The 144,179-nt window shown below is 38.4% G+C and overlaps 1 protein-coding gene across 4 annotated transcripts; it reads right to left on the minus strand.

Moving 5' to 3' along the window:
- Positions 1 to 6,440: 6,440 nt before the first annotated feature.
- Positions 6,441 to 63,101, minus strand: LMCD1 (LIM and cysteine rich domains 1). 4 transcript variants are annotated; one of them, XM_088134320.1, is made up of 7 exons: positions 62,514 to 62,613; positions 57,922 to 57,956; positions 43,245 to 43,333; positions 32,511 to 32,766; positions 19,040 to 19,375; positions 12,517 to 12,732; positions 6,441 to 10,388 (listed from the first exon to the last, which is right to left on the minus strand). In XM_088134320.1, exons 1-7 carry the CDS (start codon positions 62,536 to 62,538, stop codon positions 10,230 to 10,232), a joined length of 1,116 nt encoding a protein of 371 aa, XP_087990446.1. In that variant the 5' UTR covers positions 62,539 to 62,613; the 3' UTR covers positions 6,441 to 10,229. The 4 variants fall into 4 exon arrangements, with proteins under 4 accessions (XP_087990446.1, XP_007431799.1, XP_087990445.1 ...); XM_007431737.3 differs by lacking the exons at positions 57,922 to 57,956; positions 62,514 to 62,613 and adding an exon at positions 62,846 to 63,101; XM_088134319.1 differs by lacking the exon at positions 57,922 to 57,956 and having other exon boundaries at positions 62,514 to 62,745.
- Between the last annotated feature and the right edge of the window lie 81,078 nt (positions 63,102 to 144,179).

Genomic DNA, 144,179 nt, shown 5'->3' on the forward strand with positions numbered 1-144,179 from the left:
TCTTCTAATACCGAAAACATAGACATTATACACCAGGCACATAGCCATTGCATTTCATGTGTTTAGTTGCTGCTTCAAATAATAAAATTCCCCTGTGTAATATTTGTTTATTTAAAACTGTAAAAGAATATGTTTTGGTTATCCACTGAAAATAACTAAATCATTTAAGAGTGTAACTAGATCTGAGGCTAAATACGTCATCGGAATATCACTAAAGGAATGATAGTTGTGGAGTTCCCAAGTTTCTCAAAGAGAGCACTGAATATGAAATAAGTCTTCAAATCTTTCTCTCCCCAACCACAGTTCCAATGAAAAGTGCCTTGCCCATGCTATTATTAGGTATATTCAGAATATTTGGGGAACCATTTTTCTAGAACTAACATCAGCAGTATCCTAATGACAATCTAATCTCTCTTGCTATTATTTTTTTAAAATGATATTTTTATATGTTTATTTTAGTATCAGGTCTTGCTTGACCTTAAAATGCTACAAAACCCCAATCCCAGAATATGCCTTTTATAAAGGTGTTTGGAGATCCTAAAACAACAACAAAAAAGACCCCAAACACTTTTCTCAGTTTCAACACCCAACATATGTAACATCTTATATAGATAGTGAAATACAGCCAGCATTTCATATTTAGTTGTAAAAGGTTAGGCATTTGATGAAATGTACACTGGTTTCTGTGTAGAGTTCATGTTTCCTTTCTTAAAAAAAAGAAGATGCGAGTTTCTGCTTGTTATTTGTAAATGTCTAGCCATGGGGAAAAAGATTCCTTAGAGATTGTGCGTGCCTTTTTACATTTGTTTCTAGCTTTTGGTGATCAGCAAAGAATAAGGGCAAACAAAGTGATATATTAAATGTAGGGATCATCTTTTTTTCTGGCTACTCCACAGAATGACAGAACCATGAGAGATTGTAAAATGAAGTCACTCCAGGCAGAACATCTCTATTGCTCCCATTTTTCATCTCTCCCCACCATGAGTTCATTGCTTCACTGATGGTCCTGACCTCAGTCAGCGTTCCATGTTCTTTTCCTTAACTGTAAACATAAACACACCAGGAAATATTGGCCATCAGCCACCCCAAAGGTAGCTGGAATATGGGCCAAAAAATGAAGTAAGCAGAAAATTGCTGCTGGTTACAGTTTGCTGTTTTAAATGGGTTTGAATGGGTAAGTCAAATGACTTTTCCCTTGTTAGTGCTAGATTTGGCATAGTGTGTCATAATATAAATATGTCATCTAGATCAGGTCCCAATTATTGTATGACGGGTGGAGCCTCTGCACAACACTCTGAAGAGCTATCTTCAGTTGGAAGAGAGAACTTTAGCCAATACAGAAAATCAAACTGGGTGTATGAAGACAACTAGTAAAATCACCAGCTTGCTTTATGAATATATGAACTCTGATTAGTGGGGTCCAGAAGGTGGGACTTCTCTGCTGTAGCCCCTGCTTTTTGGAATATTCTGCCCCCGGAGGTGAGATTGGCCTCCTCACTCCTGGCCTTCCGGAGGGCTTTGAAAACCTGGTTCTGGGGTGGGGAGGGAATACCTCAAGCATGGGGATGGCTAGCCCCATAGAGGCTTGCTGTCTTCCGCCCCAGAACCATCATCTTCTTGGACATTTTCCTTCTTTTTGGTAATGTTTTGTATACTACATTTCTTATGTTTTATGTATTTATATATATTTATTGTTTTAATGCTTTGTGTGAGCCGCCCAGAGTCCCCCACTGGGGGGAGATAGGCGGAAAGAAATTTAATGAATGAATGAATGAATGAATGAATGAATGAATGAATGAAAAGAAGTAGCATTGGGATATGGTTATGCAAATACTTCTTAATTTTAGCAGTAGGCAATGACCACGGCCTAGTAGAGATGTGATGGCTAGTGAATGTGATAATTCTTATGCTTCAAGAAATAATATTGCTGCTGAATTAAATAGGTCAGAACTGTTAATATGTATGCCTAATTGACACATTTTTTAAAAAATAATTCATTAAAATATATTTCCTTCCCAAATTAAGTTTTTTTTTGGTTATAGCTTTGTTTTTTGGAATCTGCTCTACAGATGTGATTCCAAGTGATGAGATACAGAAAAATAATATTGGAAAACTTGTCTTAAAGCAGCCGTACAAAATAAAGTTTGGGGTGGGTTGGTGTTTAGGGTGTTCAAGAGCTGCTGAACAATAATTTCATTCTAATCAATGAGCTGCCTTGCTTGGCTTTTATGAGAATACAAGGAAGTTTTTAAGTTTTTTTCTTCTTGTTTTTTCATTTGGAAATATTCCTTGTTACAACATAAACTTTCACTTTTTCTAATAAAATACCTTAATTGGCATTATTAAAGTCTAGGTATTCTTGAAATGTTGCTTGCCTACCATAGATGAAAACATGCAGCACGTGAACCTCCTGCTCTAGCTGATGTGCAAAGCTTCTTGACATTTTTGGCTGATAAATTTCTATTACAGCTGTAATGTAGCCAGAAAATCTGGAAATACTTACCATAAATTCAAAGAATCCAACAACTGAGAATTAAGATCGATTTGCATATTCATCTATCAGACACAGAGGGACAATTCACATACTTTAACATAATAACATTGCTTCAAGTATTATTTTAAGAAACTGATATGCCACCTTTACTATACAAAATCCCAAGGTGATATATATAGTAAAATATATTGGAAACATATGAGACATGAACATAGAACACAAAATGAGAAAAAAAAAATCAAATCATCTCACTCTGGTTCAGAGTCCCTCAAATATATTTAGGGATGAAAGCCACCCCAAAGAAAACATAACTAGGGGTGGCATAAAAGATCAAAGGAAGCTACTTGGGTCTCCCCATATGACGGCGCTGACACAAAACCTTTGCTTCCCTCCAGAGAGGGCTGTGTGTCCAAAGGCGACATGGGGCCTAGAGGCTCTGGGTTACTTGCCTAAACAGCACTCAAAGTTTCTCCTGTTTCTTCCTTAATAAGATTAGATTTCTTTAGGGAGAACAAATAAGGTACCCCTGGCTTTGGGGACTACACGGCTGTGTAAGGTTACTACTTCACCCAAGATGCTAGTGTCCAAAGAGAGAAGGGGTATCTCCTCATCTGGACCAATGGTTCTTATTACTGATTCCAAAGGAAGACTGGCTGAAACTTCAGTGTGCAGTGGCCGATATGAAACAGATGTGGTCCTTATGTCTTTGCTATTGAATTCCGCTATGCCAGTTAGTTAATTTGGCCAAAGCACAATTTGCCCTGCAGGCTGCCATTCGATGGAATAAATCTGTGGCTGGGACAGACTGTTTACTTAGTGCTTTCCTTCCATCCTGTGTAGAATTAAATTTCAGAAGGCTAAGATCACCATCAAACATCAGCTAAAACAACCCAAGTGTGTGATAAGTGGTCTGCACTGACCTCGTGTATACTGAATTACAAGCAGATGGCATGTTTTTAAGACTCTGCCTATCTCTAAAAGTCCTGGGTGTAAGAACGTAGGAAATTGCTTTCTATTAATGCATCTTGGCCCACTGATGTTAATATGGTTTGGCAGTGGCAAATCAGGGGGTTGGGCAAATCCTTCCTAGCCTTGGAATTGAATTTAGGATTTTTTGTATGTAAAAGATGTGCTCTGACACTGGGTTTATTTACCTATTTATTTAAAGCTAAACCGATTGAGAAGATCTCTAAAGGAGATAGATAAATGAATTATTTCCCATGGTTGGGGGAAAAGTATGTAATCCAGATTGTTTCCAATACCTGGAGAGTGCTCCAGAAATGGGGGAACCACCACCAAGAAGATGCCGTTCTGCAACTTTATCTATTGACCCTACTGCTGTATCAGCAAGCAGAGTTCCCAAAGATGGAGGAGCAGATATACGTAGGATAGCCAACAGCATGTGCAATTCAGTAGCGGAACTGAACTGGGGAAAGAATAGATTGGAGGGAAAGAACAGTTCCTGGCAGCCCATATGGAGCATGGAAGAAGCTAGTGCAGAAACACCTGTGTCTGGCTCCAGTGTGGCTCCCTTCTCCTATCCCCACAACCTATACATTCTTCTACTCCCCTCACAGAACAGCAATCTAGCTTTGTGACCGTCCTCAAATTTAATTTAGCCATTAAAAAATAAACTCATTATGAACGTGCTTTGTTACTAAGAACTACGGTCATAATGATTGGCACTGCATTTAGGCTTCTTTGCATTAAAACCAAGTTATTTTGCAGTGTAATTGGAGAAGCAAAATAGTATAATTTCACCTGAGGGAAGAAAAAGGCTTGGCAGATCAAAAACAGGCTAGGATATTACTTTCTTACCAGAGTTTAAAGAAAATTTGTTCTACCTGGCCCTTGAGATATAGCTGGAAAAACAGCCACAGACCTACTAAGGAGACCTTTATTCACTTTGTTATTCCGCCCGCAGATTTAATGCTTTTGCATTTTATTTTCAGAACTTTTCTATATTCCTACGGTGGCTCTCCAAAGCTAAACAAAAAAAGTTGTGGTGAAAATAGGAGGAGGGAGGAGTATTAGGTATGTTTGCTGCCTTATTTATTAAAAAAATAAAGGCAGGATAAAAAGATCTATAAAATAAAATAAAATAAAAATAAAATAGGTCCTCCATGAATTGAGGTAGATATAGCTGTCTTCCAATCCACACATGGCTTTTAATCTAGAATGGATAAAAAGCTAACAATTGTTTGATGAGGTAGCAACAAGAGAGCATTTCCTCACACCCTCTCGTCCTATTTTCTCGTATCTTCATAACACGCAGCCCGCCAGGTTTGTATGGGAAGGTTTATAGCATATATCAACTATTATTGCTTTCACTTGTCTCAGATACGAGTTTCTCCACACATTGTCCTAAGTCTTAATGTGGTTTACTTAGATATCATTTAGTATGTTATGTGAACCTATCCTCTGTTATGGTTTAACTTACGGTATTGTGTAAATCGAGCCAACTGTAGCTTATTCAAATCACAATTAAGGAAATAGTGGTATATCATGAAGTGCAAACCAAGTCAACAAGTATGATACTGTAACTCAGTTCTGGAAACAGAGTGAAAATATGTTGGTGAAATAGTATCTTTCCATTGCTTTTTCAGATATTTTAACTTTCCAGCAGCTCTTGAAAAAGGGAGAAGAAGAGAACCCACTCCTTTCCTCAGGTACCAAACACACAATTTTACAATATAAGAGCATTTTTTAAGGCAGCAAAGTAAGTCTATTTCATCTTCCTCATTGTACAGGTTGTAATTTTTACAGAGATTTATACAGTATAACAGATGATTATGGAACTGATCTGTGTGTGCCTGCCCTAAAGTTCTCACTTAGATGAGCCCAGTTCAACTTTGGCTAGTTGAGGCTTCCACATAATGTTTGTTCACAACATAGCGAAGATATAGAGGAAGTTCCCAGGCACTTCCATGCCACATGCAGCATCCCCACGTGCTAACAGTAAGGACAGCACCAATCAGTTTTGGCATATTTTGAATTTTACGCCCCTAGAGCAGCCAAATCCTTTAAGCATGCTCATGTTATTTCTTGCAAGCCAGGATTTCTAATTTAGAGACTACCTTCCAAGCCAAAATACCTTTGCCTACATCCCACCAATTTGTGTGAAAATAAATGCAATGCTTAGTGAATGGTTCAATACTGATTAAGGAAGTACATTGGTTGTTTAACATATTTATGAATAAATATGTAAGGAATGCCTGAGTTGATGTTGGAGGTATGTTAGCTGGGGACCTGAACATACATGCACTTTTCTAGGCAAATGATGCTGTGCTGATGGCTGAGATCATCAATGATTTGCAGCAAATGTTAGGCTATATGATCCAGTGAGGGGTATGGATCATAAATTAATCTATCAAAGACCAAGGTAATTGAGTTTGACTTGGAAATGAATGACTCCAATAAATGGTTAAAAACTAGAGCATGTAGATAAATTGTTTACCTTGGCAGAACATTTACTAAAGATGGGAAAGTGGGGAAATTTTTAAGATGTGCAAATGTTGGGAGAAGGGTAAACTTGTGAGAGGAATGAATCTTTGTTAAAAAGAGGAGAAAATGTATACATGAGCATGCTTCTGCCTACTTTGTTACTTGAAAGTGAGAGATACACCTGGGAAAACAAAGGTAAGTTGAATGAAGTGGGAATAGGGTCTTAACTATGCAGGATAAAACAAGAAAAGCGAGGGTCAAGAATGAATGGGTGATGAATGAATATGAATTGAAAACAAGAGTAAGTGACCAGTATGAAAGAAGCATGTTACAATGTTATCGGAAAGTAAAAGACTGTAAATGGGAATTTAAAGTACCCCATTACTCATAAAAATGTCATATTAATTGTAATTTACCTACACCCACTTTGGTTCTCTCCACTGAAACTTTCTTAGGAATAACTTAAATTGCACTGATTAAATGGCAACATTTCAAACAAGTATCATTTTTAGTATTTTATTTATTGAATACTTTATATTGAAGCATTTAGATACATTTCCATAGCTTGTCAGTTAATTTTTTTTTGGAAAAATATTAGATATTTTAAGCTCTACAATTTAAACATCATGATTAGTCACACAAAGAATATATATCTACATATAAATGCTGGGGCAACAAGCCATCTCTGAGTCTCATTTCACCTGAAATTCCCAATGAAAGGAAAAGGTGGAAGGGCCATAGGGAAGCAAGGCTGAGTGAACTGTGCTCTATTATTGATACAGTTCCATGAGTATCAGAACTCCCAGGGAATCAAAGCCTAAATGATATCGAAGATGCATAATCAGGTTGCTTCTGACAGCATGGTGATTATTTATTTATTAAATTATGCCAGCCATCTCCCCCAGTGGGTGACTCTGGTAGGCTCATCCCCTTGCATATAGGCACACAATGACATGGACTCTTGGAACATGATGCCAAAGCAACCTTTGTGATCTGCCTTGATCCACTTTAGAAATGTCCTTGATGAGGCCATTTATTTACTTTCAATATCTGCAATGATGCAGCAAAGATAGCAGATGTCCTCAATGAAGTCTCCTTGGCATGAACGTTGCAACCTGCTGGCCATAATACAGACAAGTATGCCATGCGTGCTTTCTTGTTCTGAGTCAGCGCTAAACATTGGCATGCAAGTTCCTTGCGCTGTGGGCTGGTAGACCTTCCATATCCATGAAAACAATGACTGGATGAAAATCACATAGGCGGGAGGAATGACAGCCAGTGGAAACCAACAGCTGAGTGGAAGGTAGGGATTCCAATGAGTATCACACTAATCCTATTCCTTTTAGAAATTAATCACAAATGTAGTTTCTGACCTTTGACAGAGGAAAAGCTCACTCCTCCAAACACACACAGCTGCAAAGTTCCTCTTACCAAATTTACTGCCGCTAATACTTAATCTTCTGAAAATTTATTATAGCACTCAAATCTCATCAACATACAAAAGCTATTAGGCACAGTCCAGAGTGCACTTAGTATTCCACCAAAATAAAATAAAAGCCACATACTTAATTATGCAGTTCCTAGCATCCCACCGAAAATTAGATTAAAAAATCCATAAGGTTTAATAACAATCTTTTCAACCCTGGTATTTTCCAACTGCATTGGACTATTAACTGCTGTTATCCCTATTGGCCTTGCTGGTTGGGCACAAGGAGAACTATAGTTTTAGCATTTCCAGAGGCAACAGGTTGGAACAGATAAATTACAAAATGCTATAAATAGTGGAAGTGATAAGTCTGGCTGCTCCTTTACAGTATGCAGGAAGGTAACCTGTTGTGGTCTCCACTCTCATAAACCCCAGCCAGTATGGCCAATGATCAGGAATGAGAACAGCTGTATATCAATTAAATATACATGAAGTTGCCTAAAGTAAAAACTCAGAAGAAATAAAGAACAATCACATAAGATAAAGGAGATTCATTTTACTAGCCTCTAATGAAGGCCAGTGACTATTAATGATGCCCCATTATGGATAGCACATGGTATGTACCTGAACAACTGCCTCTTTTGTAGAAAATGAAGGTCAAATTGGTCAAAGCTACTTCTGGTTAACTGATTTAGCATTCAGAGTTTTCTACCTCAAGGCGAACTTCTGCAGGAATTTCTTTCAAATACACAACACTTATATGCCCCCTCATCCAATTTACAGGAATACACTTAAGTTAGTTTTCCACAGATGCTCCTGCTATATTAACTCCCATGTTAGTTATTGCCAGGAGTATCAAATGTAGGCTTAAGAGACAATGAGATGCAGTTCTGTGAACATGTATGAGATGCCTATGTATCAGTGAACTGAACACACTTTCTTAGAGAAAGACACACTTCATAAATGCCTATGGAGTTCTACTATATACATTGTGTGTGTTGAAAGACACAACAGTTTTGTATTTGCAAGGGGTTGTCTTCAGCACTGAATTTTTGGAGATGCTTGTACTAGATGAACATTCCACAGTATAGATGAAGTTCTTACATAGGACAAATCTCGAATTCCCAAAGAGGTTGACGTTCTAATTTGTTTTCAATGAAAGTGTTTAATATGTATTGTGTCTAAAACCAAACAGATATTTTCCAGTTCTTTGTCTTAATTCCTACTTTTACTACATTAAAGATTCCTATAAATTGTAATTATTAATTGATCAAATCTAATGTCATTTAACAAAAATGTTTTTCTGTTTGCTAAGAAAGTATCCGTAATGCATAGTAAAGGGGCTTGCTTTGTGTTAGTTAAAACAGCAACTTCATAACAAGCATAGCCAACATAAACTTGCTGTTAATCCCAGTATAATTAACTGGGCAGCTTTTAGAATTTCAAAATATTCTTACCAAGAAAGTGAATATCCTTTTGCATGCACTCACCTATGAACATAGCACATTACTATTTTGTTTTCTTAAAATTTCCTACTGTTAAAGCCAAAAAAGCCCTATCACAAATCATTAGGAAGAAGGATTTAAACTGCTCATTTCAACATCCCTGATGGAATGCATTAATTGAGAATTTACTACTAATAGTTTCAGTATTCATATTCAATTCTCTTCTCCTTCCAGATATAGTAAAAACACAACTCCTATCATTCCTGACCATTAGCTGGCTATGGCTGGCAATAGCAGAATCCAACCCCAATGTGTAGGGTTCAAACAGTCATATTTAGGGATTACTTTAGACAATGGTTGAATTCATGTGTTTAAAGGTCACCCATGTGAATAGGTCCCATTGCCACAAGTGTTCAAAAATGGGATAGGGAGAAGTTAGCAAGGATATTTAAGCTTCATCCTAGTCTAAGAAAGCAAAGCTGTGTAAGCGGTGCCTCCAGAGATCAAGCACTAATGTGCTGAGATTTATTAGCCTTTACTCCCTCCATGTGGCTGTTGATAAAAAGACTGTTCCACATAGGAGATTCCTAAATGCATTAGAGTGAAGTATTTCCATCTGTTTCACCTCCAAAATGAGAGGGAAAAAAAAAAAAGTTGGGACAGAATAAAATCATCAAAATTTTGAATACATGTATAACCCAGAAAGCTCATCAAACATATATTTTGTTTTAACAATACTTCTAGGTAGCATTTTTTTAAAACATTCATTGTAACCTACATTTTCCCAAAGATCCCCCACAATCCATTCTGGTTTCAAGTTCTTTAAGCTGTCAACCCATTTCTTATATAATCTATTTTTCAAACTGTAATCACATTTCTTGGAGGTAATGTGTTACAATGCATGGGGGAAGCGAAGGCCTTCTCTTGCAGATACTGGGGGTTCTGTTTTCCCACTATATCATTCCATGCATATCTCTAAAACTACTTATTTGTGGGCTATAGTTTTGTGTGTGATATTTAATTTACAAATGTAGCCCTTTGGTAACCAAAACAAAAAAACAAAAAACAAAAAACAGCAAAACCTGGCAGCATAATGAATTATATATTTCTAAACCTCCTGGAGTAGTTGTTTTTGTAATATGCCAAAGTTGAAATAATTTAACATAATGGGGCCTAGTTTTCAGTACATTTGGTTATGTTTAAAGTCTTTCCTGAAAGGCTGAGAACATTCCATTCCTCACCTACTGCATTATCATTTCCTATCTCATTTCCTGTAATTACTTGATTGCAAATAACCTTAGTGGTCTAAATCCTTAAGATGCAACTTTTTTGACTTAAACCCTCCCCACCACTTTTGTCCCAATGAGTCCGTTCCGAGTCAGAACACACAGAAATATCAGGCATTGAAATAACACCCCATTTAAGGGAGCTTGTTTTTACTGCAAGGGGTACACCGCAGGCTGGTTGCATCCAGGATGAATGGTTTGCCAGCCAGCAAGGTCTCACATTCCAGGCAGGTGAAATGTTGCTTATGCCAAGTAAGGCCTTCAGTTTGCTGGTAGTCTTCAGAAAATATTATCTGTGGAAGTAAACAAGTCCATTTATCATTCCTTTCCTGAATGTCTTCATTATGAAAACATCACACACACACACAAATACAAACACAAAGCTGTTGACAAGCCAACAGTGTAAAGAGTACTTCCATGCTGCTTAGCATTGCACAGAAAATAAATATTTACACATTCCTATAAAGAACAGTGTTTTGGTCCAACTAAGCTGCAGAACAAGTTTACATTTAGATTCAAGCATTATTTAAAACAAATGCTTAAAAAATACCTTTGGATACATAGACACTTTTTGAATTCACTGAAATATATTGTGTGCTTTATACAATATGTATCTGAAGCAGGAATTCCTTGAGTAATTAAGGTCCATGAAAACCATGCTTACCAACCTATTTTCATATGTATTCTATGCCTTCCCCAGATTCTACTTCCTTCTCTATACAGTATTCCATACTCACTGCACAGAGTTCCCTTCTTGAAATAGTAGCTACCTGTACCATAATTCAGGAAGCTCAGAACATTGTGTAATGTTCTTCCTACAGAAATTTACAAAGGAGCTGAGGCTGGTAGTGAGCTTTATAGCATAGTAGGAAGAGAGCCAAGTCTCTCTGATCCTAGTTAACAATAAATGTTACACAACCCTAACTTAACAGCGCAATGGCTTAACAAGCAAAAATTTGCTGCAAAAAGTTGGCTAGGCCACAGCTGATCTCATGCATATATGTTATACAGGAGGCAAGAAAGCAGAGTTGATGGTTAATAAATATTTTGTTAGCTACAGCTTCATCAACTACGTAAGCATACAATAAATTTTTTTAATGTCCAACTCGTGTTCCCTCAGGAAGGAAAAAGGAACCATCTCATCAGCTGCTGTGAGAAAAAACAATGAGCAAACACAGCCAAGGATTGCTCATTGTACTGAGCAGACATTTGGACTATTCGGTTTCCAAGATCCTTCCAACTCTACAATGGATCAACTGGTAGAGGAAATGGGGTGCAGAAAGGATATATTTAGAACATACAGATTTACCTTTTTCCAGATTTTTTTTTTAAAATCTCCCCTACAACCTAGCATGTGGGATTTACCATTTATTCAGTAATACGAAAGACATTCAATTTGATTTTTTCCCCATTATTTCCCATATTCCAGCATTACTTCATATATTTCTGGCCCTGAAAATAGACACCATGATCAGGAGATTGTGAGCCCTGGCAAAAATTAAGCTGGGTTCTGAGTGGTTGTTCCTTTATAGAAAAGCAGGAATCCTTGGAGATTTCCAAAGAATGAGAAACTGAGCCCTATTTGCAAGCCTAGATTTTGATAAATTATTTAAAAAAGAGACATGGAGATGGCAGAACCATAAACTCAGCAAGATCAGCCGGGGTATTTTCTGAACGATGCACTTATGTGCTAAATACCATTTATGATGACAGATCTGAGAGGTACAAGAATGGTTTTGGAAATGTATTGCTGTAAAACATTTAACTATATATGTACTTAACAGCAGGCTCACGGGACCAGTTTGGAAGGAATAAAATATTTATCCCAGGAGTGGTTTAAGTAAGATCAATACAAACTAAATAGCCTATGTCCACAAATTAGTGGTAAGGGGATGGGGGAGGAGAAAATAAGCTAACTCCACAACAACCTTAGAGCAATTCTTCTAGAAACAGGACAGGAAATAGAAGTCAAATGGCGTTGATGGAGTTGCCTGTTTGCTACCTTGAACTTTGCTGCAGCTCCTGGAGTAGCTTACTTCTGAATGGCAACAGTGGGAATATTTCTATGATAAGGATACATTTCACACAGCGCCCCCCCCCTTTGTAAAAATGAAATCTGTTTCAGCCTTCTTAAGCTTAAGTTCAAACAAAATAAATAGGCATTTTGTTCTCTGGAACATTCGCTTATAATAAAGAATTCACAGAAAAATGAAGAAAAGATTGCCCCGCTGATCACCATACACAAAAGCACTCAGCACGCTTTAAATTCCTTCCAGGCAAGTCAACACGAACCCGGCTTTAAAAGGGAAACGAGAGAAAGGGTTTTGGATAGATGTGTGACTCCTTGCAGCTGTTTAGTCCATCTCACACTTGGGTCCGACACAGACGAGAGAAGAACGCCCATTTTCCCAGTAACCGTACCTCATCGCAAGCTGTACAGCGTGGCCGCACACTATCGCAGTAATGGCGTCCACACAAGAGGGCCCCATTGTTCCAGAAGTAGATCAAGTCAACAAGTGGTTCAGAGCACTTAGAACACACAAAGCACGCTGGATGCCACTGGCGATCGTAGCCGGCTCGGTCTGCGTACACAACTGGACAATCAGCAGGTAGCACCTGCCTGCAGAAGTCACAGCACTAGGAAAGAAATCAAAGCCACAATCAAGAAACAATGAAGCTCCCTCAATCAGCTCACAGCCAAACCCACCACCGTCTGCTCTTCTCCAGAGATTTCCCACTGATGCACATATATATGTATTTATAGCACTTATAAGGTTGCCCAATGCAAAAAAATCAACTTTACATCATTAAAAAATAGCCCGATATAGAAAATGGGAAACCAAGTGGGATAATTTAAAACAATGAAAAGGGAGCTCTGCTCAACTAGACCCAAACACGCAGTAAATGTTCTCTTCTGGTTAACTGTTAGAGTTGAATATATTAAAGTTCCCAAAATGGGACTGCTCCAAGCAAGCCTCAGTATATAAATGTGCTGAATATGTCCGCTTAATCATGTAAACCAGTCTCTTTGTCATCGGTTGCTAAGCATATTCAGCGCTCCCTGGTATTCAAGGTGATCAGCAACATTGCAGACAATGTATCACAAGGGAATCTGAAGTTCTTCAACCATTAATACAATCCCCAACACCCTCAATAGGCATGGCTGGTGGCTGGGACTGCTTGGAGTTGTAATTCAGCAATATGTGAAGAGTACTGATTCTTCCTGTTACATGTAGTATATTTTGAGTGATTTCCATAGTAGGGACAGCATGTTAGCCTGCCCTATGGTAACCTTAACAAGTAAAAGGTCTCATATTTTCTTGAACTTTAGACCCCAATGAGAACAAAATAAAGATCTATTCAGCAAAATGGTCTTCTCCCTTTTGTCCTTGTGTGGAAACATTCTGCGATATATTGTAAAAATGTATGCTTTATGATGTTCAACAATGAGTTTCCTTAAAAAAAAAATAAATTGTGAAATCATCCCTGTTAATATTGGATTTAGCAATAAAGAAATCTAAATGGATAGCTACTTTAGAGCAGCATACTGAATGGTATAAAAAAGATGCGATAACTATCTGTAAATGTCTGAGAAAAAACTGGGCAGTTAGTAAGAGGCTCACATTTCTTCCAGTACCAGAAATAACAATAATTTTACTCCACTGACTTCCCATACATTGTCATATGATCTTTGTAAAAGATCCAGTAAACCATAGACGCCAGATTCTAAGTGAAATGAGCTGTATACCAATTTCTTATATAAACATATACATATATACACACATACATATATATCCCCTCCCACACACAAACTAAGAGATTTGCTGTTCAATAGAAATAAGATTCATGACAGTGCCAGACTTCTTTATAAAAAAATAAATTATTACTGGGATTTCTACCTTTCTTCCTATGATGTGATTCAGAATTATTTATCTGTATTAAGTCACAGAGAAATGAAAGATTATGTAGTTTCATTTCTTTTTGGACAGGGCTTATACAATGCACCACAGATTTTACTTCATGTGTGTATTTTAAAGGCATTTCATCTTGGTAATCTGCAACTATTCTATGACAACCTACAGATGTATTTGGATTCCAAAGCCAGAATACTCTCTAGAGCAGAGAGAGAGTCATTTTCCTATCAAGGCCATCTTTCAGCCCAGATACACCTTTGGGAGCAACACAGCCATAGTTTATGATAGTTAGGGGAGACAGATTTAGAGGAAGCACCTCACAGCCCTCCAGTCTCTCTCCACTTCTTCTTTTCTCTCTCATTCTGACGTTGTCTTCTCATGCTCGCCTTTGCTCTCATCCGAAGTCTGAATGGATTGGTTTGAGGCAGTTTTGGGGAGAGCTGCATGAAATTAGATTAAGGGCCACAGATTGCCCACTCCCTGCTCTACGTTTCGCCCATCTTCTTTACCTAATCTTAATCTAAACTTCTTAAAAGGCTTCCAGAAAGGCCACGTTTTAGACTTTTCCATACAATTCAACTCTTGCTTTAGAACAGCTACTGAGAATGGAGAGTTACGGTAGCTAAAGGAGAAATGACTTGATCACGGATATCGTGAAGGCTTAGCGAAGGGAAAATGCTTCCTTCCTAGGCAAAAGATCAAGTCAAAGCAAGCTGGCCAGCATCAAAACTGTACAGGAAAGCTGTACTGTTCCCTCCACATGCCAATTCCTTAGTTAATATTGACAAGAATTTCATTTTGTTACAGGGGAAATGAAAATATTTCCCTCAGAAAAGCCTTCTGCCCACAAGTACAAACACCACCCTTTTCATATGAAGTTAAACTTGGGCCATGATGGAATGTTTCAGTTTATTTGTTGTTGTTGTTAAAGCCCAGGCTAAAGTTCTCCAAGAAAATCTCGGGAGGGCCAATACATGGCTTTCCTTAAACCATTAAAAGCCTATAATCTACAGCAAAGCTTCTTGTAATGATTTGTCACCATTTCTACTGCAAAAAGAAAAACTTTAAAATAAATTTAGAAGATTTGTCCAGTCAGTGAGCAGATTGTGACAAGAGAAATAGAAGTTATTTGGGCATTTATCTCCTTGCAGTCAGAAGTCAGAATCCACATTTCAAAAAGGCAAATAGAGTCATGTAGAATTGCATAGCCTCTGGACCCGGACTTTATGTGCTTTATGTGATCCCTGGAGCCCCACTAACAGTTTCCACTACATTCTAATTATCAACGCAAGAAAAGGGGAAAGTACAATTATGGAACGATTAAACGAAAAAGAAAAAGAGTATGGCTGCAGTACAACTTAAATTTAGATTGCATAACTTGAGGTCTTAATAACCAAAAAATAGGCAATTGCTGGAGGCCCCCCTCAATTACCAAAAATTGGCAGCCTACTTTCCTGTCATGTTAGACAGGAAATACATGAAAATTGTACTGTAAGCTGTCAAATAGGCTTAACTTGGTTAACAAATAGTTCAAAGTTTCCATAAAAAAACCCCCTGAATACTATGTTTTGTTCTTTAACAGACATACATAGAAGTACAATCTATGATTTCAAGATCTGGCACAAGGATTTGCATTCACTTTGTTATGCCAGGAAAACTTAAGGCATTGTGGTTAAGCAAGTGCTGATATTTTTACAGTTAGTTTTTACTGGATGGCTGTTGGCTTCAAAAATGCACTGGAACAGAAGGTAATGCCAGTTAGCTTTAGTACTGAATAGTGCAGTTTAATCAAGACAATATTGATTAAACTTTATGTTTTTCACCAAACAACTCAGTCAAGATAATGTTTCATCTCCAAGGGATAGTATGATACTGATTTAAGGTTCTTGGCGTATCCTAAAAGGTGAAATCATCCTAAGTAGTTCAGGTTACGTCCAGGATATTTCAGTTTTCTCCTCTCATATCCTCTCCTCCTCCCTGCCCCATAAGAACTGATGGAAAGGCCCTTCTCTTGGCCTCAACAGGGACAGAGGCATATGTGCTTAGCACAAGAGAAAGGGCCTTCTCAGTGGCCCCGCCCAGAAGAGTCTTCTTGGTGTTGGCCCCCAAATGCTGAACCTCCTTGCATTAGGAGACCGGGTCTATACTATCTCTGTGGATTTACTGCCAAAAAGTGACTTTCCCTCCACAGATAGCCTAGCTTTTAGAAAATACGATATGCTGCTTCTGCCTGCTTTATAATTTGTATAAGGAATTTGTATAAGTGTTTGTGTGTGCATTTTTTGCTTGATCTTTGTTTTTTGTCTTCCACACATTTTAATTTTGATACTGTTTTAAATATTGTGAAGCTGCCCTGAGTAATCCTTAAGCATTTGATAGGCAGAATAGAAATCTTTATAAGTATGTATGGAATGTAGGTATGTATGAATGAAAGAATAAACAAACAGCCTTAGCATATGGCTTAGAAGCAGGCTTTTATATCTACTTATGCTCTATTAGTTATTGGAAATGTAGAAGAGATTGGCAGACAACTATCAAATCCAGACTTGTAGGCTAGACTGGGGAGTTGAAAAAACAACCTGGAACAAGAATAACCAAACACGTCTGTATTGTTGCCAAGAAAATTACAGTAATGAAGTCATCAGGAGTTGAGTTCAAATTGACGGAGACTTTACTTTTGTCTTCCACATTACTGTATTGGAGCATGACCGAAAAAGAGTTGCCTTTGCCAAGCAAAGTGAAGAATTTGGGGTTGCTTAAAACTGAAACATTAGTAGGATACCATCACTCTCTTTGGGAGCTCAATCTTTTTTGCTCCTTCAGCAACAATACTTATTATTTACTAATACATACATATCCCATAGGTATTAGAAAATCCAGCTCCTAACTAAAGCATTACCGTTGGAACTCCTCATCTCTCAAAGAAATGGGATGCTGTGCAGAATTTATGTGGTGTTCTGCACTGGGGTCAAAATCCAGTAGACAGCAAAGGCTTCATCAAGGATGCTTTGGAATTTAGAGCCTGTTTCATAAAAAACCAAGAACTATGTTCTGTAGCTTTAGACAGTGGCAGGTCAGCGATAACAGAACTTTGTATTATAAAATGTTGGCACATTTCACAAAATTCCAACATTGTTCTGATAGATAAAGAGTACAGGAATGAGAAGTATAAACAATTTTAAGAAAATAATGGTTTAATACTGTGACTGTGATGCTTTCTGCTAATAATCTCAAAATATTTAAATAATTACAAAAATACAAGGATCCTTATAGAATTGTCCTGGAATTGTATATGAATCAGGTAATACTTCGATACGGTAACTGTCTTGGATAAAAATATATAAAGGTGTTATAAATGAATGCCAATAAAAAATGCACGTAGCCTTAAACATCCAAACGAACGTATGAGACGAGTCCCCAAATGGTTAATGTTATTTTTTTTAGAACGCAAAAAATCCTTCAGTAGAAGAATTGAGCTGTACAATTACTTTTTTTTTTTTTTTTTTTTAATAAAAGTTAGGCTTTCTACTGATGCCTGCAGAATAAAAAATAAATCAAGTTTTAAAACCTCCCAGAAAGTAAACACCACAGATATTTACTCGGAGGGATAGTCGTGTAGTCAAAATTAATTCATCATGCCATGATGGTATTCACAAACACTTTTAGCAACAGCCTCTGTCACCAGTCACTTCTTATTTTCCTGGGGTGACACAGCCTTTCTTAGACTGAGCTGCTGCTATAACAACATATAACCTAGAGTAAGAAAATATGTATTTCTCCAAACAAACAACCACAAACCTCTCTGTGTGTTTTGGGGAAGCAATGCCGAAGCCTATGCAGCAGATTAAGATCACGACTTCTCAAGTGAATTAGTCTCTCCACTGACAACTTTTAAATCATGCTGGCTGGGGAATTCTGGGAGAGGAAATCCACACATCTTAAAGTTGATGAGGTTGAGAAACACTGATTTAAATGACAAGGGGAAAAAAGAATCCCTTTACAGATTGCTGTTTTCGGAACTGGCTATTTTGAAAGTAGTGCTTAACTTGCACAGGTTGCCAATGATAGTTTTAACATCAACACTTTGAAGATCTAAAAACAGTTCAGATTATCTTTGGATGATCTTCACTTACCATAGTATCATGAATGGCTCCCAGGGAGGGCATTTGTTATTTTATTTATTTATTAATCAGTCAATCACCCATCTCACAAAGTGTGACTCTAGGCGGCATACAATAAAAGCCATAAAATAGCAATATAAAAAATTATCGACCATTAAAAACATTATGATTAAAAGGCCAGGAGAGAGCATTAGATATTACAAACAATGGAGCCACCTCATCAACTCACCATTCCCTTGAGACCCCCAGGCGTGTTGACAAAGCAAAGTTTTGGGGGACTTCCAGAAGGTTGGTAGGGATGGGGCCAATCTCACCTCAGGGGGAGGGGGGAATGATGTTCCACAGGGCAGGGTTCAGGGCAGAAAAGGACCCACAACATGCCTCTCCTGCCACACCTGATGGGATGGGCAGATGTAATCAGGAAGAGGCGGTCCCTCAAATAACCCGGCCCCCTGACATCAAGAGCTTTTGTGGAATGTCTTTCCAAGGCAGATCTCTTTAACATTCTTGCTTTATTTATTTCAGCACCTCTTCTGGCAGTAACTTCATGTCTAATACTTCTATAGTTCTGCTGCTGGATTTTTACCATTTATATTGGCAGCATTATTGTCTTCACTGTTCTATGATGTTTGTGAACTAATTAGGCTTGAACTATTGGTACAATTGCATGCATCTGAAAGAATTTGGTAGCATCTTTGTAGTATACCTGAACTTACACACCTTCTGTGCTCCCTAAAGTTATTTGCAATCTTTTCATCTATCCGTTTCCCATCTTTCAATCAAATAAGATTTGATACTATTTTATATATTTAATATTTGAATAATACCCATGCTTCATCCATTAATTATATACTTTGTTTTTAAAAAAACGCATTTCCCCCACTCTGCAACATTGTGTTGAGGACTTACCAAGTCCTGCCCTTTGGATAGATGGCCCACCGTGCCATTGGTTGAAGCTGCTTCCTGACTCGCAGGAATGTTTTTATCAGATTGCTTCCCTTCTTCTTTGGTAGCTCCCCCTTGACCTAGCAGTGCAACCTCTCCAACTCCAAGAACATTGTCTTTATATCGCTTTATAAAGTCTTCCATCAGCTTGATTTCATTCTCCGAAAGGCCCCGACATTGGGAAGGGTCCTGATCATAAAGAGGAAGTTGCCTCATCAACCTTCGACGACGATAATAAGCACCTTCTGTGCCAGCCACTGGTTGCATTTCCTTTGAAATTGAACTCATATACTGGGTAGCCTGAAGAAATTGGACAAACACAAATTGAGCACAAGGAGGCACACAATTGCAGCCTGGAAAAAGCACAGCAAATCCTCGCTCTCCCATTTCAGTGCAAAGCCCTTGTATCTCAGTTTTGGTTTGAGCAGTCATTCTCTGTTCAGCAGCCCAAACACCTGGGATTTCTTCCCTGTGGTCCAACCACAGGACTTCACACTAACAATAATTACTCTGTTAAGGGTTATTCAGAACAGAAACCATAGCATGACTGTTTCTGATTAAGACAACCTGGTTGTCAATGCGGCCAACGCTTTAAACATAAATATTCTAATATCCATACATAATAAACAGAACAAATATTGTGATCCTGGGGTTTAGATAAGTGAAGGCTTGGCACATCCTTTGTTACTTCCCCATAGGGACCAAACCTTTTGATATAGGATCATGTTAGGAAAATGTTGAGTAAGACCTTTTCTCTAGTCCACTAAAGGAGAGAGAGAATCATGGAATTAGTTTGATTCAGATGCAGATACTACTGAATCTCAGTCTTGTGTAAGAATCTTGGGAAACCAGGCTATGGCTACCAGGAAGCGTAAGCTATATGCTTCCATTCAACTGAATTTGTATATTTGTAATTAAATTAAAATATTAAAAATGTTAATAAGCTTTTACTGACTGCTTTCCAAAAGCAGTCAAAACCTGGATTTCTCATGGTGCCAAGTGGTCTGCATGAATGATACTTTTCTGAAACAAAACAGAAACATGGGCCACGACCACTTAAGGCTCCTTTTCTTGCTATTCTCCATCTGAGGGTAACATACCATTCTCCTGCCAGTTGGTGAAAATGCAAATAGTTTGGCTCTGCCTTGCTCTGTCTCAATTTTGCATGACATTCCAGAAACACAACACATTTTTAAAAGGCCCAGCACTACAAAAATGGAAAAGCTTTAGTAAAAATCTCAGTCTCTTTTACCTTTTTGGAATCTCTAGTGTCTAGCAAATATTAATTATGTGCCTGGAGACATGTTTCCTATTTATGATAGATTATTTTCAAGTGGTTGCCAACATTTAGCTGGCTAAAAGCCATTAAAAAGCAAGCTTGCTGTAATAGTTAATCACCAGCTGCTGTGCCTTATAAATTCCCTGTAGTGCCCAAATAATACTCAGTGAGATATTAATGGTTCTCACTTAATACTTAAGGAAAAATAGAAACAGTATCAGGCTTGTATACTGTCTAAAATATTTCTTGTTTTGCCTTCCATAAGGGCAGGATAGAAAAAGAGCCAATATACAGCCACTTTGCCTCCCTTGATCCATTGAGAATTCTGGGAAATGCAGTCCGAGCACCTCTGAATAGGGCTAGGTTGGGAAAGGCTGCCTTAATCTTTGATCCTTCAATCCAACTTCCTTTCTTAATGCAAATTAATGGAAAAACATGAGGCAGAGGATGGCTACCAACAATATAGGACAATTTTTTAAAAAAATTCAAGCATACAGTCCAATGCTACAAGAGAAAAGGATAACATTGTTTTATTTGATACTGCTTTTCAAATCTTAAAAAGAATAGTTTATCGGTAAAAATGATTAATTGATTTATATCACTGCTCATCTCACCTAAGTGACTCTGGGTGGCTTACATAATTAAAACAAATAGGAAAAAAATAACAAAATAAAAACCATTAAAACCAATTAAAGCAGTTAATTAAAACAATAAAGCTAATTTATAGGAGAATACCAATAAATTACTAACAGTGCCACCAACCAGCAGGCTTGATACTACCACTGGACCTCCAGGCACAATGACAGAACCATGTCTTATGAGCCTTCCTGAAGGCCAGTAGGGTTGGGGCTAACCTAACCTTGGGGGGAATGAGGTTCCAAAGGGTGGGTGCTGTGACAAAAAACCCTCTCTGTCTGGGTCCTATCAGAAGACATTCCTTAATGGACGGGGCCCTTAACACACCTTTCGTGCCAGACCTGATGGGACGGGTAGATGTAACTGGGAGAGGCAGTCCCTTAAATAGCCTGGCCCCATGCCATGATGGGCTTTATAAGTCATAACCAGCACCTTGAATTGAACCTGGAAGCAAACTGGCAATGAATGCAGCTCGTGGAGCAGAGGTGTAGCATGTGCTGAGTGATTAGCACACATAACTGCCTGTGTTGCTGTGTTTTGCACCAGCTGCAGCTTCTGGATGCTCTTCAAGGGCAGCCCCATGTATAGTACATTACAGGTGGTCCTCATTTAACAATGGTAATTGGCACTGGAATTTCCGTTGCTAAGTGATGCGGTTGTAAAACGTGATGACACATCACTGAACCACTTAACAATGGCAGTTCCAGGAGTCCTTGGTTACTGTCATTAAGTATATCACCATGAGTCATTAAGTGGGGACCTCATGTGATTGTGACTTCTGACTTCTGCTGGCTTCACCATTGACTTTGCTTGCGGGAACCTGGCAGAGAAAGTTGCAAATTGTGATCACATGACCATAGAATGTTGCAATGGTTGGAAATACAGGCTGATTGCTGAATGTCAAATTGCGATCATGTGACTGTGGGGGTGCTGTAATGGCCAGAACTTCAAGGACCAGTCATAAGTACTACTCATTCAGTGCTGTTGTAAGTTTGAACAGTCACTGAATGAGTGGTTGTTAACCAAGGACCACTTGTACAATAATCTGTTCTGGAGGTGACCAGGGTGTGAATGACTGAGAATTAGATCCTTCAGATCCAGGAATGGGTGCAGCTGGTGCACAACCCAAAGTTGTGCAAAGGCCCTCCTAGCCATGACTGCTACCTGCTCATCAAGCAAGAGTCACGAGTAGAGAAGGACCTCCAGACAGCACACCAGGTCTGTTTGGGGTACTACCACCTCATCCAGCACCAAATATGGTAAATTCCTGGAATCTGAAGGCCCCAAAACCCGAAGCCACTCAGTCTTGCTAGGGTTGAGCTGAAACCTGTTTTCCCCATCCAAACTCCCACAGCCACCAGACACCAGGACAGGACATCAACAGCATCACTTAGTTCCCCAGGAGCAGACATATATAACTGGGTATTATCAGCTTACTGATGGCACCTCACCCCACAGCAATGAATGACCTCACCCAGTGGCTTTATGTAGATGTTAAACAGTAGTGGAGAGAGTACCGAGCCCTGCGGCACCCCACAAAGGACAGGGTGAGGCTTGAACCTCTTGACCCCAATCAGCACTAACTGGAGCCAGCCTCAGAGGAAAGAAGAGAACCAGCACAACACAATCTGCCACCCACCTTCAACCCCTGAAGCCGGTCCAGAAGGATACCATAGTTGATGGTATTGAAAGCCATGGAGAGGACAAGAAGAGCAAGAATGGATGCATTACCTCCATCTCGCTGTCACCAGAGGTCACCGAAAAACATGACCAATGCTATTTCAGTTCCATGTCCAGGTCTGAAACCAGACTGAAAGGGGTCCAAACAATCTGTCTCATCCAGGATCTTCTGAAGCTGTTGCACAACCATGTTCCCAACAATCTTCCCTAAAAAAAACAAACCCAAAAAAACTTCTTGAGGAGGGGGCAAACCACTGCCTCCTTGAGAGGCAGAGGAACAACCCCCTCTCTCAAAGAAGAATTTATCACTGCCAGAATCCAACTGCACATCACCTCCTGGGAGGCCTTTAGTAACCAGGACGAACATGGATCTAATAAACAGGTGGCTGAGCTCACAGTCATGAGGACCCTGTCCACTTCATCAGGCCTAACAGGTTCAAACTCCCCCAGATAACAAGCAAGACCATGCCCCATGCACCTCCACTGGACCTGCACCAAGGCTGGTGTCCAACTGAGAGTGAATCTGAACAATTTAATCTGACAGATGCCCTGCATTTTCTTCTGTGTAACCCTATAGGTGAACCTCAGAGTCCTCTATACCCAAGAGGGCTTGAGTCACCTACACAAGATCTCCAGACAGCGATCGTGGATGCTAAGGATGGAAAAATACTGACATTTTGCTGCCCTTACCGCCACAAAGTAGGCCTTAATAGCAGCTGTAACCCATGTTTGGTTGGGTTCATTCCTCATTGACCCCCAGCAACACTCTAGGCATCTCTTAACCCATTTCATTTCCCTCAGTTCCTTTGTAAACCACAGAGAATGACAGGATCCATGGGAAAGTAGAGGCTGCATGGGCATGATCTGATCCAAAGCCCCAGCCACCTTCCATTCCTGGTGATGACTAAGACCTTGGCTGGACCATGCAGGAGACTATCACTAACAAACCCCAGTTCCCTCTGGAACCAATCTGGGTCCGTCAGTCACCAGGGCAGAGCAATCAAATAGGTCCTGCCTCCCTGTGGTGGGGGGCAGCACCAGAGAATATCATGGTTACCAGGGAGTGATCTGACCATGACAGGGGAGCCACAGAGAGCTCTCCCAATTCTAGATCACTTTGCCATCACTTCAACAACAACAACAACAAAAACAGATCAGGTGTGTGACCGCTGTCATGAGTCAAGGCCTGGATGACCTGGGATAGACCCATGGATGTCATGGTGGCCATGAACTCCTGAGCAGCCTCAGGCCTAGAGAAGGCAGACTGAAGTCCACCAGGAACATAAGCCTGAGAAACTCTACCGCCAACCCAGAAATGGAGCCAAGGAGCTCAAGCAGGGAGGTCACTAGGCAGCAGGAACGCTAGTACACTAGCAACAATCCCAACTGATCCCTAGAGCCCAACTTAATAAACAGTGTCTCACATCTAGTGACCTGTGGACCATTGCTCTGAGAACCATTAGAGATTCCCGGAGGATAACCACACTCTCCCATCCCTGCCCTGGAATCCTGGTTGATGCCACACCTGAAACCTAGCTGGGCAGAGTTCTGTGATCAAATCACAGATGAGAGAAGCCTTATTACAGTCTGACCTGGCATTCAGCAGCAGCAACCGAATGCCACTGGAGATTAATTCACAGAGACAAAAGGGTGACTAACTCTACATTAATGTTAGGAGAAGCTGTTGTTGGCACAGCTGATGGAGCAGAACTGAACAAACAGACTTTTCTGCTATTGCAGTGCAAATTCTTCAGAGGCAGTCAGTTGGCCATTCACTGCTTCCAGAAGAAAAGCTTCCAGCTGTTTTAATTCAATTTAATTCCATCTTGGCCAGCAGTTATCAATGAACTGTACAAGGATTTTTAATATATACTTGCCTGAGTATGATAAATTAGTTTCACTATAAGTGCAGTTCAAGCCTTTAAACCTGAGATCTGTTGCCCAAATTTCAGTACAACATGCATGGTACATAGCTGCATAAACAAAATTAACCATGGAACCGTTCAACATGGGTAAGGGAGCAGTATTTATTCACTATAACTGGTAAGAGTTAACAGAAAAGATTGATCCATTTCATTGTAGAAAACTTAAGTCTATGCAGCTTAAAGAGAGAGCCAGTTTGGTGTAGCAGTTAAGGCACCAGGCTAGAAATGGAGAGATGATGAATTCCACTCCTGCCTTTGGTACAAAGCCAGTCACTCTCTCTCGGTCCTAGGAAACAGGCAATGGCAAACCACGTCCAAAAGACCATACCAAAAAAACTGCAGGAACTGGTCCAGACAGTCACCAGGAGTCAACACTGAGTGAAAGGGACACACACACACACTCTTAAAGTGCTGGTGGAGGCCTTTGATAAGAAATATTTGCTCAGACTGGGAGCATGGGGAACACTCCCTGAAGGACCACAGCCAGGATGGCAGTGAAAGAAAGTCAAGTGAGGGTGATCCCCCCTGCCCCCACCTGCTATATCTGACCTTCATGCCAACAATAAAAATGAAGGGGATGTCCCTATTTGGCACAGCATCAATCACAACAAGCTTAGAAGAGGCACTTGTTTCTGGCATACAGTAGGGGTTATATCCAAGACAGTATCAGCTGCCACCCACTGCCTGCAGTGATACACACAGATACCTCTTAGATAAGGCATGCTATTCAGCTTTAAAACAATATTGTAATAAAAAAGCACAATTTCTTTATTGCTTTCAATGCAGTATTTAAAAAGCATTCCCATGAATTTTGATGCAGTATTTAAAAAGTGTTCCCATGAAACTCAGTACTGAATGGCTCTTCCAGCAGTTTTGACTCAATTTTTTCTTAGTTCTGCCTGGAATTTTACGGAACAAAGCTTTGAGTATGAAAAGGATATACTTGACTCCACTACGGCTGTTCCCCTGCAAAAGAAGGTATTGAAAAATACTACTATAGTTAGATTTTAAAAACTTTGTTGTGAGAAACCTCAGATATTTGGACTGGATTCACAGATAATGAAAAACCAGGATGACTTGTATGTTTTCAGCATAGCATGATGTGCAAGTCCAGCCACTGTAATTGTAAACCATGGTTCAGACTCAGCATGCTATGTGCATCTAGCCAATTATAGTTTAATAAACCCTGTTTAAACATACTAGGGCTTAGAGTGAGTGTGACTCTAGCCAAAAACTTTTCAGTCGTTGTTTAATAAGATTGTAGTGATGAAAAATTTATTTTAATGAATATTTGACCTTTACTAGCTCTGCTGGTTTACAGTGTGCACTGAAGCAAGGTAGGAAGTTGATTGCCTGTTAGCTAACATGGCTCATTAAGATGTTGGGAGCTGTAGTTCAGCAATATCTGGATATTTTCACTCTTGCATTACAGTTTTTGGAGATGTGGTGAAGTTCAAAGGAGTTGATAGCAAAATACAGGAAACTTCACATGAACTGTATTTGATGCAAGTGGGACAATCTCCCAGAATGTTCTGCAATAATTAGATGTTCTGAAAGTAGACAAGTTAATTTGGATAAAGTTTCCCCTAATATGGATTTCCCCTAAGCTATGAAGACCACAAATAACTGATTACATTGTTTTAGCGGTGTTACAATCATTGATTAAAAAACTGCATCAGAAGGAAAGTTTAAACAGATGTGTGAGGCACCAGGCACCCCATTCCTGAATGAAACTCATTACAGCAGAATATAATCCAGCCAGCTTAGCTGTGTGAAATCCTATAGTGGGTCTTTCACCAGAACGTGCACAAACATGTGCCCGCGCGCACACACACACACACACAACCATTTCCATTGAAGATTCTAAGATTTACCTTCCCATCAAAATATAATACTAACTAATGCAAATCATTCCTAGCAGGTTGATCATGCTGTTTGGTATTTTTGAAATGAGAAAGTCACTCACTAGGACAAGAAGTAGGCTCTCTCTTTCCTTTATCATACCAAGTAAAATATTTGGTCATTCTTTGCAATATTTAGAATATCAAGTTTCATATTCTCATCCATATTTGGATAGTGGAAGTCTGTTTTCTGACAATTGGAAAGCTTTATAAACATATTTATTTGGAATGCTTCAGTCCTACAGAGCATGCTTCACTGAAATGTTGTTCAGGGTTTTTCTTTATCCAAGACTTCTATGTTTTCAACTGTTAAATAGGCTAGACCAGAATTTTTCAAACTTTGTCAAGCCATGGAATCTGTTAGTTAAAAGAAAAAAAAAAATCTTGCATCTCCTTATCAAGACACAAATCTCTAGTGATAGAGAATTGGCAGGGCTTGGGTAAACTTTTTAATAATTTGCCCTCAGTCTCTCATAGAATCCTATCATGTTCTTGTAGTACTGTAGAGTTCCATGGAACAGTTTGAAAAACCCTGGGCTAGACAACAAAAGCAGCCATCATATAACTCCTAAGACCAATTATTTGATCCAAGTACAGTAGCTACAACTTGGAAGCAAGTTGTGTATGTCTGCTGAAACCCACTAACTTTTATACTACTGTACATTGCATCTCACTTGTATCCTACTGAAAATACACAACGTAAAACATTTTTCCTTCTACAATGTTGGCTTCCTCGTGCCTGAACAAATAGTTCTCCTTTTATTTTATTGAACATACTTCTTTTTCTTCAGCTACTCTTGGAATATCAATTATTTGACTTGTAACACAGTTCACATATAAACTTTATAGTTTGTTCTTGTCTCTTTCATTTTGGCTCTACAATAGATTCCAGTTCTTATACGGATTTTTATTTCCAAGTATTATACTTGCAAATGTATTGTAACACTGATTTATTACCTTTAAATCTATGTTCTCTAGGTTGAATTCCTATACAGATTTAGTTGGCTTTGAGCTCCATAAAATATAGGACTTACTTTTGAGTATGCTCATATTGCAATGCTTTGCTAGATACTCAAACCAAGACCTATTTTATGGATCATAAAATCATTCTACGGCAAAAGCAAATTACTGTGTAGTATGTGTGTAATGCATGCCCTTTAATTTGAACAATACCTTTCACTAAATGGTTGTAGGCAAAACAACAAAAAGGCACATGGATATGTGAAAACTAAACCATTTTTAGTAAATTTTTGGTTTGTTTTAATATCCCTGTCATTTAGACAGTAATTCATAAATACAAACCTAATATTTCCTCATTCTCATTCTGGCTGCTTACTTTATGTTCACATCCTTGATACTGCCTTCCTTAGACATATATTAATTATTACCTAGGGCAGTCTTTCCCATCCTGGTGCCTTCCAGATATGTTCCTAGCCAAAATATTTATGAGACAGAACTTGAAAGAGCCGCAGTCCAACACATCTGGAGAGTACTCAATAGCAGAAGGCAGCTTCTCTCCTGCCCATTAAAAAGGGATTTCCAGCAAATTGACTTATAGCATGGAAAGGATTTTTTTTCCTATTAAATTCCAGTTTGATGGTATGGAAGATACAGCAACCTCCTCCAGCCGGATGGCCTTCAAATGAGTTGAACGCTAATGTACTCCCAAGCCATGAGTTAAAGTTCAAAACAGCTGAAAGGCACCAGGTTCAGGATACTGGAAAAAGGATTACCCTCCCCCCATTTCTCATTGCCATGAAATGAAAATGTTATTTCTTGCTCTATTAAGAGCCAAGACTATGGCACTTGCTTATGAAGTATTATACTTAGCTAATGTAATTCAATGAATCAGAAGTCTTGAGAACGAAACGTTCCATCAGTGAATATAACAACTGCAGTGATACTTGGCTGTTGAAGTTCCCTCGCATAAGAATTGCAAAAATAAAAACAAACAAACAAACAAAAACCCACTCTCTTCAGCAATGAACCTACTGTTGTAAGGGCAGAAAAACATAAATAAGAAAAATGCTTATAATAAACATGAAACAAAATCCTCACAAAATGCATTTTAGAGGCACACAGACACTTTGTTGAGGTCTTAAAACCCCCACTCTAATAGCTACTGGGAATACTCTGTTCCAAATCCACAGAAAGTCTGAGCAGATGGTTGCATCTGGGAAATGGAGCCTAGGCTTGGTAGTGAAGGTTGGTAACTAAGGAGGGTCAGGTCTGGTTAGTATATGGATGGGAGAATACCAAGAAATATAAAGGCTGTGACCTATAGAAGTTGGAAAACATCCCTTTGCTACCAGAGGGAAGGAAGGAAATGAAGCAGCAATTGAATAACAGATGTCTAATGCTGCTTTCGAACTCTGTAGTGGCCAACATACAGTAGCATTCTGAAGAGTGATGGTTCCAGTAGTATATACAGACCAGTTTCCAATTAATTCTAAATTCTCTTTTTAGTTTAATTAAAAGGAAGCCTCATAGCTAAATGATATGGGCCTTATTAATGTAAATAGGTATGTGGCAACAGTTTTAGTGCTAGATATCAGCTTTTTAATTTTATGCTGAATGAAACACATGCTCTTTTTAAGAGAGATATATATAATCAGATCTGAAGATGCACACCAGAATTATGTCAGTCCATATTTCAAGTAAATAACAAAAGCTGACATCTCATACTAAATTTCCTAGTAGTCTCTAACCGTATCGCTACTACTCTATTTAAATTGGATGACCATCAATGAGCATATGGGCATTTAAGATTATTACTCTAAGGTACAAAGAACTGTTTTCTGTTGCTTGGTATCAACATTGTAGTTTCATGACCTGTGGTGTAAATAAGATAAGATCAATATTATAACTAGGTGGTAGGACAACTGTGAATGTTTAACTGTTGAATGACTTAATATTCATATCTTTCAACTGATTTTATGTAGTATAGCCCCCCCCCCCCAATTATATTAGTTAAATCTTGGACTAGTTTGGCAATGCAATCCCATCCTTTTTTTTCCCAAGTGTAGTGGAAATATTTGGGATTAGGACATGCTACCGGAGGCTAACAGGTATCTCAAGAATCCCAGTTTCATTCCTTTCAAGTGACAATGAACATGCAGATTTGAGCTGAACTGTAATTTTATAAGGTCATCCAAAGCAACTCTAAAATGATCTTTCTCATATAAGGTGCTGTTTGGTGATCACTACCTCTGTACATAGGCACTAAGGCCCCTTGACATTACCAAGATAAGCAAACTGGTCATGGTTTAAGTATATGTTCTCTGACCTCAAATTAATGTATGAACAAAGTATATGTGAGAAGAGCAGTAATTAAAAACTTTTAGGTCTAAAGAAGATGCCTAAAACTGCACCCTGGATAATTTCCAAATTTTAAAAGCAATGAGACAGAAGATGTATGATTTTAACATTGTGTGGTTCCAACATAAAAGGATCAATTTAATAATCAGAGGGAATAATTTTTCTTAAATTTAAAGCCATTTTAATGATAAATGAAGAATGTCAAAAAGGAAGGCAATGCTTTAAATAAATGGCAGAACAATCCAATAGGCATAGAAACGATGATAAATGAACAATCACTTCTTATCCTCTGCCAATCTTGATGTGAAATTGGAGGTTTCTTTTTCTTTTTATAAGAGACCCATTTTACTTTCATTCATCCCAGCAGGAAGGAGGGATTCTGTCAGCTCATGGGTCAGTTTTTTGCTTCTCCCATTTGAAGGAGTATGTCAAGGTATGAGAAAACTTTGGAGGGGGATGTAAGAGAACACAGTTTTTTACTGCAAAATTGCAGTTTTGACTAGTTTTCTCATTTACAAGAGGCAGAAGTCACTGTTAACAACTAGGTGACTGAACAAAATATCTTATTTTAGTTCTAAATCGCACTGTTCATTCAAACTAAAACCATAAAAGCCACAGTTGTCTTAAGAGCCCAGGGAAGCAAAGTTTAGAAGACAGTCCCATTGCTCCTTATCCTTTAAGACAGGACATTCTGAAAGCCAAAACATCTAGTTCTCTATATAAAGCATAAATTTAAAATAGGCCAATACAGGAGAGTTTGCTAGATTCAGTTTTCAGACTTCATTTCTCAGAACAGCTATTGACACAGTTCTCCTCATAAGCATGTACACTATTGTTCATACATTCATGATTTCTAAGCAGAGATAGTCAGCAGTCACTCTACTTCTATATCCTGCCAAGATGATAAGATCAGCTTATTGGTTTAAGGTGGACATCATTAAGTTGGGTGTCTGAGGATTAGAAGTCCTGAATGGTCCAACAGCCCTGCTTTGAAATGGTACTGCAACTGAGTGTACTAGTTATGCTAGTTAGTCCCCAAGCAGGAAACAAGAATCAGTCATGAATCTCTTCTTAAAGTGGTCAATTTATTATAAAGATGTTATACAATTTTTGGAGGACTACAGAAAGAGGCTCTGCAGTTTAGTGAACAATTAGTTCTATAGCAAAAATGGCTGATACTACACCTTAATAATAATAATAGTTTGGGGAAAAAATATCAACCTTAGCATAATTTTCCTTCTAATTCTCCACTGAAGTGGGCACAAAGATGATCAGGCTTACATTGTGCTACCTAATTTACAGACTGTAAATATAATACTAATCTCTTTGTTCTACAAATGACAAGGCAGTGGCTATTTGATATCACTCCAGTATGTTTTTATCCTTGTTCCAGTCTGCTGCTGCTTACTGTGAGCACAATGGGCATTGTAATAACAGAAGCCAAGTACTGCCATTTTAGAGTTATTTATTCTAGTCAGCACAAAATGATCTGTAATATAATCCCTTTTTTGGTTTCTTAGGAAGACTTAAGTTCAGACTTCATTTGTAAGAACACAAGGATCAGATCCTAATATTTATGGTTATACCAATAGAAGAGAATATCTGTAGCTCAGGGTTGAACTGTGGAGTCCTTGGGGTTCTCTGAGCTTGGTTGTTTTCATGCAGTTACTTGGCTAGGTAATCTCTTCAGTTCTAGGGTTATAACTTATTTGTGTGAACTGGGGGAGAAGGAGTTTTTTTTTTTTTTTTTAACCTATCAGTGTTTGTGTTTGTGTGAGAGAATAAACACAGAGTGAAGCAAAGGACCACGAGCTCCAGTTTTCATAAAAGCCAGTTACTAAACAGAGAATTCATAGTTATCAATGCTTTCAAACAGGTGAACAATTTGTATTAGTTACTTTTCATTAAAAACTATATTGCAAACTATTTTTATTTTTCAACATTATTCTTCAATAACAGGTTTATTTTAGTGTAATTTTTGTTGAAAGTTTGTATGGTCTACAGAAGCTTTCCCAAAGAATAGGGATATTTACCACTCAAATATGCTTGCCTTTACTTGGCTTTAGTGATATTAATAATGCATTCCTTTGGAAAAGTTACTTAATTTCAAAGCAAACATATTTGAGTCTTTAAAAAGTCCTAATTATATGATACTAAATATCACTTTTCTTCCAAAATGGCTACGCCTGCACAGCAAGCTTAGCTTGGTTACTGAGTTCCTATGTTTGTACAATATACTGGATCATAATGAAATGAGCTGGATTCACTTAAAATTCCAAACAAAAGGGGGAAAAAAGAATCAAGGTACAGCTGCTAGACATTTAAGTGACTTGGTTTATCTGGTTTATCATGTCATGTGAATGCAACCTTATCAACCTTACTGGTTTACCTTGTTGGGAAATGCAGAGCCAATCTTTTCTTTTCTTTTTTTTTTAATGGCCTTCCCCAGTTTGGTGGAGAAACAGTCCAGAAAATGCAGGGAGTCCTTTGAGGGCAGAGAAGAGGCAGGTTAGGGCTTCCTGGGGCCCCAAAAGCCAGTGGCTCCCTACCTGCCTTCTGGTACCACCTCTGCACTTTGAAATGTATGCACTGCATAATGTCTAAGCAACCGCTTTGCAACCTTGTTCTCTGCTAACCCATTATCATATCCGAAAGGCACCTGATTGTATTCTCAGCCCTTAGGCACATTTTCTTACCAGTTTCTGAGTCAATCCAGGTGGAGCCCATTCATATGTAATGGTGTCAAAAGTTGGATCTTTCCGTGATACTATAGGATTAGTGATAATCATGCGATTCCTTTTATAGATGCGGATTCCATCTCCTCCTTTTACCCGAGCAGTTAGTGAAGAATATTTCGAATCAGCAAGCAAGCGGCCAATTTTCCGATCATCTTCTGCGTCATTGCTCAGGCTGTGATCTTCCTGGCTACATTTGCATGACTTGCATATTTTCCTGTGGGAGACAAATGAGGTCATATTTTGATATAAGCTGGGCCCTCATAGGTATGTGCTCTTTTGGTGGCTCAAGGGTGAACTTTAGAATAAACAGTGAAGGTTATATATCAAAATGGATGACACAGAATAAAAGATCTTTGTGGTCAAATACTATCCAGAAAGAAAAATCTGTAACGAGGATTAACAGAATTTGCAATGGTGTAGAACATAAGACTGTAAAAAGCCACATTGCCAAAACCCTGGAGGAAAAGCCGTTCAGTGACTGAAATTCTGAGATTTACATAATGGAAAACGTTTAGTGATTAAATTTCAATACCTATATTAAACACCCAGTGGCATGAAGGGGACACGTAAATGCAGAATTTTTAGCAATCTAATGAAACAAACAAAATGGGGGAGTTTCTTGTTCTGTTTGCAATTATAAAAATAGACTATCCCTCCTTTCACACCCACACCCCCCCCCACCAGATATTAAAATGCAAGCAAAATGATTCTTCACCATACTTCAACTGAAAACATTCATGGGGGCAAGATTCTTTTTAAAGCTAAGACTGCAAAAGGCTTGAACTCTTGCTTCATAGCTGTGTGTGAGGATCAGCCGAGTAACCTTTAGCTGCTGTCAAACCAAGTGGGGAAGAAGGGATGAAGGAGAGAGGTATTTTTATCTTGATATTGGTGCAATTCAGTAGCATTAAACAAGGGTTTGATTGTATGATGGCTACAGCAACAATTCATAAGATGCTACAGCATAAAATTTCAATAAGCAAATGTAACAGTTTCTATTGGTGAAGACTGGGGAAAGTACATGGGTAAACTCACAAGGTAAGTAATGCTATACCTTTGACACAGGGTGCCATTTTTAACCTCAGCTCCCTGCTTTGTTACCCTCAACAGTTGCAATACTTGTAACCTACACATTGATCCAATATACAAATACGACTGGAGTAACTAACTGAACATATCTTCATTATTTCTGATTTTGTATCTGAAATTATGACTTGCAGACTCACAATAAGATTGTGGATGGTGTTAAATCAGCTATGTACATTGTGCTAAGCTGTATGATGGTTTCTTCAATTTTGGCTAAACATGATACCTGAATCAAATTAAGCTGACCAATTTTCTTTAAAAAGTGGAATAAAAATCTAATCATCATCATCATCATCTGGCCACCGTAGTCTGTAAGCTATAGTTTATCAGTTATTGTTATATACAACCAGGCCAGCCATCCAAGGTTAAAACGAAGCATTTATTTCTGATATTTATACCCCAACCCAAACATTAAACATAAAAAACTAAATAAATAAGAGCACATAAACAAGGCACTTAAGAACAAGAGCCAAAAGCACATTCAAACAGAATAATTTTAATAAGCAAGGTTGGGACTATCAATACTTCTGGTAGGAGAGCAATTCAAAGAGAGGAGGACACTACTGCGAAAGTCCATGTCCCATGAACTTTGTAAGGCGGGGGGGCTCAAGAAGCACCTTTTAGATGCCTGGATTCTGTGCTGCAAGTGATTACTTGATATGCGATGCTGTAGTACATACAGCTTTAAAGATAACAACTGGTCTTTCAAATTGGGCCCAGAAGCATGCCAGTAATGCAATGACTTGAGGATTGATGTTATTGTAAGCTTGTGGGGTTCTCCTACCAGTAATCTAGCCACTGCATTTTACACCAGCTGTAGCTTCCAGATTGTCTCCATAAGCAGCCTATTTAAAGCACATTACAGAAGTCCAACTGGATGATAATCAAGGTGTGAATTATTGTTGCCAAGGAATCCTGATTCAACAACGGTTGTAACTGGTACACTAGATGAAGCTGGGTAAAGCCCCCACTGGCCACAGCTTCCACCTTCTTCTTTAGCTGGAGCCAAGACTTCAGGATGACCCCCACATCACGAATCACCTCCTCTGGGGAGATTGCAACCCTGTCCAGAGTAACTCTTTGGACTGACATTACCAAGTTGCCCTGTTGTTTATTGGTGAACAACAGCTCTGTCTTGGTTGGATTTCACCTAAGCTTGCTTTGGTCCATCTAGATCTTCACAACCACAAGATGCTGGCTCAGGACTTTATGGCATCCCTGTTGTAAACCAATTAAGAATCAAGATACTGTCTAATCCTCAACACCCAAGGATTCTCTAGATTTTAAGTCTTCATTTCTCCTTTTGGAATGATACGCAGCATTATTTTGGAATTAAAACTCCTACAGAGCTTTGCTGTTTGCAGAGGTTGGTAGAAATTGAAATCTGTACAAGGTTGCCTGTCCTCATATTAGGGCAAGATCTGATCTTTAATATCTGCTTACTGTCCACTGTATTACATTTTTTAGATGTTTATAAGCTACCTCATAATAAAAGCCAAATAGGAACACCTCTAGAAGTGTAATGAAATTCAAACTTCAATCTAAAGTGGATTAGAGTGGACAACTCTGGTTCATAGGCTGCCTATGGGCCCCAGTCTCCATTTTGCAGCCTTCCCAATATACCTCCTAACTCTGACACTGTGGTACAGGCTTTTTTATTTTTTTTGTTCCCAAATATCCAGGTTTAATGCACTGACCTTTGTATTTTAAAATGCCTTAACCCCCTAAATAGCAGAAGGAGTAGAAGAACCCCAAATATTTTAGCCTTGACCCCAGGGATATAATCAGACTCTTGGAAACAAAAGAAGAAACATGGCCCCCAGCCCCCCAAAATGCTGCCTGATTTTGGTTTATTTCATATCTTACCAGTGAACATTTTAGGTTAAAACTTTATGGGTTTTAATACAACAGAAGAAAGTTTAAGCTACTGATTATATCTAAATAGATTATTCTGAATCTACACTATGGCTGAAACAACAAGAATCTGATGCAGATTTCAGAGAGGATTATCTCTATGAAGATTCAGCAAAATAAAAATAAACTAATTCACCGTACAAAAAAGTACTAAATATTCAAAAATACAAATTTAGAAGAATTTTTCCACAGCTATGTTATTTGTAAAAGACATTGGCATGTTTGAACAGTACAAAAAAGTGAACGTTATTGTCATGGAAAACTCACCCCAAAAGCACACAAGCAAACAAATATAGTTACAAACTAATTCAACCTCAGTTCTTAGTCCAATTCACCACAACTATATATTTCAACATTTAATTCTGTAAACAGTTCCTCACCTGAAGTCATTCAACTGGCTAATGGAAAGCCAAAATGGCTTCTCTCCTGCAGATCATTGTGCTTGACACATAAATGCTGGCAGCATAGCTTATATACTAGTTGCAGGGAAATGATGGTAGGAGTCTCTTGTCCTCTAGTTCAAGGATGTGAGCTTCCTAGTATGTGGAGTAGAATGCTGGAATAAATGGGCCTATGATATGATCCAGCAGGGCTCTTCTTATGCTCTTAATGCCTATACAGAAGTGAATGCTTTCAGCTGACATTGGTGAGGGCGAACGGGGCTTAAGCGGAGTGTTCACATGGTGAACATTCCAGTTTTATAACACTTGAATGAGGCTATAGGCTCTCAGGAATACGTATAAAAGAATATTTGTTCCAACTGGACTTGCCAAACCTCAGTCCAGAATTCTCTACTAGTATTACAGAATAAGTGCAAATGGCTTCTTTTTTGGATATATGATCTCCTGTCCACTTCCAAGGTACTTCAAGTCAATGTGATTATATTTCACTTATGAAGTAAAAATAGCATGCAGAGATTTTTAGAAAAACACCGTTAAGGACCAAGAAATCATTTCAGTGTCAGTTCACAATTCCGTTCTGCAAATCAGTTCCTCACCCTAAATAGAAGTGTAAGAAATAACAAAGGTATAGAACTATATTTATCATACAGCAACAGGATGTGTATTTTTGTTTTCTGCAGCCTGTCACAGGTACGTCACTGTTCCTAGTCCCTGAAATCAGCTGCCAAGGGGTGCCTCAGTGGTAGGGTTACTTCTGGGCCTGGTTTGGCTTTCAAAAATACCAAAATGTATTCACTCAAGTTTACATTTTTCAAGTGTATGAGCAAGATCTCGAAATCCTAACATCTGAACAGCAAACCTTAACCAAAGAAAGTTGTTTGATGCTGATTTATGTTCTAAAATAGAGGCGGTCACTCTGGGCCACATGTAAACATTTGGAGGCAAAGCACAGAAATTCAACAGTGTGATTTTTTTCATTGAGAGAAATAAGACAGGTTCATCACACCTTATTTAATTAACCATACTCCAAAGTTAAATGTCATCTTTGCATTTCACTGTTACACCTCTGCAGTTCTCAGAAGTCAATTTGTATTTCTTTTTTTTAATATAGCCTGCAGCTACAAAAGATTGTCTGTATCAAAGCTCAGACTTCAAAGAAAAGGTCTGATAAGTAAATTCTAGTCCTGGTAAGAAACAAAGACACACCCAAACAATACAGAATATCCTGCAGTGTGGAAAATAGTTTGCGATGCAACAAAGGGAATGACTACCTAGGAATGAGAAGAACAAGAAAAAGAAGCATTAATGAAAACATAAACTTCATTTAACTTGTATAGGCCAAGCCCCAACTCTTGAATACTTGATGACTTTTACTTCCTGGATAATTAAATCAGCCAGTTTCAACCTGCATTTTTAGTGTCAGAGATAGCTAATGCCTGATAAAAAGCTATGTGGCGTCTGTTTCTAAAAGAACCAAGATTTCATTCATTCTTTAATACTCTATCCCAATTTCGGATTATATGAACAATTATCACCAAAAATCCTATTCATTCTTATTTGTGTAAATAGGGAAAGGTGGAATTGTTAGAGTGTGGAATGACTCCTCGGCTCTAAATGGTTCTAGATTTAGCTCCATATCACAATATAGACCAAGCTTATTTGGGAATGACATCTCAGCTCTAAATGGTTCTAGATTTAGTTCTAGATATCACAATAGACACCAGGCTTATTTGAGAATATCCATATTATATATTTCAAAGCAAATGGCAGCATCTGGCTGATTCTGTCTGAACTTGAAAGCTAAATATGCTGGCTGGGGAAATTCTGAGAATTGAAGTCCACACATCTTAAAGTTGTTGAGGTTGAGAAACACTGAACCAGAGGAGAGTTAATCTGCTAATTTGGCTTATATATTGCTAAATCAGCAAGTGCTCCTAGATGTTTACAGCAAAAAAACCCAGCTATGAACAACTACAGAATCTATCAATAACCCTACATCATGAGTAAAAATACGGAAAGAAGAAAGAGTCTAACAGCAACATTATTTCTCAAATAATAACAAAACTAACAAAACTAACAAAAACTTCAGTCTTAATAGTCTTCTGAAAAATCACCAAGGAGGGTGCTGATCTAATTTCAGGAGAGAGGCTATCCACAAGTGGGGCCCACTATCGAAAAACACTACCTCTGGGCCCCCATCCCTCTGACCTCACATAATCTATGGATGTGAAGTATATCCCCAGAGAGGGCATGTGTACAGAATGGGCTGATACTATGTGGAAAAGTTTAAGCTCTGAAATAATCTGGTTTTCTTCAGGCCCAGAAGAAATAACAGCTTGTTTTGTTTAGCTTGGTGTGCTGTGTGAACTCAGCCACTGTTTCACAGGAACCTAGTCAATTACAGCATATTCAGTAAGCGCTAATTAAATAACTCACAGCTTAGCACAATGCATTAACCCAACAAATATCTGTGGCAAGCGTTTCCTGGTTGTGTTAGTGATTGCTGTATTCCCTCAGCTGCTATGTATTTTAATTTTTGTAATTGTGATTGTAATTGTTTTAACTTTTATTTTGAATATTGTTCACTACCCAGAGTCGCTTGCTGAGATGGGTGGCTATATAAATTGACTAAATAAATAATTAAAGATGCTTTAGTATGGAAAGTCTATTGTCCATTTTAGCAGCTGGTTTTTTCTCACTATGGCTCTCCAGGAAAGTTAGCTGTAGACCACAGAACTATACCATCCCCAAAAACTGTTAAAAAGCTATTTATACATAGAGCTACTCTATCTCAAGTCTTGGGTGGAGTTCTTTGCCACTCTAATGATCATATATCCTTTTAGAAGGAAGGACTGAATCTGGGATGCTGAACATATGTTCTGTCCTTGAGCTATGGAGTCTGAGCTACGACTATCTCAAAGTGTTTGAGAGGAAAACATATTTCAAGCAGCAGTAAATTTACAGCATACTGGTGTACATCTGAGAAACTGAAATCCACATAGTCTTATGTTTTATATTCTTTTTTCAAAAATCATAAAGAAAAGAACATAACTTTTCAGATTTGATACCTGGCAGTTCATTCAATTAACAGCTGGTAATGTCATCATTAAAAAGCATTTTGGGGGTTCACTGTAGCCATAATGTTGGTGCTGCTGAACATGTGTTTTGCTATGGGAAGAATAATGTATTGGCAGTATTGCTTGCTGAAAATGGAATCAATATGTCCAATTATTCTAATCCAGATTGTAGTTTCTTTAAAAGCTTTACTGAAACCAGATCTCAGTCTCATCTACAGAACAGGAATAATTTTAAAGGAAATGAAGCTCATCTTTTTTCAATGATGGTATCACATGGAGGAAATGCAAGTTTTAGGGTACTATTTTTTTCAAGATTTCTTGTTGGTTACAACTAAAGTCTGAAGGATTCTGTATCCAAATAACTCTCACTGCATGATAAAAAGGAAGAGAAGAATCATGGTTCAAACTTGATCAAAAGTTTCAAAATGTCCCAGTACTGTATGTATTTAAAACAAGATCACTGTTTATACATATATTTTGTTATTTACTTATTTATTAAATCAGTTTATATACAGTAGCTGCCCAATCAGATATGATTATGGGTGGGGTAGAAATAAAAAACAAAACATGAAAACATAACAACATTAAAGTTAAAATCCTTGAAAAACAGAAATAAAACACAGGAAACTACACACAGTCCAAATCAACCAAAAGTAAGATGGGTATGACACCTCCCAACCCAGTGCTGAGGGAAAACCCTAGTTCTAAGAGTTTTCTGAAACATAGGCAGTATCAGAGTCGCTTAGATCTTGTGGGGGGGGGGAATGTTCCTCCATAGGACAGGTGCAATGACTGAGGAGGCACATCTTCTGGATTCTCCCAAGTGATACTCTTTCAGAGATAGGACTCAGAACTTGCCCACTCTGTCAGATCTTATTGGATAGGCAGGGACAATCAGAAACAGACAATCCTGCAAAAAACTGGATCCTACACTATGAGGGGCTTTATAGGTCACAATCAGCACCTTTTATCAACTTGGAAGCATGCTAATTGCCAGTGCAGCTTGCAGAGTAATAGTGTTACATGGATGCCCCAAGATGCCTCGTAACTACTCACGCTACCACATTCTAGACAAGTCGAAGCTTCTAAGAGATTTCAAGGGCAGCCCATATAGAGCACTTTGCAATAATCCAGATGAGAGGTGATTAAGGCAGGGGTGTGAGTAGGGTGTCCTGGTCCAGGAATAAATTAAATTGATGTACAAGATGGAGCTGTGCAGTAATTCTACAAGCCATAGCTGTCAGCTGCTGTTCAATCAAGAGCTATGAGTCCAGGAGGACCCCTAAATTACCCACTAGGTCTGTCTGGAGTAGTACAGGTCCATTCAGAACCAAGGATGAAAATTCCTTGGATCAAGGTGGACCCCAAACATTTGGTTCTGCTAGGGTTGAGCTTGAGTTTGATTTCCCCCAACCATACACCTACAGCCTCCAAATATCAAACAGCATGGGTTGGACAGCCAGGGGTTTAGAAGTATAGCATTCTGATGATACCTAATCCCGTGCCAATGAATAACCTCATCTAAACAGGAATAAAGAGAGAATCAAACCCTGAGGCACCCCACAAAGTAGAGGCTGAGGGATAGATCTCTCCCCCTATCAACACTGATTGAAACCAACCCCAGAAGAAGGAAAATCCTGTAACAATGTGCCTCCTACCCCCGTCTCCATGAGATGGTTCAGAAGGATACCATGACTGATGGTACTGAAGTCTGCAGAAAGATCAAAGAGGTTGAATACACTACCCTCCTCTTGGTACTGCTATAGGTCATCTACATGCACAACCAATGCCATTTTGGTACTGTGCATAGGCTTGAAACCTGATTAAAAGAGGTCCAGATAATCTGCTTACTCCAGAGCCCTCTGAACCTGCAGGACAACCAACTTGTCAAAGACTTTCCCCAAAAGAGAAGGTTGGAGACAGGAACTGGAAATTATCCATCACTGAGAGGTCCAGTGATGGCTTCTTATGGAGGAGGTGAGTTGACATCACCATAAGCCTCCTTAAGCTTCTGTTGCCCCTGGCCTTTCTCCTTGGCCAAAACTTGGGGCAAAACCAGCCCCTCACATGTATACAAAGTACCTTTGCAAAGCCTTGCCCGTACCACCACACACATATCATGATAACCTTTAAAAGTCCACACTTAAATCCTCTTTCTTCTTATATGCATATGCAGGGTTATCTCACCTGAGTTAAAATATTCATATTTTTTCTGGTTATTGGCTTTGGATACCATACATTACATGCAGAAATCAAAAACAGCAGCCACCTGCTTTCTGAAGTGTTCTCACCAGGCAAAGAGGATATTACTTGCATTTTTTGAATGTTTCAAATCAATCTGGAAGTTGGAATACAAGAATGAGCACACCACCCACATGCAGAGAAAGTAGAAAAGAGCTGATAGGACTTTAAAATGTCACATGAAAATGTGACAGGACAAGCATTACCAGAAATCTTGACGTCAGAAGAGGAAATATCCCATCAGGGAGGGGGAAGAGCCTTGCACTTTCTTTTAGCTTGAGGCACAAACATGTGCTCAGAACATAAGAATCACTTAATAGATTGAAAGTAGGAGGAAGCTGGCATTTAGCAAGAACAGTGTGTTAACAAAGGATGCACAACAATATAAAGCAGAGGAAGAATTATTTAAGAAGTGCCAGTTTTGAGCAGTTTTTACAGAGCTACAAAGATATCATTATTGAGGAAGAAATCCCACTGCCAATTGTGCAAGGTTCACATATAGGCAAGAATGGTATTGTGCTTTTATGTGCACTTTGGATCACTCTTCTGAAAAAGGTTTTTCCATTGAGAGCAAAACAGACTGAAATCACTACATGCCTAATGGCATTCACCTAAAGTAAGTGAATAGATATAACCAAAAGGTTCAAATATTTGCATTCAACTAGGGCACTTGCATCTTTCCAAATTGTTCCCTTGGGAGTGGAGGCTTCAGGGAATGTGACATTTTTAAAGATGACATCACCGCTGAAAGCCTGGCATCCTTTGACAGGAATATCTGAGCTGCTACCCACTACTGAAAATGCCAGAAGTCAGAGATTCAGGCCTTTTCACAAAGAATGTAACAACTCAAATGCAGCGAACGAAAAATTAGTAGCTTAATGCTGCTCATCTGGAAAATTGACAAAATTTGAAAAAGGGCACAATGCATCTTAGTAGCCCTGCTATCAGTATATTGATCTAGAGTTCAATATACTGAAAAACTACTAGTTTCAGTCTGGTCTACAGTGTATTAAAGTGAATAAGGTTTTTTTCCATTATCTGAATGGTGAAAGTGAATGAAGATTTCAGTGCAAATTTGCATCTTAAATGGGGGCTGCTTTAATCTGTGTCAGTGACTGAGAATAAAAGACAGATGACTGATTATTACCAGTTTCTACATGGAAATTTATAGCCAGGTACCCTGCTTCTAATAGGGTTTAAAAGAAGCTATGGATTCTGCTAAGCGCTTAATGCTAATAATTGTCCAGTATATTTCTCTAACTTTGATTTCATGGGAATGAAACCCGTTAAGTTTGAATGTGGGGATATATGATCTCAACTACAGACATGGTATGAATGTGTAATTAATGGCCATATTATAATACCTCATATGCTACATTTGTGAGCAGGATGAAGATGTTTAATATAGTGAAGTCAAGCACCCAATTCAAAATTTTAGAAAAGTAATGAATTAACCAACCAGACTTTGACACCACTATTTTTACACTGTAAATCCTTCTACATACAAAAGCACTGAGATAGGAATTACTAAAGCAAATTTCTTAGAAAAGTATTTAATAATGTTCTAGGGCAAAAGGGATAGAGAAATATTATTACAGTACCTCTTTCAGTTCCACAGTGACCACAGTATTGCAAAAGGAAAAGGCAGATCAATAACACTGCTTTCCACTGATAGTAATGGATTCCACTAGTATTCTTCCTAACCTATAATCAGGAGTCACTTTTTCCAACTTATAAATGTTATCATAAAGCATACAGCTCAGCTCATCAGATGCATAGCCTTTTAATAAAATGTGTTAGTGGGAAACGATTCTACCAGACTCCTGACTTTTTTGCCACAACAGACTAACAAGAATCTCCTCCCACAATTTCTGCCCTATAGAACAACTGATATGTGTTCATTTACAGTTGCACTAAACAGAAATCAGGTGAGAATAGAAAATAAGAGCAAGAAGAATAGCAAAATCCTTTACCTCCAAGAATGCGGTTCAAAACCAGCACACTTTTCTCTGCATTTCAAACAAGGTGCACCTCTTCCTGATGGTTGATGGGTAATTGAGACCTAAAGAGAAAAATATATATATATATATATTAAAAAATCTATACCTTACTTGTTTATACCAGGCTTGTACACAGTATTAAAAACACAGTGGAAAGAGCAGCATAACTGGTCCACTGAAGAGTAAGTTTAACCCAACATAGTTAACCAGAGGTGGACAAACTGTTGCCACTGGGCCAGACATGACCCTTAGCCTAATTTCAAAATTCTCTGTAAACGATGAATTCAAGACTCTTATATAGACTATATTTTCCTTCCATGAAACCTGCTGCTTGGGAAGGAAGGTGGGTACATCTGGACAACAACATTTCTTAACCATGGTGGACAGCTTGTCTATACTTAAGCATGATGTGTGAACCCATAGCAGATTCCATTTTTGGTGAACATGAACCATGATCTGACAACCTGATGATTTGTACTTTCAAAATTCCAGTTGCTTTATGTAAAGAGGAGGAAGACTTTAGGGTTGTTCAATTTACATTAATTTGTATTTGAAACCCAAAATCAACAAGTTCCACATGCAAAAGTCATTTAATTCTATGCATTTAGACTTAAAGTACAGAATGCCTTTGAGCACAGTTCAGCTAAGGAATGTTGTATTAGTATCTGAACAAATTCCCTATCTTTTCAAAGAATACAAGAACTTACTCTTGAATACACCAAAATGTATCTTTTTCTGAAATCTAATTTGGATGGAACAATTCTTCTACAGCTGCTGTTTTGAAACTACTGATCAGAATTTCTTGCAATTCATGGAAAATACCCAGAGATCTACCTCAAGAATCTTAATCTACCTATTGCTCCTTCCCTTGATTTTTCCCACAAGTTATATCTGGAAAGAGCAAAAACATGAGATATGTTGTAGCTTAGTATCCCATACATTTTATAAAACTGGACATGGAGACAAGCAGATGGAGAATACTACGTTATTAAATTAAATGTAATGGAATGTTCTCATTTTCAATGTTTGAAACACATGACTGAGAATCCAAAGACCAAGCCATGGTTCACATGAGATTGTGTTACAAAAGTAGCAATATCTAGCCTTGGAAACTAGGTATAACAGATTCACAGTACAGATAGTCCTCAACTTATGACCACAATTGGGACTGGAATTTCACTAAGCGATGCGGTTGTAAAGAGAGATATCATGTGACTGCATCCCTTATCAACCGTGATCCTGGCAGTTCCGGTTGCCATTGTTAACTGAGAATTTTGGATTGTTAAGCAAATACCCACCCCAATCCAAGCCATTCTGGGCTTGGTCCTTTTCAGCCCCAAGCCTCATTAAGGTGAGGGACTGCCTCCAACTCCACCCCTGCCTATCTCCCCCCCATCTTTGCCCTTCTGGCTGCCCTGCACCCTGCCTTGCAGGGTAGCAGGCAGCCCGCAGAACCATGCAGCTCTGGGGCAGCTTGTCACATCTCGGGAAGTCGCAGCCACCCCAGCCACAGTCGCCCTCGCCACTCTGCACTCTGCCACCCCAGCTGACCTTCACCATCTTCTTGCTCCAAAAAGCCCCTTCGGAAAAAAACCCTGGAGCACGGTGCGCCAAAACACCCCTTTGCAAAAAGCTCCTGGGCAGGGCTGGGCTTTTGCTTCATGCTGTGGAAAGGGGGGGGGGGGGGGAAGCCAAAAGCAGTACCTGAGGAGCAGCACACCCAAACGCCCCTGTGTGCCATGTTCCTGGACTGGGCTTTTGGCTTTTTTTTCACAGCACAAAGCAAAAGCCCAGCCCAGCCCCGCCCCAAGGGGTGTTTTGGCACACCATGCTCCAGGAGCTTTTTGCAAAGGGGCTTTTTGGAGCAAGATGGTAAAGGTCAGCTGGGGTGGCAGAGCGCAGGGCAGAAGGGGGCCAAGAGGGCATAGAGGGGGGGAGATAGGTGGGCTGCCAAGCTCCTGAACTTTGATCATCTGACTGCAGGGGTGCTGCAACAGTCATACTTCAGGCACCGGTCATAAGTCACTTTTTTCAGCGTGTTCGTAACTTTGAACGGTCGCCGAATGAATAGTCGTAAGTCAAGGTCTACTTGTATAACAAGTAGAGTACTATGTATGTTAAAAATCTGATACATGCCAAGTGTTCACATCCATACTCTGAGCCCTGATCCTGTCTCTGAAGTCTCACTTTTTCTGCAGATCTTTATATGCTGATTATGACAGTCTGCAATGGATTTATAAAGTAGAGTAGTTTATATAGAGTTACATATATAAATATGCATGAGGTAATGTCGATATGTTTAACTGGGAACTTTAGGCAAATTATCAAGACTGCAATTACTTGCAACTCTCCCATAGACTTCAGCACAGAACATGTGAAGGTCTTTAGAAGCATCCACATACTGAGAGAGTTAGTAACAAAGCTTATCCACCCAGTAATTGTGTACCACACGTATGAAAACTGAATGCCTATATGTGGCTTAAAATGAGCAATCAGTTCTGAGGACATTAACAATGACACGTACCTTAAAGAATTAATGGCCTTCAGAAAGCTAGCTGACTTTCTCTAAACAATTAAGAGCAGCTTCTGTCTTAATGTGTCAGGCCTTCAAGGCAGACTAGGTCAAGGAAAGATATACCACATGAATTATTTGTTATAGAATATAATAACAATCTTGAAAGCTTGACAAAGACTCTCTATTCCCTCTTACACTAAACAGAATCAAGGTGAGGCAATCTTGAGATTGCTTTGGGAGTGGTTTCCGTGGTAAAAGAAAAACAGGACAGGAGGAAAAATAATAATAATAATAATAATAATAATAATAATAATAATAATAATAATAATAATAATAATAGATGCCCTAGAAAGAAAGTGTTAGTTTTGCAATACTGTTCTGGTGTTTCTTCATGGGACAATAGGTGATTTGTCCTATAAAGAGCAATTCAAGTTTAAATTAATCTTGACAAGTTGAAGAACAGAGGCTGCTTTGAGTTTATTTGGAGCAAGTGTTCTGACCATTGTCTCTAAATTGGAAGACACCCTTGCCTTTGATCATTTTCTGAAGATTAAGTGTGACACTGTATTCAAAGAAAGCTAAAAATGTACTAGAGAAGCCAAAAGTTAAGCTGTACCAAAAGGAAACATTCTAGAGAAAAGGATACTATGGAATGCTTCCACCATCATCAGCCTTGTCATCACCTTTTTCCCCATCCCAAGGAATTTTTATAGATGCCAAAAATCTAAAACCAAATCTTCAGATCTGGCAGTAACTTGGCTTGTTGAAGATCCTAGCCAGAAAGGTGCCAGTTTGATTTTTCTTTTTTTTTTTGCAGTCTCTCTTTTTTAAAAGAAAACCAGCAAAATATCTATTATGTATTTATGTTTCTGTGGAAATTGCCAGTATAAATACCAGTCAGAAACATTGCCTTTCTGCAGACACACTAAATACTCAACCCCCATTCAGGCATTACTAGCTCACTGAGATGGAGAGGAGACCCAACCAGTCCCCACATTTGCAAGGGAGGCTGTTTTCTGCATGGCTTTTGAATCTTAAACATGAAGGGTTTTAAATAGCTTGTTATTAAAACACACTCTTCAGGCCTTTTGTTTGGTGCTCAGAAGATGCAGCCCAAGCCTTACAATTAAATGATTTCACATATAGTGCTAAGCCAAGGCTTGTTTAACAACAGTTTGTCATATAAGTCAGAAGTAGCTCGGTCCATCCATTGTGGCTTAGCATAACATGGTTTATGTGCTTTTCGTCTAGCACAAAATGAGCAAGCCCAGCCATCTAGACTGGGGACATCTGGGCAGAAGACACAACTGGATGGAATTCTCATTACTGTAATGAACTTTAGCTCAATATTCTGCTATTTGTAATATCCCATTACTACACAAAAATGAAGCATCTAGGGAGATGTTAATAATCACTAAGTTCAGTGTAAGTGTCAATCTAGAAGTCATCTTGTTCCTTTCTAAAAATTGGGTCAGTAAATTCCTCCTTATTTCAAGCTAGAAATTTCCTGACCATGAGAGTTACTAAGAAGAAGAAGAGCCTGCCTCCTGGAGTTATGGGTGCACCATCACTGGAGGTTTTCACACAAAGGTTGGACAACTATTTTTCTGGAGTAGGTTGAGGATTCCTGCCCTGGACAGGGAGCTGGACTAGAAGACCTCCAAGGTCCCTTCCAACCTTGGAACATTTGTAATATGATTGGTAAAGATTAGGTAAACTAGAGATCAAATTCATTTTGTTTTCAGATTATGGTTCATTCTACTGATATTACAGATTCTTTTTAATATTGTAGTTGGACATGGCTTATATTTGCCCTTCTGAAACATTTGTACAAGGTAGGTAAAGTAGAAACTACTACTTTTCAGAAAAGATCCCTATGCTATATCATTTTAAACACCGCAGGGCAGTGTTTCTCAACCTTGGCAACTTTAAGATGTGTGGACTTCAACAGCTGGCTGGGGAATTCTGGGAGTTGAAGTTCACACATCTTAAAGTTGCCAAGGTTGAGAAACACTGGTGTAGAGCATTGTTAACTCACTAGATTAGGCAAAAATGTGTTCTTCCTTAGTACCTTCAATAGCAATTTCAGTTGCTGAACTTGAAAGTATTTTTTCACAGATGATAAATATTATCTTAATTGAATGCTTGCACACCAAATACAGCAGAGAGGATAGTTTAAGAAGCTGGCAAATGTTACAAAACCTAGATTTAAAACCAACCCCTGCTGTCAGTGCTATCTGCCAAATATTCTCTTCGCAAACAAGGCCTTGTCTACATTTAGAGTGTTTTATAAAAACCTGCTGTGCAGAAATACGGATCTCTAAATTGTGTTCTGAAGTCTCATAATTGTTGTTGGCAAACTTTTAAGGAAATGAGGGAGTAACTGAAAAGATAAATTTGGCCCAGGGAAAGCACAATTCAGAAGATAAATAAAGAAGAAACTGGGATTCTTATCCTTTGAGTTTTGCCAGTTCTACCAATGTAAAAAGTACTCTTTAAGGCCTAACTGAATGAAATATCAAGTACAGTTTCACACACTGAAAACTGAAAATGAAAAATCCTGCAGAAATGTATAATCCTCTTAGATAAATTTAGATACCTGGTGTCTGGAGGATGAGATGAAGAAAAATAAGCTGTATCTATCAGAACAAGAACTATCATGTATTTTCCTTACTTTATAAATTGATATATTAAGTGCTATTTCTGACAATATAGTAGTGACTGAATTCACAAATATAGGCTAACCCTATTGGTTTACCACCTAAGACTACAAGGTTTCTGAATTGTAAACATATCCCAAATGTTGGACCTAGATAAGAACTTAAAGAAGATAGCCTAGCTCAATGGTAACATGCATCACCAGCATGTAGATGATTATAGAACATGCAACCTGCACATTCAGGTAAAAGTTGAGGACCTCACTGGTTAGAATTTGAACCCCTAGAGATGATATCAATCACAATACTTAGGTAGAGGGGCACTGATGTGCCGAAGATGGCTTGCACTAGTACATGAGAGCCCATTGTTAAATTTCCTGGGATTTTGTTAGCTTCTTGAGAGGAAAGCTGAGCTGCATTGCTGAGGTGCCAATCAGCTGTTCAGCCAGCAGCACAGCATGGTGCCAGCAATGGAGTCAGAGGTGACAGTGAGATGTGGAGGCACTGGAATGTGGAGTTTTGTTTTTGGGCAGCCAGTTGTTAAAAGTTTACCAGCACACCACTGTAGAGAGGACACTGTTATGACTTGGTGTAATTCAGCTTCCAATTTTCTCTTAGTGAATAGAGACTTCTTTTAGCCACTGTTGCCTCTGGTCATATAGGTTTTGATGGCTTTCTAATCTGAAAGTGCAATAGGCACACAGACAAAATACATTTGACAGAAGTGATCATTCATCTGTAGTTCAGAAGTACAAAAAAAAAAAAAGAGAGAGATTTTGCTCGGGAATAAAAAGATGAGCAAGTGGGGACATTATAAAAATGTCAAATTAGGCATGATACAAAGCAAATGGAAAAAGAAAAAAAAATATTCCTTCTTCATTATACTTGAACCCAGAGTCACCCAATGAAACCGAATGGTGGGAGAATCAGAACAAAAAGGGAATACATCTTCGCACAACACATGTGGAATGTGTTGTGAGTGGTTCCAACTTGGCTGGCTTTGAAAAATGTACCAGACAAAGTCCTGGAGGAGGGAAATTAATGAAGGATGAGGCTATCAATGGCTATTAGCCAACATGGCTATATATTCCTGGGTTGGAACACAAGCAGGAGACAACTACACTCACATACTTCTTACGGACACTCCAAATGTATCTGGTTGGCCACTGTGAATACGGAATGGTGAACTTGGTCTTCAATGTGTTTGGCAGTTGTTTCTTATTTTTAATTGTACATTCGAAGCACAAAATAGAAGAATCATCCTCAATCTGCTGCTTTCCAATTGTTTGGGGATTGTAACTTCCAGAATTTCATGCCATTCTGGTCAGGAATTCTTGAAGCTGTGATTCCAACATATCTGGATAACATCAGTCTGATAAGACTGCACAAGTCAATTTAAATGATTCATTTGCAAACAGAAAATGCAAGAGAAGGGGGGGGGTGAAGGCTGATTTAAACATAGCTTTCAAAACAACCTTAAAATGAATAAGATCAAACTTAGTGTGTTTTCTTATAAGTCTTTTGATTCCAGACTACAAACGTGTTGGTTTATGCTGCTGAGTTGACATGCAGCTGTTAGGACTTCCAATTCCTTAGAATGTAATTGCCAGTACAACAAATTGGAGTCAGAGTCAAAAGCAATGCAATAACAGAGATTTCTGAGGAATAAAGGTCCCCCCCCCCCCCAGGCCTAGTAGATGTTACAGAGGGGTCTGAATTCTATCATCTCCCAACTGCTGAACACATTAGCAGGAACCAACAAAGACCTCCCACAAAGAAAGTCACTCCACCCTTGTGGGTAGTTTGAATGAATCAATATACTATTCCTAACATGAAGCAATTGACTTGAAACAGATTCAGGATGTGTTACTAGCCATGATTTTCTAGAATCTCTACATTCAGTTTTGGGGGGGGGGGTTGATGAACGGTTTGCCATACACAATCACTAATGCTCTTGACTGCAAGGATTCCCAAGGCATGTATCTCAGGCAGATGAGGACTAGCAAGCTCTACAAATTGCATAAGCCAAAATTTATTCCAGTCTTCACTATTATATAGAGCAAGTCCACCAAAATCCTGCTGACAGACTAAGGCAGCTCAGACATGAAATACAAGGGCAATAAAAGGAAAGGACAATCTTTTATACAAGTTTGTGTGCTCACAGCACAAGGAAAGCTTTGAGAACATATTTTTTTCTTTGGCAACTGGACCGTGGACATTTGTTTCAAGAGAATACTCAATAAATTCCATTTTACTTTCATGTGTAGCACTATTCAAAACTTGAATCTACCTATTTCAGTCTGTCTCCCTAGCTACCCCAGTAGTAACAACAGATGCAATACCCACCCAAGATGCTGCTGACTCCACATTTTGGGTAAATGGGCTAAAATAAAGAAGAGCGCTTCCTCCATCCAACATAAACACCAGCACTTCTGCTCACGCTGTATCTACTGGCATTTTGGATTTAACACAAGGATTAAAGGCATAGTTTACCCTCTTATTGCTGTGCTCTTTATAGCAACTTGCCACATGTAAATAAAGAGACTTCTTGATTACAAAAGCTGCAACAGACTGCAACTGGCTTTTTCAAAAATCTAAACTGTGTTATCCAGTGTATTTAAGTGGATCAGTAAAAAATATCAGTGATGAGCTGGGCAGGATTAGGAAACTCATGAAACCAAATCTCTTAAGCAAAAGAAAAGTTACCAGACTTGCAATGACTCCATGGCAAGTTAGGACATGCCTATAATGGCCATGTCTGTTGTCCTATGCTAGCAACAGGAGAGCTTTGTCTACAATCTATCCTTGCTTGAACTTCTCCCTGTATTTAATGAATGCAGGGCACAGTGCTCTAAAGTTTACTTTCATTCCAAGGTGAAAAATATGGCCGACCAGTCTGGATAAAATAGCCCACAGCTAGCTCAAAGCTTCACTCACTGAAAGGAACAAAACCAGAGCAAATATTTGAGGTGTAAATAGTTTCAACATACAATAATTTCATTCACTCCTAGAGAGTCTCATTCTGGCAAAGACTGTAAAGGATATTGTGAATAGAGCTGAAAACGCTGTGGGAATATGGAAGAAAAACCTCTTAATATAACCCTCCCCTCTCTTTTCAGCTCAGGAGAAAAACATGCACATTTTCAACATACGATTTGCAAACAGAACTCTAAAATGCCACTCTAAAATTTCCTATTGATAGATATACACAGGAGATGGTACTGATGAGAGAGAGGAAGGGAGGAAGACAGACAGATAGACAGACAAATGTCTGGAATCAGTGTATGCTAAAGCAGTGTTCCTCAACCTTGGCAACTTTATGATGAGTGGACTTCAACTCCAGCCAGCATGGCGGGTTGGGGAATTCTGGGAGTTGGAGTCCATCCATCATAAAGTTGCCAAGGTTGAGGAACACTGTGCTAAAGGATAGCACAGCAAAAATGGGCTGGTAATTTGTAAAGGTATCACTTCATAGATATACCGATTACTGATACTTCATCTCTAGTGTGTGAGACAACAGCTCCTACACTGAAGAGTTTAACGACTGAAAATTGTATGCTGATATCCCTACCTCACTATGCTTTGGGATACTAAATTTATGAATCTCATGCTGAATGATTATTTGACACTTCTTCCACAGGCATTCTTAATGCTAGGGACGGGCAACCTCAAACCACTTTTAAGCTCCTAGAGCCCCAACCTCCAGCTGAATGAATGTTGGTTCATCATTGCTCTGCTTGCAGCCCTTTGAAAACCTACCATTTATTATCCCAGGCCACTAAACCTTCGCCCAGCCTTTGCTAAGCCCTACCCAAGAAAAAACTGATTTGATTCAATTAGTTAATCATTTTAAACTACTCTTTTTGTTCTAAGAATTCAACCTTATAGAAATCAGTAAAGTTTTTGCAGTTTCCCAGTTATCTTTCATTTATAACTCAGCACTGCAGATTATACGAATGAACAATGAAAGTTAATACTAGTAGTTCCTTAAAATACGTAGAACTATAATAAATTTGATTTTAAAAATGTCAGAGCTCTCATTGGGGATTTAATATTCTCCATTTTGATTAACTGTTAATAATGGTTAATAGTCCCATTTTTTTATTACCAGAAGCATTTTCATTTTGATACCAGAAGCATTTGATTTTTGATAGTTCAAATTCTTGCTACCTGCACTAATCAAATATCTGACAAAATTCAACAGATTGCTAAACTGAAGTTCATTAAATATACTTGAGCAAATTCAAATCTTCTGACCTCTGGATATTAACATGCAGTAGTTTAAATAGAAAACTTAACAAGACATTGAAATTATGAAATGACACTTCAACACCACAATATGTGACATAAAACAGGCCAACACAAGTGTAATGGAAATTGGAGACCAACTTCTGGCATGTTATATTTGGTATGTTATAGCAATATTTATCCTGTACAATCCTCAAGAATTTTTTATCTATTGCTGATAAGACTGCTCATTCCCAAGAATTAAAATGTAGCACTCACTCTCCTTCTACCTCTGTGTGCGCGTACACAAGCACACAATTCTACAATCACAGCATATTGTTTCACTGCCTATTTTTGCAATGATTTTGGAAATGGGCTGATCACTGCCCACAACAGCAATTTAAAACCTGAGAGCATAATGGACAAATCCCAATAAATGTTAAACGTTTATACCAGTGTGTACCATGGATTTTCAGGATCAGTTCCTATAATTTTGCAGAGAATATGATTGTTCAGAATTGCTTCTAGTCCAGATTAATCTTTAGCCTGTTAAAGAATCTCCAGATAAGTGTTTATGCACTGACTACACCAATCTTCCTCATCACAAATAATTGTGAACTAAATTCACGATTGATTTTTCAATGATCAATAAATGTAATGTGCTGATCTGATTGCTATGTTGCAGCAAACACTACAGGATACAAAAACAGATACTCCAAGTAGAACAATTTTATTCAGAAACACAGAATATCGTCTGCTACTGTAGGAATCATTTAGGAGCATTTCATTTGCTAACAATTCTAGGAGGCAAAGCAAGCTTCAGTTTGGTCACCACAATAATTTTGGCCACTTATACTCACTGCCACCACATGTCTAAGAAAACCAACACTCAGCTGCCAACTGTCTTCCAGTGTGACAAAGTTATAACAACGCAAAAGTGTCTGCAAATACTGAACTCTTCCAAGTGCAAATACTTGGCAGGATGCCTTTCTCCAACTACAATGTGTGAATTCATGATAAGCAAGGGGAGAAAAGCAGCTTTTAAAAATAGAGCTGAAAGAATTTTCCAGTAACTGGATTTAAAATGAGTATTTTGAAAAAGGATCTTGGGCTCTAAAAAGAGAACAAAACGTTAATACAGGATAGCTTACAACTTGCTGGTAACAATTCATTTCTGAATGTTTATATGTGTTTTCTGAAAAACTCACCAGTTTTTCAGCGAACAATTCTATGCATGCTACAGTAGATTTTGCTTTTCTTAACACTCAATGATGCAGGCATTGTAATTTTCAGGAATTCTAATTGCACAGGGTGCAAAAAAATTCTTTTCTTTTCTTTGGTTGATAGCGGTAATTCCATTACCTACTACTAGGAAATTCTGTACTAATAACTTTGTTTTTGCTGTGTGCCTTTTTTCAGGCCAGTGGGCACATTTGGAATTTTGAAAACATGTTTTGGGTTGTGATACAAGAAAGTAAAAGGGTAAGATTGCTCCCACCACCTCTTCTACTTTCCCAAGGTGATTTTATCTTTGCCTTTTTTCCCCCCCTGAAGGTATCTTGGCCAAAGTTCTGGCTGTAATGATTATTTAAAGTTGCCTGACTTACCAGAGATAATGTATAACTGGTAAAGCCCCTAAAATTATTGTTTTTAAAAGTCAGGTTGAGAAGGCTTTTTCTCACAACTTCAACCTATGTACAAGTCTATATGTATGTAACATGAGAGAAACCCTAGGAAAGAGGAACTTTAGGAGGGAGCAGTTCTGTGCTATGGAGCAGTAAGAGAATGTGTCTGTACAAATGTAAAATGCGTCTGTACAAACCAACATGGATCTGAAATCTATAGGAATTTTAAAAATTACCCTCTCTTTTCTAATAAAATTGCCCCTCACATGTAGTGTTGGAGTGTTCCTGCCAAGATGCTAGGTACTAAGAGCACTATTGGACTTCGTGTTTCAGGACTGCATGGAGTTTGATCATATTCTTCCTCCAGCGAGATGGGGGGGGGGTTAGGTAATAGGAGGGAGCATCGATAACGTAGCACATCCATTTGAGGAGTCTGAAGGCTGATGTTCCCTCAATAGTGAGACTGGGCACCCAAGTTTGCATATTTCTCTCCCCACCATTGCCTGGGTCACTCAACTCCCTGGAAGAGATGCAGGCCAGCTTGCATCCCATGAGGCGCACAGATTGGGAGCAGCGCTCCTGCCTCCTGCTGCTGTGGCTGTTGAGGGCTCCAGTGGTGAGAAAAGAAGTGAGGTGGCATACCTGAAAGCCACACCCCTGAGCCCTGACCATATTTGGGAACTCCAGTTCTTGGATAGTTCCAGTGAATGTTGCGTGAGAGATAGGTTGGAGGAAAGCAAAAGGGAAAATAAGGTTGAAAACGGTGAGGAGATCTCTGCAGCACATACATACCAGAGCAAGATGAATCAGGAATAGGAATGGGTTCCTCCTCTTGCAGGAGGGAGAACCATGAGTGGAAGGAAATGTTCACTATTGGACACCCTACTCCACACTAGGAGAAATACAACAAACCACTGTTGCTTAGAAATTATATAACACCTGTACTTTAACTTGATACCATTTCACCAGCACCATGACCATGTTCAATGGCTGTAAAGGCCAGACTCCAAGCTACAGGGATCAGATCTTGAAATCTTTTTATATTCGTTTGTTCAGTTATCATTCTTTCTCTTTAAAATCAAATATTTTCAGATCTTCAGATTAACAAAAGTTTGGAGAAGGTTATTATCTGCAGCTCAAACTTCAAAATTCCCATTCAATATTTCAAAATAGTCATTGCATGAGCTCTCTTTTTATACATATAGTGGGAATGCTGAAAACCACACAAGACTACAGCTTATTTACACAATCCATAAGCTTATGTAATACAAAATATTGTTAAATATATGGGAAATAATAAATAGCTGTAATCTGTAAGAAGATACCCTCTATGTATATTGATTTCAGAGTGGTAGAAAAATATATTAGAGGTAAACCAGGAACACAGAATTGCTTTGGCTTGAATTTTTAATAACCTACCTGCGTATAATGGAAACTATAGCTATTGAATAGATCTTTATTTGTAATGAGAAGTTTTGTTCCACTGTTGACTATTAGTTCAACATAGTATTCCCCAACATGGTTTCCAGATGTATTAGATCTGTAACTTCCAGAACTGCAAGCCAGCATGTCAGCTGAGAGTTCTAGGAGTTGAACTTCAAAACAGCTGGAAAGCATCAGGCCATTTTTGGTAGAATAGTCCATGAAGCACCCTATCTACCCATTCTGAAATCCCAGCTTTCTGTTCCACAGAAACCAGTATTTGGGGTGATTACCTGTCCCTCAGTAAAAACATGGCTAGTATTACAACCTCAAGTGATAAGCAAGCCCAAACATTTAACAGCTGACCTTCCAATTTAGGGTTAAAAACTTAATCCAACCCACTTTCTTGAAAAGGAATGAAGAAGGAGGGAGAAGTTCTATTGATGGGGTTCTCAGCAAGTTTTATTATCACAAATGTCACTTTCTCCACTCAACTGTCATCTGGCAACTGGAAGGAAGGCAGTACATTGGGGGTGAACCAATTTGTCCAAGGCTTGTGTTAACTGTCCTGTAGTGTAGAGCAAGGTAGTATTCCAATCACTATATACTGGTCACAAGTATGTATTTTATAATTTATATCATTTAAAAACAATGAAAGTATAGGATATAACTTTTATAACTTAGTAATAAATATTATGCATTACATTCCCTTTTAGCAGCTATGTTGTACTTTAGCAATTTAACTCTTTAGAATTACAGTATATTGTTCAATCGTCTAACTTACAGGAAAAAAGGCAACAGTTTACTTTTCTAAAATCCAGTTTTGAAACCAATTGGCTTGAGTTTTGCTTAAAGAAAAAAATAATGCTTCCCCTGAAGAAGCCATCACATTTTTAGTTCTGGATTAAGGTTCTTTATTTCATTTTTAATTCAGATCATTCCAGTATTAAGAATCTTATCCTATCCACTGGTTTTGTTTTACTTCGAATATTCTACTTAAGGCATCAACAATAAGGCTAAAAATGAGCAAACAATAAAAAGGTTAGGACCCTAAAAGTAGTCTTAATGAATTCCAGATTCTATACACGTTTGCCCAAATGCCTCTGTGGCATTGCTAAGCAAAATTCCAAACTGATAGTCATTCACCTCATAAACTGGCTTATCAATCAGGGTTGCATATAAACCATTTATTAAGCTGAATTCCTTTCTAAAATGGTTTTATCAGAGTAAGAACATGTAGATTTCACATTCTAAGAAAGATAATATACATGAACTTTAGGCTCTCGCTGTCTCTGGGAAACCTAATGTGATTTGTGAACTGGTATTTTCTAAAGTGGACCAAGCATCTGCTTCAGGCCCACTTAAAACAAAACGACAAAAGAACAATTAAGAAATCCACCTAATGTTGGTAGGCTAGAAAAACTTTCCAATCTCACAACATTCTCAAGTCTTCTGACACAGGAAGACTATAACCTTGAATAGAGAAGACGATGCTATTCCCTTTTCACAATTAAGGGCAGATCTTGTGTCTCAGTGACAACACATTTTTCTTTCAAAATACAGTTAGAGAATAAACAGATCATATTACAGGTGGTCCTTGCTTAACAACAGTTTAACAACAGTTTGAAGTTATGGCCTCAGAAAAAGTACTTTACAACATGTACTTGCACTTACACTGTCACAAATTGTTGTACCACCCCTGCAGTCACCTGATCGTGATTTGCAACCTTTTTATGACGGTTAAGTGAATCACCACAGTTATTAAGCGAATCACATGGTTATTAAGCAAATTCTGGCAAAAAAATCCATTGGAGAAGCTGGATTAGTTTAACCACCACGTGATTCGCTTTAATGTCCATGGCAAAAATGGGCGTAAAATTGGGGCCGGTCATGTGGTAACTTGCTTAACGATCAATTCTCAGGTCTCTATTGGGGTCGTTAAGTGAGGACTATCTGTAATTGTTCTATTGTTCCAGAATGCATGTGTACACACACAAGCTTTATTTTTGCCCAGAAATAATACATAAGAATGTTACAGTATGATATCACTATCTCCCTCTTCGCTTCACACATCAGTATTCTTCTCTTCCCCAAAATTTTGGTTTAAAAACAAACCAACCTGAAAGAGAATGGTCAGCGAATCACTCTGTATAATCTTTGACAATAACTAGGAAGGATGATTAAGCTTTCTTCCAAATCATTACCTGTAAATGTGAAAAGGGGGCAGGTTGTCTTACATCTGTTGAGACAGGAAGATACAGTTGAATGGAAGCAAATGGGCAGAGATTGCAAATAACAAAAGCAAACAGAAAGCAAACAGCTGAGACCAATGCAACAGAGGATTAAACATTCTAGCCCTCCTTTCATGATGCCTTTCATGTGAAGTAGATGAACTAGCATGGCTAGTCTCCTATCAATGGAAGTTCTCCATATGAATGGAAAATCAGGATCCCTGATCAGCGGAGAGTCTCCATGGACAGAAAAAGAAGAAACAGCTCACTGCCCCAAAGATCTCTTTCCTTGACTTCCAGCCAATCTACATTTAAGGAAACAGCCATCTCCTAGCAAAATTTAATTATACTTACCTGGGAGTAAGAGCCGTGGAACATGTTAAGGCTTACTATAGAACAAGTATATATAAGTGCATATGCCTGCAACCTCTCTGTGTATACGTGTGTCCTTCTGTAAGAGAATACTTTAGGTAAAACAGAACAGTTTGTATCTGTATACACATATGGAGGGATCAATTACTTTTATAAAAGGATGCCTTAATTTCAAGGCAGTTTATTTTAATCAGTGGTTATTACTATTAAGTTTTTACTCCTTCCAACCCAATGGAATGTTGGAAATAAATAATATAGACTTTGTCCATTTGTTTATGTGTAACTCCTTGAAAATTGAACAGAACAAAATTTGTTACAGGATAGAAGAAACATCAACTTGAAAAATTGGCCAGATGTACCTAGAGTCTGATTTTTTTTTTTAAAAAAAAAATCCCATTGCATTCCTATGGGAGAAACAGACCTATAGTAACTTGTTTCTTTGGCCCTACCTTTTTTTTGGAACATGGCCTCTGCTCTGTGCTTATATATAACATGCATATGCATAAACACACATGGTTGTATCTCACATTTTAGTGGCAGTACAGTAGGCAACCCTAATTAAGAAAGCAGGGAAGTTGGCAGCACACAGGATCCTGCTTTCTGTTTCACCTTCTTTTGGGCAGGGGAGGTGGTCTCAAAATTCAAAATTGACTTTCTTTCAGTAGCAGGTATTGAAAAAAATCACTGATTTTTTTCTTTTTTTTTTAAATCAGGGATTGGATTTTCATAAGAAAATCTAAGCAAAATAAACACTAGCCACAAGCAGAAGTCAACCAGTAGGGGGATTTTCCCTTCCCCAAATGTACTGAGGCAATTGCTCTACTTTATTTAATGCTCAGATTAGAGAAACTAGGTAATTTAAAATTTGCTCACTGAGCTGGGCGTTTTTGAAGTGGCCAGGTGGTAACCCCACAAGCACTAAAGAGATCGAAACAGCAAACACTTCCTGTAACAGCATTTCAAGCCTTCTAAAAACTGAGGGACAGGAGAACAAAACACTGCAAAATATTTTGGAGTTACTTGGCACAGCTGACTTGGGCATTACACAAGTATAAACTTCACCCAAACTAAGAAATATTTTTTCCAAACTTAAAAAAAAAAAATCCTTCGAAATGTGCTAAACCTGAAAACTGCTCAACCCCTGCAAGCAGTGAAATAAACATATTTTGTTGGCATCTGTGTATCCCTAGCAGCTACACAAACCCTACTTGCCTGTAAGTTTAAGGCATGTAAGGTCAAATATGTTTGCTTCCATTTGTACTTCAATCTTTTCTTATTGGATTAGCTAAATTTAAACATTGCTATGTAACTTGATAAAGGAGCTGTTATACAGATGGACTTCAAATTGTGCTTATTTGTTTCAGTCCAGTGTGGAGAGAAGAGCCCACAAGGGGAAAAAAAAGGCAATTAGTGCCTCATGGGGACATAGGAAATTCCAACTATCTTTGAAATAACGCAGTGTCACCTACCAATCTGAAACTGGGCATGATATTTATACCCAACTCTAACCTTGTTCCTAAATTCAACTATGACCAAAACTGCCTTTGCTCAGGTGTAGCTATGGGAGGACTGTGTTATCTTTAACATTTACATGAAAGGAACAACACCACCACCCTAAATTTAAGAACCTTCCCTCCCAAGAAGAGTAAGAGCAGAAGGAAGAGGAGGAGGAGGAAGAGGAAAGAAAGATGCCAGCACTAATACTGGAATGGGATGGCGGGAAGAGAGCAGACAGAATTTTAAAGCTCTCTTGAAAGCTGAAAGCTGTTGTTTTTCCCCCTTCTCATGATCCAGGTCTTAGATATGAAATTTATGTTAACCCTCCCTATTGAAGTGATGGGCATCTTATTGACTTTGGAACTCCCCATGACATGTTTATATGCTATTTATACTCCTCATTCTACTGTAGTGGAGTCTATATTATTTTAAGTCTCCCTCCTGTCACACAAATCTTATAGGTGCTTATTATTCTTTAGATCTCTAAAAAAGGTAAAAACACTCTCAAGTTAAGCTTGATTCCTGGTGACTGCATCATGCAATTTTCTTGGCAGTGTTAATGAAGTGTCTTGCACTGCCTTCATCCAGAATGTGTTTTTGACTTCCCAGTGTAGCCAATAGCCCTGGAATTTCCTCAGTTAATAACCATGTATATATTATGTGATGAAACAGCTGATTTTGCCAGTTAGACTAACCATTCAATAGAGCTTTATTCCATGGAATTTGCAGCAAAGCCAACTTTTATTACATTTGATTCACATACCAAATCCCACCATTAAAAATTTGGCATTTTTCTCAATTTCTGCTTTAGCAGAATATATCACTAGAAGCCGCCATTAATAGCATTCTTCTGTGGCTATCATGCGGTAACAATTTAACAAACTCCCAATCTCCCAATCCACACTGATTCTGTTTTAAGATGCAAACATCTGCATTTGAAGATGAAAACTATTTATATTCCTAGGCAAGCAAGTTGATAGTGGTACAATAACCAGCATCAGAATAAATTAAAGTAAAAGGATTGAGAGGGAAGAAGAGACTGGGACATACTTATTAATGTTACTCTGATGGAATAAGTCAACTTTCCTGCATTGAATGCACCCACAAAGTTATGCTGACATGAGGAATAGCCACATTGTTAGGCTAACGAGTAATTAATAACTGGAATAGGCTATTATTCTATCCATAGAGAGAACATCACATTATCCTTGAAACTATTACAGTTTGCAGGTTAAAGCTCATAAAGTGAGTTCAAAATTCTATTTGCACAACAGGCTAATCAAGGTTATCTACTCCTACTCCATTGAATTACCCTAATTGCATGGATCTGTACAACACACTGATCCACAAACTAGCCACCCCATTTTAGCCTATTGTGTTATACAAATCCAGTCACAGCCTGAATTTCTGGGTCTAAGATGCAACATAAGGCCAGCTGTGGAACTGATTTTACAGCATAATCATTCTGAGTCTGACTATTATGATAGTTGCTTTAGAACTCCCTGTGACAAGCTTATTGTGCCAACTGTCAACACGCTCCTCATTCCATTACGGTGGAGTCCAGGTTATTTTAACCCAATGCAAATAGCACTCCCATTACTCTGTTTTCTAGCTATCTGATGTTTTGAATGCCTCTCATTCTACTTGGATAAAGAAAGTTGCACACTCCTATTATATTACACTCTAGACAGTATTTTACAGCATCATCACCATCTCTTTGGAAGCAAAATTCCAACTTAGCTTCCAGTTTAGTTACATTTGGTTCTATTTTCTACACTGATGACATTGTATTGTCCCCCTCTAAATATCACATATGTAAGATATCCACTTTCCAAAATAGTGCATGACAAATGTAAAAAGCTCTACTAAGAGAAGAAGTGAAAAATTATGTTCTTATAACCAAGGACTTGGACTCTTTCTGTATAGTCTCTATGTAAATATGCCATCTAAGTTACAAAACACCCAAACACCAAAGCTTTCCCTTTTTTTTTAAATGGAGATGAGTGAAAAATATGCTATAATAATAGTCATCCTGAAAGCAAAAAGCCTGGTGATTAAAAAAAAAATCCTTATCCCATTAAAAAGAAAAAAACCCAAACATTTATGTCCGCACCTTTATTTTACTGCCTTAGCCAAACAAAAGACTGAAACACAACTACAACCTTCCTCAGTCAAACCACAGTTCATTATAGTCATGGCTTTACCCTAAACCAGTTCCCAACTGAAAATTCATAGCTAAAAGGCAGACACACAAACCAACATTGGTTAAATCCCAGGACTACAGTTCACAGAAGTACTTCAAAAGTGCAACTAGAACATAAATATTCTTATTTAATACTTTCCTGGCTCCTTTCACTTATTAACCCTTTCAGCATAATCTACAATCCAGACTGAATTCCAGCAGCTAATGATTCTCTCTCAATTTTGGAATATTCTGTAGCACTTCCTAGGATATCAAAAATGGAATATGCCTGATCTCGTTCATATTACTTTGAAAATGGAAGCTATTTTCTCAGCGACAGAGATATCCACTAAATTATCTCACTTAGAGCTGACATCCTAGGCTCATTTACCACAAGCACATCAAGACCAATTTGTTCAGTTAGTAATTCAATTTTCCGAAAGAAGGCTCAACAGATTCACTTAAGTAAAATGGGTGTAGGATTGCAGCCCACCGTGCCACTTACTACAATTACCTGGGTTGAATCTCCTGGATAACATCTAAGGCAGCGCACCAGGCTACCTACGAGATTATCCGAGCCGCCACAACAGAAAGCGCCCTTTCTACATCTCACTTGCAGATAGCAGCAGCATCTCCCACCAAGCCCCCTACCGCACCCTCTTACAGATACCGGCTCCGAGAGAATGCCCATTGAATGCAATGAGGTCTCCCTGCAGCTGAACAGGCGCGCGTCTACAAAACGGCACCTTCCACCGTCGAGACCTGCCACAAAAGCTTTGAGGGAGAACGAAAGAGAAACTAAACCTCCTGGGGAGGAGAGTGGAAGAAATGCGACAAGGTACCTACTTTTTGAATCCCTGAACTCAGATCCATGTTTCCGCTTCCCTTCCCTCTGCGATTTGAATCTGACTCCTGCCGGCAAAAGTGCCTCGCTGCAGCGGTTAACTCGGAAAACACGAAGCGACTTGTCTATCGCGGGTGCCGGGAGGAATCCGGACTCGGCAAGTACCACGAACTTCACTTTCTGATCCGGAGCGCTTATCGCCTCGCCGCCTGAGCGAAGTCCCTTTAATTGGAGCCCACAACTCCCTCTCACAGCTCCGCAGCCAATCGGGTGAGCAGGTCTAACTTTTTCAGCCAATGCGAAACGAGTCATTCACCTCAGGTTCTTAGGCTTGCTTTAACCCTCTGAGCGGAGGGCGGGGTCATGCTGCGTTCCAGCTGTGGAAGGCGTCCGCCACATCTGTTTCACGCGGTGTCCGAGCACGGAGACCTAAAGTCCCGCTCTGAATCCCGCATCCCTCTTTCGCCTTTCACAGGGTGGCCGGGAGGTGTTGCGCTGAAGTAGCCAAGTTCATTCATTCAAGGGAAGGGGGGGGTGGGGGTGGAACCAGCGATATTATTAGCTCTTTAAATCCAAATAAATTCCTATCTCGGCGGAACTGATGAGGTCATTGCATTAATCAAACGTTTTATCTAATCCAAAAAAATGTTTTTAAACCATGGTAACATTTTTCTAAACACAATGCAAAAGGAAAACACTAGAGGTGGGAGCTGGAGGAACCAGCCTGGGAAAAGCTTGTTTGGGTAAGGATGATCTATGATTTGGGGAAATCATTAAAATTCTTGGCCAGCAATTATGCCGTAAGTGTAGCTATGCTTAGACTGTTGCAGCAAAAATAGAAAGGGGCCCTTTGGCCCCTGATATATTAAGAGACATTGTGGTACAAGGTACTAATTATACGTCCCATTTCATCCCATGTGGGGTGTGATTTTCATTTGGTAAATCTGTACATGGTTACAGATAAAATATTTAGACAGATATAGTACCAAAAGTTATAAAATATAAATATTTTCAAATATTTGAGCCAAGAAAACTTGACATCGAATTTATCCTTTGGATAAAATTTCATGCTGCAATTATGTTTTATATACTGATTCCTATGTTTAGGGCAGCTGAGGCAAAGGAAATTGAGCGATAGTAATAAATCACCATTACTATTGAGAATAAGGGTCTATGGAGATGATACATTGGATTTTTTAAAAGTGTTCAATAGTTTTGCTGTATAAACCTGAGATTTAGTGCAATTCAGTGATGGGGGTGGGGAGGAACCTGCTTTCAAAGTTCGTAGAACTTTCCGTGAGCCAAGAATGGGAAGTGAGGTGCACTTGATACTGATGACCAGAGTTCTAAAGTGGAATTGGAAGGAGATAGTAGACTTTCAAATTAAGGTTTGCTGAATAATCTAATAATTTCAGACTGCAATCAGGATCACCTCAGGGAGTGCTGGATAAAGAAGGAAAGAGACTGAATATATCATCATCTCCAGAATGTGAACTCAAACCCACCTATAGCCTTAGGGGAAATAAACTACAGTAGTCACTTGGTAAGTGGAAAATGTAGTGGAAGCTAGCCAGCTTGCCTGTATACTTGACAAAGCTGTAAATAATTTAGGTGAGGATCTAAGGTTTTGAAAAGAAGAAGCATCACTAGAAATCACTTTGTAGCTTTTGCTGAGAATAAAGCAAAAAGATGCAAAAAGATCCTCTTCCTTCTTTGTAGATCAGCTGTTTTTAAATATTTTCAAACATACCCTTGTCTCCAAGTAGCTGTGTGGATTGTAAGAAAAATTCCAGTATCTATCTATCTATCTATCTATCTATCTATCTATCTATCTATCTATCTATCTATCTATCTATCTATCACATTTGTATAGCTGCCCATCTCACCTAGTACTAGTAAAAACAGTCCAAATACATAAAAGCCATTAAAAAACCAATTTAAACTAAATGGATTTAAAAAGATTTAAAAAGCAACATGGCAGAAAAATATACAAGACAGTGCATTCCATTAACCATCGCCATCTAGTAAGCTCCACTCTCTCAAGGGATCCCTAAGCCAGTTGACAGACTCATGTTTTAAGGGCTCTCCAGAAGGCCAACAGGGCTGGGGCCAGTCTCATGGCATTAGAGTCTTCACTGGCAGAACTCAAACATGTAACACTTTTCAGAAGAGGGAGAAATTGAAAAAGAGGACATCTGATTTTGAAATAAGTAGTTTGTACAGTTGTGATCCTAAAATGGAGGGCCAGAAGAGACTGTAGATATTCATATTAACTTCCACTGGGTGATGCTTTAATATTGCAACCAAGACCACAAATTGACATTTTTCTGTTTCTTTTTGATTAAATAAACAGTTCCCTACCCCAATTTTCTCTGGTGGGAAAAAGAAGTCAAAACATGTTTTTCTAAGCATTTTAAAGGTGGGACATAATCCAGGATAATGAATTTATTTTCCTGATCTCTAGCCTATGTATTAATATGTTTATAAGAAAAGGCCCTGAACCAAACCTTCTATTTTCTCCATTTAATGCATGGTTTGGTCTTTCTCAAATTTCTTTCACATGTTGATGAGAATAACATAAGAGACCAATTTGGTGCCTGGCTCCTTTTTTGTTATTTTTGTTTAAATAGCTTGTTAAAAGGTGGCATTTTGTTCCTCAGTGTGTCTTAAATAAGTTTACTAGGAAATAGTCCAAGAGATATAGGTCCTAATGAAGTATATACAACACTGTCTTACCCAGTTTGGTGGGACTGATTTCATTTTATTTGATCTTGCAGCAGCCTAGCAGGCCATGGGATCTCTTGCAGGGTATTTCAGTTAGATGTGAGGGAGGGATTAGCCAGCTGAATCTGGAGAGTTGTTAAAATGGGATACAGTGGTGTTGGCTGCCTTTCAAGAGATGATTGGGGTGGCGGTGGCAAAACTTCCCTCCATTCAGAGATTTATAGTAATTATAGACTGGTTATACATATTTCCCTCGGGTGACAAGGAGTTTGGAAGGGTAGCAGCAGCACAGCTGTGAATGATCTCAGAGGAGATTAAGGCCATTTCAGTTTGGCATTCAGCCTTAGCTTTGAGACAGAATCAGCTTTAATCACTAGGACAGCAAACCTTCATTTGGAGCTGGAGAAGAGGACATGCGGTATCTCAAAAAAAAAAAAAAAAAAAAAGATTGGAAGGAACTTTTGAAGTCACGTACTGAAGGATTCACTAGGGCAGCGTTTCTCAACTTTGGCAGCTTTCAGATGTGTGGACTTCAACTCCCAGAATTCCCCAGTCAGCCTGCACTGCAGCATTTTTGACAGATGACCTCTGAAGATCTTCAGTGAAGGAAAACTCATCATTTCATGTGGCAACCTGTTCCACTGGCTGACAACTGGTCTAACCAGGAAGTTCCTCCTGATGTCAAGCTGAACTTCCTTCCTTGTAGTTTTAATTCAGTGGTTCTAATCCTGTCCTCTAGGACAAACGAAAATAACTCCACTGCCTCTTATCTGTAACAGTCCTTCAGATATTCAGTCCTATGATATTCAGAAGGCTTCTATCATATTTCCTCTCAGTGGTCTTAATTTCTACCTAAAACGGCAAGAAAACTCCTTGAACAGACAATTCTCTCAGAGTCCCTTAATAAAGGGATGTGGTTATAAGGATTACAGCGACTGAAATATTTCCAAACTTATGGCCAATATATCCAAACATTCACTAGAGTGCAGATTTTCTCATTTTCTTTTTCTTTTCTTTTTTTCCTTTTCCATTCTCTGAACCAGGAAAATGGCAGGTCTTTTCACTGATAACAAAGAAATGTACAAGTGGCTGCTTATAAAACAATCTCCTGGGACCTCATCATTTTGGGAATGGACTGTTAGATCTGTACTTTGGCAATATAATAGGAACAATGCTGTCTCCAATATCTCCAGTGCTATTCAGTACTGGAATGAGCACCTCTAGCTATACAGGTTTTAGTCTGCTAACATGTCAGAAAGTTTAGTCCTCTCCAGACTGAGTTTAGATACTGAGTTTAAAGTCCCTTTGTGTTCCTCAGCGTAGGAGGCATTTTTGCTTCTTTGCCCTTATTCCTATAACCCTGGTTGAGGAAAGGAAAAGAAGATAGTGACAACAAAAACAGCTAAAGTTCTCACTGGGTGAGCCAAACCAATGGTAGAGTTTTAATAGCCATATAAAGCCATTGTGTGGTCTTTAGAAGAGGTGGGGGAACTGTTCGCAATACACTGATGAAACCTAGCTCAGTCAGGTATGATTGAGCATGGTTAGGATAAGTACCAGAAAACATTAGTACATTGAATGAGGATAGCTACGCTGAGGTGGAATATTGGTGAGGTCTGTGATTCTGTGGTCCTGGGGGCTGGGAATTGGATAACAGAGTTCTACATGGGTTGCACTCTCCCTGTATGAATAAGTATATAATCTAGAGATGCTGATAGTCACATTACTAAAGGCCTAAGTAACCTTTGGAGGTTAGGGCTGGTACAACAATTATTATCCCGAAATTGGGATTGCCTTTCCAGAGTGATCTATGTATTGGTAACCTCAAGACTGGTAACTGTAAGATGATTTGGGTACTGCTGCTCTACATAGTAGCTCAGATATTGTAGCTATCAGAGGATGCAGCATCTGGATTGCTCAGCAATGTTTCTTATGATGCACATACAATGCCTGTATTGGAATTCCTGCAATGGCTAATTAGCTACTGAACCATCTTCAAGGTATTGTTAGTTTATGAAGCCATAAGCAGCATGGGGCAAATTACCTGAGAAAATGTTTTTTTTTTTTCTATACAGAGCTATTGAGTCTTTGCAGTCTGAGGACAGCTTGCTTATCATGCCAGGAGCTTCTGATGTCCATACAGAAGTAACACAAAGGGGGGTATTTTCCATTATGGCATCTACTCTATCAATGGAATGATTTTGTTGAGATTAGGAAGGTTTGTACTGTGGAGTACTCCCACCAACAATGAAGGAGTTGACCACTTGGTTAATTCCCTGGCAATTGTATAGCCAGCCACCTCTGAAGTGCCTTTAAAAAAAAAATTGATTTTGTTATTTTTTAAAAAAACTGTATTCATATATAGTTGACAGTTTTATTGTAAGCCACTTGGAATTGAACAATAGGGAAAGCATTAAATCAATGTTTTAATAAATAAGCTGTGATCCTAAACTCACTTACAGTGAAATACATTGTGTTCAACACATTGTGATCTGTTTCCAGGAAACATGCAATTGATTGTGCTGAGTGTCTCGCTGAAATTAGCAGACTTTTGAGTAAACATAATTAGGCTGTGATTTTCTACTGTGCACAGTCTTCAAGTGGTTGTGGCTTTGAAGAGCAGATCCAGAAGGACTTTCACTCATTCACCTTTTTAAATGACTTGTACAGTCCTAATCTCTAATAACCAAAAGGTTTAATTTGGGGGTCCATTCAGTACTATGGAAATATTCATTCATTTATTTCAATGAATTCTAGGTCACTCCATTCTAGACTGGCTCTGAGCAGTTTACAAGAAAACACAATGTATTTTTAAAAAGGACAACAAGCTGCTCAGTTTCAAACACACTATACATTTTAAGCAGAATTGAATGGTGTTTGCTGGGAAGACCAAATACTTTGATTTGATAATAATACATTTAATAACTTAATTCAATAAATCTCTGTAATCCAAGTATAGATTTTGGCTCAAAATGCCTATCATGTTTGTAATATGGGGAAATAATTCTACAGAAATGAAATTTCACATGAATTAGAGTGTTGTGAAATAAGTCTTATTCTTTCATTTAAGAGAATGTCATGAATCACCATGTGATGACCTCTTCAAATAACCAAGCTATCATGTACTTTCTATGGTCAGTTTAGTCTCCTCTGTGTTCCCAGATATGGTCATTTGTATGATTCAGAGCACTAAGCTTGTTTGGAGTTTGCTTGGATTGTATTGCTAATCCCTTTGAGTTGCACTCACTCAACGTGTCGTCACAACCAACTTCAACTCCTTGATTTATTTTTATGACACGTGCTTGTACATGATTGTTGTGTTCCTACAATTTTCAAAAATGAATAGAATACTGAGTCAGGGATCTTTACAAGTATGCTTTATGAAAGGGTTTATGGCATTTGTGTTTATTAGGAGTAAAACTTTAGATTGTAAAAATGAGTAACTTCATAATTTGCAAACATAGGCAAACTACAGGATGGATTCTGTAAAGAAATAAGATTAAAAACAAACTTAGGAAAGAACAGTGAAATGATTGAAGTTATATTTTAGGGCTATCGTATTTTGGCTGCAAAAATCTGCCTATCCTCTAGATGGGAGCAAAACGTTACAGTTTTCTATGTCTGTCTGTTGCTATTGGGGGATGGTCTGTATTTTTGCAATTCAGATCTGATAGCCATAATATTGCCAAATTGCATTTGAACACCAGAAAGCAAAGTAATGACAGCATTAGGTTAAAAATGAACATAAAAATGTAAACTGAAAACTCTGAAGTCATTATCATAGGAGAAACTGAAATATTCAGTCTGTGTAGTGGCTGGGCAGAATTCCAAAACATACATACATACATACATACATACATACATACATACATATTTCTGACTAATACATTTATGTGATGCCTGCTTGCATATTATTAAGGATTCACATAATTGTTTTACTAAATTTAGATCTACTTCTGTAGCAGTCATATTTTGCAACCTTCTGTGAAGGGCTGATGAAGGGCAAAAGAGCCTTAATTTTTGGAAAATGTGCATCAGGGAGATCACTTCCTGTATATTTCACAAACCCACTGTTCTTGACGAGTATTCATGAATTAGTAGAACATAATGAAGCCTGCTATGACAATGAAAGATTGGTAAATCAGTAGTAAAAACTTGGGATTAGAAGAGTCATCTTAACAGAATTCCTTTCTTAGACTGACAAAATTCTTAGGCAGGAAAATCCTAGACTTCATGTCTCCTTCACATCCTTTTATAGTTGTTTGCAATGAATTGCTGAAGTAAAAGTTGCAGTAGGTTACCCAATGCCATTCAGAAATCTGAGGCTGTTTCATAGCAAATGGGTGTGTGGAAGATTAGGCAGGTACTCATCAGCCATGCCACTTGGTCACATCCTAAAGACTTCTAAAGTGGCTGCTGAGTCACTGGAGCTGAATGTGTACTAGAGGGAACTTTTTTTTGTTACCCTTTGAGATCTCTCCTTGTTTTAGAAACTTGATAGTCCCTGGGGATAATTTACAGAAATTCAGCCCCAGCACATGGATGACAAGGGTACAGCTGGGATAAGTAGAATTATTATTGGGTGGATGAAAAAAGGCAGGATCCTGTTTGTTTTTTTAATACATCCACATTTACTTTGATCAAGTTCTGAAATGGAGAACACATTTCTCAGGCTGGAGGCAATATGTGGCCTTTGAATCGAGTGCTGAGGACCACATTCCAAATCATGGATTGGGCCAGGAACACAGGTGAATTTGATTTACACTGATAATTATTAAAATTAAATTCAATTAATTAAAAGTAGTAAAGAATTTCCCCATCATATTTAATAATTTCCCCCCACTCTAAAATTATGATATGGAAGCAACTTTTGGATGTGCTCCAGAGATAGCACCCAAGGCAGAAAAACAATATCAAGAAGTGTTGTGAGGAGTATCAGTACAGATGAGCTAATCTTGTAGTCTCTAAAATACATGAAAATAAGTGAGGGCAATGGCTACAAGATAATGATGAAATGGTGTGTGTGTTTGGGGGGGGGGTAGCATATAATTAGATCCAGATGTCAGCTCTAGTTATGGTTGTCAGTAAAGCAAAGAGAATTCTTCATATGTCAATTTTAGTTGCAATTATTTGTTCATAGTTATATTTCCTTGGTAGGAAGGCAGTATTACTGCAGCTGCTAGTCTGGAAGATGCATCCTGGCTTTTTTTTTTCTCCCCCACTGGATGTTACTGAGTCTCTGAGTGAAAATATGTCTTATAATTTGATCAAAAAAGGTGTATGTGAAGTCTATAATAATTCATTTAACATCTTTCCATATTTGGTTACCTTATACTTTGAATGTAGGAGAAGTGGAATGTCATCTCTGTTCACAAGGGAAATTCTTATTCAACAAAAATCATTACACAACGCAAAATTGAAGATTTATGGGTGCGTGTCTGTTTCTTGTGCAACGGCTAGTAAGTAACCATCTATATTTTGAATTAGGGACAGTGTTCCTTCATTGATCTACCACCCTTGTATTAGAATTGACACTAGGAATGGGGCTGATGCTACGTGCCTCCAATTGTTCCTGGTTTCTGCATTAGCACATGCAAATGCATATATACCTTAGGATGGGTATGCTATAGAATCATGAATTTTGTATACCGGCACTCTAAAACAGTGTTTCTCAATCTCAGCAACTTAAAGATGTCTGGACTAAAGTTGCCGAGGTTGAGAAACACTGCTCTAAAAGACAGGTCTTGTGTCTGACACTGTGCTCTTCTGGCAATGTTTGAAATGTAGTAGTTTATTATATATATAAAGTAAAGTAAGAAAATAGTTTTTGAGGAAAGAGATTTTTCAAAAACCATTATCTTTGCACAGAAGCTTTGTGACGTGAGCCCCACTTTTTTTATCTTAATTTTTTGGCCTATGAAAGCTATGTAGATGGTATGCACTAATGTCACTAGACAAGCAAGGCAGTGATTTTTGCCCCCTTTTCATATTTGGGGAGTTAGCTGTTAATAAATATGATGCATCTATTAGATACTTTTGATTTCTGGGGTAGGGCAAAATAAGGTTAATTTCTGACGTATATATGGGAGACTCCTACAGCTGTAAAACTGAGCTATGGATTCCCCATCGCTGCAAAGAAAAGACAAGACACATCTCAAATCTTTTAAAAATATTATCGCTAAATTTTGAACTGTAATGTTAAGTTCAATATTAATGTCTGTATCCAGAAACTTGACATTTAAGCCATCTGCTAGGATGATAGTTGTTCAAAGAAGAAAATACAACTCTCAGTTCTTTTGAAAAATAAGATTGAAAGGACTGGGTGGCAGACTTGAACACTAAAGAACCTACCTCCAATCTCCATATGTTTAGCAATTATAAGTTTTGGAATTTAATTATGCATTTTCTGGAGGTTCTTCTGTTCTTACTTTACTTATAGATACCAATTACCATAAAACCCAATATACCACGCCCCTGCCTGCCAAGATACAGATCCTATTATATTTACAAATCTAGCCATGGGGGTGGCTTTTCTATGTGGATGGGATCACATCTGTTATCACAAACAGGAATACTTGGTGTGCCTGATAGTATTGCTGACTGTGGAGCAACCACTGGTTGTGTGTCTACTTCAGGGGTAAATGCTACTGGTATAATTCAGTTATCTATGCTCCCCTCTGTAGTCTCTTGCTAGTAGTTTGTCCAGTAAAGAAGCATTGAGTTACAGCATGATAAGACTGCTCAGGGGGATGCGGTGGTGCAGCGGCTTAATGACGCTGAAAGTTGCTGGCCAGAAATGGTCGACGCTTCAGCGGTTCGAGTCCAGCCTTCGCGTTAAACAGGGTGAGCTCCTGTTTCCTCCCCAGTTCCTGTCAACCCAACAGTTCGAAAACTTACGTGAGTAGATAAATGGGGACTCTCACTCCAGTGGGAGGAAAAATGCTGGCGGCGCCTTGCAAAAAAGGAGTTGGGAGCAGTTGCCGGTAAGCGCGAAAAACCGCGCGTGCCCGAAAAGGGCGCGAAGCAACGGAAACCCCGCCTCCTGCGCTCGCCAGCTGGGCTCTGCCCTAGGAAGGAGGCTCTGGCAAACCACTTTCGAAAAACAGTTGCCTTGAAAACTGCAAGGACTCGTCCAAGCAGTCACTGCAGGGTCAGCAATGACTGAGCGCAGACAAAAAAAAAAAAAAAAGACTGCTCAACTTATTTCAGCTGTTTGCCCTGAAATTAGGTTTGAGAAGGTCTAAACTCATTTCAAGCTGTTCAACTTGTTGGTGTATGCCACCAAACAGAACTTAATCTTTTCTACTCCAAGAAGTCCAATATATACCTCCTTCAACACTCAAGCTCTCAGCTTGGATGGCATGATGACTCTAAGTCTTTATATAATATGACTGCTCCAATGGGAATAATTTTTTCTCAAGTGCAAGTTGTTTCGTGTAACTCTGATAGCCTTACTTTGGCATCCTTGCTCAAATTTATGCTATGATACTATGGATACAGCAGAACCAGTGTTCAATTAGACTGATATCATTTTGCCATTCTCTTTTGATATGAGCCAGACTGCTGATCTCATTTCACCTTTTATGTTACAGAGTTCCTGTTTAATAATCCTGTCCTCATTGCCCCAGTTGTGTTTTTTCTAAAGAACAAACAGAAGATAGTTGAGCCAGAAGTACTGTAAGTTTTTCAGCTCTTGTTTTACTGAACTTTCTAGAAGAATTAACACCAGTGAGTCTGCAAGAGTGACAACAAATACTGGCAGCCCAAAGTAAACGAGTGACAATACAATATCTCAGGCACACTTAATTAACCAATTACAATAAGAATCGAATACACTAATATTACTGCAGAAACCTGATGTGCAATGAAGTATTGCAAGCTATAAGGAACTGATCATTTTCCTGTCCAGAAAATAACCTGTGTTCATAATTTTTTCTCAGTCCATAATTTTTCATGTTGCAAAGATGTTGTAGTTGAATTGGTAAGTGGTAATAGAATAAAATTGTCTTATGTTGTCTTGACTGTTCACAAGACCTAGTTTGCTGACAGTAAGTATTCTTTTAATTAATATTAATTTCTAAGTGCCACCATTTAAACTATTTGCTCCAGTGATAAATATTAATCACCAACATCTTTGAAAAGAAAAGTGCATTTGTTGATAATGTAAGCAAATCTGCCATTACCTAAAGTTCCTTTTGCTTCTTCACAGACATAAGAATAAATGGTGTTTACACGCTATGGTATTTCAGAAGATAAATATTCCATGGTTCTGCAGTAAATCTTTCTCATTTAAGTGTTAGATCAAGAAAACAATTACAGGTTTAGAAGAAAGTGGCTTCCTTCACAGAGTGCTGTGCTTGTTAACAAAATGATATTTGGTAAAATATGTCTCACTGGGCATGAAACTGTATACTCTGTTTACCTTGGAGATTGGAGAAGGCTGTGTGTGTGTATTCTCATTTTCCATGCAGAAGAGCAGCAAAGAGACTAAACTATTTTATAGGGAGATTGAATTAAAACCACATCCAGGTGCCATCATTAAAATCATAAATTGCAAGAAAAGAGCATTGACAGGCCTAGTCCGGTGGGAATGATACCATTATAAACTTGTTTAAATGGATTCATGCTTTCACACATTTCATACCATTTGTTACTACCTTTTTCCTTATTTAGAATGCATGCAAACAATATTCTATGCAAACATCATAGACTGGGCTAGGCAAGTGGTTTAATAGTACGAGACTGAAACATCAGTGCAGGATAACCCCCAACTTTCTTTCTGTGATGGTAACATTATGCAGAGCTGAGGAAAGGAACAAGAAGCCAAAGAAATTAAAAACATTAAAAAAGTAAAGGAAATATAGCTAAATATAATTTACACCAGCACCATTCAATATACCATTGCACACCTTTCCATGCTTTCAAATCATCCTTGCTTTCACCATATTCATACATCACTTCCTACATTGTTTTTTGTGTTTAAAAGCTCTCACCTCTCTCATTTTCTGGTTCTCACCAATGCCATCCAACCACAACTTCCTTTGTCTTTCCCTTCCTCTTGATACAGTCACTTTTCCTTCATTTCTTTGTTTTGTAATTTGTTCCTCATTTATTTTCTCTATGTGTCCAAATCAATGTGCTTCTTTTGTTTTGTTCACTCACTTTTGTATTAATTCCATATCAATTCAGTCCCTATTAATTCTTGATCCTATTTCTTTTTGTTTTATCTTACACTTCTTAAGTACCCATTCCCACTGAATTCAAATTACATTTATCTTCCTCTTAGTTCCCTATAATAAAGTAGATAGAACCACAGTCTTATACACAGCCATTTCACTTGCTTTGACAAACAGTCATTAATCACAGAATACTATATATTACCCATTAACCTTTTACCAGGATTGGCATGTCCTAAAATTTGTCCTTTTACTTTTGCTTCCTTAGGAAATGTTCAATAACATATTCATTTAGTTATTTTACCATTTATGTACAATTTGCAATCATTCATTCCATTTTCCTTGTCAAATGCAGCTTCTCTTTTTTTACTACATTAATTTTCTCTTCACTGCATCATACAATCTGTCTAAGATTCAGTGCAAAACATTTGGGTTCTCAGCCAGCAACATGGCATCACCTGCATACAAAAATACATGTATGTTCATATTCCCAACCAACACAACTATAATATCACAAATATTCCTCATATGTTTATCTATAAATGCTGGGTGACCTTGGGCCAGTCACTCTCTCTCAGCCCTAGGAAGGAGGCAATGGCAAACCACTTCCAAAATCTTGCCAAGAAAACTGCAGGGAGCTTTCCAGGCAATCACCAGGAATCAACACTGACTCAAAGGCATCCAAAAACAAAAAGCCATACTACATTTTCATCTTTAATATTGCCAACTTTAGCATTCCAGTCTCCAGCCACAAACAGAATATCTTGCTTGTATGTTGCCAAGTATGTTCTTGCTACACTAGGAAAGCAACATTGTTTCTTCTTTACTTTTCATGTCCTGGGTAGTGAACACTATGATCTTCTGACTGAAGGTGTCCCATCCCAGTCCATCTCAATTCGCTGATGCTTAAGATGTCAACGTATAGTCATTTTCTTTCATTCTTCACTGTGTTAAGCATTCCCATGTTCATACTTCTTATGTTCCATATTCCCACTGTAATTTTGTCTTGGCAGCTTCAGATTCTCTTTTCCCTGTATGGCAACATCAGCAACAAGACATCCCAAAGGCTTTAATCTAGCCACATCATAAACATTATTAGTATTCCAAAAGATGCTCAGCTCTTCCTCAATAGCATGTTGAGTGCCATCTAACCTGAAAGGCCCATCATCCAGCACTATATCATCAATTATTTTATATTTTCTGTCCATGTGATTTTCTTAGTAAAAATACAGGAGTGGTTTCCCATTGCCTTCTCCCATGCAGTATGAATTGATGCCTTTGCCATTGTCACTAAAGTGATCATCTGCTTCCAGCATCTTCCTATATTTAAGCTGCCCAATATAGGTGCCTGCTTGATTTATCTGGGCAACTAGGATGACCTTCAATGCCTTGGGTGACTCTGCTGAAATATATTATTTTGGCATACAACTCTGATGTTCTTTGTCCATCCCTCCCAGGAACATTTTTCTCCTGCCACAATCTGGTAGCACAGCAGGATTTGTGGGGTGCGGGGACAAAAGATATTAGTTGACCAAAATCACTCATGCAGCCTCATGGTTCAAGTGGGGATTTGAACCTGGATTTTTCTGTTCTGAGCCCAATGCCTTAACTGCAGCATTACTGTGGTTCCATACTTCTAAGTAATAAATAAAACAAAATATACCCAGTTGCAATATACTTTAGCCTAACTTGGTCTGATGTGAAACATTTTCAGTATGAAGTTTTTTTTTTTTTTACTAGTACACATGTTACAAACCAACTACTAAAAGCTGTGGCAAAGTGGATTCCTTCACATAATATAGTGAATATCCTGTGTAATATGGTGAATATTAACTTGCTTCTTTTGTATCTTCCTGTATGTAAATTCTGCATAATGGCTTATGGCTATACACTTAATAAACTTACTCATCTTAATCCCAGAACATCCAAATTTTATCTTTATAGACTGTGCTTAAAGTTTGTTTACTTACAGACATCTGGTTAAAACATACCTAAATATAAATTTAAGGCTCACTGGTCTGAACTGAACATCTGCATTGTAAGAAAGAGCAAACCCACATAAATTCATACCTTTCAATATATGTAATCAAAATTTTATAAGCTTGAACTTTGTCACTGGAAACTTAATCTTATTTTTTTAATGCCATCTAGGACTTTGTTATTAATAATTTAATCCCAACTATGTCATATTGTTTTTCATACTAAGGCTTTTACCAGAAATCTGCTTTTCAAAACCTCTGTAGGGATGGTATGGATGAAACCCTCAATTGTATCAGTGACAAAGACCCCGGAGATTTCAATGAGCCCTATATTTCACCTTGTGGATTTATCTCTATTCATCCAATTAGGTTAATGTTAGACTTATTCATTACCTTGTTGATACTCTTTTTTTTTTAAAGGCAACCCATTAATCTCACAGAGACTCCCACTCAGGAGCTGTCCGCTAATTTGATTTAAGACTCCACAACTCTTTAGTTCTGTCACTTTAAAATATATCCTCTCTTAGTTCAGCAACACTTAGAGAAGCACTTTGTCTGATCTGACATCAGGATAGAGGGATTATTACAACACATCTTTTTGAAAGGAGTGTCTGGTTGGAAAGCATTTGAAAACCACAGGCTTCTGGCTAGCCTACACTTGTTATGTTGTTTTTAAATAAAGGCATTAAGACTGAACCAGCTGAATTAGGGATAGACCAAGCAAAGAACTCAATAGCTTTCATAATATCTTCATCTTAGACATATTCATAGGACAGCAAGTGTCCAGGATGAAGGCAAAATCAGGTTGTACTTTGCTCTGAGACTGCAGGAATTCTGTGAAACTGCCTAATGATATAGTAATAGTTTACTAATCCAGTGCAGTGGGCAATTTGTGGTGGTGGTTGTTGTTGGTCGCTCAGTCAGCCAGAAGTTTAGGCTGGATTTGGCATTTTTATCCACCTGTTGAGTCCTTCCCAAGAACCTGGGATAGGCAGATGTTGTTGTTTGATGGTGTTAAAGGTATTGACACAGGATGTAAGCTGTTCCAAGTAAAGCTGCCTTTTGCCATTGACTGATGGTGATTTTGTCAGTGCTGATGGTCTTCAAGTGGTGCTCCAGATATTTTGGGATTGCAGCTAAGGTGCTTCTAACTATTGGTACTATCTTTGATTTCTTTTGCCATAGTCATGGCATAAGTCATAGTTCATTTGGTCTTTCTTATAGGCCAGTTTGGTTTCTTTGGTATTCAGTAAGCCTTCATGGTGTACTAGCTTCAGTGCATCTTCTTCACTGTCCTTCAGATATTCTTCCAATGCCCTTTTTTCTTCTTCAGTGGTCTGGTGTACTTGTAACATTCCATGCCCACCAGTGCTCCTTGGTAAGTAGAGTCTGTCATCACCACTGCATGGATGAAGGGCATGATTCATTGTCATTATTTTTCTGGTCTTCCTATCCAGGGCTTTTAGTTCAGTTTGAGTCCAGTCCACTATTCTAGCTGTATATCTACTGACTGGAATTGTCCAGGTGTTAATTGCCTTGATGGTATTTTTGCCACTGAGTTTGGACTTTAAGAACTTCTTCACTCTTCTGATGTATTCACTACTAACCTTCTTCTTGACTTCAGTGTGCTTGATGTTGTCAGCTTGAAGGATGCCCAGGTATTTGTAGTGATCTTCTTCATCCATACTCTTGATGTTATTTCCATTGGGCACCATGATTCTTTCAGTTTTCACTCTTTTCCCCCTGTTCACGGTCAGGGTGGCACATTTGTCCAGTCCAAACTCCACTGCAATATCTTGGTTGTATATTTGGACAGCGTTGAGCAGCGATTCCATTTCAGATGCTGTTTTTTCATACAGCTTCAGATCATCCATGTAAAGGAGGTCTTCTTATTTCATAAGTGATGGCTTGAGTCCTGACAGCCATCATGGGCTTTATGAAGGACTGAAATAGGCGAATAACAGGAAGTACTAAGCAGTATGAAGTTTGCTGAGATAGTGACCAGAGATGAGAAGGTGATAAATTACATCTGGCTCTGTTTGCTGTGTGGTCTGAAGCTTATTCACCGAATGAATGCCCTAACTGTGGTTGGCATTAGATCATACTTACCATGCTGTGGGAACAAGTTTAGAACAGCAACACTGCTGAATGCCATAGCTTCAGTTGAACTCAATGGGATTTAAGCAGGCTGTGTAGGAATGCAGCCAATATTTGTAGTCTTTTATGAGTAGGCAACTGTTTGAGGAAAACAAAATGTGCTGTGTGTTAAGTTAGAGCTGCCTAGGGATTCTAGCCTCGTTTTATGGGCCCATTTCATTCCAGCAGTCAATAAAACTAGCAGTTCCTATAGAAACTGCTTCTTCATTACTTATAAAGACCTAATGTATATTTTACAGGCAGTATTGTCAATTAGTACTCTGATTTCTTTGAAAGATTCCATTTTCTCACAGACATCTTTAGATAGGCTTTCTGTTAAATGTAGGACATGAAATGCAGATGCTAATCTGTAGGGCTAGTTTATTTCATGTTTTTACAAGTCTTTGTGCTTCTTCTCGGCCCCTTCCCTTTTTTATCACAATGGGAGATGGGTATGAGGCAACCCTATCTTTATTTAATCATTAAAATAAACACATTCACTTTTCTCCTATTTTCGGGACAGGGGAAAAGGGAGTGGAAGAAAACAAACCATAAACTCAAAAGGTCTGCGTGAAGATATTAGGAAGGGAAATAATATTAGAACAAGCCTGAACAGGAGGATGAGAGTTCTAACTGACAATTTTATTTTTTGGTTGAGTCTGTGACAGAACTTTATGAAATAATATCATGTAAGTGGCAATTTGTTTTCAGGGTAAATATTGCCGGGAGATCTGAGAAGCACACCTGACTGATTATGTTTTTATAAATTATTATTTAGGGCTAGCTGCCAGAAAAGACAAGAAACCAATTTTAGTATTCTCTGCACCAGTCACCCCCCCGCCCCCACCAAGGCTATATAATCCAGGCAAACAAAGAGCTGCCTTATACCAGGGCAGACTATTTTGTCTATCCAGCTGAGGTTTGCTGACTGCCAAGGTCACAGGAAAAGTCACAACTTGCTACCTGATCCTTTGTTTTCTTAACCAGAGAAGTCAACAATTAAACCTAGAACCTTCTGCGTATGAAGTCTGTACTTTATTTATTGAATATGTTTTTATATTGCCCAATAAGAGAGATCGGGCAGCGTTGGGGGAGGCTTCGAACTAATTAAAATGCATTAGTTAAAAACCTAGTGCCATGAAGAAGTTGATTGCTGCACTTCTTTCTACCACTGTCATGCAAACTGAAGAAAGAGAATTTGTTTTTGAAATTTATTTCAGAGAGCAGAATCACAGACATGAGGGCAGTATGAGATTCTTGCACTACTTAAGAACAAGATCTTTCACTGTACAATAATCAGCAGTCTTCCATCTCCTTGGCTTCCCTTGCTGTAGTTAAATCCCAAGAGAGCACATCATAGATGTATTCTTCCCATTGCCTTTTTCAGATTAGAAAGTGTGCGTGATCAAGGCAGCTTCAAATAACAGAAGATGCATAAAAAACCACAGAAATAGCATTAGCAATGCCCTCCACCATCTCCGATAGTAAAAGAAACTAAAAAATTCCTTAGAGAGAATTTTGAAAGAATTTTTCACTCACCATAAGACTATGGAAGAATAGAGAAGTCTCTTTTGCAGGGACATTTCAGAAAAACTGCAAGAGAGATTTTGGCACAGCAGTAAGACAAACAATATAAAAACAGGGAAAAAAGTATATAGAGCTAAACTTTGGTCCTATTTCCAAACTATTCTTCTCCCCAACTCACAAATGATTGGGCCCTCTCCAAATATACCAAAACTCAGTAGGATGTGCTCTGTTTCCCCTCTTGGAACTGAGTTCTTAGTTCAATATAATTTTTTTCTGACCTTGTCCAAACCTATAATATGAATATTACTGATCCTGGCACTCTCTGTGATACTGAACCAAAAGCCAAAAATAAAATAACAATTCTGCTTTTCCTTATCTAGGCATTGTGAAAAGCTGAAGTATCAACTGAATAGATTTTGTAGGTCTGCATAAACTTGTTTCTGTAAACCAGAGTAATCACAATGGCTAATTAAAGGATTCATCTCTATTATATGGTCTATTGTGAATGTTTTTCAAAAAGCTATTTTTAAAATAAGTTCTGTGAAAACCTACATTTATTCACTTTAATATAAACATTTGATAATTGGGAACATAACCAGTTTAATGAATCAGGTCTTTAGCATGTCTTTACAAAACTGACTTAATGTAAGTATAGTTAATTCAATTAATTCAGTTTCCTTCCAAAATGTTTATACGATTGCTTGCTTTTTTTAAAAAAAAATTGCCACTGTGCAGTATTATCAGTAGTTCATTACATCCAACTCCCTATAGCAGAAATGCAGACCATGTTTTACAGCTATTTTGAAAACAAGAAGGAAGAAATTAAGACTTGTCCTCAGATAGGGAATAATTAAAAGAATTACTAAACTGGTTGCCAGTTATCATTTTACTTTTGGGTACAATACATAGTACTGCTTGTTACCTTCTCCCAATCCGTTCTGCCTATCTGATCTTCCCAGGCAGAAGGGCCTTCCTCTGGCTGCCGTCTTTAACAGAATGTCATCTAATGGAATGTCATCTGGTGGATCTTTTCAGATGCTGTCCCCCTTCCATAGAACAGCTTCCCCTGAAGATCTGTATGGCCCCAATAGAATGGCTATTCAAACTTGTTTTTTCCATAGGGCCTCAAGGATAGCTATATTATGAATTTTGTTCCCTCTTGTAGTTTGATGTTTTATTTAAATAGTATTTGGGTATTGTTCCTTAGTGAGATAGGATAATTTTTATGTTACTTGCATTTTGTTTAACCTTATTTAAGGAAAAGGGCAGGTAAACCATTCAGAGTCCAGTATGACTAGGGTGACACATTAGCCCAGTAAAATGAATACAATAAAATAAACTGAATTCTCACATTTAAATCAAACTCCTTTTAGAATCTATGCTTTTGTTGGGCCATTCTCCAGCTTGATTTCTTTGAATGTTTGACTGCATCACATGTAATGTTCTTCATGAGCTATTGTTCTGACCAAGTCATACATTGTTGAATGCTGATCTTATCAAGAACATAGCATGTGAGCATGTACATGAGAACTCACCAAGAGAGCGAATGGGAGATGTTATGCTTCATTCTTCCACAACATCCTGGATGTTGACATGAGGCTAATCCTCATATTATCAGGCCAACATTTATCACATTAATTTTACCTTCTATTTCCCCTTTTTTTTGCCTAGGTCTATTTATCATTATGGTGATGAGGGAGAACTAAACTGTACCCTGCCAAGATAAATAAAAATCTGAGAGAGAGAGAGGGAATCTTCCTTTTATTCAAGAATATCACTGATTTAAATACTGAAAATAAACTATTGAGGACTTTGTAGCTGTAAAATGAGCTTATAATTGGCAGTCTTCTAACCTGTGTTAACAAGGAGCCATTCACTTGGAATAACTTATATCTTTGAATATGTGAGGTTTTTAAAAAATTCTTTTCCTCTTCCCTCCCTCCTTGGGTGATTTTATTGAACTTATTATAGACAGCATGTCAATAAACAAGACCTTTTGTATCTCTGAATCATGCTTAAAACATTTGTGAACCTTTCATGGTTTCTTTGCTGGTGAAGTCTGCATTTCTTAGTCCAGTCCAGATGTATTCAGTGATCCGGTGAGAGTCTGATCTCACCATCCAATAAATCATTAGAATAGTAATGCTCTTTTTTCCTGACAGCTAGCAGAAGACAACTGAAGCAGCAGCTTCATCAGCTGTGGAATGTCTGTCTCTGTTTTGAGTTGGGTTGGGGCTTTAATCAAACTAGACTCTTGACAAATTAGAATACAAACTCTAATTATCTGGATGCTGGGAGAGACAGTTTGTGCTTTAATTGGTCCTATAGATTTAAAACTATAAGATGGCTTAAGGCACCCTTCCTCCCTGATTTCTTGTTCATCAGTTGTTGCTGTTGCATGTGTACATTTGAGTTAGACCTGGGAGCAGAAAAGGGAAATCTGTTTATTTCTGCTCTCCAGATGGTCCAAAGCTGCTGGGACATTTGTACTTTTAGAGAGATATATTGATGGAACACTTTGCTTGAGGAAAGGTGAATTCAAAATGTTTTCCATTCAGTGAGAGCAACTCAAAACAGCATTAATAATTAGAAAATGGAGAATACTCTTGAAAAAAACAATTCTTCTATTCAGTACTCCTTTCTAAAATTTCCTTGTTTCACTCGCCTTTGCTGAATTCCACTTGTAGTCCTGACAAAAATACCAGTTTGGAATCCATGTGTCAGAGCCTTAAAATACTCATATTCTGTTCAGGATATTTTGTGAGGTGGTGAGTCGCTGAAACTCAGTTTTTGGAACCTTCCAATTCATTTCACAGGTGTACTTTGGAAAAGTGACAAAGGTAAGTCCAGTTGCTATAGTACTCACAGGAGAAATACAGTCTATGATTGAATACTCGAATACAAAAAACAAAAATGTGTAGTTTGTTAGTAAGTAGTATAAAGAACTGCTCTCACTGAGAAAAAAAAAATCTCAAATCCATGTAACTACAGATGGGTAATTTTTTGTAATGGATTTGCTGAATAATTGATGAAACCAAATCATCTGTGTGGTCGCTAGAAGTCAAAAATAATTTAATGACATATAATCAATCATATGAGGCACACAGTTTTAATTCACACAGATTTTTTTATCCCTAGATTCAGCTCAGTTTTCATACCCTGTGTCCTATAATGTGTATGATTTATCTAATGCAACACCTCAACATTTATTTCTTTTTGGGATTAAGATGCAAGTTAGAGGTGAATAGGTAGCCCTGCTCAGGCATTTAACACATGACTGCTGAAGTTAAATGCCACATCATGTCAATGCTGCTGAAATGATGCCAGCCTCCAGCAAAAAGTTATGCCTTCTACAACTCTTGGCAGTTGAGCATGCATCTGAAAGGGGCACTGTTACTGATACCCCAATTACATCACAATCTACACAACTACTGATGGTTATTAAATTCCCTAATATTGTACAGTCCTTGCTACCATCACATTTATTTCTAGTCAGTTCTAATAATGTGCAGAGACTGAGGAATCAGAGGCATAATGCTTGTATCTGGGAGTTTTAATCAACCCATTGAGTAGAACTCCATGAGGAAAGGGGGAGAGAAGATCACCAGCTTTGCCTTTGTATCACTTTCCTTATCAGAGTTGGAGAGGAAACATCTCTAAACTGCTGTACTTGTCTAAACATCCTGCACTATTTAGAGCTTTGGGAGATCGGGGTGGTGGTGGTGTCCCAATTACATAGTAATTAGGAAATGGTGTGTTCCATTTCCTACTCCTTTTCACATGATTTTAATGTTTCATAAAATTAGAAGGCTTGACTATGCAAGTGTTTCTACATCATTGGAAATTTCTTTGTAGTTGATCTAAATATCCAAAGGATGGGATGGGAAAGGGTGTGATGGAATGACATATAGGACAAAATAGTCAGTATGGGACACCAATCCAATTGTTTTACATTTAAGAGCAAAACAATTTATTTTTGCACAGTCCTAGTCAAATGAATTGTCAAAATCATATTGGTGAAGAATGTTGCTTTCACAGTGATGAGGAACCAGTAAGTGGCTTTTTTTTAGTTTAGAGTAATAAATAGTAAAATATGGACAAAAAATATTCTAACTTCCCATTTGTCAAGTCCACAGTTCTGACACCATTCTTTATCTTAAGATAGTCACTTATTGTCTCTTAGAAACTTTTAGTTATATTAAAGAATGCTGCCATCTAGAGAAATTAGCAAGAATTTTCCAAACAGACATACGTGCCCACACACCCAGATACATAAATCATTCAAGATTTATTTAGTTTTGTTGTTTATAAAGCTGCCCCCGATTTAATTGCTAATGATGTTCTCTTCCTGTTTCTACAAAACTCCTTTTGATATCAGTTATCCCCATACAAGTACTGAGCTGGGTCATTTCATTTCACTTTTTAAGTGACTGTGATTGTTTCCCTACAAATGGTCATGGGAAAGATGCAACAATTTGAGAATTGGCATTATACTGTAAGAAAGTGCAGACTAACTGTATGATGCTGCAAGATTAATTATTTTCCATGTCATATAGCTCTTCAGGACCAGGACAAGAATATTTTGAAGCAGCAAAAGGCCTAATAACTACACTTTGGTTTATTAGACTGGAATCTTCATTGTCACCAAGACATGTACAATCTTCTGATTCTACTACTTTGCATTTAAAGAGTATAATTTGCCTTCAAAGAGACAGGTCACCTTTGAAATTACTAGCAGCTTTAGTAGGGCTTGATGTCTTTGATTTTTATCTGACTGTTCCTTACATGTCCTAGAACACCAGGGAGATTTCACTGATATATGACCCACTAGCTCCTAGCTCCAGAACTTTGATCTTACTATAATGTATTCAACTGTAGAGTTTTGTTCTGGGCTTTTCTACTTCAAAGCTATGTATCTTTATATCCACTGAGAACTTAGGAAATATTAAACATGCCTACTTGGCTTTATGGTACTGTACAATACCATTTGGAATTTTAGGGAAAATTATATTTAATACAATACTAAATCATAATTTGCATGTATTAGCAATATTGCAGAAGTTAAATCCAGATCATGTCAGCCTGAAGTCACTGGGTTGGACCTGAATAATTAGATCAACACTGAATCACATTTAAATGGCTAAGGTGCAAGCTGCAAGATTTATTCCCATTTTGTCACTTTGTAGAGCTTGGAAAGGACTACAAATGTGGTTAAACAACCCCATTGCATGGAGCAGATGCAGAAACTGGTGTTACAGTGAAATAGAGATGGTAGTATGCTGTGCACAATGGTGTCATTTTATGCCATTACTGTTCCTGTTAGGTTATGGCAGTGATGTCAGCCCTTATTCCATCATTCCCTATTTCTCCAGGGGATGCTTTCATTCCCTAAAGGGCAGGATGTGGTTGTCACTGAACAAGGAAAGGAAGTACATTGCTTAAGCAGAATTCAGATTTATCCCTGCTTTTGAACTGTTTTTAAACAAGTCCAACACAGTCACATTAGAAGAAGAAGAGAAACTTGAGGAGACTAGTGAAAAGAAAGTTGAAAGGGAGAATCAACCAGGTCACTTATCTTTACATATAAAATCTCTATATACCTCACATTAGAAAATGTACCACAGATTCCAAAATGACAACAGAATGATAATGAGAAGGGTCATATATGTTATAAATGAGAAAAATTCTTTCTTCAAAATCCAGAAATCTTGCCCAAATAAGAATAATAAAAAGAAATAGAAATTCTGAGAAAAGAAACCCAAACAATAAAATAAATGTAAAGACAGACAGACTGACTTGAAGGAGCATATGGCAAAGAACATTAAGACAAACAGGTCTTCAATATATTTGGAATATGAAACTGATCTTTCAGGCTGTTGGATAATTGGTGTGGTAAAGGAGGATAGAGAAATAGTGGAGCAACTGAATTAATTCTTTGCTTCTGTCATATAGAGAACAGATGCCCATTCTTGAGCTGGTTTTTTGTTTTTTTCCCCCCAGGAGGAAGATTGGACTGAGATAAATAAATGAGAGATGGGGTTATAAGCTAAACTGACAAACTAAAAATAAATAAATCCACAGGTCCAGATGGTATCCACCATGAGTTCTTAAAGAACTTAAATATGAAATTGCTGATCTGTTTATAAAAGTATGCCATTTCTCTTAACATCAGCAACTGTTCCTAAGAACTAGAAAATGGCAATGTGAACCTAGTTTTAAAAAGGGATGAGGTGATAAAAGAAACTGCAGACCAGTTAGCTTACGATCTTAAAATGTGGAGAATGGTTAGATTTATTATTAAAAAGAAAATAAGCAAATGCATAGAACGAGCCCCCCTGAAAAGGAAGCAACTTGGCTACCACAATGGATTGTCAATTGGTGAGATAAGCTGAGAATCAGGATTTCTAAGGTAGAGCTGTGAGTTATATCAATAGCTGACAACAACTCAGCTTCAGGGCTATGAAGCACAAAGCAGTCAGTCTGTTGAAACATGGGAAAAGTGGGAAGCAGCAGCAATGATTTTAAACTGTTGTGGGTCTAAGAGAATTGTACCATCATGCTGACAGAGGGCAATTAATTGTGCAATGTGGCTTCATTCTGATTCACAGTAAAGATTCTTATCTAGTTATGCCATGTTGTGTGCCTGAGTGTTTTTGGACAAGACCAAGCCTTGCAGTCTAGTTAAACCTGATGAAATTTATGGACTGAGATTTACTGTCAAGTCCTGGTCTAGGTAGCCTGACAACTGCTTAAAAAACAGGAAACAGAGAATAGGAGTAAGTGGGCAAAAGCCATCTTGTCAAGATATGCAAAAATATCAGTGTGGGGCTCATCATTCATTCATTCATTCATTCATTCATTCATTCATTCATTCATTCATTCATTCATTCAATCCATTCATTCATTCATTCATTCATTCATTCATTCATTCATTCATTCATTCATTTTATATGGCCACCCATCACTCTGGGCAGCAAACAAAATAAAAATATTGCGATCTATTAAAAACAAAACAAAACAACAATAACATCAGCATCAGCATCAAAAAGAAGCCCTATTGAGGGGTTAATGCTTTTTAGTGTGTACATAAATGATCTGGAATTAGGGTTGAACAATGAAATAGCCATGTTTGTTGATGATACCAGATTGTTCAAGGTAGTAAAATCAAAAAAGATGTGAAGAGCTCCAAAACACACTCTCCAAACTGCATGAATGGGCTTCAGAATGACAAATGCAATTCGATGTAAACAAGTATAGTGATGCATGTTGGCATAATGCATAAATTCAAACTTCACTTCTACAATAATTATCTAAATTGGCATATGATTAGAGTGCTGTTCATGGAATATCAGGTTATCAATGGCCATTAATGGCTACTAATATTAGTAGCTATTTACTACCTCCTGAATCATAGGCAGCCTGCTTTAAATATTAGTTACTGAGAAGTGACAGTGAAAGCCCAGGTTTGTGAATTTCCCAGATGCATCTAGTTGGCCACTGTGACATAGAATGCTGAAGTAGATGGGATCTATGACCTAACCCACCATGCAGGTGAAGGGACACATGGAGCACTGCTGGAAGGCAATGAAGAGTAAATCTGATTGGGCATGAGTTAGAGTTGCTATTAGGGCCTACCTTGAGGAGATAAGGGCAGCAAAACATCTATATTTTCCAGCCTTGTTGTATCTGCAGATAGCTGTTTAGCAGCCTTGTTTTGGGTGATCCGAGCCCACCTGGGAAGGGGTAATTCAGAGATTTACCTACAGGTGTCTGTGAGGAATATGCTAGGCATCTGATGGATAAAGTTTCTGAGATTCAAGCTAAGCTGGACTCCAGCATTACAGCAAGTCCTGTGGAGGTGACTGGGGCTTGGTCTGGCTTGGTTATCTGGGAGGAGTTTTATCTTGTTGGGGTTGATGAAATGGACAGGGTTCTTGTGACTGTCACCTCAGCCACCTCTGTTTTAGATCCATGTCCCTTTTGGTTGGCTAAGACCTCCTGTAAAGTGATGTGTGGTTGGGTCTTGGCGATGGTGAATTCCTCTTTAAGAAAGAAGGTGGTTCTACCATCTCTTTAGTGGACCTGACTGATCTAGACAATTGTTGTCCAGTGTCTAACCTTCCCTTTTGGGGAAGGTTGTGGAGAAGGTGGTTGTGCAAAATGAATTATCTGGACTCTTTTCAGTCAGGATTCAGGCCTAGGTATGGGACCAAGATGAGTTTGATTTCACTTCTAGATGACCTCACTCTTCTTGACTTCTAAGAGACTTTTGAAACCATCAGTCATGATATCCTTCTGGACTGTCTTCAGGGTTGGGGGTGGCAGTGGCGAGGAGGGCTTTTGCACAGCTATGTGTTGTACACCAATTGCGCCTGTTCCTGGACCTGGAGGATCTGCTTTTGGTCAGTCACGCCTTGGTCAACTCCCAACCAGACTACTGCAATGGGGCTGCCCTTGAAGAGCATCTGGTAGTTTCAGCCTATGCAAAATGTAGCAGAGCTGGCAGTTATGTGTGCTCCCCATTTGGCACATGTGATACCTCTGCTCTGCAAGCTACATCAGTTGTCAGTTTGCTTCTGGGTGCTGATAAATACGTCATTGTGCCTGCTCTCTAGAACATTATTCCTCCAGAGATTCAACTTGCCCTGAGACTTCTGGCCTTTTGTAAGGCCTTAAAGATCTAGTTTTGCTACTCAACCTGGGGCTCCAGGTATGTGGCTGAGCCTGTATCATCGTTATGTTAATTGATGTGTTGGTTCTCTACCATATATATTATTTATTGATTTGTTATGTTTTTAATTCTGTTGTAATAATTGTTAGACACCCAAAGTCATGTACAGTATTTAAAATGGGCAGTCTACAAATTTAATGAATAAATGAGTGTACTTATGATGCCTGTCAGGCCTAGCCCAAGGAACTCCAAGAGACCATGTAAATTCAATCCAGCAATGTTTATTAGCTGCAACCTCTAGCAAGAATCTTCCCAGACTGAAACCCCAGTTCCCAAGTAATGCCAGCCACAACATTGTGAATTCCTCAGGGAGGTGCCAGTCTCATCCTCTTATCTCTCCCTCTTGCCTTTCTTGATGAAAGAAAATGTTTTTCTCCCTGAGTCTGGCCTTCATAATTCCATTCCATCACAATGCCTTTCTCTTCATTGCTTAAGAATTAGAAAATTCTAGCTCTCTTTTGGCAAAAATAAATGTTGTTTTAATGACATAGCTGGGTAAACTATGTCAGGATTTTTCTTGCTACTAGTTGTAGTGGCAGTTCTTACCTCAGCTCTTCCTCCTTAGCCTGCCAACCATTCCCATGAAAGTTTGGTCCTAAACTTAGATACTGGGTTGGTCCTGAGAAGACCCAGATTCAAATCCCACTTAACCATGAAAATATATTGGTCTAGCTAGTCTTTCTTTTCCAATGCTGAAGTATCAAGGGGTTTTAATTGTGGGGATAAAATTAGAAGATCTGCATGTATTTTCTAAAATTAGAAGATCTGATCTCCTTGAAAAAAAATTATGGAATAGAAATGTAATATCATATTTTTAATCTTTTTTACATTTTTTAAAAAATATAATCAAATTCAACAGTCATCCCATTGATTTCTTCACATGGGATGGAGAAGAGCGTCATTTTTAAATAAAATTTGCCTCAGGAAGCAATGGGGAATAGCGCTGACCCCAGCCTCATATGGCAGAAAAGGGAGTGAACTGCAGGCCAGTGAGGCTGTCTGAAGTTCAGCTGATGGAGGTAAGGCTATAAATTAGCTGCCTGCTTAGCACTGGAACTAAATGACTAACACTGCCAGACGGGGAGGAGGCCAAGTAGAACACGGAAGCTGGAATATTTAAATCAGGTTGGAGAATGATGGAGGGAGGACAGAGAACAAAGGATTGGGAAGAAACCCAGGGCTTCTGGGCTACCCCAAGTCTCAAGTTGTTTGGCAAGAGACAGCTGCTGTTTTCTTCACTGAGAGAAGTGAGTAATGTTATATAGTCATCATCCTTACACACTAAGGAAGGTGAAGGTGGCCACCCAGGTAGCATATCAGAGCCACTCAAGTCAGGAGACTGAGGGAAGAAAGGAACAGCTGGGCTGGAAAGTTGTTTCAGTTGTACCACCAGTGAAGTCAAACCCTTGTCTATATTGGATGCTGGCAAATCTGATGCTTGGAAACCCCATGAAGCAACAAGTGTTTTCTTCAGTATTTAGTTGCCCTTCTTCAGTCTATGTGGCTTCCATATATGTTAGCCAAGGAATTTGGAGCACTGAAGTTCACATATTTGGAGGGCACCCAATTTGTAGAAAGTGAGTTTGCTGTTCAAAGATCAAAAGTTGTAAGATACATTTTATAACTAGTGAAGAAAGACCTTATGAAAAGAAAGACTGAGAAGAGTGAATACATTGAGAGGAAGGGGAAGAGTAAGAAAGTTGTGATTGGTATAATTGATGAGATCCTCAAAAAGAGAGGTTAAAAGTTTAAAGAAGAAAATGCAATGACAACGTACAGTATAAAGCAATGTATGCATGTAGTGGGAACATAGAAGGTAAGGATAGAAAGATATGGTGAAGCATAGTGAATGGTGTTGGTGTAAACTAGTTTTAGTTATGTTTCCTTTTCTGTTTCTTATCTCATGACTTTAATTTCTTTGGCTTATTGATTGCTTTTCTGCACTCTACATAATGTTGCTTAACCTCAAAGGCATTAGTTTATTGAATAAAATATGTATGATGGTTCTCAAACCTGTATCATCTGAACAATGATTAAAACATGTAATTGATAGTAACTACTATACTTCCTGCTCATGATTGCATAAGTACAGTCACTATCCTCTATTCAAAGTGGAGATAAGCCTTATTCTAGTACTGTAACTACAGTACCATGTCTATTAGTAGTTAGTACTATATCTTGCAAGCGGTGTGCACTTTGATGTCGTAAACTACTCTGCTTGCTGGAGCATCAGAGCAGCCAAGACAAAGGTGCCTTTCATGTCAGCTACACAGAAATTCTGAGTGTTGTAATCCCAACACATCTGGAGGTTGCCAGGCTGGGTGATAATCCTTTCCTACCAGTTATCTTTGCTTCCTTTGTTTCTTCTTTCTACTGGCTGTGCCATCAGTCTCTTTATTAAAACTGTCATCACTACACAATTGCTGTCGAATCAGTTTCAATTATCTGTTTTGACCCAGTTAAAAGTATCTCATACAGCCAGAACAACAAAGAGATATTACTGGAGTCCAGTCCCATAACCTTGTGAGGAAGAATGACTTTTACAGGAGCTGCCTACAGTGGTGATGCTATTTGGATTTTTACTAAGAGAATGAAAAGTCCAATCACTTACAAGCAAAGACTTACACTGTGTAAGGCTCCCAAAGAGATACAAGGTGACTCAAGGCTACTGAAGAAGAATCAGCATAGGGATTGCTGTGTAAGGAGGACAACCCCAGCATGGACCCACCTACCTTGCAAAGATATCCAGAGGAGAAGAGGATAAGGAAGGAGATTCAGGTTTTGCTAACCATGAGTGCTTGTCAGCTAACTGGAGCTATTATTTGATGATATACACACACACATACAAACACATACACATATTTTCCAATGGTATGATCAAGATGACTTTGTAGACAACTGTGTTTGTTAAATTTATTGATGGCTGTTATTATTAAGAATGGTATTTGAAAAGTGCCAAGTGGATGATGATATTCCTTCAAATGTAATGCATGGATGTACCAAAAATTCAATCCAGATTCTTTTAGTGAAGGGGTATGATCTCCTCCCTCAGCACAAGACCCCCCAGATGTAAACTATGAATATATTTGAAAGTATGTAAGTATGCAATATGTAAAGTTACATACTAAAAAGGGGGAGAAAAAAAGTAGGATACTTTTCAGTATATAATAAAATGTTATATATAACTTTGGTAGGAAAAGTTGTATACAAAAAGTTGTGTTCAAAAACATATGCAGATTTTCTTTAATTTTTATTTTTAAAAGTTGCAAAAAATCTTATGGATTGGAATAATAAATGAATTTTGATTCGTCTATGGATCCCTATCTTTCTAAACACAACCCTGATATCTTCCAGGGCTGTAGAAATTTGTAGGGAAAAAAAAAAATTCTGCCTGACATTGGTAAACTGTTGCAAGTCACAGTAGATATATGTAAATGATCTAAAACTGTGTAGTTTTTTTTATAAACTAATATCAGCACCTTGAACTGGTCCTGAAAATGCACTGCTATTTTTAATAATGTCTAAGCTGTATACAGACCTATATCCTCATCCCTTTTTGTTACATCAACAAACTCCATTGGTGATGGTCACCATATAACTAGTATTATTATGAAGTCATCATATATACTGACATATAGTTATTTGGTTCCTATATATACCCTGAGCCATGTATTTTTTGAGAAGGTATGAATGGACATGTATGAAAAAGGGAGCATATAAAACTCATTCAAAGCAAGCTGGAAAGAGAATGATTTTGGAGGATTTCTGCTTATGTAGCATATTAAAAAAAATCAGAATGAAGACTTCTGAGAAGTTTCAACAAGAGGTGGTTCCCAAAACAAGAGATACTTTTCCCTTGAACTGGATAAGACAAAAGCATTCAAGTGGAAAGGTATCATAAGATATGAAAGAGTATCCAAGTGACACTGGTCAAGCCTGGTTTGAAGATATAAAAGTAGATGGAAATTGTAGTGACTCAAAACCATCCTATAGAATTAAATACTGGGTGCGGTAGGTTTCCTACCTTCCTTCTTCTGGAATTCAAACCTAGCCTGGCCAGTTAGATTTTGAACTGAGTATGCATGTTTGGGTGCAGGTATGTGAGTGTGTATAATTGAAGCTTTTAATTCAGTAAGTGAATAATATTTTTTCCCAGTCTCCAATCTTCCCATCAGAGAAGCAGTATTAACTGCTGGGACCCAGGAAATGTGACTTCGCTGTCCTGGCACCTGTCTTGTGGAACAGCTTCTCTCATGAGATATGGACAGTGCCAATACTGTTCATATTCTGAAAGGCTATGAAGACCAGGTTGGTCCCCCTGGCACTGGGACCAGGAATTGTGGTGTAGATGTGGTTTGTTTGATGAGCTGATAATGTCATTTTAAGGGGCCTTGACCTAGTTCCGTTTGAATTGAATTTGTATAATTCTTTTTGCCACCCAGAGGTCATTGGGTAGATATGTTCCAAGTCTCTGGATAAAAAAAATAAGAAACAGAACTGGAAATGTTTTTTATGGTCTTCTGCATGAAACTAGAGTTAGTACAAAAGCAAACTGTGAAAAAAAAATATAAAAATATAGCAAACCAGATGTATCTAGTTTCTGGAATTTTTAGAAATTTCTTTGATTAAACTAAGGAATTCTTTTCATTTCAGTTTATATCCATCCTTTCTAGTCATCCGAAACTCAAAATAACCAACAGTTTAAAATGAAATGTAAACAATCAAAACTTATTCAAACAACTAAAATGATCACTACTCCAGCTCAGAATTCGAATAATTGCAACTTTCTGCTTAAAGTTAGGATGGTTAAGGAGTGGTTAAGTGTTAGATTTCTTTCATTTTTCAGTGTTTGCTGTTGGTGTACATTATAGCCTCACTTATAAATAATAAGCAGATAGGCAGCATGGTATCTGTGTAACAGTCTGCCACCCGCTGATCCCAAATCCAGTAACTTTCCTTGCAACCAATATTGATTTAAAAGAAAGTTCATTGAGAACAAGTGTACAGTTCCAAAGCATTGCTAAGACTGAGCCTAAGCACGCCAAAAGTTGTTTTTCTTACTTTTCCCTCCTTCACCGCCCTTACCTCCTAGTCTCCTGATTCTGTTGCTGGTACGACCTTGGGCATACCAGCACTTGTGATAAGGGGCCATCTGCTTCTAATGGTTTCCCATTCCTTCTCTCCCCCCCCCCCCTCCTTTTACAATGGCAGAACTGCAGCATGTAACAAGCAATTGCTAAACTAGCCAACCCAACAATCTGCTATTAAATCTTGCAAGGATTCTGACAATATGCCTCAGACAGCAGATACCATGGGATGAGGAAAACTGCAGCATGCATTGGAGGATCAGTTCTCTGTCACAGTCATGCTGCCTAATTAGACTGTTGTCCTCATTATGATGGAGGACACTGTCCAACGTACTGTCTTATTCCAGTACTGTAGTCAGATTCAGCTGGCTACCTAGTCAGCTTCCATAAATGGCATGCCATTTTGTTCCTTACCTCACATAATAAAATGTCCTGATCCTGTTATTTACTTTTTATTTTTTAGTTGAAGATATTTATGTGCCACCTGTCCTGCAGTTGGCCTCAAGGTGGTGTATAAAATGAAGATATTTGAACACACAGCAATAATATAAAAACTGTGAAAATCAGTAAGAAATCACATAATTTTACAATCTGTACCACTGAATTGGCTATGTTAGTGTAGTTAATAACTAGGGGGCTATTCTGGACTCATGAACAGTGAGTAAAATACTGTAACATCATAGATTTTACTTTATTTAAAGAGATTAAACTTTCAATAGATTATTAGAGCAAGTACAATAAATTCTGTGGAAGGAATTCATTCCTCATTCATTTTCCTCAGTCTGTTTCTGGTCCCCCAAGTATATTAATTAATACAGGCCTAAAGCTCATTTAACATCTTGTCAGGCTTCATGCCAATTAACTGGCTCTTATTCTACGGATTTTTGTAAATGCATAGCCAGAATTTACATTTGGGAATATATCAATCTCAAGGAATAATGAACCAGATCCAAGAGGCAGAGGCCTTCCCTGACAATCAAAAGGGAAGCAGAACTCTTTGGGTGTTTGGAGATATTTATGCAATTTGGTATTAAGCTGCAGCTCTCTTTTCTCTGCTTGTCATGGCCTAACTAGAACTGCAAATAATTAAATTGTCACTGCTTTACAAATTGCACCAATTATCCTTCCATTTCATTTTGCTGCTGCTGCTAAGACCGCCCATTATTAATGATATCCCAAATGTTCCATTTCTAAATGGAGTAAAGGATCTCTTTACAACTAAGGTCATTCCAATCTGTCAGATTTCGTTAATTTTAATTAAATGTGCTTTGCTGTCAGACCATGGTATTCCGAGTTTGGGGAATTTGTGTTGTAGCTGGAGAGGCTATGGCTGCATAATGAAGTCTTTGATATGCTGCGATTGTACAGGATAGATCTCCTAAGAGACAATCCTAGATAGGTTGTGAATGGTCCGATTCCAATTATTCTTCTACACAACTGTGCTTAGCAAGACAAGGCATAGTTTAGGGAGAAAGATGTATGATTACGATATGTGAATACATTTCCCCCTCCAGGGATGTTGTTTTTTGCGGGGAAAAAAGAAGCTTTTTAACTCAAGTTCCTAGTGAATCAAACGGGAAACACAGATAGGAAGTCATATGGATTGTGCATCGTTCTGACTGGGCATTATACTGACTGCAGACCATAGACTCAGTGATGTCTGATGGGACCAAAATCCAGGGATCTGTTCAGCAAAAAAAGAGGATCTCCAAGTGTAGCAGAACTTATAACATCTTGAAGTGAGGATCTATAGGAAAGTGTACATTTGGATTCTGTCAGTGCTATACATACTGTAATGTTATTCAGTTTTCAGTTCAGCTTTTTTAAAAAATGCCCCAGAGTCTATAGTTGTTCGAAAGATTTTGGATATATATACATTTAGGTTTTTTTAATTTAGCTTTCCTCATTCTGAACCTTTTTTTCTGTACATTTCCCCTAATGTATGCTCTACCTATACAAATATCCCCAATCTTAGTTTTTGCACACATTTTGCAAGGAATTGCTGATTTTAATATGCAGCTTTCTGAAATATAGGCAAACTACACAAGAATGCACGGGACTTTTTCTTATCAGCTTTCTAGAAAAAAAAAAAAAGACAGATACAGTGGACTCAGTTTTCCTGTGTTATGCCTGAGTTCACGTAGATGGATCATCAGAGTATTTTGTATAAAAATGAATTCATGACAAATTTGTTATACATTCCTCATTTGAAGTCACTGAAATAATACACATTGTCATCTTAAAGGTCTGCTTTCCTCCCTGTAAGACCAATCAGCATTTAAAATTATGGGGTAGTAGCTAAAATGTTCAACTAGGCAAAGAGAGTCCGAGGTTCAAGTCCGCCTTCAACCATGAGACCTGGCAGAGCGACATTGGGTCAATCACCCTTTCTCAGCAAAACCCACCTCGCAGAATTGTTGTGGGGAAAAAATGGGAGGCGAGAGTGTTATATACAGGGCCTTCAGTTCCTGGAGGAAAGGTGGGCTATGAATCTTACAAGCAATAAGACAAGGTGTGAATTTGGTAGTAGAAAATGCTGCAAGTGGGGCCTGCTATTACTTGAATGCTTTCCCTTTTAAACAAAGTCTATTTTATACAGTAAACTAACCCCTCTGGGGAAAAACTGTCTCTTTCCTCTTCTTCCTCTGCCTGAATACTTTGCTAACTTTTTAGGTTATTGAGATTTTTCTCTACCATCTGAGTTAATACAACCAATTCTACCAGCTGAGAATTCAAGTAACATTCTGCTTCATATAGAAACCTGGACTTTTACAGTGCAAGATACAGACACACAGACACACACACACAGACAGACAGACACACACACACACACACACACACACACACACAAAGCTTGCTTGATCATTTGCAGCCACATTTGAACTCATTGTGGGTCTTCTTCTGGCAATAGAGCTGTGATTAAGGATCTTTTCCTTTCCCCTGCCCCTTAGCCTGTTGCTGGCAGAGGGGGCTCCCTAGGTAGAAAACCCTGCCCCCTCCTTTATTATTGGATACTCTTTTTATTCTCACCAACTGTAAGGATGTGAGGCAGAAAAAATATGTGAGGAAGTCTTATCGTCTCTTCAAATCACCAGGGAGAAGACCAGGTGTCTGTTGTTCCAAAGCACAGGTAATGCAATGGAGAAGGCACACCTCCTAGATCCTACCAGATGACTCTCTTTCACAGAAAAAATCCAGAGCAAACTCAATCTGTCAGATCTCATGGAATGGGGAGAAACAATTAGAGATGGGCAACCCCATAAATAACCCAACTCTGTGCCATGAAGGTAACCAGCACCTTGAATTGCACCTTAAAGCCTACTGACAGCCCGTAGAGCTCACAAAGTACTGGTATTTTGTGGATGTATCATGATGCACCCATAATTACACAGGCCATTGCATTCTGGACTAGTTGCAGCTGGTTTTCTAGGGCAACCCAATGTAGAAAGTACTGTAATAGTCCAAATGATCAATACGTAAATGACCATGAGTAGGGCTTCCTGACCTGGAAACAGGTATAATTGGCATACAAAATGGATTTGTCCAAAGGCCTTCCTGTCACCTGCTCTTCAAGCAGGAGCTGAGAATCTGAGTAGACCCCCAAAATGCACACTGTTGGGGAACTGCTATCCCATCCAGAGGTAAAGATGGAAGCCCTAAATCCCTAAGTTACTTGGTCCTGCTAGGGTTAATCTTAAACCTGTTCTTTCCTATTCAGACCCCATTGCCTCCAGATACCGGGGCAGGGATACAACTGATGCACAACTTAACCCCATGCCAATGGATGACCTTACCCAGTACTTTCATGTGGATGGTAAATAGGAGAGGAGAGACTATAGATCCCTGAGGAACCGTACAAGTTAGTGATCTAGTGCTAGAGCTCTTCCCTCCTATTAACTCTGACTGGAATTGGCCTTGGATAACCACTGTAACCTTGTGCCCCCCCACTCCCAAAGAAGGATACCATGATTGATTTGGTATTAGAGGCCCCTGAAAGTTCAAGAAGGGCCAGTTTAGATGCACTACCCCATCTCAATTCTGCCAGAGATCATCAACAAACACGATCAATACCATCTCAGTACCAGTTTGAAATCCAGATGAAAAGGGTCCAGATAATCTGTTTTTTCCAGGGCCCTATGAAGCTGCAAATGAATTACCTTCTGAAATTTCCCTAAAAAGGGAAGGTTGGAGGCAAGATGAAAATTGTCCAGAACCACTGGATCCAGGGATGGTGTCTCGAGGAGTGGAAAAGCACTGAAGAACCAGCAAAACCATCCCCTCCATCCATTCACTATTGTCTGGATCCAACTACATGTTGTCTCCTAGGAGGACTTGACCAACCAGAAGGGATGTGAATGTAATACACAGGTGGTTGCACTTACAGCCATAAGCCATGCCCATTTCCTCAGGACCAACAGACCCAAACTCTTCCCAAATAACTGAGCCATGATTCAGTTAAGTCCAAAGGACTACACAGCCAACACAGAGCAAATTTGAGTGACTTTGACATATGCCTTGAATAGTCTTCACAGCAGTCCTGTTCCTCCAGCCCCTCCCTAACCAGGAAGGACAAGATCACCATGAACAAACTATCAGTCTGTTATATGTGGATGCAAAGAAAGCAGAAAAATAATTACATTTTGCAGCTCTTATTGCTACAAGGCAAGCATCCATAGGGAGGGAGCTCAAACAAATCAAGCCACTGGATTGGAGCCCTGCCCAATCCTGGGCTTTTTTGAATGCCCCCTCCCCCAGTAGACATCCTTGCCATAAATAATCCACAGTAAAGATGTTTATCCATACATGATTCACTTCACTTTTTGTATTTCTCCAGTGATGCTCTAGCCATCACTTCTGCTGCTTCAGCTTCTGGAGTCCCTCCGGGATCCACACTCAGAGGGAATCCATGCAGGCACAATCCAATCCAAGGCCACTGCAAGTGGTGACTATGGCCTCAGTCACACCATTCTTCAGGGCTTCAGGATGGACTGGTTGAATAGGTCCTTCCTGATGGGGAATGGCTGCACAACATGCAAGGCTAACAGAGAGTGATCTAATCCTTGGCAAGGGAGTAATTGTACCATCTCCCAACTCCAGATCACATCACTACTGCTCTGAGACAAAACACAGATCTAACATATGACCTCCACTGTGAGTTGAGCCCTCGGTAATCTGGGTCCTAGCAGCCGTAGGGCTATGTATTCTAGTCTCTAATATCCTAAGTCTGGGAACTCTACTGCCAGCTCAGCCACAGCATTGAACAGCTCAGGTAGAGAAGCCACTATGCAGCAGGGAGGCTGGTAGAGCAGCAGCAATTCCACTAGAATCTGACCTTGCCAGCAGAGTCTTATATTTAGTATGGGACAGCTCCTCTAGAAGCCACCAAGGTCTCTCAAATGACCATGGCCATTTCACCACCATGCTGTGGGGTTGCAGCTGGTGCCATGCTCAAAACCCAGGTAGGCACACTTCTGAAAGGTGAACACCCTCCTCTGTGCCCAACCAGGACTTGGTAATACATCTCATCCACTCTTAAATTATGGGTGAGGGAAGCCTTATTACAAGCCAGCCTGGCATTCTGTAGCAGCAACCAAAAGCCTGGGTCACTAAAGGTCCAATGACCAGGCCTTGGAGCTAAGCACAGGAGGCTGGAACATGGAATTGATATAACTCACTGAGACTGTTCCCCTCTCTCCACCCATCCCAAAGTATTGCTAGCAACTCTAGCAGCAATCCTTTGAGCGCTTTCACATATTTACTCATCTTCTCTCACTGTGTGAAGAAACAGGCCTCTTCAGAAGAAGAGTACACTTAAATAAATTAAAGGGTTGCTCTTCCTAATGATGAATTTTCTATGCTATACCATCCAGGGAGAAAAAGCATACAAAGCAAGTCAACAGGTGCCTTTCAGACAAAATGAGCAAGATAGAGCAAAGAGGAGTCAGAATTGTCTTCCTTAAATTCTTCTTCTTTGAAAAGCAGGAAACCACACTGCTGATTTTGGGGTATTACATCCCTGAAATTTAGCTGTGGAATCAGAGTTGGTCCTGTAAGTTGCAAAAAAACAAAAAAAAAAGTTTTGGGGGGCCCACAATGCCTTGTCATCTTTTGGAAGAAACCATATGTTTGCAAATGGTGTTTTGAACCCCCTCCTCCCCAAATCTGTGGGAAGAGTAAGTGGAAAAAATCTTTTTCTATATTTCTCCAGGGGAAGGAGACATTATCCAGGAATTTCTCTCATGCTGGTCATGGTGACACCTCTACTGAAAAGGCCAAACAAGAGGAGTGTTCTTCCACGGAGATTGAATGGAATCACGAAACGTCAAGGAGGCTGCAAACTGCAACTAAAGAAATACAAAAGCATCACATTCCCACCCATGAGACTTCCTCAGAAATTCTCTTCTTTGAAGGGATTTCTAAAGCAGATTCTCTTTCATAAGAAAGGTAGGAAAACTGCAGGAGAATTTTTCTGCCCAGCTCTTAAGGCACATCTTCTTCAATAATGAAGTACACATCTTACATTCTGTTCCATTTGCAATCAGTATTGCTAGATGGTGAAACACAAGAAGCAGTTTTTAAAAGCAGTCAAGAATCTGATATTACTGGTCACTTAAGGACATTCTTTTCTGGCTGGAGAATCCTCATTGCGGAAACTGGAATAAGTTGGAACATAGTTCTTACTTGATTTAAAATTCACTGATTTAATGAGACACCCCAGTTGAGTTCAACTGTTGCTTCAGACCACTATCACCTTTATTAGACCCATTCAAATTCTTCTCAGGCTGCTTTTATTTCAGTTTACAAACATTTAAATGTGATTTGATGAGCACTGGATAATTGGCTTTAACATATCACTGTGAACTGAGCATTTTGTAATAAGATTTGGGGTCTCAAGTCTTGCAGGCAGTTCAGAAGCAGCAAAGCACATTTCTTCTATGCTCTGTCTCTAATTCTCTCTTATGCTCTAAAACTACAATCTCTCAAGGGAGAATGCAGAACGTTTCTTTGGCTGAAATGCTGCAAAACATTCTGGTCAAGAATGGATTGCACCATATAGAAACATAGATTGAGGTTTACCTTCACTACAAACACATTCTTAAGATGAGAGATGGATGGATGGATAGATGGATATGGCTAAGCAACATAATGTGTAAAATATGCAGAATTCATCTGCTTTTTAGTTTTATTAATGGTATAAGTATGTAGGCCCTAATTCTGTATGGAAAACATGAAAACACTGTATGGAATTGGGCTTGGGATGAGTGTTTAAGCCTTCCCTACAGCTCCTTTTTTGGAAACAGTCTTCTCCTCCACAAGTGTCTTCTGGCACCAATGGAGGTTTGCTTGTTTTTTTAATACTACTGCATAAAGAAGGATTTTACAAAGCAAGTGGCTGGAGATGAGTCAGAAGTTGGTGAGGCAGGAACTAGGATCTGGCAGAACTGTGGTGTAAACAGATGTTGACCTTCAAGATTGGGAAAAGAACAGCTGAAATCCACTGATAGGAAAAAGCGGGATTAAAAGCATAGGATTTTAACCTTATGTCCCAACACATATGGCTTGATTCCTGTGTTTTCCATGGTCTGATCTTCTGCAATTTTACTGTATGACTTCTTTAATTTCTAACATAAAACCTATTTATTTATCAATGCTTTGTCCTTGAAGTTCTTGCTTTTAACTAGTGAGTGTGGGTCACATTTCTGGAGAGTTGGAATTGCCAGGGTCTGTGGTAAAGGGCACATTAATCTCTCTCCCTAATTTTGGCTTGAATATGCCAACTGTTCTTTAAAAATACATTGCATTATGCAACTTCAAGTTAGTTCTCCCCATCACTAAGCAAGAAGATAACAAATCTGATGGTTGCAAAAGCAAGTATTAAGGCCCACAAGCTGGTCAAGATCAAAGAAGCAAGATTTCAGGAAAATATCTCTAAAGCTAGTCTTGGGTAAACACAGAATCTTGGAAACAGCTAGAAGAATTTCCAACCCTCATTTATAGCAAGTTCATTAAGACAGAGTCCCTTTCAATGATTTGAAATGCTTCTTCCCAGTTTCCTGCACCTGGACTTGCTTTCTCTCTCTTGATGGGTTTATACCTACTCCTCTTTCCATTACTTCCAAGCCTCCCCACAATTCCTTATAACAAGAGACTGAGGGAAACAGGCCAGCCAATGAACTGATGTGACACCAGGAGAGGAGGAGAAGCACCACAATTGCTAAAGAAGCTGCTTGGACAAGCAGCAAAACATATCAAACCAAAAGAAAAGAAGTCCAGTTGCCATGGCTCAACCTCCAGATGGTTCTGACATGTTGTACCATGATTACTAGAACAGCACTCATATTTAAAAATTCTGATTGATTGATTGATTGATTATGTGCCATCAAATTAGTGTTGACCCTTAGCAACCACATAGATTTTCTCCAGGAGGATCTGTCCCTCACCTGGTCCTTCAGAGCTTCTAATAGTGTACCCATTGCCACTGTACCTGAGTCTATCCACCTTGCTGCTGGTCATCCTCTTCTTCTCTTTCCTTCCCCCTTTCCCAGCATTAGAGCTTTCTCCAGAGAGCCAGGTATAATGTCTCTGAAATAGAATAATTTGATCCTGGTCACTTGTGCCTTGAGTGAGAATTCTGAGTTGATTTGTCTGATGATCCATTTGTTTGTTTTCTTGGCTGTCCATGGCAGTCTTCCCCAACACCATAAGATTCTGACAGATGGCTAAATCTGTCACTCTAGTATTCTGTCAAAACTTGCCTCCTCCCCAGCCCCAGCTAAGGAAAGTGATTAGTGGACATTTTCCCTACTGGCCAAGGAATCTACCAATTGGTGTACTGTAGCTTGCCCTGCAGTAAGCTGTTAGGATAGTCCTACTAGCTGGCATTATTACTGAAGTAACTTAGAGACTTGCTATCTAGACAAAACAAATTATGCCAGCATACCTTTGTGCCATCCCACAGACTGGAAGAAAGCACCTTAACCCAGCTGCTTGGATGTGCCCAAAAACCTGACAGGATAAAGTAGCAGGTTAAGCTTAAGTTAATTTACTTATTTTGTATTGTATTGTGCTTTTATTGTTTATTATATTGTGAACTGCTCAGAGTTAGGTTGGAGTTGGGCGACACCTAAACTGAATTGAATTGAACTGAATAAATGCATAAAGAAATACATACTAGAGCTGGTAAATAAGTTAATTGTTAAGCAGCAGCTCTGTACAGAGCTGAAATGGAATTGCTAAATGCAGAAAGACGGGAAGATTTGGCCCAGAATATGGAAACTCTGAGCAACATTTAGCTGAATTTGTTATTTTACTTAGATAATAACAAAACATCTTCGTTTAGTAATCTTGGGCCATTCTTTACATATTTTTAATATCTATTCTGTGATTTTTTTGAGGCCAAGTTATTATGGATAGAAATGAAAAACTGAAAAGTAGAAATATTCTCAGAACTGACAACAAAGTTGGGAAATGGTTTCCAACATTTTATAATGATCTCCAGAATTAGAAGGCAGAATTACACTGTCAATGCTTTGAGAACAATATTATTTCCATGAAGTGTAAATACCTATCCATGAAAACGATACGGGGGGAATGCACGCACATGTTTTGTGTTAGCCAGGTTCCAGTTTCACTCTCCTGTTGAAAAAGGTCCCATATAACAGAGCTGGAAAGTTTTCTGTCCAAACTCATGTAGAGTCACTGCCAGTCATTGTATATGGTCCAGATGTTGGAACAATGGTCTGACAGAGTATAGTACAGGTAGTCCCTGGGTTAAGAATGCTCGGGTTACAAACAACCCGTTCATTTTATTTATATTTATTTATATTTCAAATTTAATCACTGCCCATCTCACACAAAGAGCGACTCTGGGTGGTTTGCAACAATAAGAATAAAAAAACCATTTAAAATACAATAAAAACAATGTTCATAAATAAATAATATAATCCAAGGAATTGGTGGTATATAATAAGTTACTGACCTATGGGAGCATCTTCAGGGTGCCAACCACCCCCAGGTTTGGATACCCTTCCTCAAGCCCCATGTGAGCTGGCAGAGCCAGGTCTTCACTCCTTTCCAGAATAGTTAAGAACAGAGCCTTTTGCAGCAAAGTTAGAGTTAATTACACAATACAACTTATACAGTATTATACAATAATACTGTTCTGGCTTACATACAAATTTGACTTAAGGACGGATCTTGGGAATGGGACTCATTCTTAAACTGGGGACTACCTATACTTAGTATACAGTATATACATGGAAAGTAAAAGCCAAAGTGGTCCCAGTGGTGGCAGGAGCACTCGGGGCGGTGACTCCTAAGCTGGGAGAAGGGCTCCAACAGATCCCAGGAACAACATCAGAGCTCCCTGTCCAGAAGAGTGCAGTGCTAGGAACAGCCAAGATACTGCGCAGAACCCTCAAACTCCCAGCCTCTGGTGGAGGACCTGAGATTGAGGAAGACACGTACCACCCATAGGGGTGAGAGGGGAATTTTTATTTATTAATTTTTTAATATATGTATATATTCACACTATACTTTTACAATCAAAGGGCCAGCTAAGTGGGTTGGAGTCTGACAAAATTACTTCTAAAAAAATATTTTTTCCCCCAAATTCTTGAACATATCTGAATAAATATCCATAAAAATTCCTTCTGTTACATGTCAGGCAGAGAGCATGAGTAGAACTATTCAGTTACTTGCTCACTGAATTGTCTGAGCCAATATAAGCTCAGAAGAGGAGACAGCAAAGGATCTGAATGTCTTTTTTTACTCTCATCCCAAATGATTGGCTTGATGAGACGGCACTCTATGAAAATAATCTTGGATGATTCACATTTTAGCAATAACTAAGATAATCCACTGAGCACAATATTCCAAGGAAATAGAACAATCCGATTACCCACCCTGAAAAAGAAATCCATTTTTTAAAAGCAAAGTGAACAATTCTCCACTCTATTCAGTGCTCATGAAACACTGAGTTAACAAAAGGAATGAAGGGAAGAGTCCAAATCCAGGGAGTTCATTCACAAAGGGCAATATTTTTGCTTAGAATTCCATCGGTGTCTTTCCTGCTATAATAATATGAACATGCCATGATGTTCTGATGTTTCTTACAGCTAGCATCTAGCTATGACTGAGGCTGTTGGACAGGATTCTCCGAGGACATAAATGCCATGGCATTTAGAGCAATGATAAAATTCAAGCGAATGCAAGGAGTCTGCTTCATTAGAAAGCTGCCATGCCAGGCAGTGCTGTTCAGTGCAGAAGACTTTGCTTTGTTGTCTACTTCTCTGAAAAATGACCAGGAAAGTGACAAAACCTAGTTTTGCAGTGATATGGAACATGCACAAACTGGTGTGAGAATGCAAAAGGACTTTTGAAAAGACACCTATGCATCAATTTGTTGGGGTCTTAGAGGAGGGTTTGCAAAACTTTTCAGGTGTTACATTATCAAGAGTGCTTATCATGTGAGCATACCTTTTGCCTCTCCCCACCTTATACCCTCATAATGCTGTGCTAATGAAGCCTTTTGAGTGAAGCTGACCCTGACCCCAAACAAGCTGATGTTTCTAGGAGGCCAATATTGTACAGTAAGTGCTCCAGATAATTCTTGAATGGGACTGAAGTATTACCTGACAACTACGCAGGTCATCAGATACTGATCAAGGCATCTTCTTGTTTTCTCCCAGTCCATTCTTCCATTTAGGAAAATGCTTGGTATTATAGGCTACAGCGGAAATCTGGTCTGAATGTCCCTTTATTCACAAAGGTCACCAAAATACCTAGTGTTGGTTGTTCTCTTTCCAATCCTTCCTTCCCCAGATTGGTTTCATTGGATGAAAAGCATATTAATGCTTTTAAATATTAAATGTAATTCAATATTTAAATCATGTATATCTTTGCAATGAGGATTTATCGTATCTTTAAAGCAACAAAATAAAAAAATGAAATAATTTAAAATATTTTAAGATCCAAGTAATTCACAGAATAACAGAGCAGTTTCTGCCCTAATGATTATATATAAACCTGCTTTGAGGTTTTTTTTCAGTGATCATAAAGTGAAAGTGTATTAATTAATTAATTGGCCAAAATAGGTTTAAAAGCTGGCAAGGTAGAATGCAGATGAGCCAACATGAGACAGGAGTTCTGTGAAGAAGGGGCTATCCCAGAGAAAGATGATTTCTCATCTCAAGTTGCAGCACACATTATTTTTAGAAGGACGGACTTAAAGCAGTATGACATATTTTGCATATAACACAAAACCATACTAATAGTTCACAAATCAGACAAATTATATAAACCAAGCTATAGTTTATGAATCCAACCACTATGGTTTCTCACTTTATGGTTTAATATTATTTATTAACCTGGCCACTGCACCTTACGTAATAAGCCATGATTATAATAAACCATGGTTAACAAACTATATGAACCAAACCAATAGGAAATAAAAGTGTGCAAGGAATGCACAGCCAGTTCAGACTGTTTATGATATGTATTACAGACGTACAGGATAATGTAAGTGCTAGCAAACTGCTAAGCACAATTGTTCCTGAGCTCTCAAGAGGGCCTGTGGCTGTTTGCAGGTTATGTCATGTAAAAGGTACCTGAAGCATAAATGGTCTTATAAACTGGGTCATGTCATGAGTGACTGAATTGGGTCAGAAAGATTCTAATGAGAAAGAAATTCATGCCTCTTAGGAGGCTCTTGATAGCAACTGACTCTTATTACTTCTGTAATCAAGGCAAATATGCCTTCGATACTGCAAATGTGATAAGGGTTTTATTGTTGCTTCCACATTTGTAAAGAAACATTCAACACTGTGCAAAATAAGTACTTCTTTGTCCAATATAAACTTAAACTGTAGGATTTGCTGCCCTGGATGGGAAGATGGCCATCAAATTCTAAAAGGGACCTGGACTAAATTGTGGAGGCTATTGTGTTGAGTATATGGACAAATATTCCATGCAGTATTTATGTCTTTAGTAATAATTCATTGCTCTTTTTAGGACATCCCAGTAACCTTTTTGATGCCATACAACAAACTGATCTCTTGCTTTCCACCTCTTCTACTTGCTTTATCTGTTGTCTTCCTCCTCTTATACTTCTTTCTCCTCCCTTCTCAATCTTGCAAGCATAATAGCTTTTTCTAATCCATTATCTGCTTGTAGTACATATCCTGAGTTTCTACTTGCTCATCATCACCTTAGGGGAGCTGTCAATCTTCCTTTGGTCCAAGACCGATTGATTGGATCTTGCTGAAGTCCACGATACTCTTAAAAACTAGTTCCAAACTCATAATCTGAAGTGTCTTTATTTTTTCTCCTGCGTTTTCTCAGTGACCAGTTTTCACAGGCAGGCATTATCATTGCTTTAACTGTTCTCATCATTGCTGTGACTTAAATGGCCTTATCCTTCATGATTTTGTCTCACTTGTCATTGCCTTCTTCCTTAGCATTAATCTCCTCTTTATTTCTACTGCATATAGTCCATCTATCTATTCTTGAGCCTAAGAAAACAAAACTATCTACCATCTTCACTTCCTCACTGTCACTGTAAGTTCACTGAGCATGAAGACTGACTTTATCATGATTTCCTAATATTTAACATTAGCTGAGATCTTTCACTTTCTATTTTGCCTTCAAAATGACCTCTTCTGAGTCTTATTTATTTTTTGCTAATGCAGTCATCTGCAAATTTCAAACAGTCAGTTTCAACTTCCAAGTTTGATACTAGCTGCTATCTCTTCCAATTCTGCTATTTTAGCAATATATCTGCTGTTAAACATATCTGGAGACAATGTATTTGCTGTGTAAGATAAACAGCTATAGGAACAATATGCTCCCTGTTTTACTCACTTTCTTATTCTGAACCACTCTGTTTCTTCACATTCATTCCTTGCAGTAGCTTCTTGTTCCTGGTTAATATTCCTCAGCTCTGTGTTCTGGCACACCCATTAGTCGTGTGGTGTACAAGTCAAAGGCCTTGCTGTAGTCAGTGAAGCAAAGATAAGCCATCTTTCTGTATTCTCTTATGCTTTCCATTATCCAGCTTATATTAGCGGACTGAATGTATGTCCCTCTCTCTTTTGTAAAACCTGCCTTGGCACTTCTTTCTCCACGTAGACTCTATTTCTAATATCATAATCAAAAACTGCTTGCACCAGGAGCTAGTGCAACTTGCTCACTCCATTTTTTAATATCGGTGTGTGTGTGTTTGTGTGTGTGTGAAAGTATGTATTGATGTGTATGTATGTGCCAACAAGTTGGTATAGACTCTCAGTGACCCCATGGATAGTTTTTTCCAGGATATATATATATATATATATATATATAAATAAATAACACTGTAGCAATGAGCATGAAACTGAGCAAACTCAGGGAGGCAGTGAAGGACAGGAAGGCCTGGCGCAATATGGTTCATGGGGTGATGAAGAGTCGGACACGACTTAACGACTGAACAACAACAACAAATATATATAAATAAATAAATTATTTTATTTTATTTTATAAATTTTCCAATCTCTAGATCCGGTATTTGTTCCATAGAAAAGTAGCATTTGAACTGACAGACAAATCATTAATATAGGAGGAACTTGTTCTTCAGCATACATAGTCTCTTGCATTTTTCAAGTAAGATAGCAGAATCTGGCAAAGTTGTAAGTGACCTGCAAGTTCTTGTCAGCTAATAGAAAGGCTATGTGACACTCACTCACTCATTTATTTTATTTATTTAATGTTTATGCCTTTCAGCTCCTAAACAACTCTGGGTGGCTTGCAGCTAACATATAAAAGACTACAACAAACCAGAAAAACCAAATAACAAAACAAAATACAAAACAGAAACAGGCTTCACAATTACTCTGTAACCAAGGCCTGGGGGAACCAGGTCTTCAGTAATTTCCAGAAAGGCATAAGGGAGGGAACCACACAAATCTCTGAGGGGAGATCATTCTGGGGAAAACACAGAGGTATCCTGAACACCATATAAAGAGCTAAAATAGGACTTCCAGCAATCCTATAGATTTACAGCAATTCAGATGAGATATGGGAGTCTCTGGATGCCATATAAAAACATGCCAACCAGAGGAGGCATCTTTGGCTCTAGCTGCCTCAGTTAATTGTTGCCAATATTTCAATACAGCTGCCCCTCCCCTCAAATAAATGTTTGTGGTTTCTTTTCATCCTTAGTAGAACTTGATTAGTATCAGCCAATTTGATTTATGCCTTATAAATGAGGAAATGAGCATCCTCCTAGCGAAAATATACTTTTAATAGGACCAGGTCTTAGAAGGATTGTTACTAAGATTTCCAATTTCTATTGTTGGTCTCCCCTAGGAAAATTTGTAATTTATTAAAAAGTAAGGTGTAAGCCACTTGTACCTGAACTATTTCATACTGTGGTTGATAGCATCGCCCCTGAAGAACTTGATTGAACTGAACATTAGGTGAAGATTCAAAGCATTTACAACAGCACAGTTTACCTGACTACTCCATCTGACTGAACAAAGGAGGGATATTAACAAAAGAGACAGAATTTGAAATGCTCAAACAAAACCAACACCATGTGTTAGGGCACATATATAAACTCTTACTCAGATATGACACAGAGACAGAACAAACAAAAAACGGTATGATAAAATGGATGCAAAACTTTAAAGAAATAGTCACAATATAGCAGTGGGATGAATTATGGAGTAATTCTATAAAATTTACTTCAAGCTGTGACTTAAAAAAAAATTAGTACAAAATATTCTACAAATAGTATAAAACTCCATCAATAATATATGGGATAGTCAAATCATACAATAATAAATCTTGGAAATGCCATGAAACAGAAGGAACATTTTACCACATATGGTGGACGTGTAAAAACACTCAAAAGTAGTAGAATGGTATACATAATACAATGCATAAAAATTTGGAATTTAAATCCAAAATGAAACTACGTTTTTTCTTACTAGGTATAATTCCAGAAAAATTAACAAGAAACATCACAAGTAATGAGATACACGTTCACAGAAGTAAGAATAATTTTTGCCCAGTACTGGAATAAAAATTCAATTCCAACAATATCTGATTGGAAACTTAAACTTGGAGAATATGCAGCAATGGCAAAATTAACAATGTATATTCACAACAGAAGTTTAACCAAAATTAAGCAAGAATGGTTCCCAGATATACAATATATCATGCAGCATGGCAAATATAAACATTTACAGTCTGGCTTCTAAGGGGACCCAAATGTTTATACATATTGTAAATTAGCAGAAGCACAAAAAGGGGGAAGTTAGAAACCAAATAGCATTTTTTTCTCTTTTTTTCCTTTTCCCTTACTTTTTTTTCTTTGTATGCTAATTGTTGTTAAATTTGCTTTGTTTATCTTTTTTTTTCAACATGAACAAATAATATTAGGTAACAATACAGCAGAGACCTTAATACTAATTAATCAGCTTAAGACAGAATCCTTTATTGTATAACAATTACTTTGATTTAATCTGCAGTGTTTTTTTTTTAATGTTACAGTATATTCAGTTCTTGATGAAAAGGCTAAATAATCATTAACACTGACATTTTAAATCATAATTAATAGGGATATAATATTTCCCTTTTTATCTTCAATGGTCTGAGTTATCTAAACATTAAACATTTAAACATTAAAATAATCTTTAGTCAATACTGTACAAATACCATTGTATTGAAATAAAATAATGTTTTATTATATTATTTCGATGTATGTTTTACAATGAATACACACACACACACACACACATATATATGTATAGAAACACTGGCAAACATATGATGGGCACAGTGTTCCCTAGAATAAGGTCTGAAGAGAGGTTAGAAAACTCTTTGACTCTTTTGAAGACGGAGGCCTTCAAAAGTCTAGCCTTTGTGGGTCAGGTGGCACCCTGTGATTGATGTTGCTAGAGATACTCATGCCCCATATCAGTAGCAGTCATTAATGGCCAGATAGAAAGTTAATGGCTTCTCATAGCTCTAGAGCCAGTGATTTAGTGAGGGTAGATGCAGAGCTATTCAATATTAGCATAGAGAGGGAGTTAAGTTTCTAAAGTGAGTGAATTGAACTCCTGCTGTGATACCTCTATAAGGTGAGAAGGTCTGCAGGTGGGTTGCCATAATACTGGGCAGAGAATCTTGCTTGCAGCTGGAGGGGGCTGCTGTCTGTGAGACAAATTCCAGTGCAGTTAACTTTGTAGATGGAAGACCTGTAGTAAAAAGACTGAGTTTAGTGGAAGCAGTTTGAGCATTGATCCAAGTATGTTCAATATTTGAAAGTCTATATGGCTTCATGTACATTCTCTGTGTGCTATGAATACTTTAAAGCAGTGTTGTCCAAACTTGGCCACTTTAAGATGAGTGGACTTCAACTCCCAGAATTCCCCAGCCAGCATGGTTGGCTGGGGAATTCTGGGAGTTGAAGTCCACTCATCTTAAAGTGGCCAGGTTTGGACAACACTGCTTTAAAGGATCCTACTCTAACTGAGTGCAGGAGGGCAGATTCTTTGAGACAATGCCAGTTCCTTCTGGGCAATGAGAATGGTTACCTTGGGATGACAGCCACTATGAGGCTGATTTGATTTGGTTTTCTTCTGTTTAAGGTCAGACTGAAAACATACTCTTTCTTTCTGAGGATTGCATCTGTAAACACTGGAGTGTCTTTAAAAACTGAGATAAACAAAGATATAAATTGCCAAATAATCTTGCATACAAAAAATATCTGAAGATCAAAATGTAATCACTAACCTCTTATAAAAAAGACACTAGGAAGCCAGAAGAGAGAAGAAATTTTGAGTAAAATTGCAGTTAAGAAGCTATTCTGGTGAATCCTGGACCTTATCTCAACTGTGTCACCTGTTAAAATTTAATCTAGTTTGGGTAATAGATAGACTTATCCATTCTAACTGAAAAACACATGTAACTTTTCAGATTCCTAGGAAGATAGTACTAAAACTATGTTAGACATTATAAGAGCCCCACCAGAGGCAGGTGGTGGTAGAATTATCCTAAGAAACCAGTGGTCACCAGTGGTCAGATGGTCAGTCAGATGGTCAGCCAGAGCGCCAGTTACTTTTTGAGGGGAATCAAGCTCCATGTCTAAATTGTCTAAAGTTTCTCAAATAAAACAAATATTGTTTCTGCAATTTATGAAGGGTATTTTGATAGCATTTCAAGCTTACCTCCATAATGAGTTTTGAAAGGTGGCTGTAAAGAGCCTTCTTCTGACTCATCTGGAGGGGAAGCTTTTTCAGAGCATGTTGTAGCTACAGATCTTGCATCTATACAGACTGTCCAAGAGGCAGAAGGTCCAACATAGCAAATCTATTAGTGGGTAGAAAAGTTTCCATATGCATTTTGAGTTCCTTGCTTGTTAAGAAATAATCCATTGGTAGTTGTTTTCCATTACTGTGCCTGCCAGCTGGTTCAGGTGAGGATCTGTTCTTAGATCCCATTCTTCAGAGCCCATTGGAGTAATGCCAGCTTTGAGATATGGACATTTAAAGAGCCCATTAAAATCCAAGGGTGTAAAAGATAACTGCCCAATTAGGCAAAAAGAGAAGTAAATGGAATAAAAAACAAAACAAAATTGAAGCCTTAAAAAGGAAAGCCAGTGTTTCTGATAGAGATGTCACCATGTTGCCATATTAGTTTCTCCCCCCATTCAGTGGGTATTTCATCTCTATCAAGGGCTTTATTTCACAGCTGCTCTATTGTCTGACATACCCCACATTCTAACTGAATTATTTCATGAGTATATTCACTCTCTACTAATATGTCTGTCACTTTATAATCTCATTTCTAAAGAATTTCAATATAGTTTTCCCCTCTTTCTTTAACCTCATTGTCTCTATCAGGTCTCTTCCATTGTTATTGAGTTTTCCCGCCTTAGTTGTAAATTCTCCTGTGATTTCTCATTTTCCTTTTTTCCCCTGGTTATATTTCTTTATTTGTTCACATTCTTGCCTGAGATATTTTTCCTAGTCCTTGTTGCTTGATCTTGGATGTCTGTATTCACTCAAATATCCTTGTTGCCTATGGCTTGCATCCTGTATCTTTCTCTATCACAAAACCTTCTTCTGAAATCCACTTGGATCTTTTCTTCTTTGACATTTCGGAATTTCCTCCCCATACTGTTTTTAATCTTTTCTCATACCTCATCAGTTCTCTTTCACATAGCTAAGCACACTAAATCTGTTCCTTATATTGGTTTTGTATTCGGATTATATATATTCCAGGTCATAACTTGCTGGCACATCTACTTCCTTTAATTTTCTAAGTTTAATTTCTGTCTTTGATATTAATAATTAATGATCTATTCCACAATCTGTACCTGGAAGTGTCGTGGCTGCACTTCCCTATCTTTTGTTTCCTTTTATGTAGCCTGTTTGATTCTAATGTTATCCATTCAGTGCTGTCCGGATGTAGTCTGCATTTATGTCATGTTGCAAAACTGGTGTACATTACTTGCAAAACTCAGTCACCCATGTCTCTTGATATTGCACCCAACACCTTTTGCCACTTGCAAAGAATTCTTTCATATCTTCCTGCATTATATTTATAGTAGGAGCATACATTTGGATAGTCATTAAGTTTAATAGATACAATCCTGTCACTTACTGGGCTACAGTTAGACAAATATTCACTGATATCCTTTTTGAATATCAATGCCATTCCAGTTCTTGACAGGGACACTTGCTCTGAATACTATATCATGTAATCATCTGAATTAAAATGATCCATTCTAGTCCATCTAAGTTCACTTGTTCCTAAAGCATCTAATTTGAAATATTCATATGTTCCTAGGTTCATGGATCTCACATTCCATCTTCCAATTATATGTATCCTTCTAAAGCAAAGAACTATCTCAGTGCTGTCACTATCTGTGACTTCTTTGTGGCTTTAATCTGACCACACTGACATTTTCAGTTTTACCTGTGAATGCCTGACATTCTTTCTGTGCAACTAGAAAAGTGTTTCCTGACTTTGGAGCTTCATCTCCTGGCACCTAATCTAAATATTACAGCCAGGTCCATATAGTTTTCTTGACAATAATACAGAACTGGCTTGCCATATTCTTCTTCCAAGTTTGATACCAAAGTTCCTTCCTCAAATAAGCCGGCTTCCCTTGTATCTGAAAATTACTGCTATGATTCCTGCTCTCCTTTTGACTTTACCAGCAAAGGTGACCTTACCAGATGCTCATTATTTTAGCAATATCACACTTTGGGTCAGTAGGTCTACTGAGCCCATCTACTAGTTCAAAGTGATAGTTCCCTTGTGAACAATTGTTTTATATTTTAAAATATCCTATGTATGTCTCTGTTTAGCTAAGCCTTTGTTTTAACAATTATCAGACTTATTTAACAGCTTTTGAAGTATGACATTGACTTCCCTCAGAAGATATAGGCTCTGAAATCTTCAGTGCATAGCATTAATATTTAAATCTTTATCTGAGGTAAAAGGTGTCTTTCTTTTTAACAAAACACAGTTCTGGAAATGGTGGAAATAAGGATCGTTTGCAAGAATAGAAAGGTGTGGAACTGTAGAGTGAATAGCATTAGAATAATAAGTGTTAGCTATGTTTCCTTTTTCTTATTTTATGCTTCTAATTTCTTTAGCTTACTCCTTTTCTGCTTTCTGTATAATATGGCTTGCCTTGAATGGTCTAGTGTGATGTATGTGTATGCATGTGTGTTACAGGTTAAAACAAGCAGAGTTTTCCTTCTAGTTCAGGATTCTGATTGTCACTTAAAAGCCTTGAATTGCTTAGGATCTGGATATCTATGGGACTCCCAGTTGCTTCTGCCTATCCAATCAGATCAAGAAGAGTGGGCTTTCTCCAGGTCCTTTCTCTTATGGAATATCATCTTCAGGAACCATGGAAATGAGACTTCTCAATCACTGCCCCTCTTCTTTGGAACAGCATTCCTTCTGATATAAACTTGGCTCCTACCTTATTGGGGGTTATTTGGAAAGTTATTAAACTTGGAATAGATTGATGATGAAGGAGACTCTCCTGCTATGGATTGGTTATTGTGGCTGTTCCTCAACAGTGGACAATTGGGTTTAGGTTATGATGGTTTCTATTTGAATGTTGTAATTTTTTTCTGTTGTAAGCTACTTTGAGTTGGATTATAAACCTAAATAAATAAATAAACAAATATTGTATAAAATGATTATGAAGTTAGTTTAGTGTAGTACAGCGTTCACACAATCTACTAAAGAACACATTTATATATCAAAGCTTGTGAAACCATTGTTTAGTAGGTCAGTCTAAATCATATGCAAGAAGGAACTGAGTGAATTGTTCATTTCAGATAGTTCCAGGTAATTCTTTTTGTACTCATCCTAATCTACTATTCACTTAAGTATTCATATTTCATATTTGCAGATATTATGGGTAGATAACCTAAGGTAACACTATCTTCTTTCCCAGACCTTAAAATAATTGTGTGTCAAATACGTTTACTGAAGTATCATTTCCTGAGATAGAATTACAAAGGTAAAATCATACCCCTTATTATCTTAAATATCGGCAACATTTCTTTCATTTTGTGGAAGTCTGCCTTACTAAGGCTCAAATGTATACTCTAATACCTTCATTTTATGATCTTAGATACCAGGGTTAGACTCAGGTAAGGAATGTTGATTGCTTTCTATCACATTACCTGTTAGCTGCTGCTGCTGCTGCTGCTGCTGCTTCTTCTTCTTCTTCTTCTTCTTCTTCTTCTTCTTCTTCTTCTTCTTCTTCTTCTTCTTCTTCTTCTTCTTCTTCTTCTTCTTCTTCTTCTTCTTCTTCTTCTTCTCCTTCTCCTTCTCCTTCTCCTTCTCCTTCTCCTTCTCCTTCTCCTTCTCCTCCTCCTCCTCCTCCTCCTCCTTCTCCTCCTCCTTCTCCTTCTCCTTCTCCTCCTCCTCCTCCTTTGGAATCCTTTTGTTCTATTGGCTTTGAACAAATACTGGTTCTTAGAGATTTGATTCACTAATATCCTCATCTACATTGTGTGCATGATGCTTCTTTGTTCCAGGTTACAGTGAGGAAACCACCTTGTGGGCAAATTTAGTCAGTGATTAAAGTTGATTACAGACTGATTGTATTTCAGTTACTTTGGGTGTCTCTCAGCTCTGGAATTCCCACCTAAAATTTATTGAGAACAAAAATGGAAACACATGGGAGGATTCCCAATCAGGAAAAAAACATCTGAGGAATTTTTGGAGGAAGTGAAAAAGATGTGTTTTTCAGGGCAATAATTCTAGTCAATTGTGGCAGTTTTATGCTCTTGGCTAATTCATTTGCCAAAGCAGATCTCGATATTTTGTCTGACACTCTAAACTTTGTGTATGAATTGGGGTGGACACATGCCAAATGGCAGGCTATGCTTATGGAGAAAGAGTCATTTATCAGCAGTTGGGTGGGGATGGGGAAGAAAATTGGCACAAGCAGGGACCGTATAAATTGTGAAGTCGTTAGCGACTGATTGTTAAATCAAAAGACAACCACCCCTCTACAGTTTTCCCCCAATGCTAATGTTTACTGAAACAATGGTCATTTGTAACTTTAATCATAATATCACAGCTGTGCCAATCCCTTGAGAATAAAGGCTGCAGTTTCATAAACATTTACATATGAGAAGATATCCACAATTGGATTGGGTGTTTGATTTGCACTGAGATGGTTCCTCCCCATCCAGGCCTGTACAGCCTTCAGGCAGTGAAACAAGACTTTGACAACCTGACTTACCTGACTTTGGGTCAAAAGATACAATTGTGTAACATCAACAAACTGATGATGCCAAACCTCAGGCAGGCAGATGACCTCACCCAGCAATTTCATGCAAATTTTGAATAGGAGGAGAGAAAGCCCTGAGCCCTGAGGTACCCCACAAAGGAGGGGCCCAGGGAGTGACTTCTCCCACCCCAACCAACAGCAACTTGGAATCAGCCCTGAAGGAAGGAAGAAAACCACTGCAGAACCTTCTCAGCTCCTGGAACCGATCCAGAAAGATATGGTATTGAAAGCTGCTGAGAGATCAAGAAGCACAAGGATGGATATACAGTACTACCTCCATCCTGGCTTCACCATAGGTCATCAGCAAGCATGACCAAGGTGTCTCCATACTGAATCATGGCCTGAAACCTGACTGAAATGGGTTCTTCACCTTCTCAGATGGGTTCCTCCAACTTCTCAACAATCTTCCCTAAAAAGGGTAAGTTGGAAATGGGATGATAGTTATCCAAAATTGTTGGGTCTAAGAATGGCCTTTTGAGAAAGGAGTACACCACTGTCTCTTTCAAGGTTGGAGGCACAACCCTCTCCCTCAAAAAGGCTGACTTCACAGCATAAACCCTATCACAGGTCACTTCCCTGGTTGCCTTCGCAATCCAGAAGGGACCTGGGTCCAACAAACCAAGGGCTGAATTTATAGCACACAGTACCCTGTCTACTTCCTCTAGAATCATCAGTTCAAACTCATCCCAGATCACACCACAAGACTGAACCCCAGGTACCTCAGCTAAACCGCTCAGTTGGAGTTCAATTTGGAGCTGATTTGAGAGAAAGAGGAAGGAAGGAAGGAAGGAAGGAAGGAAGGAAGGAAGGAAGGAAGGAAGGAAGGAAGGAAGGAAGGAAGGAAGGAAGTTGTTTTTATATAAACTACAACTACAACTAGAACTTATATTGACTTATGAGCATGGTAGATACAGTATGTTGGGGTGGAAGTTAATTTGCATGGGGTTAAGACTCTGATATTGGGAACTGAGGATATCCAAATGAGAATAAAGTAATGTTCTATAAAGGACTTATGGATAGACTAATGGGCTTTTCTTATGAAAATTGGTGTTTAGTGGGAAATTAGAATGAAATGATCTCCCCACAAGTAGATAGAACTTCTAAGAAAAATATTAAAATCACACAGGGAAAACTACCAAAAGGCGTGTTTTTTTTTAATTTGATGGGCCTGTTGATGCATGGAGACATAAAAATGGCAATTCAAGAGAGTCTACTTATTTTTCTGAAAGACATAGATCTTTTTCAAGAATAGACATGATATGGATTTCAAAGAATTTTATTACTAAGGTTCATAAAGTAGAGATATTACCAAATACCTTTTCAGATCATAATCCAGTGAGTTTGGTTTTTAAATGCAAACCCAGTTCTTTCAGATGGAGATTACATGAAATGCTGTTACAGAAACAAACAGTAGTGGAGGACTGTAAAAAGAAATTAAGAGTTTTTAAAAAAAATAATCCTAATAAAGGTACAGATGTAAAAATGGTTTGGGATCCAAGCAAAGCTTTCATGAGAGGTTACTTTATACAACATAATAGTGAACTCAAAAAGAAGAGGCAAGAGAAAGCACAAGCTATTTTGGATGAGATAAAAACAAAAGAAGAGGAATTAAAGTTTCTAGAGAAGATAAATATTTCTCAACAAATTAAGCTCCTACAGCAACAATTATCTAGGTTAACACTAAGAGAAATAGAAATAAAAATGAATTATGCAAAACAACAACAAAATGAGTTTGCAAATAAACCAAGGATGTGGTTGGCATAAAAATTATGAAAAGAAAAAGAAAATGATATTGAAATAACAAGAAGGAGATACTGTAACAGATAAAGTGGTTATGCAAAAAGTATTTCATCAATATTATTTCAATTTATATAAAGGACAAGAAATTTCCCTGGAAAAAAATAGATAAATATTTAAAGAAACAAAATTTACCGAAGATTACAGAGAAACAGAAACAGATTATGAATGGACCCATAACAATAAGGGAAGTTTGTGAAGGTATAAAAAAGACTGAAACAGGAAAGGTGCCAGACAGCTGAAAGAGGCTAATACAGCATTAATGCCTAAAGAGGCAGAAGATTTGACTTTAGCAAGAAAGTTTTTAAGATTCTTTTTTTTACCCCAGACTAGCATTAAAGGTCCCTTCCTAAAACCGGTGTTATTGGCCCTTCCTTGGCTTGCCAGCTATATTGGTCTTGAATGTGACTATGCTTCAAATGGGCCTACATTTCGGCGTTTTGTATACGATCCAGTGGATTCCTTTCCATGTTTAGAACTTCTGTCAGCAAAGAGATGGTAGTGGTGGTAGTGACAGGAAATGCCTCCCTCCTTCCTCTTCCTACCATTTAATTTTTCTCCTTCCAGAATTTTCTCTCTTGGTGGCTATATTTCTTGGTCATTATGTAACATTGACTGGGCTTACACTTCATCCTAAGCCAGGGTTTGCTTAACCATAGTTTGTTGAAGAAAACAAACTTAGCTGGGTTCATACAGTGTTCTAATCAGGGATAATCACAGTGTCCTCAATAAAACAAAATAAGCCCCATTACCGCTTAGTGTAAAGAAGGATTCCAGCCAGTATTAAATAACTCATGCCTGACTATATTTATATCCCGTTTTTTGTCCCTGTTCTTTTTTTAAAAAATTATGTTTCCTCTTAGATTGTCAGCCATTAATATAAACCCGGTGGTAAAAGCAAAATGCCATAAATGTCTCAATAGTCCAATTCTATCCATGTCTATTTAGAACTTAGTCCCATTTAGCGAGTATTGCAGCCTTTAAAGGAGCCCAGGACTCTGTGATAAGAGAAGCTCATCCCAAGTTGCTTTGCTTCAGACATTTTAAAAGGAGAGAAACCCTATTATTTTTGTAATAAAATTTTGAAGGATGCTGTGGCAGTCTCAGTGGTATGGGAGATGTTGGAAATACCAACATTAAAGAAATGTTTTATGTCTACAAAAGCATGAGACTGTAACTAGCACCAAATCATTTTAGGCATCTTAATATTTTCAGCCTTGTCTGTGCAAAGTAATTATGATAATTGCTTCCCTCTTTATACACATTTACTTTTATTGTTTGCTCAGTAATGATTATTTATTTGCTTCAGGCATGACTTCTTAGGTCAGGAACAAAGATAGTTAATTAAGCACTCAGGAAACAAATCCAAACAAGCAGAGTTCCAGTTTTCTTGCTTAGTGACAGAACAACAACTGACAAATGCCAACGTGAAACAGGTTGGACAAAAATAACAAGGAACTCTCTCCCTTTTTTTAAATAATATTTTTATTGAAGTTTATATATATAAAAACTAATACAAAACTAAAGGCCTACAGGAAGGAAGGAAGGAAGGAAGGAAGGAAGGAAGGAAGGAAGGAAGGAAGGAAGGAAGGAAGGAAGGAAGGAAGGAAGGAAGGAAGGAAGGAAGGAAGGAAGGAAGGAAGGAAGGAAGTTAGTTTAAAGACTTCCCCCTCCCTCCAAACAAGTATATGCATTAATAGTTACTTAACATCTTCTCTAATATTCCTAAAAAAAGTTATCTTTATCCCCTTTCTCATCCCTAAACAATAACCAAATTATGAAAAATATTCAACTATCAATCTAATCAGCAGAAGCATTGAGAGTGCCAGTGATAATAAACTATATATTTTAAGCCTGAACAAATAGATCTGTTTTGCATTTTGACTTCCAAATTTAAACGTAAAAGATCTCTCCCCTTAAGCATACAAAAAAACAGTAATAATAATATATCTATTTTAAACTAAACCAAATAACCAATATAAGCGAATATCTGTAGCTGAGGGTTGAACTGTGGAGTCCTTGGGGTTCTCTGAGCTTGGTTGTTTTCTTGCAGACGTTTCGTTACCTGGCTAGGTAACATCTTTAGTGCTAGGATGGCGTGGAGTTTGCTCTCTGTTTATATACAGTGGCTTGCCCTGCCTGTGTTGGTGGGGGTCTTTTCTTTTTTCTTGGTAGTTCCTTGATTAGGGTATTGTTTACTGCTTGATTGTTTGTCTGGTGTTAATCTTGGTGTTAATCTCTGCTTATCTGGGTGATGATTGCTGGCAAAGAGATGTTCTGGTCTTTTGTTTCCTTTTTATTGTCTCTTTTCAATGGTGTGTAGATGTTGTTTCTCTCTATGTGCCTGTGGATGGCTGACTTGTCTGAATACTTCCAGGAATTCCCACGCATTTTTGGATTTAGCTTGGTCTAAGATGCGGACAGTTTCCCAGCTGAAACTATGGTTAAGTCTGTTCATGTGTTGTGAGATTAAGGAGTTTTCACTGTGTCTTCTGACTACCAAATAAATAACTTTTACAGACATAAATCATCATCTTATAGTCCTGGTCAGAAAAAAAAAATCAATATTAACAATCCAAAATCAAAACATAGACAATTGAAACCTGATATGATAAATCACTTTGAATTCCTTTCTCTTCTTTTTGGAAGGCTCCATCTTCAGTCTCTTCTCCACATAAAACCCCAAATAGTAATCTCTTATGATTCTCTCCCTATTTTCAAAAAAGGTTTCAGAGATTTGGTGTTTCCCTTCTGTAGCTTGAAAATAGAATAACTCTCAAAGTTACTCTTCTGGTCCATTAGAACTTATTTCTCCAATATCATTCTCATAATCAAGCGACTTTGAATCCATCTTCAGATCCACAGCATCTTTTTCCATATTTTCCATGTCTCTCTTATAATCTGGCATTTCTTTAAAGTCCTTTTTAAAGTCTTTATTCAAGTCATCCTCAACTTCTATTTTATGGAGCCATGGTTGTTGGCTCCATAAAAAAAATGGAGCCGCATTCAATCTGTTATCTTCCCTGGAAGTCCAGAACTCTCTCCCTTTGGGGGTATTTCCACCAAATTGCCTGGATAAACAAAACATGGGCAAAAAGAAATCATTGGCAGGTGGGATGTTTATGAACCCATAAACAGGTAAAGGTAACATACATTGGGCCTTTCAGTTGCTACTTGAGACTAATATAGTATAATTGTTAAGGAATTCTGTTGTGGACAGGAAATCAGGAACACCCCCTAAGGATTTTGAGCCCAGTCTCCCTGATTTTCTCTGAGTCCAATCTATCTCACAGGGTTAACATTATAGAATATAAAAGGAGAAGAGACCCTTACATAAGTCTCCTTGAGTTTCCAAAGAAAAGATAGGACATTAATGTAGTATGTATTGCTTTCAACAGTCTTTAGGATAAATGTATATGGAATTCCAGGTATACTATAACTTGCCTGGTCTATATCCTTAACTTTATTTTATAGGGAAAAAAGGATCTTGGTGTCTTGGTGGATCACAAGCTGAACCAACAATAAACCAACAATGTGATGCATCTGCAAAAACAAAAACAGCAACAGCAACAAGCACAGGGAAATGCAATCTAGGCTGTGTCAACAGAAATATAGTGTCAGGTTCAAGAGACATCATCATTCCTCTCTGTAATGCATTGGTCAGACCATATATAGAACACAGTGCTGGGTTCTGGGCATCACATATCAGGAAGGACATGGATAAACTGGAGCATGTCCAGAAAAAATCAATCAAGACAACAAGGGTCCCAGAAGGAAAAACATATGAGGAATAGTTGGAGATGTTGGGTATGTTTAGCCTGGAGAAGAGAAAACTGTGGGGAGACATGATCAATGTCTTCAAATATCTGAAGGGCTCTCATGTTGAAGTTGGGGCAGAAATTTTCAGAGTTGTTCCAAAAAATAGGACAAGAAACCATAGGTTTAAATTACAATGAAGCAGACTGCAGATGGATAGCAAGGGAAAATTTCTAACAGTGAGAACTGTTCAACAGTGGAACAGACTTTCTTGGGATATAGTGGATTCTCCTTTGCTGGAGGCATTTGAACAGGAGCTAGATGGTCATCAATCGGGCATGCTGTAATAGTGGAATCCTGCTCTGGTTATAGCAGTGTTTCTCAGCCTTAGGAACTTTAAGACGTGTGGACTTCAACTCCCAGTCCTGGCTGGGGAATTCTGGGAGTTGAAGTCCACACGTCTTAAAGTTCCTAAGGTTGAAAAACACTGGGTATAGGATTGCACTAGATGATCTCCAGGGTACCTTCCAACTCTTACATTCTGTGATTATTAAAATAACAAGCAATGCTTGATCCAAATGAGAGCATTTGTAGAATGGTCTGTAGATGGGGTGAAGAAGCTGTTGAAATTGGAATTCACTTTGCAGATAAAATTAGAAATAGTTTACCAGTTATCTCCATTCGATGGATCCTTTTCTGTGGAGTCTTTGATATAGTCCTCTTAGAATTTGTTTTATTACATTTCTATCCTGCATTTCTTCCAGAAGGATAAGGTGGCATACATAGCCCCTTCCTCCTCCAATATTTTCCCACAACAACAACCCTGTGAGATAAATTGGAATTTCACAGACTCACCTTGGCGCTTTGCTTCACGGGATCTGCCTATCATTTTCCCTCTGCCCACTGTTCTTAGGCATTAACTGAAGCTTCACGAGCTTCCGAATCATTCAGCAACAGATGTCTATGAGACCTGCGATTTTGTTTTCTTTCAAATTCTTGCATCTTCTCTCCCAAATGATGACAAGATCATCATTTCCTTTTTAAAACTCTCCACACGGTGGCACCCTAGTAATAGCTTTCATTTAGATTCTTAAACCACCAGCTAAGTGGCTATACATGTCTTCAATGTCAATCATAAACCTTTTGGATGATGATGATGATGATGATGATGATGATGATGATGATGACGATGACGCATTGAATTTATGGGAAGGGATGTGAACTTTAGTAAACCCTTGTCTGTTAGAAATGACATTTCTACCATTCTACCAAATGTCATTTCAGAAACTATCTCCTTTACACAGATAGTTTCTATCAATAGAAGCTGAGTGGCTTTATCTTTCTAACTAAAGGATCGGCCAGAGGCAACCTAGAAAGGATTGCCTTCAGTCACTTTCTTTCAACGATGTCAAAAATCTTGCATTGGCGTTCTGAGGTTGTCTTCCTCACCATGTAGTCCCTGATTAAATGGGATCTCTCTGCAGGAGAAAAACGGTGCTAATTTAGGAGGGGGAACTGACACTGAAGGAGCCATTTGGGGAAATGATGCCCTCCCCCGAGGCAGCAGTTCTGGAGGAAATGGGCGGCATATAAATTTAATAAACAAATAATAAATAAACATTTAAAAAATGAAAACCTCATCTGGGACTTTTCTCAGAAAATATCTCACACGCTCACAAAGAGCTGCTTTCTGTTTGAAAATCAGCACACGATCATTATTAAGCACAGCTTCATTCAGTAAAAGAAAGAGGTGATATTGCGGAACGTACACGAGCAACCCTGAACATCTCTCTCTCTTTGGCTAGGCAGCCAAGCAGTAATAAACATATGGAATACATCAGTAGTTGGGAGGTAGGTTTAAAGAGACTTTAACAATGCAATGGGAGTTTTTTTTATATAATTTTATTAATTTTTTTAAAAAACGAGATAAAAACCAATACAAACTAATATAAAATAAGAAATAAAAAAGAAAAAGAAAGAAATTAAAGCGAAAGGTAAAAGTGCAAGAAAGGAAAAAAAGTAATAGAAAAATAGAAAAGAAAGAAAAAAGATACAAAGAAGTGGCTTCTGATCATTTTTACAGCAGTTATAGGTACAATTATAAATTTACCTCTTTCTCTAAAGTTGCAACATAACTCTCCTTCTATAATCTATCCTGTCTAATCATCAGAACCAGAAATCACAAGTTCATTTTTTTTCTGTTTTATTGCAAAAAGTCCAGAGGGTTTCCAGTCAGCAGTAAATGTAGATATTGTCTTTTCTCTAATCAAAGAAGTCAATTTAGCCATCTCAGCGAGTTCCATCATCTTCACCAACCGTTCCTCCATTGTGGGTAATGCCAAATATTTCCATTTTTTGCATACAATATTCTTGCTGCAGTTATCAGAAACAAAGTTCCATAGCTTTTTTCCAACTGTTTGTCCATCAATCCCAAAAGAAAAACCTCTGGTCTCAATTGCATATTAATCTTTAAAATTCTCTGAATCAGTGTATGTATTTGAATCCAGAATTTTGTAACTTTTTTACACATCCACCAAGCATGATAAAATGTCCCTTCTTGTTGTTCACATTTCCAACATGAATTTGACGTGCCTTTATGCACTCCAGGCAATTCCTCTGGTGACGTATATCAATGGCATATCATTTTATAAAAATTATCTTTAAGATTATGACATAGTGTAAATTTTAATTGTTTCAACCACATATTTTCCCTTTGTTTCATCTGCATATTATAACCAAAATTTTTAGCCCACTTTATTGTACAGTCTTTCACTTGTTCTTCTTCTGTTTCAAATTTCAATAGAAGTTTATACATTTTAGCAATTACATGTTATTTATTTATTTATTTATTTATTTATAATCTAATATAATTTATAAATATATATATCAAATTTGTCACCACCCATCTTAATAAAAAGCGACTGGGTGGTTCACAGAGAAGATAAAATTAATTAAAAATACAATATAAAAGTAGTCCTAAATAAATAATAAATATATTCCAAGACTTGATGGTAATTGGCAAGTACTGGGCTTGGGGAGCATCATCAGGGTGCCACCCCCCCCCCCAGGGTTGATTAAAACTCTTATTGCCCCACACAGTCTGGCAGAGCCAGGTCTTTAGTCCTTTCCAGAAATCCAGGAGGGTAGGGGCCCACCACACCTCTGGGGGGAGAATATTCCAGAGGGTGGAGGCAACATTCTCTCGCTGATGGAGTCCTCTCTGCCTGACTGCATGGCTGCATTTTGAACCAGCTGCAGCTTCTGGATACTCTTTGAATGTAGCCCCATGTACAGTGCATTGCAGTAGTCTAACCAAGGACGTGAGTGACTGACTGGAGATAGATAGATAGATAGATAGATAGATAGATAGATAGATAGATAGATAGATAGATAGATAGGCAGGCAGGCAGGCAGGCAGGCAGGCAGGCAGGCAGGCAGACAGAGACAGACAGACAGACAGACAGACAGACAGACAGATAGATATCAGTTGTAGTTTCTCCCATCTTCACATATCATTTTTAACTTCATTCCGTGTCTTAACATAGTTATTTTGAAATAACATACAATTCACTTTTGTCATAGTGATATGCAGATATTTTACTTTCTTCTCAATCTTAAACCTGTTTTATTCATAAATTTGTCACCACTCAGAGTTACCTCACAGTGAGATGGGCGGTGACAAATTTGAAATATAAATAAATAAATAAAATTCTGTTTGATCTTCTATTTTCATGTTTTTGTTAACATCTTCATCTTCTATTTGTTGATCTTAAAACCTGCTAACGCACCAAATTCTTTTAGTTTTCCCATTAATGTTCCAATTTCCTTTAAAGGACCTTCCAAAACCAACACCAATTCTCTCATCTTGTCTTATATTGATATCCGGTATTTAAAGAACCAAAATAAATGAGAGAGGAGATGGTGGGCATCCCTGTCTTGTTCCTTTTTGTATCTCACAAGGCTTTGTTAAATCTCCATTAGCAATTATTTCTGCTTTCTTTGAAGTATAAATGGATCTTACCCATTTTATAAAGTTCTCTCCAAAGTTCATGTGTTTTGAAACTTTGAACAGGAAAGCCCAGTTCAAATTGTCAAAGGCCTTCTCCGCATCTGGGGGGGGGGGGGGGGGTGGAGTATGTTTTCTAGGATGTCTTTATACTTATTTGAAGGGCCAACGATCTCTGATTGTTTCTGCCCATCTGCTAAAATCCATCATCATCCGTCAAGGGGATGTGCTTCAGGTCCTCTTTGTGAAACAGGGTCATCTATTGTTGTCTTGGAAGTGTGTCTTCTCTGTTGTGGTGCCTGCCTTCTACAACAGTAATTACAGACATCTGTATGGCTCCCACCCAGACGATGTTCCGTAAGGCAGTGAAAATATGGATATTTGCCCAGGCTTTGGGACATGGTGGTGGGTGAGCCCTTTAAGATTTTGTCTGGCATGGTCTGGTTCTATTTTATATGGTTGTTCGGAGCATTGACCATCTGTTTCTTTTTGTTGTTGTTGTTCTGGTTTTTATTATGTTCAGCACCCAGAAGCATCAGGAGGTGGGAGTTTTTAAATGTATGTAAATAAATAAATACTTAAATGATTAATAATTTGTTTAAAAATCCCAGTCGACCTGAATTTGAAGACTAAGTGGCAGCATTGTTCAATGTGGCTGGAAGAAATGCATTATATGCATTTAATGAAATCTAAGTTTTCTTCTCGGAAATGCTTTGACTAGCAGAACGTTGTTTCCAAACTGCATGTTGTAGTCTTCTGGCCGAGCTGACACACAAAATTTTTCTTTCTTGTTCCAGTCTCCCTTTTCTTTTTTCTCCTTTAATCTTTGTCCATAGCTTTGTCTCCACAGTTCACTGCAAATCGGACTTTCAATAGCTCCACACTGATGAAAAGTTGCAACTGCAGAGTCATAATTTAATGAAGGTGGTATAATTTTTTTTCGGTATTTCTTCCAGCCACATTGAACAATTCTGCCACTTAGTCTTCAAATTCAGGTCGACTGAGATTTTTAAACAAATTATTAATAATTTAAGTATTTATTTATTTACATACATTTAAAAACTCCCACCTCCTGATGGTATTTAATGCTATATCTACTTGCTTTTTGGTTTGTTTTTATGTTTTGTTTTTCTGCATGTTCTCAGGCAAGATCATTGGAGGTCCTCTAGCAGGAATGAAAAGTCCTTACCTGAAATGGACATATAACAATCAGTGAAGATAATAATTTGGGCATATAACAGTTAGCGAAGATAATTTATTTTAGAAAATAAATTTATTTTCTAAAAAAGGGATCCCTGCCATGGTCGAGGGAACAGAGCTAGAATGAGGAGGTGTGTTTGACTGCTGCCTGTCTTCATTTTGATTTAACCTCATATTCATGTTTTGATTCAACCCGACTAGGCTTTGAGAATGCTTTCCTCCAGGCTGGTGGCCTCCGAGCTAGGGCAGGGGAGACAAAATATCATCCAGATATGAAACATGTCCAAAGAAATGGGAAGAACCAAAATGGAAGTGTGCCTCTTCAGATAGAAGCACTGAACCGATTGGCAGAACATCAAAGACAATGATCTCTAATCCTATGCCTCTTCTGCTCTTTCCCTTCTCATATTTATTTATTTTTTCTTGTTCTTTAGAAACAACATAAGAAAGATCTGACAGAGAATAAATTCATAAGTAAAGGAGAGGCAGAGAGAGAGTGGGGGAGAAAGAGAGACTAAAGGCAAGTAGGTAGTGTATTTGTTTGTTGTGTTGGTACAGTTCTGCAAGTCAATTCTTCACCTTCAGGGTTCTTGTTCTCTTGGTTGAGCGTCTAGCAATAAATCAGATGGTGCCCTGAAACAGAGATTATCTTTGTAAGCCAATTCTCATTCATCGCCACATGATGCTTGGGGCTTATTGCACTGCACTTTGTTTAACAACAGTTAAGTAGTTTATTATAAAGGGAAGACAGACTCTTTGCAAAACATCACATATCTGCCAGAATCAGGGTTTTTTGTGTGTGTGTGTGTGGGGTGGTGGTCTTTGTGTCCTGTCTGGAATCAAAAAGAGATTTTGTTGGCAAGGAACAGGACTGAGTAATCATCAAATGACCAGGGTGGAAATGACTTTAAGATCAGAGTGTGTCTATTACAAATGATATTTTTTCATTCATGCTTGTTCATTAAATAAGCACTGGGCGAATAAGAGTGGTTAATGCATTGACAGGCCTCATGTATTTATGTGAACATTGTAGAAGGGATTGGCATGCTGATTTTATACTAACTGTAACCACATGGTGGCTCATCAGGTCCATTATGTATGGAGAAGTCTAAACCATCTTCATGCACAAGGATGGAGTTACAAAAATACTCCATTCAATCCAATGCAGTAAAGAAAGAAAGAAAGGAAAAGAAAAAGGGAGATTTATCTTGTGCGTATGAAAGGTCTGGCAAAAAGCATGAGGCTTACTTTACCTGCGCATAGTGGCCCTAAATCATATTAAGTAACTGTAGTTTACGATTAAGCAAATAAAGATAGAAACTGGAGCAGAAAGGCACACAATTTGTGTATCATCAGAAACCACTGAGCAGAAAACAGATGTTAGGTTGGTAGCATAACCTGATATCCTGGGCTTTGGGAAGGAAACTGCAAATGTCTAGCTAAAATCTGCAGATAGAACTGGCAAATGGCTTTCTATTTAATTTTTGAGCTTTAATTTTCCTTGCATACTCACTGCTACATTTGATTCATTAGTGATGTGTATCCATAGAAGCCTTCATTGCACAGAGCTGGAAACCTCAGGACTGGCAAGCTCTCTTATCTCATGCTTATTCCCTTCTTTCTTTCTTGTATTAGGGAGAAGAGAAAAATGAGCAGGCATTTTTTTTTAAGTCTGTAAAAAGGCTTGGGAAAAATCCAGCCCATTCAGGAAGTATGGGGTTTGACCATTCTAGTCCATTTGGGTTATAAAGCAAAGTGAAGGCAACAGGAAATGATGGATAAATCAAATTATAATTTCCCCATCACCTGTCACACATGCTTACCTACATATAGTCTCTCCTCCATTTTGGCACGGTCTAGGATAGGCCTTGAAGTTACTTGTATATATTGCTTAATATGTAAAGTAAGAGTAAATTGCTGTCATTGTATGCAACATTTCTAGATGTGCCACCTGAAGATTTTTGATACCTACTGACACTAAGTTCAAATGATTTCTGCAGAAATGATTAAGCTAGTAAGGTCATTTGTCCTTTTTCAAAAGTATGCAGAGGAGGAAGATATATGTATATCCATGCTTACTCAACATCAGAAGTGTGTGTGTGTGTGTGTGTGTGTGTGCATACAAGATGCAGAAACCATTTTGTAATTATGGTGGCGAGAGGTTAAGAAATCTAAACCGCAAACCTGTGTGCATTTACTGGAAAAGCTGGAAGTGTGTACCATAATAAATGGGTATGATTAATTTTTATCAACAATGCTTTTACCTATAAGAAGATCTTTGTAGGATCTAACCAAAGGTCTGTCTAGTCCAAAATCCTGCTTCCTGCATTGAATATAGAGAGGAATCTCAGAAGCAAGGACTAAAGGTAACACCCCTTTTCTAGAGTTGCTTACCAGCAATAACTGGTCTGTGTTCTATTGGTCTTTGTCTGCATTATCCATAGCATGTATAATGTTGTAAACCTCTTGTGTCCTCAATTCTTTCACCATCTAAGTAAAAAAGCCAAGATAATGTGACCTTTACTTATAGGGGAAGTCTTTTAAACCCACAAAAAAATTGGTTGCTTTTCTCTACATTTCACTCTCCCTCCTTTTGAGAGGGAGTTCTTACTGTATTATATTGTGTATCTGTTTTCACATCAGGATAGCACAATAGTGTATTGGTCACATGCTTATGAAATTGCTTGAGGGAAGATTAACTTTAGGCCCTCCATATTTGGGGTGCAATCTGACTGATGATCATTAGATGGAACCAAAGAGGAATCACCTCTTTGTGAATTTATCTGAAGCAGGAATCCCAATGCAGTTTCAAATTCTGCATTCTTAGAGTTCTATGTGTAGAAAAGACTGACTCTTCTCATACAATGTGTGGATGGCAACTGGGATATGGATAAGTTAGACATAGAGCAGGGTCTGTAACAACATAAAGGATCAGAAACCTGAAAATTGCAGTTCATCCTTGTCAGTATAGAACTACTTATGTATTTTACCACTGGATAATGTGCAAGCAACTCACATAAGAAACCTGTTCTTGTGAATTAGTATTATACAGAAAGAATAATCAAGGAAGATGATTGTGATTTCTGTCCTGGGTCCATTTCCTCAGAGTCTTTTTCTCAGACAAAACAGAGTCCCAAGAGCCTGCTAATCAAAGACTGTTAGGGAAGATTATGTTAGAAATCATAAAAATTGAGCCCACTAAGCCCCTGAGAAGGCAGACCTTCCAGATTCAGACAACTGAGAGACAAAGTGGAATTACAAGGAAAATCTCCTTGGGAGTCAACACCTGGTGGAAGCCTTTGTTTCTAAGTTGACCCTCCGATCTGTTAACGCTTGAGGAGGATGCAGTCAGGAAGATAAGGCCAACAATTATTACATGTGATTATAGCTTTGAATACTTATGATTGCATGATGGTGAGAAATAAAAGGCTTCAGATGAGAGCAGACTCTGTTGCAACAATGCTCAGCCTGATCCAGACCCTTTGCTAATGTCTATTACTTATCTTCTGCCCATCAGATTTCTACAAGCTTGACTCCCTGAACTTATTGATATCCTCTGATTCATTTCTTATTTCCCCTGCTTGCTGAATTTTGCACTGTGGTTTCACCTCCATCTGCCCTCCCTGCTTGTGTTACAGAACAAGACAATTTCTTGAATGGCGATCTCTTCCTTCCCTATTCATGGAACTGGAATTATGGCAATTTCTGTGCGCTTTCTTACCAGATGCTACATTGTTCAAGCAAATGGGCCACTCACAAAAGCAGGCATTATTTGCATGGGTTAACTAGCTCAAAGAACAGGGGGTCACTAACAATAACTATCCTAGAATCAGAACAGCTTTTGACTCTCCTTTAAAATGAACGAATCTGAAATATGGATGTATTAAGAGTGAACTTGACAACTGTGGCTTTTAGATAGAATGTTTCCTACACTTCTTGTATGAAAGCATTAGAAACCACTGGGGAATTTTCTGACAGCAAATGCCACTTTAGCTGGTTTTCCTCTGCTGGCAACATAGCTACGATAACTCAGCATTCATCTTCCTGTGCCCTTTTACATATCTTAGATTGTGACTCTCCAAAGTCCATTAATTCAATAGAGCTTTTTATAGTTTCCCTCCTGTCAAAGATGAAGTTCACCTTTATCTTAGACAATTCCCTGCATTGTGACAAAGACTTACTAAAGAAGAGCGTGTAGCCTCTTTATACTTTGTACAGAGTATATACAGCAACCAGTCCAGCACATGATTTATAAGACAGCGTAATAATCATTAGACTGGCTTGATGTCTGTCTGTTGTCTGCCTGGCTGTCTCTGTCTCTGTCTCTCTCTTGCATTCATTATACGCTATTACAAAGTGAATATGAATTTCTTTCAAAGAGACTTACATGGGAAAAGATGTGAATCTTTATCGCCCTCTCAGTCTATCTGTACTTGGAAGCGAGACTAGCTAAGTTCATTTGGAATTAATTCAAGTAAGCATGTGTAGAGAAGGGTGAACAAAGAGCCAGTCTGAAACTCCCTATCTAGAAACAGGCAATATAATTCTGAGAACAAGAGGCTGGGTACAAATAATGAAAGAGGTTAGTTAGTTAGTTATCAACCTGCCTTACTTGTTAGCAAACCTTCAGCGTCACTTGACTAGCACTGTTGGAAACAGACAAGGCTATTCATTTAGCCACGCTTAGCAATTTAGCTTGCATAGCTGGACAACTCAGGTATCTCAGCCAAGGCCACAAACAGAAAACAAGAACTGCTGTTCAGCTGACTGGAATGTGCAGGACCTCCACATCGTGAGGAGACAATGACAGAAATATTTCATATGCTTGTGGTTTCAATATAGCAACATTTATGGTCTTCCTTCCTTCCTTTTATTTTTTATTTAATGAATACGTCAGGTGCTCAGTCCTGAATGTCCTGCCTGCAAGCGCCATACGTTCTACACCAATGTGCTAGCACAAGGATTTCAGTCAACACCCAACTTAGCCAGCCACTAAGGTCAGCAAGCAAACAACCAACGACCACCAGTCAGTAATATTGCAACAGGTTTGACATTATCTAGCTGATAGGATTATACTCTTTGCTCACAAAGACTTTGTCCTCTAGAATTGATATAATATGCCTGTGCACTAGAGCAAGGGAATGGAGAGAGAAATTGGGGAACAAAATCCAATATTCAAATGCCGTGTTGGAAAGATTGCCTCCTAAGGAACTGTATCTACATTTGACAACTCAGAGACAGATTTTGGACAGAGTTATTGCAGGAGAGAGAGAAGAACCATTCAACATTCATGAAGTTGCAGACTCATGCTAGCACAAAGCTTCTCTGCCCTCAAGGGAATTTATCAACTCAAGGATGAAAATGCTGCTTTCAATTTTTTTTTTTTTAAAGGAACCCAAGAAGGAGCTGTACTCATTAGTATTTCTACCCTTGCTATTGGCAATGATCTTGCATTATATTTTTATTTGTAACATCAAGAGTTTTGATTGCTCAATTTTTCCCCCCCAGAATTGCCTTTACTGGATATGCAGACTGATATCCACAGGAGTGATAAAGTCAGTGGACAGAATCATGATATAGGCCAAACTACAAGTGAGGCTGGTATTTGTAGGGCTAAACAGACAAGGAGTGCTTGTAGTTTTCTCTCCAATACATACCTAACATTTGGGGGCAATGAGAACCTGGCCATGAACCTAGAAAGGAGACAGAAAAGGGAAAAATCTAACAGCCAGGATGTTCATTTTTTTCCCCTGCAGCTGCAGAAAGAGTCTTTGATTTAGCTGCCTCTATTATCATTACCCTATTCCCCCCTCTTTTTTTTTTTCCTCCCCTGCTTCTTTTAGGAATAAAAAAAACATAAAATCAAAAATGATCATTTCTTAAAGTCCCTTGATATTTGGCTCTTAGGTCCATTGAAAGACTGCCAATATGTCTTGGATTTGCATGGTCTGGTCATTACTCTTTCATCTCTCCACATTGTCTTCTTTGTAATGTATAGACTGGAGAACCAAATTATTCTACTTGGAATATTCCCTTTTTTTTACTTCACTGTGAGATGTTCTGATAATTAATGTTATAAATTTAGGGACAGCCAAAGGAGAGCTGGTGGTAATGGAAAGCAGAGAATATATACCACAGAGCAGTGGACTCATGAAAGAAGTGTATGAGCCAGTCAGTTTTCTACTTTAATTTTACCCCATACATTGCAATTCTCTAGAACAATGTACCTTCCATTTCCTTTAAATGCCAGAGACTTGTAATCAAGGCTAGGCAACCCTCTGGATTCCAGGACAAAAAAGGTATTTTGGAGTATTTGCAGAGGCAGGTGTAGCACCTGTCAGCAGCTCCTTAAAGCTGCTGCCTCTTTTCCTGGGATCGTGTGGTTGCCCTCTGATGTTTTGCTTCAGGAGCTGCAGACAGGTGTGAATGGGAGCATCTGCATCTGCTCTGCTGCTTTGGGGGAGACCTGAATTGTCAGCACATTATGAGTTTTCACATGTTCATTTCAAAAACACATACACTTTTCTTGAACATCTTTTCTCCCTTGGTGGTATATGGCTGCCCAACAGAAATTTGAAACCAGGAAAGCCACATTTTCTCCTTAGCAAGCTGCAGTCTAAGAAAGGCATGGGAGGTGTTTTCTTGGCTGAACACAAGCAGTTGCCTGCAGCCAGGCTAATACTAACATTGGAAGTTGGGCTCAAAATTGTTAGGGTTTTTTTGGGGGGGGGGGTCTTTTAACTGAGCAACCCATTCCGTGCACATTTTGAGACTTTTGCTACGGATTTAAACCTGCTGAGCTAAATCTCAGAGCTGCATCAGAGTTCATTCAACACTTTCAGCCCAATTGGTTTGGAGAATAAAAGAAATCTGAACTGAGTTAGAAGGATGGTAGTGTTGCCAAGGTTGTAGTGCTGGGTGCAAATGCAGGCCCCAACCTAGAGGGCATCCAAATTCAGCATCAGAAGACTTGATCTGCTACCTCTTTTTATTCCTCCTCTTGAAGTCCCTTGAAGAAGCAAAATCATTAGGGGTGACAGCAGACTTTGCCCAAAGTCTAGAAAGTTAAAGAAAAGAGAGATAGAAAAGATGACAGGATGGTGTTGCTGCCAAAGTGGGAAAAGACTTAGGAAAGCTCATATTTTTGAGAAATCCTTCACCTACATATTATATTTGTTGGAATAGCTACTTCCATATGCATTACCTTGCTGTATCTTCTCATACTATTAACTACTAGGAGGAAAAGACATAGTCAAGTTTAGTGGAGGGATTCCCCTTTATATTCCCTCTTTTGTATTATCTAGCATGCCTCTAATTGGTTAGACAGATATTCTCAGGTCTACAATCTCTTCCAGCTTCTTGTCCCTCTCTCCTTTTCCTCTGCTAATGGAGTAGATACCATGCCAGTTTTCATGTGGTCTGACAGATCCCCTGGCCTTTCATTGTTTAATTCAGAATGCTGCTAGATTAGGTATTTAGGCCTTCTATCTACATGCAATTCCTCAATTCCCTTCTTTTTTTAAAAATATAAGTGCCAGCCTCAAGTCTTTTATGAATTGCTCTATTATTTTTATTTCTCTCTGCACACATGTTCTGCTACATAAACCTACTTCCACAGTATTAGTGATATTTCAATTGCACAGATGAAAAATATATCAACTGATATATGGTTCCTTTGAATCAGAACTATTTAAGGGATTCCCCACTTCCCCTGGGTAGGCTCAAATGAGAAGCAAAATAATTCTAGTTGAATTAGGCACAATTTGATTTTCCTAATATAATGCTTGGTCCAAAAGTATAGCATGCAATAGGATTCTGTATGCACAATTAAGGTGGATCATGTGAAAGATATAAACATATGTTATGTTTGGCCTCAGTATTTTGAACTTGGGACTTCAGGTTTTGTATGTAGATTTTGATACGAAGAAGGCAGGGAATTACATCCTTGTAACTGGCTGGTCTCTCATTTCTATTGTACATGTAAAAAGAAGGTAATTGGTGTAATTGCAGCCTATGTTGGACTGGGTGCATACACTTTCACTTTGCAAATCTACTTAGGCAGAACTGACATTTCTGGAATCAAGGTGCTCTAGAACAGGATGCAAAACTTGCAGCCTGAGGGTCATACCTATTCCTGTCCCACCAAGCTTATCTTGGGATATTCTCCAAAACTCGCTAGTGGGATCTTTCAGATAAGTAGAAGGGAAAATCATTAAATACAAGAGGAGAAATCACATTAATTTTATTTCAATTGAAATTTCATCAGGTTTCATTTTAGAGCTGACTAAGGAAATGCAAAATGTTCTGTGCCCAGATAGTTCTATCCATAGAGCAGGTGTTTCTTGGATATTTCATACCTGGATTGAAGCATATGTGCTCTAACTGGAAGGTTTCAGGGGAGAGAATGGGGAAAAGGTCAAGGGCATCATCAAAGAAGGCCCACCTTCCAAACTTCCTGGGACCTTCCCTTCCCTTCCTCCAGTATCCTTGTCTTTGAGCACAACATATCCAGTTGGCCTGCCTGCTCCCGATCTTTCCAATGGGGACATAGGGAAAGAAAAATGCTGGGAAAATTGCCAGGGACCAGGGGATGAGCAGGGGAGACCAGCCGGATATGCTGTACTTGAACCTGAGGGTGTTGGTGGTGGCTAAGGGGAGGATGTGCTGGGGGAGTACAGTCCAAAAAGTGAATGGGGCCATGACAAAACTGGGCATGGTCAGTAGTAGGCATATGTTTCAACTACAACATGTGCTTTGTTTCATACCAGAAATATATAAATGTTGTCTTGTAAGTTCTGCCAGGCTGTTTTCAGATGGGCTACAGTTTGATAGAACCAAAACTTAGGATGTTTGGGTTGTTCTGGATTTTGGCTGAAACAAAACAGGGCCAGTCCTTGGGGCAGGCAAATTCAGGGAACAAGAAGCCTGTGGATCTTTATTGCTAGTAAGGTAATGTAACAGAATTTTGAAAGCTGGCCAGAAGAATTCTGTAGCTCAGCTTATACTTAACCTGTAATTAAGGCAAAGTTACTCTGAGTCTCTTTCTCATGTTTCTCCCTCCCCTGGACTTAGGAAACTTCCTCCTCTGCGTTCCCAGAGTCTGTCCAGCATTCAGCTACCTTGCATCTCTCTCCCCTCCTCCTCTGCATGGTCAGGCTCCACTGATACTCTTTTTCTTTCCTCCCACTAGCCACCACCGACATCCTCAGCTTCAAGTACAAAGCTGAATGTAATACAAGCAATGCAATACATTAAGGGTGTTTTAACTGAGGCAATTGTTGGATGTGTTTTTTATACTGTGCAACCAGAACTGTGCAAGTTATGGTATCCCCTGTGACACTTCTATGGAAGTGTAAGTTGGACTTTAAAGAAGCAGATTAGGAAGAGTATTGATGCCTTTGAACTTTGGTGTTGGAGAAGACTCCTGAGAATACCATGGACAGCCAAGAAAACAAACTGATAGATTATCAAACAAATCAATCCTGAGTTCTCACTTGAGACACAAATGACCAGGTTCAAATTATCCTATTTTGGACACATTATGCAAAGATCTAGTTCTCTGGAAAAGGCTGTAATGCTGGGAAAGGTGGAAGAAAAGAGAAGAAGACGCCAACCAGCAGCAAGGTGGATGGACTGAGTTACAGTGACAATGACTACACCATTGGGAGACTTGAAAGAATAGGCTAGGGATAAATCATCATAGAGAAAATCTATCTATGTGGTTGCTAGGAGTTGAAAATGATTTGATGGCACATAATCAATCAATCAATCAATCAATCAATCAATCAATCAATCAATACCCTGTCCAGAATCTTTGGATTAGGTGCTATAAAATTAAGAAAACTGAAGGAAGTCAGAGGCATAGGGGGATCTTGGATTATGTCCCCTCTCCCTTGGGCAGCATATGGTCTGAAGGACATGGTCTGATGCTCTTCTGTTTCCCTCAATTCACAGCTCCACTTGTGTTGACCCAGCCACTTCTGCATTTCCTGCCTGTTCTTCACTGCACTTTTACCACCCAAAATTCTGCCTTTCTCCCTCCATCTTCTATCCTTTCTCTCCTTTTCTTTCTGTATTCCTGGCTGCTCTGCCTCCTGTGCCTCCCTGCATGTCTGTTTCCCTGCCTTTCTCCTTGGCTTTCCTACTTTTTCACCAACTTAAACACTGCCTCTCTTCAGGATTGTTACCACAAGTTGTTCTCCTCAGGCCTCCTTGCTGCTTTTCCTCACTTCTGCCCATAGCTTCACCGACCTGCGGAAAACTTCTTTTTCCTACTGAAGAAATTGCTATGACATTGAGTCTCTCTTTCATAACCTCCTCTGCTAATGGGAGGAAAATGTGGCATCTATTCTTAGTCTGCCTCTTGAACAGGTGGAAGAAATAATTTCTGTCTGGAATGGATAGGAAAAAAATAACAAAAATGTTTTGTTTTTGTTTTTTTCATTAGTAGAGGAGACAGTCTCAGGGTCATAGCATCATTTATTGCTGAAGAAAAAAAGCAGCAGTTTCTTTTTTTTAGTATTGCTATCCTACTCCCACACAACACATAAAATTAAATTAAAAGTAACAATAATAAATATAAAGAAAGAAGTTTTGTTTCTGTTTTTTCAAGTTCCCCTTTCCACTTCTGGAGTGTGGTGATCAACAATCAACATGCAGTGCAGCCCTTGAACTGATGAAAGTTGGGCACTTCTGATTTATGACAATGAAGCCTCTAGAATAATTTTGGTGCTTTTGAATGGTGTCGGAATGTACTATTGAGAGAATTGTATGAAAAGTCTCATATCATGAGAGAGAATACAGTAGAGAATTATTCTGACATGGATCTCTTTACACTTTTTGTTTCTTTTCAAAGGAACGTGAATGTTTGTGTTCATGTTCAATTACATGTACCTTTGTCTGGGACACCTGAGTTTCAGTTTTAAGGTAAAAAAAATAGATTGCACAATGGAGTCAAAGGGATGCAGCCTATTGAGGACTGGTTCAGGTGTCCTGCACTGGGATGTTCTGGGAGGGAGCCTCAGATCGCCACATAGGACTCCGTGTGGCTCCACAAAGCCTGCCCTTGCAGAGAAATCTAAGGATTCATGATTAAATCTGAAGGAATTTCCAGACTGAGACAAAGGCTAGGTTCACATTATGGTAAGCAATAATATGGTTTCTTCACTTTCAGGTTCTCTCCAATGTTTATATACTACCAAATTATAAAAACTTTAGGTGTTTCACAATAGATAACAAAAAGATAATGCTGTGTTTTGTGAACCCAATCATTGTGGTTGGTAGACTCTGGTTTATAGCTTAGCTAGATGTATCAGCACAACTACTGTGGCTTGCTGAACAGCTACAGTTCAAAATTATTGTGTAGGTGAACTCAGCCAATGTGCTTTTTGGGTTCTAAACTCAACTCAGATGCACTACTTGCTTACAATCCTCTTATTCCTGCACCTCCTGATAGGTCTTTTGGTTGAATGCTGCAGCTAATCAGCTGATGCAAGTAAGTGCTCTAATTAGTAAGTTATAATAAGATTAAAGGAAGAAGGACAGCAAAAAATTAGAAAATAGGGAAAGCATATTTTAGATTAATGGAGACAGAGAGAATGCAGAGTCTGTAAATACACTGAAAGTGCATTACATATTTTACTTTCTAATTGGTCCCCCTGAGAAAAGATTTTGCCACTGAGGTTCTTGTCCTGGATAGACATTTGAATTCGACCTTGTCAACAGTCTCCTGACTGGCTTCAGTTCTCCATGTGCTAATTGTGGAGTTGGGCACTCCTTCCGAGAGGTTAGACATCCAGAAATGTACTTAATTGCTCCATCTTTTATGTACAAGTAGGAAAGAAACCTGTCCACATGTCCTGAAGAGGCAGAAACTGGCAGTAGATTTTAAAAAGGCAGATGATTCGCTGTTATTTGTAAATTCAATTTGCCATTTATTGCCTCTTCCTCACATGACAGTTCTTAGGAATATCATTTTCTGACATATGAATGTCCTTTTCCCCCTTTGCTCAAATTTTATCATGGGCTTTGGAATAATAAAAGTTGCATTAATACTTGTCTTGTTACTAATCATTTTCTTAATGTTTTCTCTGATAGTATATTTAGCAACCTGTTACTTCAGATCTTCCTCCACTTGCATCTAACCACAGAACAAATATGCACTTGGATTTTTCCCCCCTCTTCCCTATCCTTGTGGTTTGCCTTCCTCTATATCTGGGTCATACCTGACACATCTTAAAGTCATATTTTGGTGTCCTCATATTAATTAGTGGGTTTTTTTCCCCTTTAAGCAAGCAACAAGCTACGGCAATTTTGCCATCAATGCAATCTGTTATGCTTCACTGGCAATGTAGTGTTGCTGCCTAAGGAATGGGATCAACCCAGCATCTATTGGCTACTTTAGACTTGTGCTGGTGTGCCTTGTCGCCTCTTATCCCGGGGCTATTTTGCTTTAGGCAGAAAGAGTGATCTTTCAAGCGAGATCTCCTCCTTGTACTCCCAGGAATCCAAACCAATCTCTGGTTGGCAACCCAGATTAGCTGACCAGCAAAGCTGCAGACCGGTAGGGTTGCACAATGAATCATGAAAGATATCCAGGTATTCCACTGCAGCTTTATAGCATAACGTGTCCTGTGTTGATAGGCATTGTTTAGGCTGCTTTTGAATGTGGGTTTAATGTTCTTTTGGAATAGCATTAAACCTGTTTCCAAAAGGAGCCAGGCTCTCAGTTAATAGTCTGGCTCCCTTTGAACACTCCTGCACAAAACACAAAAGCAGAGCAAGTGTTGACAGGTAGCTAAACCAATTGGCTTAGTCATCTGTTAAAATTCCCCTCTTCCCCATCCCCATCCTATGCTGAGAAGAATGGTTGGTAGATGTTTTCCAGCTAGTTGGTGTTATTTGCTGGAAGGGGAGGGAAACAAGGTCAAGGGAATCCAACAGTCTCTGTTCTTAATGTATCTTGTACACTGTAAATAGGAACAGCCTCCTGTGCTGGCATTGTGCTTCTAGCAGGATAGGGATTCCAGGGGGGAGAGCAAATATTACAATTTTCTGCCAGCTCAGGTACTGATGGATAACATTTTAACTTGGTTGCAAGGAAGACCATTTAGTTTATTTGCAGATGAGCCTTTGATTCGGTGATTCATATTCCGGCTCAGGTTAAATCCCAATTACAGTTCAGAACTGTCAGATAGCATTAAAGGCAGCTTTCTACAACTGACACTCTTAAAATGTGTTATGACCATAGTTCCCAGAATTGCTAATTGGCATGGCCAAAGACTATGAAGATTGGGAATTTTGGGAGTCCAGAACATTTTGAAAGCACCAGGCTGTGAAAAGCTGAGGTTAGTATTTAGCAGGCCTGGGAAGGATCTTGGTGCAAGATTGGCAGAAGGTACATCACTGGGATAGATGAACCATTGTCTCCTTGGTGTTTGGTGTTTGGTCCCAGGGCTTGAAACTCATGGCCTAGGGAAGCCAGGATAACTCCTTTTATGTTATTATTTGCCAATAGGCATAGCAATATTGTTTCTCTTAATTCAGTTGGGCCTTGGTAAGTTTGGCTACTGAGCTGGGGACTCACTGTTTGTTTTTTCAGCATGTTCTTAAAAATACACTTTGTACTTTTAAAATCAATTGGAGTTTGCTTTGTATTTTATTTTACTTTTTATTATTAGCCACCTTGGAAGCATTTTTGGTGAAAAGTTCAAATTATTGAGTATATAATATTGCCAAGTATAAGGCAACTTCACATATTGGTTATTGTAAGTACTGTAGTCTAGGATGCACAGCAATATTTTACTTAGCTTCCAATTATTCTCTGAAAGTCACATCTCTGCCATATATACAAGATCTGAGAAAGTCATGTTCCTGTTCATTTTATCATGGTACAGAATAAATGTAAAAATCTGCCCTGTGATAGAGCAGTCCAATGACACAGTGGTAGCCCATTTTATTAAATGTCAGAAATTAGATGCCAGCAATCTGAACTTTCAGTTTGTCTTTAAGAATTCTAGAAATCAACTATAATCTCAAATTAGTTCTAGTCAGTACTGAATAATAGGTGCAAAACCCTGCTAGCTGTATCATATATAACAAAGTCCACCAATTGCTTTCCAGAGCAATCTACATAGTCTATAATACACTGAGGCCAAACTGGAGAACCATCCATCATGTCAAAGTACATACCTAAGAGAAGTATCTCTCCTCCCAATCTTCTAGCCCTGATAACTAGCTATTTTAATTTTGAGGAACACAGGCAATAGTGAAGTAACATGAACCTTATTCAACTAACAATACATACACTTGTAAAGTTATTTATAAATTATTGAAGGATTAATCCAAGAGTAATTATGCATGGACAGACCATTATCACAATGCCTTGTATCAACATTATTGAAATTGCAGTTCAAAGGAATGCTAGGACCTGCTAAATGCTGGTCCCTAAAATGTTGTTCTGAGGTTGGGAATATTCTTTTTCTTTTTTAACTGAAGTATCTAAAATAACAGTGTATTTTCTTAAAGCTATCCTCACTCAATGGGCAAATGTCTCCAGGAAGCTAACATGACATGAGATATATTGGCAGGGGGCATATAGTGAGGTTGCTGGGATAGGGGTTTAGAAACCTGTTGATGCTCTGAGAATCTTCCTAAACATACTGTTGATGCAGTTATGAACTGTGCAGGGAGCCAAGTACAGCAGCTTCTCCAATGCAGACATTCAGCCCCAGTACGTAGAGGGTTGTGGCAGTGCAAGGGACGAAGTATCTACTCTTCCCACTTGGGATGACAGATGCATGAGATCCTAAAAAATATAAAAAGGGCTTTGTTGGATCCAGCCATTGGCCTGTCTAGCCCAGTTTTTGTATCATGCAATGGTGGGTGGAGGGTCACGCACATGGGCATGAGGAGGGTGACAACCCTCCTCTGCTATTGCTTCCCACCAGCTGGAATTAAAGTTATCTTGCCTGGGCTTTATCTGTCTGTTGCATGTCTACTTGCTTTGTTTTATAGTCCAATTTGCTTTTATAATCTCCTGTAAATTGTATGCTGAAACCTGTTTTCAAGATGGTTCATTCCTTGGAGAAAACTGCAACCTTAGGAGGGAACATCTGTCCATGATATAGTTTTTAATTCACACCTTCTTATTAACAACTTGGTTAGAACTGAATGGGTCAACCTGTACCTCATGTTTTCTCCACCAGTTCTTTGTTATATTGATACCAGTTTACAGCCAGCCATTTTTTTAAAAAATGACTGCATGATCCTTGAAAGATACAATGCGTGCTCAATTTCAAATATGTTAAAAGAAAGATCAGCTGGGCATCAGCAAATGTGTCCTTGCTTTAGATTGTATAGGATATTAGAATGTTTATTTATATTATTGATTCATTGCAAGACGTCTTGATTCTGTGAGAAAAAACATGGATTTTTGGATTTTTTTCCCCTTTTGTATTCTAACTAAATAAAACTTAAAAGCTTTTGTATTTACTGGCATCATATATAAAAGATCACTACAGATAGATATTTGAACTGTGGTGCTGGAGAAGACTCTTAAGAGTTCCCTGGACTGCTAGGAGGTCAAACCAGTCAATCTTAAAGGAAATCAACCCTGATTGCTCATTGGAAGGATCGATAATGAAGCTCAAGCTCAGATATTTTGGCCACCTAATGCGAAGAGAGATCTCTTTGGAGAAGACCCTGATGCTGGGAAAGATTGAAGGCAAAAGGAGAAGAGGACGGCAGAGGATGAGATGGTTAGATAGCATCACTGAAGCAATGAGCATGAAACTGAGCAAACTCAGGGAGGCAGTGAAGGACAGGAAGGCCTGGCACAATATGGTTCATGGGGTCACGAAGAGTCGGACACGACTTAACGACTAAACAACAACAACAGATAGATAATTTACACACTTTCCTTCCCCTTCAACCCTGATCTTTTCAGGAGTTTTAAAAAAAGGGATCTTAACTGCAGTAGTCTAGAAATCGACATCTACACATGGAGAATTAAATGTCTGCATGCAAACTCTTCAGATTACTCTTCATGAATAATAGCATAATAGCCCTCATACACCATGCATATAGCCTCTTCTCATAAATAAATCAATTTCAGATTTTTCCCCTTTTTAGTACAACTGTTTACTAAATTGAAGCCAATGTGTATTTTGAAAAGACTAACATTAGCAATTTAATATTAGAATAACCTCTTTAGCAGTGGTAATAGGGATTGTTTGGGTACAGGAGGCATCAATGTATGTGACCTCTTACAGATATCAGACTATCAATCATTTATTGCAGTCCATGAGCAGCAGACAATAAAAGAATATTATATAGACATAAGGAAGCCTCTGTGAATGTAGTGGAATTTACTTCTGAATAAACATGCACAAACCTGGGATTAAG

The sequence above is a fragment of the Python bivittatus genome, unplaced genomic scaffold (genome assembly GCF_059951505.1).
Source record: "Python bivittatus isolate LINGU-HERP-01145 unplaced genomic scaffold, Pbiv_v1 ctg000080_np1212, whole genome shotgun sequence".
Taxonomy (NCBI): domain Eukaryota; kingdom Metazoa; phylum Chordata; class Lepidosauria; order Squamata; family Pythonidae; genus Python; species Python bivittatus.

What these genes read in the sequence shown, in the direction of transcription:
- LMCD1 (XM_088134319.1), bottom strand. Translation starts at nt 62,690, where the DNA reads ATGGGCATTCTCTCGGAGCCGGTATCTGTAAGAGGGTGCGGTAGGGGG. An exon ending in ATCCAGGAGATTCAACCCAG is followed by an intron (nt 43,334 to 62,513) that starts GTAATTGTAGTA and finishes TTTTCTCTTTAG; the next exon opens with GTCTCAATTACCCATCAACC. An exon ending in TTTGAACCGCATTCTTGGAG is followed by an intron (nt 32,767 to 43,244) that starts GTAAAGGATTTT and finishes TGTCTCCCACAG; the next exon opens with GAAAATATGCAAGTCATGCA.